The sequence below is a fragment of the Candoia aspera genome, chromosome 3 (assembly GCF_035149785.1).
Source record: "Candoia aspera isolate rCanAsp1 chromosome 3, rCanAsp1.hap2, whole genome shotgun sequence".
Classification (NCBI taxonomy): domain Eukaryota; kingdom Metazoa; phylum Chordata; class Lepidosauria; order Squamata; family Boidae; genus Candoia; species Candoia aspera.
In genome coordinates, this window is record NC_086155.1 from 116,687,342 (window position 1) to 116,831,520 (window position 144,179).

At 41.8% G+C, this 144,179-nt stretch overlaps 2 protein-coding genes across 2 annotated transcripts; one reads left to right on the forward strand and one right to left on the reverse strand.

Annotated features, from left to right (window-relative positions):
- The first annotated feature begins 7,414 nt into the window (after window positions 1–7,414).
- On the forward strand, window positions 7,415–86,802 carry XRN2 (5'-3' exoribonuclease 2). Its single transcript, XM_063298701.1, has 30 exons — window positions 7,415–7,566; window positions 18,916–19,043; window positions 19,121–19,232; window positions 19,822–19,933; window positions 20,419–20,477; window positions 23,915–24,004; window positions 30,340–30,412; window positions 32,023–32,073; window positions 32,470–32,627; window positions 35,312–35,386; window positions 37,083–37,216; window positions 38,094–38,151; window positions 38,232–38,339; window positions 39,004–39,048; window positions 42,396–42,530; window positions 43,843–43,961; window positions 45,080–45,215; window positions 46,529–46,636; window positions 46,732–46,821; window positions 48,309–48,381; window positions 49,543–49,626; window positions 50,637–50,734; window positions 50,841–50,920; window positions 63,453–63,509; window positions 68,328–68,396; window positions 68,556–68,690; window positions 70,788–70,927; window positions 76,375–76,444; window positions 81,000–81,144; window positions 86,261–86,802. Exons 1-30 carry the CDS (start codon window positions 7,492–7,494, stop codon window positions 86,315–86,317), a joined length of 2,874 nt encoding a protein of 957 aa, XP_063154771.1. The 5' UTR covers window positions 7,415–7,491; the 3' UTR covers window positions 86,318–86,802.
- A 9,200-nt stretch (window positions 86,803–96,002) lies between these two features.
- Window positions 96,003–97,525, reverse strand: NKX2-4 (NK2 homeobox 4). The gene is made up of 3 exons (XM_063300188.1): window positions 97,141–97,525; window positions 96,240–96,700; window positions 96,003–96,167 (listed from the first exon to the last, which is right to left on the reverse strand). The coding sequence occupies exons 1-3, from the start codon at window positions 97,523–97,525 to the stop codon at window positions 96,003–96,005; spliced, it is 1,011 nt and encodes a 336-aa protein (XP_063156258.1).
- Window positions 97,526–144,179: the final 46,654 nt, after the last annotated feature.

The window sequence follows — 144,179 nt, forward strand, 5'->3', positions numbered from 1 at the left end:
AACAAATGAGTAAAACCATCAGAATAATAAAATACAATAAAAATACTATAAATAGAAAAAAAATAAAGAATAAAAATCCAAGCGATAAAAGATCTAAAACAGTCCAAGTGTGGGAGGAGTGGTCTATAACAACCATCCCCATGCAACTCTATTCCCTTCTCCACCCCAAGCGAGGCGGCAGAACCAGGTCTTCAGACTCCGCCGAAAGGCCAGGAGCGATGGGGCCAATCTCACCTCTGGGGGCAACATGTTCCACAGGATGGGAGCTACTGCGGAGAAGGCCCGCTTCCTGGACCCTGCCAGATGAAATTCTCTTACAGACGGGGTCCGTAGCATGCCCTCTCTGCACGATCGGGTGGGATGGGTTGATGTAATGGGGAAGAGGCGGTCCCTGAGGTAACCTGGTCCCATGCCATGTAGGGCTTTAAAGGTAATAACCAACACCTTTGCTACGTGAGCTGCATTGGATACCAGTTTGCTTCCGGGTCCAATTCAACCTGGTCCCATGCCACGGGTGTTACATGTGCCCTTCTGGGTGCACCAAAAACAGCTCGCGCAGCTGCATTCTGGACCAGCTGAAGCTTCCAGATACTTTTCAAGGGTAGCCTCATGTAGAGCGCATTGCAATAGTCTATCTGAGAGATAACAAGGGCATGAGTGACTGTTCGAAGGGCCTCCTGGTCCAGGAAGGGGCGTAACTGGTGCACAGCACATAGCTGCACAAAGGCTCTCCTGGCTACGGCTGCCACCTGCTCTTCGAGCAGGAGCCGTGAGTCCAGGAGGACCCCCAAGTTACACACCGGGTCTGTCTGGGGCAGTGCAACCCCATCCAGAACCAGAGATGATAATGTCCTGGATACAGAAGAACCATTAACCCACAGCCACTCGGTCTTACCAGGGTTCAGGGTGAAGCCTGTTGTTCCCCATCCAGGCCCCCACAGCCCCCAGACACTCAGGGTGGTCACGGCATCACTTATTGACGGGGTCCGCAGCATGCCCTCTCTGCATGAGCGGGTGGAACGGGCTGATACGGGGAAGAGGCGGTCCCTCAGGTAACCCGGTCCCATGCCATGTAGGGCTTTAAAGGTGATAACCAACACCTTGAATTGGACCCGGAAGCAAACTGGTATCCAATGCAGCTCACGTAGCAAAGGTGTTATGTGCGCCCTTCTAGGGGCACCAAAAATAGCCCGCGCAGCCACATTCTGGACCAGCTGAAGCTTCTGGATACTCTTCAAGGGTAGCCCCATGTAGAGCATGTTGCAGTAGTCTATATAGAAGATACCCATCCTACCAGATTGAATAATTTCGGCTTGCTCCTAATCCCTTCCCTTATATGTTGCCATCTTACCGGACCTAGGAAGCATGCCTTTTCTGTGGCAGCCCCTGCTCTATGGAACACCCTTCCCCCTGAGATTTGGCAGGCCCCCAACCTTTTAACTTTCTGAAAAGCACTTAAGGCCTGGCTTTTTCCCCAGGCGCTGGGATAGGATGAGATTGGTGGGATGAACTTCTTGTGGGTTGTATGGGAAAGTTTAGCTGTGGTGCCAGGCCTTTTGGTTTTAATGTATTTATTTTATTGTAGATAGATATTGTTTTATTTTGGGGTTGTGAGCCACCCAGTGTTTGGGTCAAGATGGATGACTATATAAATGTTTTAAATAAATAAATTAAATAAAACAAAGTAAGGTAGAGTCTTGTAGCCAGAGTGGTGCTAGGTTCATTCATTAAGCCATTATTTGTTTCAACAAGTTTTTGTTAAAGCCACAGTCACTGGAATCTTAAATATAAGCCATAAGCCATGCTTTACGAACTAGTGGCATTATCTCAAGCCATAAAGTGATTTCTTTGGTTTTGGCTTTGTACAGTGAGTCAGCCATGTCACAGTGGACATAATGTCTAAGATATTGGCATGAAAATCCATAATTTGAACTTTGTTTCTCCCTGAACTCACTTTTTATTTATTTAATTCATTTTAGATACTGATTCCAAACCAACTCTGGGCTACTCACAATGTAATAAACAGTAAAAACACAATAGAGAACAAAACAAAATGGTCACTCTATACAAAAGCATACACAAAAACACATTCAGCAAGAGGTTCCATCCATCTGAACCCAAGACTTGGAAGAACAACCAGGTCTTCAAGGTCAACAGGGTGGAAGCACCAACCAAGAGATCTCATTTTAGAAGGCAGCCACTACAACAGAGAAGGGACACTTCCTGGGTCCCAATAAATGGCATTGTTTAATTGGAGGAATCCAGAGTGTACCAATTCTACTGGCACATACCATCTGGGCAGAAACCATGGGAGCTAGATGGTCCCTCAAATAACTCTATGCATGTAGGGCTTTATAGGTGATGTCCAGCACCTGGTATTGCACATAGACAAGAGATACTCCATCCAACAGTATAGATGGAAAATCCCCAGGTCCAAGAGGCCCTAATATCCCCAGCCACTTGATAGGATTGAGTTGGAGTCTGTTCCTTCCTATCCAGACCTGCACAGGCACCAGGACAGGACCTCAGCAGCCTCACTTGGCTGGCCTGGGGTCAGATATAATTTAGTATCATCAGCATATTAATGATACCAAACACCAAACTGGTGGATGACCTCACTCAATGGCTTCATGTAGATACTAAATAGGAGGGGGGAGAGCCTGTGGCACCCTGCATAACAGGGCCCGAAGGGATGAGCTCTCCCCTTCCACCAACACCAATTGGCCACAAAGGAAAAGAAGCACTGTAAAACTTGGCCTTAAACAAGCCACTTTATTTCAGCCTCAATTCCATTATGTGTAATACTGATTTAACATTACAGAGTTGTTTTAATGATTACAACTAGATAATGCATATGAAATGTTTTGAGCATTCAGTTAATACCTGACAGGCATATGTAGGGAAAAAAAGTATAGTATCAGAAATATGTTAATGAGTTCTTGCAAATTTGTAATCCATCAAATTGAATGTACTCCACCAGCCATATATTTTAATTTGTAGGGGAGCGCCATCTAATTTTTCATTGGATCAGTTGGTCAGTGGGAAATAGATCACTGATTTCCTGTTATTACAAGAAATAGGAAACGTTGCTAGTAAAGCACCCTTTTGCTTTTCCACAAGCCATCAGCCTTATCAGCTTAAAGGCTGGCTTTTTGCTGCTGAGGATAGGTGCTTTGCTTTTTTTTTTCTTTTTTTAGACTTTTTATTCCACCTTTATTATTTTTATAAATAACTCCAGGCAGAGAACATACCTAATACTCTTTCTGCCTCCTGTTTTCCCCACAACCCTGTGAGGTAAGGTGAGCTGAGAGCAAGTGACTGGCCCAAAGCCACTCAGTCTTGCTTGGGATGAACCAAAGCCTGTTGCACCCCATCCAGGCCCTCACAGCCTCCAGACAGTGGGATAGGACATCCACAGCATCACTCAGGCGGCCTGGGGTAGAGATATAAAATTGGGTATCATCATACTGGTGATACCTCACACCGAACTGTTGGGTGACCTCACCCAGCAGCCTCATATAGATATTAAACAGAAGGGGAGAAAGGACTGAGCCCTGAGGCACCCCACAAAGGAGGGGCCACAGACTAGACCTCTCCCCTATCAACACCAACTGGAACCAGTCCTGGAAGGAGGAGGAGAACCAACACAACATGGTACCACCCACCCCCAATTCCCAGAGCTGGCCCAGAAGGATTCCATGATCCATTATGCTGATGTAATGATTAAAGATACTGGAATTAAACTATAAATCATAATATAACTTCGGCACAATTCAGCCAATTGTCAGCTGATTTATTTTGGAGAGACTAGTTCTGTGTAAAGATTTCTGCAATGCTCTCAAGCTATGGAATGTACTTCCCTGGGAGCTATATTTACGTATGTGTTGTGTGTTTTCCCAACCTAACTTACCATATACAATATAATCACAGATAAGCCCATCTGCAGATAAGCCGACCCTTGAAATTTCAGCCAAGATACCATGAAAAGCCAACCCTTGAATTGTTAACTGCAGCAACAGGCAGGAAACTGTGAACTGTTATGTCATCATTTATAGAACTCTGCAATTTTAAAGCCATGACAGGCTTTAAAAAATCTGCGTTCTGTTCTGCAGATAAGCCAAACCCAATTTTGGGGGCATATTTTGGAACCTAAAATGCTTGGCTTATGTCTGAGTATACACAGTAAACACAGAAATCAATATTGAATAAAAATGTTACAGAAGGGAGAAAAGGTTTATATTTTGATTATGAAGTGCATCACTACAGTAATTCAATGAAGTACTTATTACAAAATATAGTAATTAAAACTTTGATGTACAACTTTTCATAAAAAATTATTTAAAAATGGTCCATTAAAGAAAGCTTCCCCTGAACAGCTTAGACTTTAAAATCACAATTTTATTATTTGACTTGTCCTGCCTTTTGTTCAGGAGCTCACAATAGCATACAGTGTTCCTTCCTATTTCTCCCGTTAACATCCCTCTTAGGTAGGCTGGACTGAGGCAGAGTGACTAGCACAAAGTCACCCAATCAGCTTCTGTGATTGGACGAGGGTGAGGGTTCAGAGCTTTTCAAACTTTCTCAGGCTGCAGACCATCTTAGTTTTTTAAAAAATTGTCAGAATCCTTGATCAAGAGGAAATCTCTAGAGATTAAGGGTTTGAGGGTTGAGTTTGGTTTCTTTTCTTTTTCGCCCTTAGTCTCTGGCAGAACCCCATCAGGTTCTTGTGGACCCTGGGTCTTTCTACTCCTAAACCAACACTTTTATCCCTATACCACACTGGTTCTCTTTACATTTTCAATTTAAAGCTGGAAATATATACCTTAGAAAAAATGAGAAGCAAAAGTTAGCTTAAAAGTTCCATTGCTGCATTCATGTTAAAATATTAACATATTAAAGAGACTCAAGGAATAAAATTGTTTTGTTTGCAATTACTATAAGTGGCTAAAAATATTTTTTCTGGGCAGTCAGCTATCCTGAATATTTACTATTACCTTTCTGTCTAGATCAGGGTCTCTCAACCTAAGCAACTTTAAGATGTGTGGACTTCAGTTCCAAGAATTCCCCAGCCAACTGGGGACTTTTGCCTGTCTAGTGCAATTAAGAGGCTGGGTTATTTGCCCTAGAAGGAAATCTGCTCTCTATCTCCTCACTTTGACATCATTTAAACAAAGACCATTTATGAAGATGTGATATGTTTCTTTCAGCAATTCTACAGGGCAGATATATTCTTATTTACAGAGTGCCTCTGCTTTGGGAATCGGGGGCAATTGAAAATGTTATCTGTGTGCTTTTATACTGTAATTTTTTATAGAGAATCAATTTAAATACTTTACTGCAATCCTGTCAAGATTTCTAGCCCATAGAAACCTGTTTTAATCTTTATGTATTTTTAATAGGCAAGGATGAGCACACCACTCACAGTTCAACATCATATAATAGCTTGTAACATTAGGGAGGAGGTAACAGCAGCTACCACCACATACTGCATTTTAGTGGAGTACATCTTAATTTTTTAATAGTGTGTTAGTGATAAGGAGTTTTGTTTATATGGGAAATATGGTTAATATTAATCAAATAGTTTATATGGTTGGCTTTTGGCTGAAGTAAAGATGAACTTGAATACAAATGGTTTTGTACTTGTACCAGAAGAAAAAGGAGAAAGGGAGGGATACTGGCTATTGGCCTACAGTTATTCAGAACTTCTGGGTGCAATTATTTTTGTAGTAGTATCCCACTACCACCTTTAATAAGGCTGAACTACTTGTAAAACGGAAACATAACCACAAGAACCCAGCTGAGCATCTCCTTTATAGCAGATTCAGAAGCTTCAAGGGACAAGCAAACAAATGATTGGCTGAACTTCTGCCAAAGCTGTGTAGCACTTTGATATGCTAAAACTGTGGAATCTAAGTCACAATGCAGAATCATTTTTGTCTTCAAAGTGTTTTGCAAACATGTCACAGTGAACTGCTAAGGGCTCTGATAGACCACTCACCAGGCAAGAACCCAAAGACTTTGATCCCCCACAAAGGCTCCACTGAATGAAATAGAGTAGATAAACTGGTAGAAGAAAACATTTAATTTTTGCCTGCGTTACTGCCATAAATTAGGCTTGATCACCAGCCATTACTAGTGTTTGATCAGATTAAAGATAAATTGTCCCTCTCCCAGTAATCCCTGCCTTGTTTCATTGTCATAAGCTTGGGTGTTCACTATCTGAATGAAACTGGGAGAAACCATTCAAGAGCAACCAAATGAATTGTCCAGGGTATCTCCCCCCTCTTCAGGTAAAATTTACAGTGTTTATGAAGATCAAAGTGAGATAAATAATTTAAACACAATGATGGCCATTGATCTTCTGATTTGCAAGATCTATTTTTTTCATTTCAGGTCCAAATGATAGCAGAGCAGCAGCAAAAACTCTGCTTTCATCTAGTGATCACCTGGAGTTTTGTAGACCAAATCTGTTTGCCTTAACAAATCACAACTGGCTGAGTATATGCAACATGCCAGTTAATGATTTGTTCTATAAATAACATGTAACTCATCATGAAACAAGATGTGCAAATCAGGCAACTGAGATTTCTCTGCCCTGTAATGCACTCTGCAATGGAGGAATTAAATGGATAAATATTTTCCATTGAAATTAAACAGTTAATCAAATGGGCTGTCCCCATGGTGCTCCCAATATGTCTCCCTGCCCACCACAATCAGAAACAAATAATGGAAAAGGGCACTGTGTTATTCACTAGGTCTCTAGTCCAGCAGCAGCATTCTAGCAAAGCTCTTGCTTCAACTCCAGAGAGCGGCTCCTGTTAAGGGAGGATTCCAATACAGATCCTGAGTATGCAAAAAAAAAAAAAAGTGCTCTACCGCAGAATAGGATTCCTTCACTGAACACACAATACAGCGCCCTTCTACACCCAGTTCCATGCCAGATGCGTGGAACTTCCATACCATAAATTCTGATGATGGGTACAGAAGGCCAGTTCACCTGCAGGCCGCCGGATTGAGCAAGGGTGAAATCCATTGGGTTATAACTTCAAATACGGAGTATGCCAAATTCGGATATATGGAGGGAGCGGTAAGCCAGCCGGTAAAATTAGAAGAAGCAGTTTCTGAACAGGCAAAATAGAGCATAAATTGACGGATATGCTAGCGAGTTTCCCAAAATGTCCTCCACTCAATATTACTTCTAACTAAGTTTACTGGCTATCAGTAAGTGCCCAATGCTACCCTACGTATCCGCCCGTCCTTTCCTGCCGCAAGACCGCCCCATCTCTCCAACTACCACTCGAAACTGAAACCATTCTTCCGTTCGCTTCGACTAGGGGAGGTGGAGAATTTGCGTCATTGGTTACGTCACCCTACGCGCTGCGCAGTTCCGTCCTTTACCCATCGTGCTGTGAGTGACCTGGTGATCCGGACGTCTTTCGTCGCCGGTTTTATCGTGGAACGGTGTGCGCGTCCGAGGATACGGGGTGACCAATGGGGGTCCCGGCATTTTTCCGGTGGCTGAGCCGCAAATACCCCTCGATCATCGTGTCCTGCACTGAAGAAAAGGTGAGCCAGAGAGGAAGGGCGTTTGGCTGGATGGCCGCTAGCGCTGCGTTGCCGCGGCTTTTGATCCCGCGTTGATTAGGCCGAAAAGAGGAAGAACGGAAGAGCTGGGGGATCTCTCCGGGCGGGTTATTGCTCTCGCGAGATGTTGGGTCTCCGGAGAACCAACGCTGCCACTTACTCGTGGAATTACTTGTCGGGCTTCGTAGTCGGTGGTTCTGACTTTTTGCAACAGTGATGCACAGCGTGTTTCGGTTTTCAAAATCCAAACAGGAACGTGCACAAGCCATGTGCCCGCTCTTCCAACTTACTAACCGTTCATATAGTGCTTTCGGTTGGTTATATTATTTTCCTGTTGAAGAGGATCTAGGAGATTAAAGTCAGGGTGTTTATGATATTCTTTATCAGGTTCATAAAAAAATCATTGTTTAGCTAGGTTGTTATCCTTGGGAGAAGAGCAATGACAAATCTTGATAAAATAGTTAAGAGCAGAGACATCACACTGGCAACAAAGGTCCGCATAGTTAAAGCAATGGTATTCCCAGTAGTAACATACGGCTGCAAGAGCTGGACCATAAGGAAGGCTGAGAGAAGGAAGATCGATGCTTTTGAACTGTGGTGTTGGAGGAAAATTCTGAGAGTGCCTTGGACTGCAAGAAGGTCAAACCAGTCCATCCTCCAGGAAATAAAGCCAGACTGCTCACTTGAGGGAATGATATTAAAGGCAAAACTGAAATACTTTGGCCACATAATGAGAAGACAGGACAGCCTGGAGAAGGTGCTGATGCTAGGTAGAGTGGAGGGCAAAAGGAAGAGGGGCCGACCAAGGGCAAGATGGATGGATGATATTCTAGAGGTGACGGACTCGTCCCTGGGGGAGCTGGGGGTGTTGACGACTGACAGGAAGCTCTGGCGTGGGCTGGTCCATGAAGTCATGAAGAGTGGGAAGCAACTGAACGAATAAACAAGCTTCAGGTTGTTTACTGAATCTGGCTGAGTTTCGTAAAGCCAATTCTCTAAATAGAGTGGATGACTGAGTAGGCAGAAGTACTGCCTGACTTTAGCACATTTGCACGTGTAGGAATAATTTGCTGCTTCTACACCCCTGCCTCATAACTGTCAAGCCTGTTAATAAAATGCTGCTACTTAAGGTGTTCTACAGTAAACTTCTACAGTAAACTTCCCAGATCAAACCTGTTATAAACATTCTTTGTTCTTGCTTTTGTAAAAGCCTGACACAATAAGTTGGCTAGCAGAGTAATAAAATTACAGAGTTGGAAGGGGCCATTTATGTCATTAAGTCTGGTTCCCTATTTTCCACTTTTCCCACATTTTCTGCTTTTTATCGTTAGAATGTTTTTCTTAGTGTGTAACTGAAATCTACTTCTGCTGACCTAAATCTATTTTTCCATGTTCTTTAATCTATGGAATACAGAACAGGTATGTTTATTTTGTACCCGAAGAGTGCTGTCATGTCCTCAGTAGTCTTTTTTCAAGGCTTAACACAGTTCCTTCAATCTTTCCAGGTGGGATTTGTTTCCAGTCCTCTGATCATTCTCATCTTTCTTTGTACCTATCCTAGTTTCTTTGAATCTTTCTTAAAGTGTGAATCCTAGAATTGTATTCGGTATGCAATGGCACCAGAGTGGGACAATTAGTTTGTATGATTTAGAAAGTATACTTATGTTGATACAGTCTCAGATTGCATTTACCTTCATTGTGTTGATTATTTATTTATTCAATTTGGAAGCTGATGTGAATGGACTTTTATTCCAAGATCTTTTTCACCAGTTAGTATTACTGAACCAGATGTTTCCATTCTATACCTATGATTTCTGTTTCTTAAGTGCATAACTTTCTATGCAATATTTTCAGACCATATATCTAACATATCAAAATAATTTTGAATTTTACTTCTCTCTTACAAGGAATTAGCTAGCCTGATCACTGTTATATCATTTGCAAGTCTGAAAAACATTCCTTCATCTTCTTATGAAATAATAAAAAGGTTGGGGAGTACAAGATCCAGGTCTGAATCTTTTGGCACTGCACCGAATATCTCCTTTCAGTGGATAAGGACTTTGTTTTAACAAATTCATACAGCTGATCCTCAGCTTACATCCATTTGTTCAGTGACTGTTCAAACTTGCAATGGTGCTGAACAAGGGGAATTTATAACCGATCCTTGGAGTTCTGGCCATCACGGCACCCCATGGTCATGTGATCATGATCTGGGCACTTGCAACTGGCCTGGATTTCTGACCATTGCAGCATCCTGTGGTCACATGATCACAATTTGCAGTCTTCCCTGCCAGCTTCCCACAAGCAGGAAACTGGCAAGAAGTTGGAAGTCGCAGTCACTTAATGACCTGCACAATCCTTGCTTAACTATGACAACCAGGACTGCCATCGCTAAGTGGCATGGTCACCTGACTTCACATTTTATGACCCTGTCACTTAGCAATGGCAATTCCGATCCCAATTGCTGTCGTAAATTGAGGACTATCTGTAATTATTTCTGTTACTGCATTGTTTTCAAAGTGCTTGCAGATTGATGACATTACAATCTGTTCTTCAGTCTTCTCATGTTCTTTGTTTTGTTCCACTTTTAGTAAGTGTGCTACCACAGTGAGCACCTATGATCTTCCCAGGCTACTGATTAATCTGTAGTTCCTTCATCTAACACTCTCTCCAGAATGTCTTAAAAATAATAATTTGAGAGCATAAACAAGTTCATTTGGCTTTGAACATTTGACCATTTTCAAAGTAGTCAGATATTCCCTGCTATCAAATTTATGCTTGCTCTTTAGAATTGCTTGTTGGAACACTTTGTTGTAGAAGACTGAGCAAATTAGGAGTCAAGCATTTCCACCTTTTGTTTGCTACTCATCATTTCATTGTATTTTAAAGATGTCTTTAAAAGCCTTTTCTTGACCTCATTTTCCAAACTCAGCTTATTCTGAGCTTTTACATGTCTGACATCATCTCTACAGTTTTAGGCTATCTCTGTGCACTTTTCCTTGATGATCTAGCCCTTTTCCCACCCTCTGTATGTTGCCCCCCCGCCCCCTGTGTTTTTGCACAGTCGAATTGGCTTGTTTTACTGTCTTCCTTTTCTCTGTCTCTCTCTTTCTCCCCTCGGCTCTATTTTGGAATTGATTCTCCTTTTTTAGGAAGCTTTAACTATGCTCAATTATTTTCTCATCAACTTCTCTTGTCATGCAATTCTACTTATCATTGCTTGGACTCTATTAAAAACTACTTTCTTGAAGTGCAAGATAAGCATTTCATTACTGTTAGCTCAGTTTCCCTTAAACTCAGGAACTCTACAACCACATAGTCAGTCACTTTCCCTCGGTATTTCTTTTTCTTCCTCTTCATTGGCCAACTGTTCCCCATTGGTTAGGCTCAACTGAAGGATAGTTGAACCTCTTGTATCATCTACCACTCACTGAATGAGAAGATATCAGCCAGAAAGGTATTGTTCTGGAAGGACTAGAGTTGTCTCCCAACAGATGTTGGAGTAATTAAAGACTGCATCACTATGACTTCATGCCCTTTTGAATTATCTGCAGTTTGCTTCTGGAAACCATCCACATCTTCAGAATCAAATGAACAGTCTATAATAGAAAGGTGCTGCTTTTATTTCTCCTTCAATGTATTTTAACAGAAATGCTCATAACAGTGCCACTAAGTGGGAGTTCTGTGTGGATGTAGATTTTTTTAACCTACAATATGAATCCTTTATCCTTTCTATTGTTTTTGATTCTTTTAAGAAAATTGTATTATTTAGTTGCTATTATATCCATCCCACTGTGTCTCTTGCTGCATCTATTAAAATGCATTTACCTTCCTTTTATATTTCCTGTGCTCTGAACATTAGTATATAGACCATAAAGACCATGAACTTTTGAGTCAGTATTCTTTATGATTGTTTTCTTGAGTGGGCTGTAGTACAGTTGTTTGTGGTACTTGTATTGCTTTTATTCATTTCAACCCAGACACTTTCACCAAGATTACTTGCTTGGATTTCTGAACGTGTATGGATACTTTTAATGGACAGTGCAACTCTTTCTCTCTTTGTAGTCTATTTTGAACAGATTGTATCCTTTGATTACTGTATTCCAATCATATGAGTCATCCATCTAAGTCATGTTTGCTTTCCTGTGCTAAAAATGTAAGGTCACTGTATTTAATTCACATGCTATGAGTTTACCGTTTCAGTAGATTCTGTCCTAACAGCCAGGAACCACGCTGAGACAAGGAATAGGTCTCTAGTGTTTATTACTGCTACATTAGACAGAAAATCCTAACAAACTGAAGAAGCGTGAGAAAACCCATACAGATAAACCCCAAAGCCAAGGCGGGTCTGTTCTGTCTCTTTGAATGGCTGCTTAACTCCTCAGTACTACGCATGCGTTTTCCCCCCTGAATAGGGGCCCCCTCCTGCTCACCATCAGTGCCCATGACAGATTCAGTTTTGAAAGCTAGAGCAGGATAGGCTATGGTATGTTAAATTAATATCAGACAGACTAGTATTTGAATACGTAAACAGGTTGGGAAGTTGGGGTAAAATAGAGATTTTTAATGTAAGAACACTGTAGTCACTTTGTATCTTGATTTATAAGAATGTTGCGATCGTATGCTGTTAGTATGTATGTATGTATGTATGTATGAAAATATTATAATGAACTTGATTGGTGAATAAAACATGACAATCCCACAGACAAGTTAGAGGATTCAGCATGGTAGAAAGAACTCTTCCCCCAGCAAGGTCAAATATGTGCAGGTGTCCACAAGGAATGCAGTGGAGAGGCAAAGGATGATAATGTGCCTCATGATGTCATAGCACAAATGATGCAGTTTACATGCTTGCATCAGACATGGTGTCACTACAACATGGAAGTGCAACATTTGCGCTATGACATCATGAGGCACATTATCATCCTTTGCCTCTCCACTGCATTCCTTGTGGACACCTGCACATATTTGACCTTGATATCTATGCAAATATATTACTTTACGTTACTTTAAAAATCATGGAAAGTTGAAGGCAAGTAGCTTAGTCTCAGAAAGAAAAAAAACAGTCTTGTAAAAAGATATGAGTGGGAATTGGGTGCAGCTAACTATCTTTCACTTATTTGATTTTATTTACAGGACTTACAGATCACTTTATTCAGCTGATTTCAAATGATGTTCAACTCCCCAATATATAATTGGGATTAAAAACAATGAAAATATTGAGTAATTGTAATTTAAATGAGGAAATAATGTATCATGGCCCTAATTCCATCAAAATTCATAATATTATCCATTACACCCTTTTAAGCAAACAGAATATTAATGGACAGGTCATGCTTTTCTTCCAATTCTGCCTATCTAGAACTAGACTTTAGTGCTAAATTTATTTTGAAACATATGTTTATTCTTTGCTTTACAAGTAGAATTCAGCGTAATTAACAACATAGAGATGCAAGTAATGAAGACATCAAAATCACTATACAATATTATAAAAAATAGCAAGGAATACATAATGAAATTCAAATGCCTCCCAAAATATGGCTCTAGCGACAAGGCCGTATGTTAGGACAGTCTGTTGCAGAGGCTGGCAATCTTGAAACACTAGCAATACCATACAATCTTGTACAATGGGGGAACAGCCCCTAAACAGACTGAAACCCATCTAAGCTATTGCTATCTGAGACATCACATGCTGTAAATTTTTTTCTATTTAAAAAAGTTTGTGGTGCGTCATGACTTCCATGTTATCCTTGGGTGCAATATGGATACCACAACTGAGGCAAAAAGATCCTGTTCCCCATGCCCCATGAGTACTGGGGTTCACAACAGCAAACTCTTCATGAAGTTTTAAATTCAATAATTGCATATGAAGTTTAAACATGAAATAGTTAAGTATCTGCCTAAAACAAGCTCATTCCTTAATTCAAACATTTTAATGTTCTTGCTTTTCTAATCATGCTAGTTAATGAGTGGGAATAACTTTCCAATAATCTCTCTATTCCACGTCCCCACCCCAAGTGATTTGCAATTTGTTTTGATTAGTAGCTAGAGTCAGTCTGTTCAATCAGAGTAGGTTTTCAGAATTTTCAAAGGATATTCTGTATAAGCTATTGTCAGGGCCCAATTAGACATGCGTTCTTCAAAGGAGAATAAAGAGCAAGGAGTCAGAAACTAGCCTCGGCGTGCTAATGATTTGGATTCTGCAACTAGGCAAGGGCCGCCCGGTCTCTGGAAATGTCAGTGCCTGAGAATAAATGAACAGAAGGAGGCAATTCCTTGTCCCTCTGTATTTCTACCAGCTGGAACTGTTTGTGTTTGGACTTGGACAAATTTGGTTTACACTTTACAGTGTAACACCTAGTCAGACTATGCTACTAATTTTTTATGTGCCAAACTGAGCAGGCCAGGACAGCTATAAAATAATAAAGACAATTTTCTATCAGCTGACATAGAGCCATCTATGTGTATGTACAGTGTGTGAGAAAATTACTAGTGAAGCTTTGAATAAGTTATGGGTCTCAGGAAGATGGGATCATGACACAACTTTTTATCAACATCTTTCAATTCTAGCTGTTTTGAAGGGCTTTGAACTGCTAGAAGCTAAAAACAGGATTGGGAGAATATTTGTATTAGTAAACAGTACAGTATGTGCTGTTTTTAATGGATGTCCATTTTTGAGAATATGGATATGTATACCTCAAGCCACCCCTCTCTCACAAGTCCTAGAGAAAAGTACTTTTATTTTAAAAAGAAACAATATTTTCTGCAACCAGCTATTCCATCAAGAAAAGAATAGAGCTTATCCATTTTATTTTGCCTGTGTAGTAAAACAGAAAAAAGTTCTAAACTCAAAACTAATAACTCCACTCAAAAATTTCTGTTGGACTGTTCCAAGTATCCCATGTTCCACTGAAACAAAACTCAAAAGTTCAGATGTTCTGCAGTTGAGAAAAATGGGGTCATAACAAAATCTTGTACTCTGTAGCACACGCATGATCACAGCAGCACCCCCCACTCACACTCTGCACCGCATACATGCTTGTGTAGCACCATGGCAGCCACTGGTGCACCCCCTACACCTGGCAGCAGCCACCCCCCACCCGGCCTCACTCGTGCCACTCCACAGCAGCCACTTACCCGCCTGCTTGCAAGCTGCCCCGGACTTCCAGCTTCCTGCCAGCTTCCCCATTGACTTTGCTTGTTGAAAACCGGCAGGAAATTGCGAGGTGGTCCTCACTTAATGACCCGTGATCCTCACTAAACGACGGCAACGGGCACTGCCAGGATTGCCATTGCTAAGTGATGTGGTCACACAATGTTATGCTTTATGGCTGTATCGCTTAGCGATGGAAATTCCAGTCCCAATTACCATCATTAGGCGAGAACTGCCTGTGTGGGATTACAGCTCTGAGCATTTGCAGCCTGTGGTATTGGTATGAATGCCAAGAAATTTACCTGCAATATTTTTTTAAAAATTGGCTATTTACACAATAGTAAAACTTCTCAGGAAAAGTATATTTGATACCAGTCAGCACAGCCTACTCCATGCAGAAATATTCATAGTTGATTATAATGAAACCCATTGAGAATTCTGAGAATATTTATACAATAAGATTCCCCAGAGTTATCTCACAGTTTCTGTGTCAATTGAAATGGATCTAGACAAAAATGTCTGTTTATGCTGAAGCTTGTCATTTACCAACTGCTTGAGCGTTTGCCAGTGAAGAATATATTAGCTATTAGCCTATAGCTCTTTGGCCTCTGGGCCCAGAGGGATTAAATTACTACCTTTTTTAAAATAAGCTCATATTCAGCCCCTGTACAAACAGTATATATCATGTCCCATACCCACTAATCTTTTTATCTTTTTGTCAAAGAAATTTGCCAAAAGAGCAAGAATGAAATGTATAGGTCAGCCTTTCTCAACCTTTTGACCCTGGAGGAACCCCTGAAATATTTTTCAGGCCTTGGGGAACCCCTGAACGTTCAGGCTCAAATATAGGCCAGAAGTTACAAAATTACTATATTTGTTTCATGTGTAGGCCTGTATATATGCATTAACAGTGTTCTTAAACTAAACATAAAGAATGAAACTTACCTCTTTAATATGAAGTTGCCCGAATTTGAAATATTTTTTAAAATAAATTGTGATCTCCCAGGGAACCCCTGGTGACCTCTCATGGAACCCTTGGGTTTCACAGAACCCTGGTTGAGAAACCCTGGTATAGGTAGTCAGCTGAACTTGTCTGTCTGCAGGACAAAATCACTTATATCTGCCATAAGTGACTTGCAAACATGTCACATCATATTACTAAGGGTTCCAGCTATGTGTATTTTATGATTATTGGGAAGGCTTCAGACCATTTTGAAATGCTCTGTTGAATAATACTGAACGCACACAATACTCAAGGAGGAAAAATCATCTTCACCACAATAACGTAGGCTCAGTAAGGAGTTCTTGTGTTTGGTTAATTTCATCATAAGCCTTTATAATACTACTAAAACTCTCATCTCTGTCTGTTTGTAACCTTCAATTGGGTGAAATGGTGCATCAGAGGGCAACAATTTTTGAAGCAAGGCACCTCAAATGGGCTAACTTACAGAATGCTGGGGCCCATTACTCCCAAGGGAATGAAATTTGGCAAAGCTGTGGTTGCTTCAGTGCTGCCGCAGTCAGCCATGGTCACGTGATCATCATTTCCAGTGCTCCATGACAGTTCCCCACAAGTCAGTGGAGAAGCAGGCAGGATGTGCACCTCTCACACACACCCAAACACCCTTCCCAACCCGCACTGCACCCCCATGTGCCTGACCTGCGCGGCACCTCGCATGCACCCCTGCACACCCTTCCCAACCTGCACTGCACCCCCATACTCCCTCCCCAATCTGCATGGCACCTCTCGCATACCCCCTCACACTCTTTCAGAGGGAGGGAGGGAGGAAGGAATAGGGAGGAAGGGAGGGAAGGAAAGGAAAGGAGGAACAGGGAGGGCAGGAGGGAAGGAAGGAAGAAAAGTGGAGGGAGGGAGAAGGAAGTAACTGGGAGGGAGGAAGGGAAGGAAGGTGGGTTACCGGTGCTTCCTGCCAGCTTCCCACAAGGAAACTCAAAGGGGAAGCTGGCAGGAAGTCAGAAGTCACTCCTGCTCCCACTGTTTTTTTGCCCATCTGTGGTCATTCTGTTTCTCTGTTTAGGTAAGGAAATATCTCTGAAACAATGACCCAGTGGGTAACGGGCTGTCTAGTCCCATATAAATTCTGTCTTTCAGCTTCCTTCAATTGCCCTAATATCCAGGTTAACACAAGGAACTGCTTGGGCTTTATTCAGTGGAAGTAACTTGGTTATAATACTATCAGCTGCTTGTGAAATGTCAATATTGGGAATCCATTATTTTTGGGGAATTAGAAATAGATATCTCATCCCTGGAGTTAGTGTTATTGAAAATTCTGTTGCTTTAGAAGTTAGTATGTGAACAAAAGTTGTATTAGATGTTAGGATTTAAACAAATGGAATCAATTACAAGATAACGTATTCTGCTTAACTTATAAAACCCATTCTGATGGTAGGAAATGTTTTACAGTGGAACAGACTTCCTTATAAAGTGATGATATTTCTTTCATTAGACTCTTTAAAATAGATGATCACCCAGGCTTTATCAGGGAACACTGGCAGATTTTGTTTATTGGCAGGGTTTGAATGAGATAGCTGAAATCCAACTTTATAACCATGAAAATAAAGCTGACAAAAAACTTCGATTTGGAAACCACTACTGTCTGGCTGATAAAATCAAATCAAGCTTGTCTTGCTACATTTATTAAGCTAATGGCATGTTGAGACAGCATTTTAGATTATCATTCTGAAAGTCCTCAGCATCAAATCCATGACTATCCTGTCAGCTGAGGAAGGGATCAACAGACTGAGTTCACATTAGTAAAATTCCTAATATGGCCCTTGTACTCAGTGCAAGATACAAATACTCATAACTCTCATTCAGATGGGAAGCCTGGAACAGGAGAACGTATAATATAACTACAATAACCACTCTTGCTGAACTAAAGTGTGACATTACTACAAAATAGTAAATGAATACACATTAAATTAATTAAACTTTTTAGCCTTCCCTGGCTCCGCATGATGCTCAGGAATGGAAAATGCAAGAATGGAGCATGGGCTTCTGTTCATGCTTATAAACATTGAAAAATTCTATTTTAGAACCTATTTAGAGCACATAAAGGTTCAAATTCATAAATATTCTTGGGGGAATCTGTTCTACTTTTGGGTGGGTTAAAATTCCACATTATGACACATGAGGGTTTGTTTATTCTTGTAAACTACAAGAATCTTTATTAGAGTCTGAGCCAATTCCAGAAAAAACTAATTGCTAATTTACGTTAGTGTGCAGAGGTACGTGAGATTGCAGGTAGAAATATCTGCAGTGAGGAAGAAGGAGACAATACAAACAGTGGATGTTCCAGTAAATTTGTATTGTTTATGAATAAGCAGCATAAAACTTTTGTCCTTAGCTTTAAGAAACATGCTAATTTGAATGTTGCTGTTACGTGTTTTTTATTGACACTATGCAAATCCTTAGAAGTATGTCACTATGTAAGAATGCATATTAAGCACCTGTATTTGAATAATTAAATCAGATTTTTTCCCAAGCTTATGTGGCTGCTTCAGGGGTGTGTGTGTGTGTATGCACACAGCCAATTTGCTTCTCTGGAACAAAGATTATAGATGCAAAGCTAGCTGGTGTTATATTCTATATATGCTTTGTTTTAAAATTGTCATACTCTGGGTATAAAATAATTTTATGTTTTAAAATCATAATTATAATAGACTGTAAAGATGTACAGCTGTTTGGATCCAAAACAGGAAAAGTGCTTTAGCTGTGATGGGGATATGCTCATTGTACATGTCAGCAGCTCCTTTAAAAAGCCACACCTTTTTCTGGGCTTGTACAGGAACCACTGACAGGTACAATGGATGTTCCCATGCTGGAACTAGCACTTTCTCTGCTTCAGGTCCAAGTAAATGTATAACCCATTTGTCCATAGTCTTGCTGAATTAAATGTTAAGCAGTATTTTAAAAAGTCTCTTAAGTTATAGTTTTGTTCAAAACATGTTTTATTTTTTGCCAAAAGTACTGGAACCGGAGTAAGGGGAAAAAAGATAGCCATGGGGTAGTGGTGCCATGTCTTACTCTTTTTAAAAATTCTATTTCTTTTCCTTTCTATTTCTGCTTGGTTTCCTTGAATGTGGTTTATTTTCTTCTGGATTGGAATATGATCATAATATTTCAGAGTCATCTCTTTATCATTTACTGTTTGCAGCCTAAAGAATGTAATGGTATCAAAATTCCGGTTGACACCAGTAAGCCGAACCCCAATGAAGTGGAATTTGATAATTTGTACTTGGATATGAATGGCATCATCCATCCTTGTACGCATCCTGAGGACAAGTGAGTGGCATTTTTACTTAAATAAGGAGTTGGCATTTTTGGTATTTGAAATATTAATGTGGTACCTTACACTGCAGGCCAGCACCCAAAAATGAAGATGAAATGATGGTTGCAATTTTTGAGTATATTGACAGGCTATTCAACATTGTGAGACCAAGGCGGCTTCTCTACATGGCAATAGATGGAGTGGTAAGTATCAAAAAAATCACTCACTTATTCAATTCCACCACCACCCCAAAACAATTTGAATGATATGAGGCTTCCTTAGGAAAAATAATACTTTGCAAAACAAACATTTGAAAAAAATGGTATTTTAACATTAGTTTAATGTTTATTTCCTATTTATCCTATTTAATGTTTATTTCCTGTTTATTAGCTATTTAACTAGCTAATATCACTGCTTTGGTATATGTGACAAAGCTCTGAGGCACAGTGGACTACAGTGAAAGCATATTTAACTATTGCACATTTATTTATGGAGACTTGTACACTTGGGAAAGTCAGTAATGATTATGATTTTTCTCATTTAACTGAAGCAAATAAAATATTCTTAATATAATTGTGCATTTAATAGTACTTAAAAACTGCCCAGAGTTGTTCATACTGGAGCAGTCAATAAATACTGCTGTTTGTGTGCATGTACTGTATGTGCCTGTGTAACTTATATATAAACTTTCAAATATAGTGATCCAATCTAGACTTCAAAGGTTTAATAAAAGGATGAAAAAAAATAACAAAGATGTCAGTTATATTGTTAATCCTAATTCTCTTCTTCTAGGCTCCCCGGGCAAAGATGAATCAGCAAAGATCTAGAAGATTCAGAGCATCAAAAGAAGGAGTGGAGAGTACAGAAGAGAAGCAGAGAATTAGACAAGAAATTTTGGGGAAAGGTAAATTGATAATCTAGTATTTTTCATCAATAGGTAATTTGAAGATAGGGTTCTTCCATGTTTCTTATTGTCCTTGCTTATTCTTGTATCTAGTGAAGCGAAATAGTCATGCAAATGCATGATTGATTGAGTTGCACGATTTCTGTCTTACCTTTATTCACAAGATTCTGGTCAGCTCCCAAAATATCAATTATAATTTACACTGAAAACACTATGACTGGAATCCAGTGACAACTTATCTTGAGATAAGATCCACCAAATAAAGGAATTTTTATTAAGTAAACAGCTAGTTTGGATTAGAACAGTTATGGTAAGTGGTATTTTTTTCCCCATCAGATCTAATTGTGAGTTCCGTAATAGAGTTACCAGTAAAGTAAAATGCTATGGGTTAAAAATTAATGATATGAAATATGTGTCTTTCGTCTTCCATCTCATAATTTTCTCTGTCAGATTAGTCATCAGTTCTGTTACATATTTTTTTAAAGGTGGCTTTCTACCTCCAGAAGAAATTAAGGAAAGATTTGACAGCAATTGCATAACTCCAGTAAGTATGACTACTGTTATCTCCCAAACTGAGACTGGACATAGCTACAGTCACTGTCTATTGGTTGATTAACTACTGCTTGGCTGTAGGTTTCTAAGTGTCATCCCGCACTCTGATTGCAGGCTAAGGTCTAGCAATTCTCTGTGCAAAGACTGTTGGCGCTTGCAGACGGTGAAGGTGCCACCTAAAATGCTACATTACAGAACTACTCAGGAAAAATCTTAGAGATCAGGATGCTATAATGTTTGCAGTAGTAGCAGTCTCAAGTCCAAGTAGGAACTTATAGCAAGATATAAATGGAAGACTAAAAGGTCAAAAGATATATCTCTAGGTGCACTTGTGCTGTTTTTTCTCTAGCTCTCAGTTGAATGTGCCATGGTATCACCAAAGTTCTTCTCATGTGCACTTCTCCCCTTCCCTTGCCACATGTTTGCTAAGAACAATATGGAAGGGCAAAGTCATACAAAAGACAATAATGCTATTGAGAAAAGTATTTCCAAGTCAAATACTTGCTTTGGGTTGGGTTTGTATGGGGAGAGAGGATGAAAAGAAGTTCATTTCTATAATTCAACACATCAGTTGCTAAAATAAGAACCTAATTTTTTACTCTTAAAATTCAAATTTGCACAATGCTAGATACATATGGTTTTTATGGGTAATGTCACAATTTAATAGTTGTGACATGTTTCGTAAATCTGGAAACAGAATCTTGTGAGATTCAGAGTGTAAAGATAAGAGCATTCTAGGCCAACTCACCTCACCGTCTGTGTAATAACGTAAAGGGGAAATGTTAGTGAAGTGGGTTGGAGAGAGGGAAGAGAATTTTTCTTTCTGCAGGACCCTGGAGGTAAGCATAGACATGGGGTGGAGATAGATTATCTGTCAGTTTAAAATATCTCTGATTTGCTGAGGACATATACCTCTCTCTCTTACAGAATAGCAATAAAATATTCAGTTTTAGAACATCTTATGAAAGAAGACAGCAGCAAAGATGACAGTTAATAATGTTTCTGATTCAGGTCTCATTTGGGGCACATTCAGATGATATGGTAATCTTAGCTTATGACTTAGTCATAAATGTGTCAATGGCTTCCTTTTTCACTTTCCACCCTACCTCAGCTGACATAATTGCAGATCTTTTTGGTACAACTTTTAAAGTGCAGAATTCACAGCTGATACATCTATATACTACTAAAACTCTCATGTCTGTCTGTCTGTAACCTTCAATTGGGCAAAACAGTGCATCATAAGACAACAATTTTTCAGCCAAGGTACCCCAAATGGGCTAACTTACAGAATGCATTTACAGAATATGTCCAAAATCCTAACCCCAAATTTGGCGAAGTTGTGGCTGCTTCAGCACCGCTGCGCTGCCACGATCAGCCGCGGTCACATGATCATCATTTCCAGTGTTCCCTGACCGCTTCCCACAAGTCAGTGGGGGAGCTTGTAGGAAGTCTAAACTCAATTGTGATTGCCAGTGCTCCCTGCCAGCTTTCCACAAGTAAAATCAGTGGGAAAGCTGGCAGGAAGTTGTAAGTCCAAGGCCAGTGGGTAAGTAGGCAGGAAGGAAGGAAGAGGGAGAGAGGGAGGAAGGTAGGTTTCCGATGCTCTCTGCCAGCTTCCCACAGTGAAACTCAGTGGGGAAGCTGGCAGGAAGTCAGAAGTTGCTCCTACCCCCACTGCTTTTTTGCCAGCCCATGGTCATTCTGTTTCTCTGTTTAGGTAGGAAGTATCTCTGAAATGATGTCCCAATGGGTCACATTTAGTCTGACCTAATTTTTGGACTCTTGCTTCTTCCCATCCAGTTTCTTTCTTCATGTTTTTGCCATAAGAAGCATATGAGCTTTGTCTATGGCAGAAGACAGATTGGATATTAGAAGTCTTAAAGTTTTCAGAACGTGGAAGTTCATCCATTTTTGTTCTTGATTGCTAGGTGTAAACTGTTGCTTTTTGTAACATCTTACCTAAGGAATAGTTCTAGTGATTCTAAACAGACATTTATTTGTGCCATTTGATGGTCCTAGTGTTCTGCCAAGTGTCCAGGCAGTGATCAGGTGCCCAGGCAATTGGTTCTTTTAGATCCAGAGACAATAAGCACACCAGTGAATAAAGAGATTTTAAGCTTTATTATTAACTCAAGCAAACAGATTTAAAAAGAAACACAGTTTAGGCAGATTAAACAGAAGCTTAAAGAGCATAACGAAAGAAGGGAGGGAGGGAGGGAGAAAAACGTACCAAGCAAGATGATATCCAGTCTCCCATAGGCTGTCAGGAGCCCCTTAATAATGACAGCGGAGATACCCCAGGGCGGCTCAGTTTCCACAGCATCAGCGCTCAGGTCTGTGCACAAGTTCCCAAACTCAAAAGGCAATCCTCAGGTTTTTATCAAAGTCTGGCCCTAAAATCTTGTGATCCTGTTTCCATGGTACAGAGACTGCAGGATCTGACTTTGACTAGATAGTTCCCAGGATCTGGAGCACCTGTTTATGGCATAATCCAAGAGCCTGGGAAGCTATACAGATAAGCTAGTGCTAACATAGACGACCTTGGGTTTTTCTCTTCTCTCCGCTTTTCAAACAAGAGTGAAAAACAAGCAGGCTAAACATAGCTCAGAATGAACTCTAAACTTCTATAATTTTCTTAATATGAAGGAGAAATTAAAAAATGTCACTTAAACTCCTCGAAATACAATGGTCTTCCGTGTTGCCACTACACCTAGTAAAGGCATTACTTTACCATATATGTTGGATCTTCTGAAAGTTTTCTTGTGGCCAATGGAGCCATCATTTTTTAAAAAATTGATTATGGTTTTATTGTTAGATTCCCCACATTATCCAAACTGGTTTGATGGTGTCTTCTGGCTAGAGTAATATGAATTGGAAATTTATAGTTAACTTGAAATGTACTTACAAGTTTTCTCTCTGCATTGTTCCATTCAGGAAAAGCCAATGCATTGTGTGTGTTCTGAAAAGATAAACAAACAATCCAAAAAGGGGAGGATTACAATCACATTTCTTATGGGAGAGCCCCTGTATATGTTCATGCATGTTCAGTGGTAACTAAGCTAAGCTTACTGTGTTCAAATGCATGAAAATTGTCTATGTGTCTGTAAATTTGTTAAACTATTTTAAAACAACCCTGCCAGTATTAATTAACTCTGTAGCGCCAGGTTAGAGTGAGGATTAAAATCAGTTTTGGTTTATGGCTAAGAATGCTTACTACAATTTTTGTCAGGTTTCAACAAAACTCATTTTTCTTTAAGTGACCCTGCCCATGCTCAAACCAGGTGTTTAATAGAATGCCTTAACAACTTCAGAAGTTTCATTTTTTTGACCCACTCACACTAGTGGATATTTGTGTTCTGCTTTAAAATGTATATTTAAAAAATTGCCCAATCTTGTCTCTGAACATTGTTTTATGTTCTTGTTATATAGGGAACAGAATTTATGGACAATCTTGCTAAATGTCTTCGGTATTATATCGCTGATCGTTTAAACAATGATCCAGGATGGAAAAATTTAACGGCAAGTTCCACTCTCTTGACTGTAACTCCAAGGTGTATTTCCTAATGTAAATAAATTTTAGATAGGATAACTGTTAAGCTATTGTTCAGGAACTTTTTTCCCTCCTGTATTATGTCAGATGTGAAATTTTTGTGGGAGAAAGAATATGTTTTGTTTAAGTATTTATCAAATAACATTTCAGTCAACTAATACAATATGTTCTCAAGATTTTTTATTAATATCTAATTTAGCAGGCATAATTTAGGCTTATATGAGACCTGCAGATGTTTTTCTTCTCACAATGTCATCTTAACTTTGAACATCTTAAATTTCATACTGAAGAGGCATGGCAAGGGGATGGGAAACTATATACTAGAACATATGAATGGGGAGAGAAAGCCTTCTGTGCCTTGAAAAGTGAAACCTCCCTGTTTGACATAATCCCATGGGAGAAAATTTGAATCACTAGGTTGACTGAACAAGGAGAACTACTTGAGTTCAACAAATGAATTCAAAGAGAGAAAATCCTTAACAATTCTTCCTTGTGAGGAATAGTGCAAGAAGAAAACGGGCGTAGTGCTTGTGACATCTGTGTGTTCCTGCCTAAAAACACAGGGTACCTATGCATTAAACTGTATTCAAGGAAAAAGTAAGGATTGGAATAATGAATATTCACAATTCAGCTCATAGAAGATTAAGGATTCTTGGACTAAAAGGAGATGGTTAAAGTGAGAATTGGCCCAAGAAACAACACTGGAAAAAGAAGAGAATCAAAGGACCATTCTATGTGGGTGACAGTGACAACCAGAAGCAAGAGAATAAGCTGGTATTCCACACTGCTAGAACTTAGAGACAGGCTACGAGCATTCAGGGGAGGAATGATTGGAGACCCGAATGATTGGAGTGCTGAAGAGGTTGAAGTGCTGAAGATGTATCTGCTATTGCAAGGAGATGAGAATTATAATAATTAGTGATTTCCTTCTATGAGGAACAAAAGCTGATGTGTGCAAGATAGACCATTAACTTGTGAAGTATGCTGATGTCATAGATCAAGGATGTGATGGAGCAGGTCCACCAACATACTATATATTATTTCCTGTTGATGTAGAGCAAAATGCAGTCAAGAGCAGACAAAATGAAATGGCCTCCAACTTTGAAGGTCCAGGAAGGAAACTGAACAACCTGGGAACTCAGATGCTTTTTCATTCATCCTTCCAGTCCATGGAAGATACCTGGAAAAGAAAAGAACTGGAAAATATAACAACTTATTGAACAAGTGCCTATGGAAATAGTGTTGACCAGAAAGATGGGATTATGGTCAGTAGTATTTAGATGATGGAATGAGATGGCCAGTTCCTTCAAAGACTGGGAAGAATGGATTTGGCTAAAGCATAATGAACTTATATTGATTCCTATGGGGTTGGGAAATAAGAATTTCAGGTAAGGACTTGTGCATTGCAGGAATAAATGAGTAAAAACTATTCTGGAGCGTAGTAAACCATGTTGGCATTTCTTTGCTTTTGCACAGACCAAACCACTAGGTTACCATTGTAATTGAGTACTTTCTTAAGTATCGGCAGGGTGAAGAGGTCGAACTTAATTGTCCTCAGTTTGGGTGTTAAAAAGCTGCATTGCCTGGGGGAAGAACTTGCCTGGACTTGTTTTAGTTTCGCTTTTGTAGCCTTCCAGCACAGCCTCTCTTCCCAGTCCTCTCTGAGCATGTGTGAATGCACAGCTTGTAAATAGGTTTTTGTGCTTTCTGTAAATAAATTTATATAAATGCCTGGTGTGTGATTTTTCTGATCTCTCGGGCCAAACACTTTCTAGCACTCTGACAATCAGGGAAAAATCAGAAAAACTTGTGAAGTTCCTGGTCTTCATTTTCTATATGCTAATGCTCAGAGTATAGGAAATATACAAGATGAACATTAATTCATGTTACAGGAAGGTAAATATGATTTGATGAGTATAATGCAGATGTGGGTTATTTTTAAAGTTGGAATATGGCAGTTGAAAGATGCATCTTTTTGAAAGCAAGGAAAGGGAATGAATTTGATGGCACAGGTTAAGAGCAGTTGGGTTAAAATAAATGGGGAAAGGAATAAATGCAACACCCTTGTTGATCTCCACTATGTACCACCCATTGAAGACATATATATATGGATGATGAAAATTGCAGTTCTTTTCAAGAAGTATGAAAATTTAGTAATGGGGGATTTTAATTATTATAGTGTCTGTTGGAAAATTAACTAGTCCTTCGAGAAATTCCAATTTTTTTCAGAGAGTAGAAGAAGGCACAAGAAGACCAGTATCCATAGTTGACCCTTACCAATAGATAAAACTTTGCTGATGAAGTGGAAGTAACAAGAACGTTGGGGGAAGTGACCATGTATTAATAGAGTTCTTGATCTTAAGGGAAACTAAAGTAGAGTGTAGCCTGTTGCTTATTCTGGATTTCAAGAAAATGGATCTTAATAAATTCAGAGCAAATTGTACTGAGGATGGCAGGGCCACCAAATGGGAAAAGAAACTAAAGGTGATTAGTTGCCCCTAAAAAAGAAGACATTAAAAACACAATTACAAGTAATTCAAATTAGGAAAAAAATGGAAGATAGAAGAAATCAGTTTGATGACACAGAAATCTTGCTATCTGGGAAAAAGCAGAGGAAAGCATACAAATAAAATGTCAAAAAGGAATCACTAAGAAAGAGTATGTAGACACTTTTTTATAAAAAAAATAAATCTCAGAACAAGCCGAGATTGGTGAAAGAGCTAAGAACAGTAAAAGATTCAGATTCCTTTAAAATAACATAGTGGTAACAGAGAAAAGGCAGACCTGTTCAACATCTATTTTGACAGTCTTCTTCAAAAAAAGAGTGTGTATTCTACCAGACAATTGTGAAAAGCAGTATGAAGGGACAGGATTGAAGCCTGATACTGACAGAAGCCTAGAAAAGGAATAGCTCTTTACTCTGAATGAGTTCAGATATTCAGGGCTAGGTAAATTTGTTGGTAGTCTGACTGAACGCAGGAGTCACACGCGGATGGTTTTATAGTTGTGCGGCATGGGTGTATTTCAGAAGTATTACTGGGAAAGTGTTAAACTGGACAAAGCAGTGTAATTAAAAACTGGATTGGTTTCGAATTGCAAAGGGATCTGTGTATAGTGCTTTTTTTAATACAATTTTTATTGAGGAATTTGATTACAATAGTAAAAACTAATACAAACTAAAATTAAAGAAAGAAAAAAATAGAAAGAATAAAAGGTGCAAGAAAAATGAAAAAGAAAGAAAAAAAGAGAAAAGAAAGAATAAATTAAAAAAAGGAAAAGACATATATAAAGAAGTGATTCATTACAACATATAGACAAATTTAATTACTCTTAACCACCATAAGGTTACAAACAGATATCGCTTCATCCCATATCCCATCCCTTATCTATAAGAAAATCCATAAAACATCAACTTTTCAATCCTAGTGTCAACATAAAGTTCATAAAGGGTTGCCAGAGCTTTGCAAAAAAAAAACACGTCTTTTTGTAACCTTGATCAAATAAACCAACTTTATATTCCTTCCTTTTACTTCTAACAGTCTTAATCTTTAGTTCATTCAATTATTGTCACAGGATTTGTTATTCCCTCATTAGCATCTTTTAAACATGGTCTATCTATAGAGTCAGACATTGTTACTGACACTGTTGATATTATAGCTACTAATTTCTGGCTCCATTCTTCAAAGATCTCCTTTAATATTTCCAATGTTATGATGTTTTGTGTCATTTTGTAAGTCCTAGTAGTGACTGACACCAAAAGCAGGCTTGTATTTTTTTTCCTTCTATTTAAAATCTTTAGTCCCCTCTAGTGTCCAGTTACTAAAATCATAAAGTCAGTTATCTTTGTTATGACTTAAATAATCTAAGATAGCCAAAATAAATCTGGTTCCCATGAGAAGCTATTTTTTATAGTTAATTCCAAGATCTTATAGTAAAAGTCAATATTCCAAATTTAACTGAATCCTTAATCCGTATATAACTTTCTTATCAAAATCTTATTTAGCTTTTTGCTGTTTATTTCAAATTCTTTAAGTTCTTAAGTTTATAATTAATTTTTCTTTTGTTCAGAGTTGAAGCTAAACTTACCTGGTGACTTTTCAAACTTGTCATTCTGAAGGTCTCTTGTTAGCTTTAAGATGATTAATACACAATTTCTGAAAGTGATTAGAAAGTGAATCTTGCGAACTTAGCGTCCTTTAAAGGGCTCTGCCGCAGTTGCAAGCAAGATGGCTAATCCCATCTTGTACAAAAATATACGTACAAAAAGAAATCATCCCTCTTTGTAGCCTTCCTTGACTTCAAACAAGCCTTTGACTCAATATCCAAAAATGTTCTTTGGGAAAAATTAAAAAATACAACTATTGATAGGCGCCTCCTCCATCTCATATAGAAATTATATTCCAATTCCACCTTAAGAGTGAGGTGTAACCCTGCGGGACCCTCTCTGCCATAGTAAACATGTAGAAAGTGTGACAAGGATGTATTCTTCCCCCCTCCCTTTTTAATCTCTATATTAATTCATTGGTGGACCTCTTACATAATATGGATATTCACGCACCCAATCTAGCACAGTGCAAAATTCCAATTCTCCTATATGCTGAAGATGCTACTGTAATTTCACAAACCCCTGTTGGATTGAAAAGAGCAATTGCAGAAACACTAAGGTACTGCAGACAAAATCATTTGGTTCTCAACTTGGATAAATCAAAAATTTTGATTTGTGCTAAGAGAGGTAGGCAGCATTCCTGGAGAGTAGAAGGGCATAAATTAGAGCAGGTTAATGCATTTAAATACCTTTGAGTGGTCTTCCACTTGAAAGGTATTTGGAATGCACACCAGAATTACATAGTGCAATCAGCCCTTAGGTCAATGAACACCATTAAATGGTTTTTTTACACTGGTGGAGGACAACTAGTACCTGTGGCTTTAAAACTTTTTGAGGCCAAAACATTGGCTCTAATTCTCTATGGGGCACAAATAGGAATTTATGTGAAGAAGGAGCCGCAGGAAACAGTGCAAACAAAATTCATGCATTCAATTCTAGCCGTACCCAATGGCACATCAAATGCCCAGTTAAGGCTCAAGATCGGAATACCGTCAATTCAGGTGAGGGCCTGGAAGTTGATGATAAATTATTTGCTAAAAATGCAATTCTTCCCAGTTAGTTTGACCCCTCTAGTTCTAACAGAAACTTCTCTTTACCCTGGAAGCAGGCAGTAGAATATAAGCTGGCTTCATATGGGCTCTCTGCACTACTCTTAATATCATTAGGTTATGACCAAGCTAAGCAAGTAATTCAAAGAATAAGGGACATGGAGTTCCAGACTGAAGTTAACAGGCTGCCCCAACACGATAGAATTTGGATAAACGGGGGCGTATGGGAACCAGCAAGTTATTTGCTAAATCTGACTTTCCCTAAGCTGAGAATTGCATTCTTCAAAGCTAGATTCAATATTTTTCCATCTGCACTACTTCACGGCAGGTATAATAAAATCCCTATAGCTGAGCGTATCTGCCCATGTGGTGAAGAGGAAGTTGAAACCGTTTCACGTGTACTGCTGCACTGTAAATTTTATAGGGACATTAGGTCAATCTACATTTTGCCCCTAGTAGATAAATTCCATGGGAATCCAGATAATTTTTACGTGAACCATCTTCAGGATCTAAAGCCATACATTACATGTGCAGTAGCCAAATTTTGTGTTGCCGCAATGAAAATAAGACAAAACCAGCTAAAGAAGTAATTCCCCTATTTTAAAAATCAGATTGAAATATCTTAACTCATAAATTGTTAGGGGATATATATTTTTATTTTTATCTTATACTTACTAATGTTTTAGGCTCACACTACCTAGGTTACAAATGTATTAATATAGTAATAGCGGAGTGAATGCTATATTATTATGTAATATATTTTATTAGTTGGTAGTATATTGTATTTCTTTGTTTTACTTTGTTTTTCTCCTTTTAAATTTTGCTGGTTATTGACTGAATAAATATTATTGATTGATTGTCTGAAGAGGTTCTGAGAACCAGTCTACTCACCAGTTCTTTGGTCTTTGCCATGGTCGTCAGCTCCACTTTCGTGGAGACGTCTTCAGTTTGCCAGGCCTCCCCCGGATACGTATTTTTGAGAATGTAAAGAACAGCGTTCTTCCAATTTTTGTTTTTTAAAAAAGTGCCCCGGGCATCAAAAGTTTGCAAAATATTGTGCCAAATAAACAGTAGTAGTAATTTTCACGATGACACTTTGTATCGAATATTTCAACCTACATCTTATATTTCCTCCTTTTATTATTGATAGGTTATTTTATCTGATGCAAGCGCTCCAGGTGAGGGTGAACACAAAATAATGGATTACATACGAAGGCAAAGAGGTAAGGGTGTTGTGCTTTTTACAGCAGAATATGCAATAGAATTAGTAAGATAGCTTTGAGCAGTTTGATCTGAATTAATCGATTACTGTACATTTTTATACAACAGCATTTGTCAAAATAGTCATTGAATGTGTGCAGAGCAATAAAAGCTTCTTTGTGTGACTGTTGTAATGGGTTTAATACATGTACAGCTTAAGCAAAAATATAAACATACAAAAAATAACTCAGAGCATGTTAGTCTGTATAGCAACTTAAACTATATACCAAATGTTACAGTATGTTAACAAATGTATACCTCATATTAGAGTATGAACCAACTTGCATTAAGCATCTGTGAAGTGAGAGAGTAATCTTAAATAGGCTAAATTGAAGAGACCTAAAAGTTGACTTATATAGCAATTTATTTCTAGAGCAGTTTATTTCTAGAGCAAAGAGGTTGTCTTCAAACCTTCGTTCAATAATCAGTGCCTTATTTGACGGGAAGTTATTGCACCTACAGATAGAGCAGGGCAAAAGAAACCATACAGCAGAATTTAAAATCCATGGCAATATATGCTGACAATTGGCTAGCCAGATACATTGATGCACACTCTGTTTCTTCTCAGTGTCTCTGATCTGATTTCATGTTTTTTATATGTCATTGCTGCTATTGGTTTTGTTAAATTGTTTTTTTATGTATTTCAATATTGTTATTTTATCATACTGCATTTTATTATACTATATATCTATTGAATTATATTTGTGAGCCACAGATAAATCAGTTGGATTATATAAGGTAAATATAGAGTATTTTGGAAGACGTAATTACTTGGGCTGCTGACCTGGCTGTTACGGTGCTATATGATGAAAAATGAAATAGATCTGTAAGATTATGATGATTCTTCTCTCATGTTGAAATTAAACACTTGGTTATTTCCTTCCATCCTCCCTCCCCCAAGTCCTGCTATGGCGGGAGAGTGTTCCTGGGAGGGATGAGTGAAAAATGCTGGCAGTGTATGCCAAGAGTATACAGTATATGCCCAGCAGTGTCACCCAAAGCGTGAAGGTCATCCCAGCTGCCCTATACGGGGCAGCAGCGATATAGGAAGATGTTGGAGGCAGATGATCACTGTAGTGACAATGGCAAAGGCATCCATTCATACTGCACGGGAGAAGGCAATGGTAAACCATTCCTGTATTTTTACTTAAATGGACAGAAGACCTGAAAGACCAGGTTAGGAACAGATCATCATGGAGAAAAATTCTGTGGCTACTAAGTGCCAGCACAGAATAAACAATAAACCATCGATCAATTTCTTTCCATGACTCGGAGCTTGATTAAATGGCAAAACAGTAATTAAATATTGTGGCAGTGATTGGAGCTAATAGAGCATTGCGTTTAGTATTCTAGTGAATACTTTCTAGTGAAAAGTCTTTTTAGTCTGTTGTTTTTCCAGATTGCATTTTCTTTGTTACCATTCTTATTTCTTTAGAGACCAGGGATGCATCTATGAATTTTATAGGGTCTTTTTAAATACAAGATTTAATAAATATGAGTCTAACCATCTTTTGTTGTATCTTGTCTGAGAAATATCAGACCTCTATAATGAATCAATGTTCTTTTGTTTTAGCCCAGCCAAACCATGACCCAAACACTCACCACTGTTTATGTGGTGCTGATGGTAAGTCCATCTCTGGGTTTTTCTGAATTAACAAATAAAAGAAGAATGTGTGTGAACCAGTTCACTGTGTGCTATTGTTTTAAATACAACTTCATTTGCCTGGGGTTTAATATTAAACCACCACTCATGCTGTGTCAGTTCAGATGCTTGAACCAATTATACTTTCTTCCTGTGTCTCCTAGCACATGGTTTCCCTCCATTTTCTATTTACTACACTCCCTTCTGGCATGTATTTATTTCTAATGATAGTTTGCTAATTCTGGTAAATTGTGCACAAGAGTTGGGGAGAAGAGAATGTAACAAACCTATGTTTTATGTTTAGTCCTCCAAAACTTTCATGGCTCATCTGAACTGAGCCCTTATTAATGGCTGGGGTTTGTTCTATTTTGTTTATAGCTGACCTCATTATGCTTGGATTAGCTACTCATGAACCACAGTTTACTATAATCAGAGAAGAATTTAAGCCTAATAAGCCTAAGCCATGTGGTCTTTGCAACCAATTTGGACATGAAATTAAGGACTGTCAAGGCCTACCAAAAGAAAAACAAGGGGAGGTAGGTTGAATTTATTTAACTCCTTTTCATTACAGCCTAGTGTAACTAGGTTGAGAGGTGCTTTATAGAGGTTCTTGCTTAACCATGAAGCTCACCTTTGATAAATAGTCACTTTATCTAACATATATTATGGGATGGTAGCAGTTCTGAACCATTTGTAAGGAAGCAGTATTTATTGTCCTGGCTTATCATGGGATTCATTTGCTTGAACATCTGAACCTACTTCAGGCAATAAATGTGGTGCAGTTTTTGGCAGCAAAGCTGCATTTGAAACCACGATAATATTAAAGGTAATTTATGAGTCTTAGTTTGTTGTAATGATTCAGCCAGGAGTCCTGTATTTAACTGTTCAAAAGTTAGTATTTTCTAGTTATGTCTGAACCCAGCATTGGTGACTAATTTCTGGTTTGTTCCTGTGTCCCAGCAAAGTCTCATGGATCCACAGAACTAAAAAGGCAATCCCTTGCTTCCACATGGCTTGACTTTACCATTCACCCTTCCATGCCACCCTCTTCTTGCCTTGTCCGAATTACATAGGACTTTTGTCACTGTTTTGTGAGGAAAGGGACCTAATTGTATTTTCATAGCATCTACTAGGGATTACAAGTAAATGATAATAGTTTTGGTCTAGAGGTGTAGAATTTTCAGGATATCTGAAGCAATGGAAAATAGATGTTGCCCCATTTTTTTCATTGTGCAAAACTGGAAATTTGGGGGAACATTGGAAATATATGAAATAATTTTAATATCTTTTGTGTTTCTTCATTGCTTTATGAAATGTATTATGAATCATTTGCTTTGCTTATATTAGTATGTTTGGCGTGAAAGTATAGTTTATTCAGACAGTTATTATAAATTTATTGAATGTACTTTATTTTTGCTACCAAAAAGCAACAAATTGTTGATCTCCAGAAATATAGCATTTCTTCATTTTTGAATTTTAGGAGAGGCAAGTACTAAAAAATAATATTACCCTAATAGAGAAAACAAACAATATATTTCTTTATAATGTATCTTCCACCAGTGCACAGTTTAGCTACAATAAAAATGAACAATAAAAACTAAACCAAAGTTAAACTTATACAAAATCAATAAAATGAATATGCAGATGAAATATTTACAGAAGAAATGATGAAATGAAAACAAAAATATATGTACTGTGGACGTCGTCGTCTTCTGTATCCAACAGATACAGAAAGATCTAATTTTCAGGAAAAATTGAGGGTGAAAAATTGGGGAGGAGAGAACAACCAAGGTTCAGAATATGTCATTTACTACATTAAATTACATTCAGTCACACTTGAAGTTCTATCATTATTAACAGTTCCTAATTTAAACTGAAAGTATTGGGATATCTTTCACAATCCCCCCATTTTAAAAAAAAATCTGGTGAGGAGAGGGAAACAGACCTCCTTGGGGAAGGCGGACTTTTTTCTGAACTCCTCTGCCATTACATCTGTGTTTCAGTCTGACAAAAATACCTGATTTTTATGTCCCCATAATGAAAAATGATAAACTATCAAAAGGAATAGGAAGGACTGATTTCTGTCACTTTTTTTTTTCACCAGTAAAACATTTTTCTCTCTCTGTTGCTAAGTAAATCTCAAGGCTCTTAGCTAGTATCAGCTTAGGACATATTAAAACATTGAGCTAACAAATATCTGCCACCAGGGAACTATTATAACTGATCTTGGCAGTCCAGGTTGTTCATGTACCACGTAGCCACTAGAGCAGGAGTTTTCAAACTTTTTCAGGCTGTGGAAATTGTTAAAAAACAAAACATCCCAGAGTCCCTGATCAATAGGCAAGACTCCAGTGATAGAGAATCAATTGTGTTCAAGGAACGTATGCCATGCTGTAGAATTTGAGAGAAGAGAATCAGTATTAAGAACCTTGTATTTTAATCAGTCTCTAATCTAATAGATAACTTTAAAGCTGGGAAGCCGTAACTACTGTTAATGTCAGGCAGCAATAGAGAAGCATAATTATTTATTTATTCAAATAATTAGGAAGCCCCCAATAAGACATGTTTAAGAAGGGGGAAAGGGAAGTGTGCCTCTATGAGTATGTGGACCACTCTAAAAAGCAAACTTTCCAAGGAGACTTCCATGCTCTTTCTAAAACCAACCAGGCTGGATGATGTGGTAAAGTTGTCCTGCTTCTTATACTGCTGGGATAGTTGGGATATTATCTGTGAATATGCATAAAAGGGAAAACAAGCTGTGGTTGTGATGATCAAGAAACCATCGCTAATGCTAAGCCATTACTTGTTTTCTGTATGAATGTAGTATTGCTCTGAAGTAAACCTAATAAAAACAGAGTTTATCTTGGATTGGTGGATCATGAGGGTGAATTACCTTTACATAAATGCAAAATATGCATAAATATGGTGGGGTCAGAGTTAGTGTTAGAAGACTGGGCATGTGCCTGATTCAGGCTGTATTCATAAACACAAGAATAATTTTTGTTGAACAGAGTAGGGCTTTTTTCTGAATAAACTTTGTACTATAAAAGAAAAGATTTCACTTAAATTTATAATTGAAACCACAATCTGAAACTCACTTCCTAAATGCTAGTTAATTTAGAGAATTTTTTATTAGGTTTACTTTAGGGCAATAGTGTCAAGACAAGATCTTTCAAAACAAGCCTTAGTGTAAATGGTATGTCATTTTTCATCTTTGCAGCATGATCAGTTTGCAGATTGTCCTCCTGGTATGGAACAAGAATTTATATTTATTCGCTTACCTGTTTTGAGAGAAGTAAGTAATATTAGGATGTATTTTGAACAAAGACGGCTAGCCTGTGCAATGGGTCTCAAGATCCATCGCACACACTGAAATACTTCTAAGTAAACATGCACAGAGATGTTATGCAGCAGTCAGCAAACAGGGTTGCCATAGTAGCTAAGAATTTAATTCTGACAATCAGCGAAGAGAAGCCAGATGTCTTGGCCTTCTTGTTTTCGTTCATTGTCAGCATTTTGCCATTAAGCAGGTAAAGGTGAATGTAAGGCAAGGTGCTCCTTTGTCATGATGAAATGACAAATTATTTGAATTCTACTAAAGGATTGGGTTAACTGAACACTTCCTTGTAAGGGTAGTTGGTGGGAAGCTAAGAGAACTTGTGAGAGGGGTGAGAAGGCACGTATTTGACAGTTGACCAGAGTAAGGGACAGTAACAGAAGAAACAGAAACAACTTGTATCCCATATTATTTCTTCATATAATGTGATTGTTAAATATTTAATTGTTTACAAACACTTGGTCCTTTGAGTGAACAAGAGACAGAGCATAATAACCCTCCACACTTAAGATACTATGTGTGTATGCCCTCGAGTCAGTTTGCAGTTTGTGACTCCTGGTGACTGCCTGGACAAGTCCCTGCAGTTTTCTTGGCAAGATTTCGGAAGTGGTTTGCCCTTGCCTGCTTCCTAGAGCTGAGAGAGAGTGACTGGCCCAAGGTTACCCAGCTGGGTTCATGTTTAAGGCAGGACTAGAACTCCTGGTCTCCCAGTTTCTAGCCTGATGCCTTAACCACTACACCAGACTGGCTCTCTTTAAGATACTGTGCTAGCAGGAAAAAAAAAAGCTGATAAGAGATGATGTTATCATCACTATAAAACTGCTTAAGCTTACAGTGTTGGTTTTGTGACAATAAAATTTTCAATTATACTTATTTTATTCCTAGAATAAATTAAGAAAAAAAGTCATGCAACCTTTGACCCAATAAACCCACTTTTGCCACAGTTGATTTACTTTTAATCCTCTCTCAGTAGCCTTTTTATATCTCTTAGATCAAGCCTGCTTCTGTCTGTGCATTGGCTTTGGCTTCCTAAGGCTTCCATTTGCTAGCTCCTGCATCTCCCTCATTCTGACTCCTTACCTTAAAGGTAAAGGTGTCCTCTCCAGAGTCTAGTCTTGCCTGTAAAGGTGCATGCTGCAGTGAAAAAAGAAAGATCTAGAGTGGACATTTTGTGGGATGGAAATGCTGCTTAGCACTCTTCGTAGCCTTTTTAGGCCAAATATTGAAAGCAGATGCTGGCTGGACTGTGTTTTAGTGCAAATGAAGCCTTCCTTTGAAAGGATGGGTGCAAAAATAAATAAATAAGCAAGCCTAGGCTGCTAAAAGAAAGAGTTGGGAGATGAAAACATTTTAAATATGCAAGGTTACTGGAGAGGAATTCAGAACATCAGAAATTGATTTGGAATAAATACCTGCCAGTGAAGGAGATCTATAGAGATTCAGGCTGATGGGGAACATTGCTACTTGTGCTCCTAGCCTTCTGATAAGAGATGGACTGCTCTTGCTTGGTGGAAAGGAAAAGACATTTTTTATGTTCTCAGACACACATCCACAATACCCCTACTTGTAGACATCTGACATTTGATTTCTATTAATGCTTGAGAAAATGCTTCAATTTTGTGTGTGTCTCTCACTCTCTTTAAAAAAATTCTAGTATTTGGAAAGAGAGCTAACAATGGCCAGCTTGCCTTTCACTTTTGATGTTGAAAGAAGTGTCGATGACTGGGTTTTCATGTGTTTCTTTGTGGGAAATGATTTCCTCCCTCATTTACCCTCATTAGAGATCAGGTAAGAGAAACAACTTTATATCTAGAAACAATTAAATGTTGTTAGATAGGTATTGATTATTGCACTTAAAAAAATGAAGCTTGGGCATGATTAGTGATTCTTGTTCTTTAGATCTGTATCATATTAAATCTTGTTTTGAAAGTTCTTGCTGTATAATGGAGAGTGTTGTTTGAGAAACACAAGCTCAAAGCTCCCTTGGGTTTTCAGTATTTAATTGTTTACTCATTTGGATCCAGCTCATAATAGAATTCTTGCTATTCCAAATCTAGTGAACTTTACAGGGCTGTTGAAAAGCATGAGTTTCAAGTATCTTGCTATTTTGCCTTGCTTAATTATGGTGCATGATATATCCAGCTTTTTTGAGACTTTGCTTACTGTCTCTCATGAATCTTGGCTCATTTCTTCTTAATTTGGTAGCAGGCTGCTCTTTAGTCATTTGTGTAGGCTTGTTGATTTTTACCTTATTCAACAGGGGATTTAGAAGAGCCTCATGCAAAAATTAAATTAAATATTTTTCCATGTACCTGTCCCTTCTAGGCTCAGTAAACTTTATAGAAGTAGGGAATGGCTGTCAGTAGTAACTTCACAGGTTAATGTTAAATACTGGTTCAAACTCTGCTAAATTTAGTGTTGCACCAGCATACTTCCTCATATTCGATAGGACTTTTCTTTGCTCTCTTCACTCTGTGTGTCACAAATTTGCTCTCAAAATCTCCCAGCCCTCCAGAGTAGATTTAGAGACTGTGGCATGGAGGAGGGAGGAAGAATTTGTTCTGCCAGCAGATGTCATACCATCACTAGAATTACAGCTTGAATACAGCCCTTACAGTGACACCATCCAAGAAATGGGCAAAAAGATTTTGTTCTTATATTGCAGGGAAGGAGCAATTGATCGCCTGGTGAACATATATAAAAATGTTGTGCACAAAACTGGAGTAAGTATTTCCTTCACCCACTTCATGTAGTAACATAAGAAGGAGAAAAGTTACTTACAATTGTATTCTGCAATTTACAGGGCTATCTTACAGAAAATGGTTATGTCAACTTGGAGAGAGTTCAGATGATAATGTTGGCTGTTGGAGAAGTTGAAGATAGCATTTTTAAGAAGCGAAAAGATGATGAGGTGAAAGGGCTGTTATGAAACTCCGTTGTGTGTGTTTTTATTTACCAACAATTATTAAAAAATGAATAAGTATGGTTATTCCATTCTACAGTATTCCATTCTACTATAAATCAAATGGAAGTGAGTTTGCCTCAGTAAGCTGTTAATGAACTTGTATTGGATTCAAGATTTGTTTTTTCATTGCTTCTAATTAACATGGATTGAGGATTTTAAGGAAAAACATTCAAATAACAATGTTGGTTCTTTGGTTAGTTAGGAAAAGGTATATCTAAAATCTGTGTGTGTGTGCACGCATGTGAGCTTCCTTTATAACCAACTTTTGCTAATTTTTCTAGTTTTTCTGAGAGGAGTAAATTAAAGCCTTTGGCTGACATAATACACTAAACAGAACTGTCCATAGTTTGTTAATTGCATCCAGAGAAGTTAGATGTTATGATCTGAATATGACCCACTTGTAAAATCTGTGAATTAGGTAATTGACAGTTTGCACGTATGTACTTTAATAGGATTCCAGATTAGTTTAGAAGAGCAAGATACCTTGAAGCAGGAAAAGGATTCTTCTGCAAAATGATTGTTTAGCAAAAATGAACAATGTCTATTTGAATATTTTAATTTCCTAGCAAAGGCTAGTAAATGCTTTCCATATATTTTATGTGGCACACAGGAAAATTTCAAAAGAAGACAAAAAGAAAAAAGAAAAAGAATGAAGGTGAATATAAGTCTCCTATTTCTATTTATTCATCATGGCTTTAAGATAAATAGAACAATTTAGTGACAGCTACCTTGGGGTATGGGGAGGGCATGTCTTAAAGTTATTTAGGAATAAAAATGAAATGTTGTAGCTGTTTTTCTAGGTTGAAATGCAAATCGCTGCTGCAAATACCCCAGTGCTTATATTTATTCAGTGGAATTTTTACCCCTGTTTGTTGAATTCTGATTCTCAAACTAATCCTGATTCTACAAACTAATAGATATTTTCTGAGGCATGCAGCATGAGTTGCAACTGTGACAGAAACACAAGTTTGCTAATTCCCTGAGCACCTGTGTACTGGCTGAACAGTTCTTTGAATCTCAGCCCTAGAGAATAAATTCAGACTATAAAGAACATGTTGTCAGGCTCTGCCTGCTACCCAGTAAAAACGCAGATGCTAGTGTAGGCTTAGGTTCTGGTTTTATTTGAGTAACAGTATGTGTGCCCTTTGAGAAAAGCTGAGGGTGAGTGGAGCGCGCCGGAAAGGGATTTTAAATAGCCCGCGCCGGTCAGCGCTCCACCCCTTCTTACTTCGGGTGCGCCCCAAGCCCCGTCGGTTCTGTCTTCGGTAGGTGAGGGGTCGTGGAGCCCCTCCTGTGCTCCGGGCGTTTCCTTGACTGTTTTCCCGGCCGGTGATGGTTCATTGCCGGGCGATCAGGTTCGTAATCTCTTTGACAGCTCGGGTGCGCCTCGTGGTCTGGTCTTGTCAATTACCTTCTTTGCGACATTGTATCTCTCTCTTCCGCGCCTCCGGCTAGAGTCCATACTTTGTTGCCAGCACCTGTTGCTCTCTTTTGTTAGCTAGTTGCCTTTTCCCTTAATCCGCCCGGTACCCATTTCCCTGCATTGTCATGTGAGCCGTTGCGATGTCACAAGCATCGCAACGGTGATCATGACACATGTATATATTCAAGGACTGGCTTGCTTAGGAATGCGGTCTTTTTTAACTTGAACAATAAGCTTTGCATTGTTTTTTCAGTCTAAAAATTACTTTCCATGCAATATAGTATTATTTGGATACACAAACACGTTCGGTATATGGTCCTTAGATCCTAACTTAAATCTGAGGCACAAAAACACAGTGCTCTGTATATTTTCTCAGAAGTTCCAATGCACTAAATTTTATTTATTCCCAAATAGAATTATGGATAAGCCTACAGTCATATTGATTTGATATCATTCACAGTCTTACTTTTCTACAGTTTTTGCATCTTTTTCCCAACCCTTGCTGCCTTTTGATAATTTTAAAATGTAATTTTCTTACTGCTTGAAAATAATTGGGAATTATCTCTTCATTACCTTGACACTTCTACCTCAGTCTGTCCACTTTCTCATATATACCATTGAGTAAAGGGCAGCTGAACTCAGGATAGCTTTTACGATTCATGCAAAATTTCTCATAATTATTGAATCATTCTTCAACCTGGTACCCTTTTATCAACTCCAACCACCCTGGTCATCTGTCAGAACCAAGCTTGCCTCTGACTCAGAATTAGTTTCACTTTCTGAGTCAGAGGAGGAATTGGAAACTTACCTGGCTGGAATCGGAGAAATGAAACTCCAACGTGACTCAGCAGAGCGGGAAGAATCCACAACGCTGATTGGGCAAGATCTGAAGGAGGATTTGAATGCGCCAATCAGCGCACGCCAGAGATGGGCTGAAAAGCATGTGAAGGAGAAGGCAGCCTAATTGGCTACGGGAGACTCCAAGCGCGCCAAAGATCAGGATAAAAGGCAGCCGCACTGAGAGTGAACTGCCGGAGACAACCAATCTTCTAAGCCTGCAGCTTCGGGAGAAGAGTCCTTACCGGTGTCGGAGTCAGCATCTGTGGCCGAAGAGGAACCAGCGTTCGAGCTCCAAAGACGAATTGAATCCTGCATCTGCTGCCAGCTGTGTCCAGCAGCCTTTGCCTTGCTTCCACCCATGAAACTCCACGATCTCCTCAGCAGCGTGGGCAAGTCTTGAAGTTCCAGCACTGCCATTTGCCTTCAGTCCTGTAAACCCACATTTCACATGCTCCATTGTGTTCAGGAATTCCACACCTATCATGTTCAGGATCTGGTTGCCATCCTAGTCTGGGGCTTCCAGCCGAGTTCCAAGTTTCAAGTCTTGTTCCAAGTCTCCAGTCCAGAGAATCCAGCCTAGTCCGGGGCTTCCAGCCAAGTTCAGCCTAGTTCCAAGTTCCAAGCCTCCAGTCCAGAGAATCCAGCCTAGTTCGGAAATTCCAGCGGAGTCCAACCTTGCTCCAGTTTCAGGCCTTGTCTTCAAGTCTTCAGTTCAGAGTACCCAGCCTAGTCTAGAACCCCCAGCTGAGTCTAACCTTGCTCTGAGTTTGAGTCCTACTCCAAGTCTTCAGTTCACCTCTGTCTGTTGATCATAGTACTGATCCCAGATCCAGTGAGTCAGAGATTCAGCGTCCGTGTCGTTCCAGTACTGTTCCAGTTCGAGAACTGTTGCCTCCAGCCTTCGTGTTCCAGTCGGATCCAATTGGCCTAGTTGGGCTTGTTTAACCCAGTCTCACATATCAAGGACTTACTTATTGTAAATAGTTATCAATAAAGAATATTCTTTAGAACCTGTCTGGTGCTTAGTCTGAACAGGACAACATCAATGGCACTAATAATTCTGCAGGATTAACTATAAATGTATACAAATTACATTTCTTATTAGAATGTCAACATGCTTTGACTCATGCTGTTACATTCTTAATTAAATAGATTTGGAACTGCCAATTTAACTGTAATATAAATATAATCTCGTTCTGATAACCATCTGAAGTTTTCTGTTCAAGAATCACTAGAATAGTATATAACTATTCCAGTGCTCCTACTATGCTTATTATCATACTAATTATTTTTTTATTTTATTGCTGTATGTTAACTACTTGAGCATATTAATTGAAATGCATTCTATAAGTATCTCAAAAATAAAGCATTATGTATTTGTCCATAGTTTTAAACTGAACTAATGCCAATACGTTTTCAATAATAAATTTAAAGTTATAATTTTATAATCAGTTAAGGTAAATTATTTCATCAATATGTTTTTCTAAACTCTTGCCAAACCTCCTCTACTGGCAGAGGGGCACTTCTACTGTCTCAGCCAACCCCAGTAGGGTTGTGGTTACTCTATTAATGAGTCAAATAGAATATGCCAAGATGAATTTGTAGCTACTGCATATCCATTTGAAAATTTATATCACCAAGTGTGTAGCCTAAACATGGCAATTTACATGTGTAAAATTTAGTGTTTGCTCTCATAACTGATTATCAACATTTATGTTAATATATGTCTACTCACTCAGAGGGAACAGCATTCTATGCTTGGTGGACAATACACCCCACAACCATTAGGAAGAGGAAATAGGTCAAGCCATCAGCCAATCAGCAATCCAAGACACACAGCTTATGAAATGAGAATGCAGGACAGACAAAACACTGTAAGTGATTATTTTTTTAAAGAAATATAGATAAAGTAATGAATGGAAAATTGCTTACTGATGGCTGAGTGTCTAGGAAGCCCAAACTTATATATGAAGACCTTTCCTTTCCTGCCTTGACTCTATTAGATCCTCAATTCCTTGCAACTATAGGTTCAACCCAGAGTGAGATTAGAAGTCTAAGTCATGTACTTTCTCCAGATCCCTTCACTCTGAGAAGTTATGATTGGTTAGAAAATAACACTTTTTGCCTAAATTTACTGTTCCACTATTAATCTTTCCAAATAGTGTAAAAGCCTTGAAAAAATAGAAGTTCAATCCCATTTCCTAACCTTGCCTTTAATGTCCACAGCCCAAAGTAATGAGTAAAAAATGGAGGCAGTCCATTTAACAACTACTTGTGCAAAAGGAATTGGGGCAGAGTGAAGGATTTTATGGATAATATATTATTGTCTATTAAACATGAGACTCTAAATTCTTAATTTGGGTTGTATCCAATGATTTTCATTAAGTAGCAGAATTAACATCGTTGGTGGAACATATCCCAGCCCATACACACACACACACACACACAAACTCTTGTGTACTTTCCAAATCTCTGAAAGGATTGAGGATCCTTCACAGTAGATTTGAGAAGGAGTAGGAGGAAAAAGAGCTAGGAAAACTATGCTGGTGAGCTTCCAGGCTAAAACTATAGTTGTTTGATTGGAAGTCTTCTTGTGTAAACATAATCCTTTGAGACTATAAAGTCTAAAACACTTTACTAGTTTGGTTGGTTCCATATGATTTGAATGAATGCACTTTACAAACTTTTGTTCTATTGGAAGTACACACATACATGTTGATTTGCTTAGCTCCTAGCATATACTTCTACTGTGAACATGAAGTAAAATCCAGGTGTGTACACTCATTATGGTTTTAATTAATATATACTTTTAGTATGTACTAAAATAATAACTTATAAGGTAGTCCTTGTATGTGGCTGGGATAGTTAATAGGATGCTTTTCCTTTTCTTTTGAATATCAGGATCTATAATTATATCAGAATCTGCTTTTGAAAGTTAATTTTGAAATTGAAATTAAAAATGGTTTATTGCTTGCCATGAAATTTTGCTGTCTGATAAACCCTAATTCAGATCCCTTTGGGAGCATGGAACTAGTTTCTACATTGTTCTTTTGAATTCCAGTATCTATAGTTAAATAAAGTAGATGCATATTTTTTCTGTTCCTTATGACAAAGTCATTAGTTTTAATTTTTATAAGTGTAATGAGACCTTTTCGCTAACTCTCTGCACGCTAACTACATCCCCAGACTCCTTCAGTTTCTCCTAATTCAAGCTTCACATCTGATGGTACGCCATCCCCAGCAGGAGGAATTAAGCGAAAGGCAGAGGACAGTGACAGTGAACCAGAGCCCGAAGATAATGTCAGGTACCACATTTCATGCTTTGTTAACACATTGTCAAAAGGGAGATTGTCTCATTAATACTATTTACTTTGCATCTGCCACACCTTCTAATGCTTTTCCATGATCTTTTTATCCATCAATAATTAATGTGGAGAGTTGGGATACTCAGTAAATTCCAGTGAGATGTGTAGGCTATAGCTGTTAAATTTAAGTGTTTCCATTAGTATGCATGCTGGTTTTCTTCCTAAAAGCTGCTGCTCCCTTTGAGACTAAACACCAGATTGGCTAGAGGTTCAATATTCAGCTCAGTCTTTGTGAACAGAATCTCATTCTACAGCATAAATGGAACGGTTTAACTCTTGAAGTTCTATAATCAGATCATTTAGTTTAGTGAGGGGGTTTTGTCTGTTAGTGAAGAATATGTTATGTATACGGTACATTTCTTGCATTTACAACAGAATTCTCAGTACTTCCATTTAAAAGGTTCTCAGGACCAGTTTTCAAGATATCAGGCCTATCACCTTGGAAAGTGACTACCAATTAGGACTAATGGACTGACTCTGCATAAGACAGCATCATAACTTCATCTATTTTTTCTTGCATGCCAAGTGTATTAAAATGTAACAAACTGAAAAATGATCTATAGTTGTAGAGAGTAAAGAGGATGACCTTGATGGATAGAGAAAAAATCCGTTACCAAAGCAACAAAAAGGGAAACATTGCTTAAGTCCAAACAGTGTGGGTGGGTTGTGAACACATCACAGACAGACACCCCTCTAATTCACATGAATTTAAAAGAGGGAGGTGGGGAAGCACAATCAAACTTGTTTTTTTAGATTAGCCATATATCTTATGTTATATGGCTAATCTAAAAAAAAGTAGCTTTTAGTCTTCTGTGGAGTTTATTTCTTTGTCTGATCTACCTCGCAGAGCTGACAGTAAAAGCTTTTATGGGATATGAGCTGCTGTAGTATGTAGGGGATTGGTATACATACCATCAAATGGAAGGGTTTGAGGTCATAGTTTGGGGAAAACTGGTAAAAGATACATATTAGTAGTGACTTACTTTTACTTTTTTGTTGAAACAATTTGAAAATTTGAATTGCACACATTATGTAGATTCACTATTGTTTTTATGTAGGTTATGGGAAGCTGGCTGGAAACAGCGGTATTACAAGAATAAATTTGATGTTGATGTCAATGATAAAAAGTTTCGTCGTAAAGTTGTACAGTCTTATGTGGAAGGGCTTTGCTGGGTTCTCCGATACTATTATCAGGTACTTACTTTTGGAATTTGATTTTTATTCCCCAAGATCTCCTTCCAGAGAGTTTTCTATCACCAAGCTACCCCCTACCTGGCAGTGACAAACTACTTCTGTACTGTTGCCAAGAAAACTACATGGAGTCAGTAGGAGAGAAACTTCACTTGAGGGAAACATACTTTTTGGCCTTTATCTCTCTTGATACTTCCATTGCAAACATGTAATGCCAGTTCAACCACAGCTTTTGATCAGCATCTTAACAAATTGATTTATATACCAAATCAAATTGTTTATTACAACCATATGGTGAGAAACAATGAAATATCCAATAACATGTGTCAGTTCCAGTGGGGAAAGAAAGAATTGAGTGAAAACTGTTACTGACTGTAGAAACAAAGTGTTTCTGTTAATCCATCTGAAACTCTGAAATTCTCTCCTTAGAGGTGATTGCCTGTCTCTACTAGAGGCAGTCTTAAGTTATTTTTAAGGTAAGCCTAGACAAAATGGTGAAATAATTTTTCTTAGTACTGAATTATGTTGCTCTCTTTTCTTTTATCAATAGTCTTGCTTTTTCCAGATATATTTTTGTAAAAGTATAGGAAGAAATAACATTTACACTTTACTATAACAGAGCTATCTGTATAATAATTGTTTGAAATTGCTAGGTTTGATATTTTACCCATTCACTATGTTGATAACAATTTTTAAGCAGCAATATTTTTTAAGAAATGGAAGATCTTTTATTACAGTAAATATTCTGCACTGGGTTTTCAATTTTTATTTTTAATATGTTCAATCCACATCTGATTCTCAGAGACTGCCTGGACAAGTCCCTGCAGTTTCCTTGGCAAGGTTTTTCAGGAGTGGTTTGCCATTGCCTCCTTCCTAGGGCTGAGAGAGAGTGACTGGCCCAAGGTCACCCAGCCGGCTTTCATGCCTAAGGTGGGACTAGAACTCACGGTCACCTGGTTTCTAGCTTGTTGCCTTAACCACTGGACCAAACTGGCTCTCTAGGTTTTCATTACTGTATGGCAAATAATAATGTAAAATTACTTGCTGCAGAGACAGAGGTTTACAGCTACTACTTTATAGGTGTATTTTAATATTAGCCCAGTGTTTCAAGATGATTTTCAAAAAATAATTGTATATATTTGGTTGCTTATGCCTTTCCAATAATTCAACTGGATTAGTTAAGGTTTACTGAAAAGTTACTATTCTGCTGTAATAGTCAAATTTTTGTTAGCACTGCCTAAGCTCCTAAAGCAGAGAATAAGAATAAGGAGTTCTTGAATCTTATTTGATTTAAATTCTTACATTTTCCAAACTAGGGATGTGCTTCCTGGAAATGGTATTATCCTTTCCACTATGCACCATTTGCTTCAGATTTTGAAGGGATTGCAGACATGGTCTCCGACTTTGAGAAAGGAACCAAACCAGTAAGATTTATTGCTTCTGTTTATATTTAATCTCAGTCACTAAAGATTTATTGGGAAATTTAAACAGTTACTACTACTGACCTTTCTTTTTACAGTTCAAACCTCTTGAACAACTGATGGGAGTCTTTCCAGCTGCCAGTGGTAATTTCCTCCCACCAACATGGCGGAAACTTATGACTGATCCAGTAAGAAAATTAAAGGGTGTTTGTTTGTTTCTTCAAACTTTGAATGTTCATGTTAATGTTCTCTCAACTACTTTACTAGCTGTCTGAAAAAATATGAATACTATTTATTTGACTAACTATTATAGATCTCTTGGTTTGAACTCATGTGGTCTCAAATGGCTGTTTCAGTTCACCCCAAATTTAATTTGATCTATATTAGATTCTTGACTATTCTTTAAAATATATGGATGTATTCTGATAGTGATACATTGATTTTATTTCTGTTTAGCCACCCTTTAAAATATATTTTTCTGCACTAAATTTTCTTCATAAGCAAAGGGGGGTGGCACAGAAAAGAAGATTGCTTGGCAGGTTACAGAAGAAAAAGCAGTAGACCTGGGATCCTCTGAAAAAGGGAAATAAAGCTGGTTGGTAAATCAGAAGAAGCAGCCAAAGGAACTGCCAAAGCCTTTCATTTAGCTTTCCAGAGTTCACTGGCAGCAAATTAGCTATTGCCTTTTTGTGGTTGCATTTGACCTCAGCACACAATTAATGAAGCCATCCAGAATATCAGCACTAGCTGAAAGAAGAAGGGAAATATCTCCAGTTTTATCCCCACTTTTAAAATATTTGAATTTTTAAACAGGAACTTTGTTTATGAGGTCTACAATGATTAAGGCATGGGATGAATAAGGGAAGAAAACAAGGCTTTTTCCCTTGCTAGTGTAATGGGAATTTACCCTCTCTGTTGGAACATTAGGTAGACAAATAATGGGAAGGATATAAAAATGGAACTTTAACTACACTAACGTTCACTCAGGAGCTACTGAATTTTAATGGGTTTTTGTGCCAATTCTTGCCTGGAAAAAAAGATGCTGCTTTGGCTGCAGGGGGCAAGAAAGGTTCATGATTTTTCAGTCTCTGGCTCATGTTTGAAGGGATTAATAGGTTTGAATAGAATGAAAGTGGAAGAGGGACAACCAGCCAATGGGCAAGTTCTCTCCTCGATCATGCCCCACCCTCTTGCTTTGAATGGATGAGAGGGATTGAAAGTCAAGCCCACTCTCCTTGGACCAAGCTCTGAGTTTCTCAGCAGCCCAGCCATTCTGCTATTTCCATGCTCTTCTAGGTATGTGCCACAGACGCTACTTCTGCAAGCTCTAATGTATACTTGTGCCCAAATTATCACCCACTTAGAAGGTTTATTTTTCGTACCATAAAACGGGCTAGGAATTTGGAAGGAGGGGAGAGAATGGGACAGAGGGAAGGCAAGAGACTGCTGAATGCATACATATGCTTCCACAGCTAGTTTAATGACCCCAATAAAAAGTGTAAATCTTACACCTTGAAAATTTGCTTTTTTATTTAAATTTCTGCTTTAGAATAGTTGGTAGACTTTTTAAAAAATATATATGCTCTTTTAATTATGTTTCAGAAAAAAAAGTAGATTCATCCAACACTCCACAGATTTCTAAATATTCATTGTAATAACACTTTATTAAAAACAGGATTCAAGTATAATTGACTTCTATCCTGAAGACTTTGCTGTTGATCTGAATGGGAAAAAATTTGCTTGGCAAGGTAAATATTTCATCATGAAGTCAATATTTGTATGGTTAGTCTTGGGAATAATTTTAAGAAAACAGGAAAGACTTCGTTCCATTTCCAGGTTTGCTAGCAGTTGCCAAACTGATTTCTGTGTGCTGTTTTCCTTGGTGGATTTTATAAAATAACAAATAAATGATACAAATTAGATGAGTTGTGATACATAGTAATTTCAGCAGTATCTAAATGGCATTTTATTGGTGACTAAAATATAATTAATTAACCACTTAGCATTTTAAATGCTTAATTATAAGCTGTTTGAATAGTTTTTATACTAGAAAAAACAGTAGGAAATGCTGTGCTTTATGTGTTCTGCCCAGGGTCATATAAGAGGACTCTACTTGCACAGTGGGGCTTCCCTGTCCTCTTCTTCCATTGCATTCTCCCGCTCCTCATCCCATACTTTCTCTGGAGGAAGCAGGGAAATGTGCTTGGCTGTAGTGCTGTTGCACTGATAAATTAATCCATTGAATGTCACTCTGAAATAAATTACTGGATTTTGCAATTACTTCGTACTTTTATTAGGATATTCAGAAATTCAGTATTTGTAATAGGTGCAACTGCAAGCTTTCTTCTTTGCATTTTATTATCTGTAATATCATCCATCTTAACTTCAGTCATGAACATAATCCAAAGTCAAGCAGATTTGAAATGTTCTTGATTTATGTAGTTTACGATGGCTCCAGATTACACTGAACATTTGTTACATTTGCTTATATTGTACATTATTTTTTCTTTAGCTCCATAGACTATTCACATAAGACAAAAACACTTTAAAAGAGATCTGTTATAGAGATGAATGCCAGTTTAGTCCCACTTAAAAAAAATACTATTGAAAATTGTTCTAGCTTTTGTGGGAAGGGGAAATGGTGGATATAAGTGCAAAATTAACACAAGGGTGTAAGTGCATGCATTCTCTTTTCCTCCTTTTCCCACCCTCAGGGAAAGTCAATGACCTTAAGTTAAATCTTTCAAGTCTCTGCTTTTAGTGGAAGAGCCAAATATATGCTTAATTATCTCTTCCTCTTGAAATCCAAAAGACAATTACGTTTTGATTTGCACAAGTATCTTTTATACTTTCCTTCTCCTGGATAATGTTAGAGAGAGATGTTAAGTTCCAGTTGCTTATTTTCTTAGGGGTTGCTCTGTTGCCTTTTGTTGATGAGCGCCGTCTGAGAGCTGCTCTCGCGCAGGTGTATCCTGATCTCACTTCTGAAGAAAGTAAGAATTGCAGGATTGTAAAAAGGTTTTGATAACAGAAAATTTTGGTGGTGATACTTATATATAAGTACAAGATGTCAATTTGTTTTTGTTTCATTCTCAAGTAGTTAGGACAGCAAATATCTATGCAATCTTAATACTATTCTAATCTTGGCCCTTTTAATTATCTGTAGCATAAAAATGCTCCCTCTACCCACCCACAGTGCATTTTAAGATGAATATTCTTTTGTTAGGATAATTTAAAATCGCATTGTGATCAAGTTTACATCAAATACTCAACTCAAGTGCTGAGAGGAATTAGTTATTCTTGCATCTTTGATAAAATAATTCTACATGAAAATGCATTTTGTCACTTTTAGATGACATGTGAACTATTTATATTTCCCTTCAGTGGCAACCACTGGTAAAATCTGTACCCAGAATTGTGGAATGTAGTACCCTCTTATAGCCCTTAATATCAAATACTTGGACAATGAAGAAAAACAGAGCTGAATATGGACATGGTCCTAATTAACTCTGACAAACTTCCGTGTACCTTTATTACATGATGTGTTATTCAGATTGACAGGCAGTCGCAAGTGATGGAGAGTGCAGGAGAGAGATGTGTGGTTTCTCCTGAACACTTTATTCCCTTTATAAAAGTGGTGCAAAATTCACATGACTCCCTATGTAATCAGAAATCCTAGTGTATGATTCCCATGCTTTTGGTTTTGTGGGGGGAAAAAAGGTGTTAATGCACCCATTTGACAGAATCTACTTTGTGGAATTAACCATCTCAGTGAGTAAGGAGCAGAAATTACTTTTAAGAGTAATAAATGTTCTCCTCCCAGAACGTAATTGAACTATACTGTAAACTAGGCACACACAATCAAGGTAAAATTCTTACAGTATTCTAAATGGTGTTCTCTTTTGTGTTGCAAATGCATACAGTATACTATGTATTTTGTTAAGTCTTACTCCTTTTAAACATTCCTATTAATGAGGTATTACTACTTCATTTTCTTCTCTAGTCAGAAGGAATAGTCTTGGTGGTGATGTTCTTTTTCTTGGGAAACATCATCAGCTTCATGACTTCATTCTTGAACAGTATAAATCTGGTGAAAAAGAGGTATGTCATATTTGTTAGATGTATGAAAAGAAGTCTGTCTCAACTGCATAATTATCATTAGAACTAGTTTGGCTAAGCTAATCAGGATTTTCTTACTCCTCAAAAGCCAGTAGACATACCCCCTGAACTGTGTCATGGAATACAGGGAAAGCTTACCTTGAATGAAAATCCCATTCTTCCAGATGAGTAAGTACAGCTTATATTGCAGTTAGTTTACTGACAAATTGCTCATTGTTAATTCATGCCAGATTTATTCTTAAGAATCAAGTGCCATCATAGTGTAGATAAGAAGCAAATGAATATATGTGATAAGACTGGTGTGGGTTGTTTTTTTTCATTATCAAGAAGGAAATTTTTAAAATCCAGTCACTTTAGAAGGAGAATGATGAGGAAGATGCGCTTTGGATGTGAAAGTTTGGAAGATCTATATATGCTTGTGAAAATAAAGGTGTAAAAGACCCCCCCCACACAAACAAAGTCAAGATGCCACCCCATGTGGGAAATTACTAGGGGGTTTATTTTATTTATGGAGGTGTATTTATTTATTTAATGTGCCTCTACATCTTGTGTCCTGAGCACTGATGGTGAGCAGGAGGGGGCCCCTATCCAGGGGGGAAAACGCATGTGTAGTACTGAGGAGTTAAGCAGCCATTCAAAGAGACACAGAACAGACCCGCCTTGACTTTTGGGGTTTATCTGTCTGGGTTTTCCCACACTTCTTCAGTTTGTTAGGATTTTCTGTCTTATGTAGCAGTAATAAACACTAGAGACCTATTCCTCATCTCAGCGTAGTTCCTGACTGTTAGGACATCAATCCTAACAAACTGAAGAAGCGTGGGAAAACCCAGACAGATAAACCCCAAAAGTCAAGGCGGGTCTGTTCTGTGTCTCTTTGAATGGCTGCTTAACTCCTCAGTACTACGCATGCGTTTTCCCCCCTGGATAGGGGCCCCCTCCTGCTCACCTTCAGTACTCATGACATCTTGTGACTCTTGACTGTTCACAACGATTATGAGGTAAAACAGAATATTTGCATTACAATATAAATATAACAACACAACCTTGGCAACATCACATTGACAGCCAAAAGCCCCCTGGAATAATAGAGTTTTAACTATCTTCCAAAAGTCTGTTACTGATGGAGCCAGTCTTGCTTCCAGGGGAAGACCATTCCTGGCAGCCTAGGTGATCAGCCTTCAAGATTCAACCCCAGGACCAAGATACCAGATCTTTGGTGGCCCTGGACTCCAGCTGCTGAAACTGAACACCAGGTTGGTCTGTAATAAGACCTTCCTCATCCATGACTTGATTGTGGAAGACTTGTGGGTTACAACTAAGACCTGGCTGAGTTTAGAGAGGGGAGTGCCCCTCTCAGGGATCTGCCCACCTGGGTTCCAGGTCTGGCATCAGCTGTGACCCTAGCATGGAGGCAGGGGGCAGTTGTAATCCACAAATCTTTAATGGCTTTCAGAGGCTCTGCACCACAGATTACAAGTGTGAGCCCCTTGGGTCATAGTTGGACTCTAAGGATCAGTTGGCGATGTGGTTGCTGCACCTGCCTCCCTGCTGCATAGTGATGTCCCTACCTGAGCTACTAGATTAAATTGTCAGGTTGGCAGTGGACCCTCTTATTCTTGGGAACTTCAGTCTGCTTCTGGGCAGTGTGGGGTCCAGGAGAGCTCAAGAATTTATGGCTATCATGGCAACCATGGACCTAACCCAAATTATTTGAGGGCCTGACACATACTGCGGTCACATGCTGATTTCTGTCTCAGGTCAGTTGCAGTGTGATGAGGGAGTGAAGGCTCTAACCATCAATCTTTTGAAATAGTTAGATCACTTTCTGATTGCTTTCTGGCTTGGTAGTGCTGCCCCCTCTTGTAGAGAGAGAGGATTTATTTGATCAGTCTGCCCCAGGCAACTAATGAACCCAACAGGGTTTCAGAGGGAGCTTGGGCTTTATCCTGAGGACCTGATAGGAATTTTGACTTGAGTCCATAGTTGCTGCCTGAAATAGATGTGTGACAAGAGCCCTGGATTGGGTTGCCCCTGTGTGGCTTCTCGCTGCACATTAATATCATTGATCTCTTTGGTCTTCCAAGGACCTTTGGAAGATGAGACATCAAGAGAGACAGCTAGAGTGCTCTTGAAGGAAGACAAAGAGTGAATTCATCTGCAGACAAATAAGACTCCATGTTAGACAATATATCATGGCAATAAGGGCAGCAAAACTTAATTATTTCTCTACTCTTGTGTCTGCAGGTAGTTGCCTGGCAACCCTCTTTTCCTTGCTTGGGAGGGATGGGTCACAGGATGTTTTAGTGGGTTGCTATGAGTAGTATTCTGAACATGGAGTGGATAAAGTTGCTTGGATTTGTTCAAAGTTGGGCTCTGACTAGGCTGGTCCTGTTGATACGACTTAAGCATGGTCTGATCTGGCTATCTGTGAACCTGTGACTCTCAAGGAATTGGACAGAACCCTCAGGCTGATGACCCTGGCTGCCTCTATGTTAGATCCATGCCCTTTCTGGTTAGTGAAGGCCACCTGGGAGGTGACATGTAGTTGAGTCCATGTGATAGTATTTGCTTCTTTGAGGGAGGGTACTCACAGCTGTGAAGGAGGCAGTGATGCACTCCCTCCACAAGAAGCCCTTGCTCAACCCAACTGTTCTGGACAATTTTTATCCAGTCTGCAACCTTCCCTTTATGGGGAAGGTTGTTGAGAAGGCGGTCAGATTGAAGTTTCAGAGGACCCTGAAGGAGATGGATTATCTAGACCCCTGGTTTCATATTGCGGCATAGTACTGATACAGCACTGGTCACACTTGTGGATGACCTCTGATGCAGCAGGGATGGGGGTAGTGTGACTGCCCTGGTTCTACTTTGCATAAATTCATCTATTGTACTAGTTGTACCCATACTTAGTCTATCACTCATGTTTTGGTCACCTCCAGTTAGACTACTGCAATGTGCTCTACATCGGGTTGCTCTTGAAAATCACTCAGAAGCTACAGCTGGTGCAATACACAAGCAGTTATGGGCATACCACAGCATGCCCATGTGACACCTCTGCTCTGTGAGCTGCACTGATTGCCAATAAACTTCTGGGTGCAATTCAGGGTGCTGGTTATCACATATAAAGCATAGGGCTTAGTTATTTGAGGCCCGCCATCATTTCTTCCTATCCCACATGGTCTGACAGAGTCAGCATGCTCCAGGGCCTATCAATTAAACAGTGCAATCTGATGTGACCCAGGAAGTGAGCCTTCTCTGACACAATGCCTGCCCTCTGGAATGCTATTTCACCCAAGATACATATCGTCGTTTGTTGTTGGCGATCACTCGTAGCCGAGTAAGATTGTCTTCCAGGATTAAAATCTTAACGGTGGATCCATAAGTGGCTGTAAAGGCCAATTCTGGATCCGCACAACCTCCCACAATGAGGGCATAAGTTTCCAGGTGGAAGATGATCGCAATGATGATTTGCTTGATGTGCCTTCCCCTTAGCTCGTTTCTCCCTTTCGCCCTGTACTTGTGCTTCTTCAAAGTCTGTAGCACCTTTAATAAGGGCTGACCTCCAATTTAAACACATGTGAGTTAGGACTTCCCAGTTCTCAGTGCTAATATTAAACTTTTTGAAATTAGCTTTGAGAACATCTTTAGATCTCTTTTGCTGTCCACTAATATTCCATTTTCCATTCTTAAGTTGGGAGTAAAATAGCTGATTTGGAAGACGATCAGGCATGGGCGGTCCAGTGAAGTTGATGTTGGATGATCATTGTTTCAACATAAGTAGTCTTGCTTCTTCCAATACACTAACATTAGTCCGCCTATCTTCCCAAGTAATTTGCAGAATTTTTCAGAGGCAGCGTATATGGAATCTTTCGAGAAATTGGAGGTGGCGTTTGTAGAAAGTCCATGTTTCACAGACATACAATAGGGTTGGTAGGGTAGGGTTGGCTTTGTAAACAAGCACTTTGGTTTCCCTGGGAATGTCGTGATCCTCAAACACTACGCTTCATTCAGGAGAAAGCTACACTCGCAGAGCTCAGACGATGCTGAATTTCAGCGTCAATATCAGCTTTTATAGATAGATGGCTGCCAAGGTAAGGAAAGTGGTTAACGTTTTCCAGTGACACACCTTCAAGCTGAATTGATGGCGCTGCGGAGGGATTAGTTCAAACTTGCTGGTAAAGCACTTTGGTTTTTTTAATGTTAAGTGAGAGGCCAAGCTTATCATATGCTTCTGCAAAGATGTTTAGAATAGTTTGAAGATCTTCCTCTGAGTGCGCACAGATTACGTTATCATTAGCATATTGGAGTTCTATAACAGAGGTTGTAATTACCTTATTTTTTGCCTTCAGCCTATTAAGATTAAAACGCTTTCCATCTGTTCGATATATAATTTCTATACCGGTAGGAAGTTTCCCTTCAACAACGTGTAGAATCATAGGGATGAAGATAGCAAATAAGGCTGGAGCAATAACACATCCCTGTTTAATGCTGGATCCCACTTTAAATGGATCGCTTTGAGAGCCATCATTATTCAGGATTGTTGTCATCATGGAGTAGCTGTAAGATTTTCACAAATTTATCAGGACATCTGATTTTCAGAAGGATGATCCAAAGAGCAGTACGATTTATAGTATCAGAAGCCTTAGTCAGAGCAATAAACACCATGTACAGAGGGCAGTTTTGCTCCTTGCATTTTTCTTGGAGCTGTCATGCAGTGAAAATCATATCCACTGTCCCCCTGGAAGGGCAGAAGCCATTTTGAGTTTCTGGGAGGATGTCTTCTGATATAGATAGGAGATGATTTGCAAGAATCCCTGTGAGGATTTTACCTGCCATAACTAGGAGGGAGATGCCTCGATAGTTTCCATAGTCTGTCCTATCACCCTTTTTAAAAAGAGTGATAATTATGACATCCCTAAAATCTGCTGGAATCTCCTCCCTCATCTAGATTTTATCAAGGAGTTGTGAAGCTGTTGGGTAAGTCTAAGCCCGCCTTCTTTAAAAACCTCAGCAGGAATCCCATCAGATCCACTAGCTTTGCTATTTTTCATTTGATTAGTGGCTTTACGAACTTCCTCCAAACTAGGGGGTGCTGCAAGCTCATCTCTTATTTGTTTTTGCAGGATTTGCAAGAAGATTTCATCAGCCACAGTAGAGTAACAATTTAGGAGATTGTAGTAATGCTCTTTCCAACGCAGTGCGATAGACTCTTTGTCCTTTAGAAGTTTGAAACCACCTGTTGAACCTAAGGGATTTGTACCATAATTTGTTGGTCCTTAGATGGCCTTCGTGGCATTAAAAAAAACCCGGGCATCATGGGCATCTGCAAATAGTTGGATTTCTTGGGCTTTTTTTATCCACTATGTGTTCTTAAGTTCTCTAGTTCTTCTTTGGACCTCTGCCTTTGCACTGGTGTAAATTTTCTCCTTAATATCTTTTTGCCATATCTGGAAGGCTTTTCTTGTCAATAATGTATTCAATCTCACTGTCATTCTCGTCAAACCAGTCCTGATGTCTCTTAGTTTGATATCCTATAGTTTGTTCACAGGCTGAAATAATAGAGATCTTCAATTTAATCCAGTGTTCCTCAACATTTTCAGGAAGTTCCAAAGGCAGGTGTTCCTTAAGAGTTGATTGAAAGTAAGCTCGTTTAGTAGAATCTTCAACGGCCAATATGTTCATTTTACACCTTGGTTTTCTTCCTTGGAGCCTACAGTGAGGGACAATCTTTATGGCCATTGTAGATCGAATTAACTGATGGCCTGTCCAACAGTCATTGGTGCTCATCATGGCTCTTGTAAGAAGTACATCACGGCAATCTCTAGCACAGACAATTACATAACCTAGAAGATGGCGGTGCTTCGACCATGGGTGCTTCCATGATGTTTTTAATTTATTTTTCTGGTGAAAAAGGGTGTTAGTAATGACAAGGTTAACAGCCTTGTGTGGCACAGAGTGGCAGGTGGCAGTATTGCAACCGAAACTCTCCCCACGACCCGAGTTCAATCTCAGCGGAAGCTGGATTCTCGGGTAGCCAACTCAGGTTGACTCAGCCTTCCATCCTTCCAAAGTCGGTAAAATGAGTACCCAGCTTGCTGGGGAAGCTGACTACTGGGAAGGCAATGGCAAACCACCCCGCTAAGAAAATGTTGCGAAAGCAGCGTCCCCCCAAACAGTCAGACATGACTCGGTGCTTGCACAGGGGACCTTTCATCTTTCACATCAATGACAAGGTTATGCTGTGCACATTTGGTCAAAAGTAAGATTCCATTCGTATTGCTATTGTCAACTCCATCTTTCCCAATAATCCCTGGCCACAAATCAAAGTCATGCCCAACTCTTGCATTGAAATCACCCAGGAGGATAATTTTATCCTCCTTTGGTATCTCTGATAAGATGGTGTCCAGCTGGGTATAGAATTTTTCCTTGAGATCCTCATCTGCATCTAGTGTTGGTGCATAAGCACTTAGAATTGTTGCCTGTTGGTTTTTGGCAAGTTTTATTTGGAGAGTTGATAAATGTTCATTAATGCCAATGGTAACTTCTGACAAGAGCTTCATGAGGTTGTTTTTAATAGCAAAGCTTACCCCATATATTCATTCTTGTTCAGGCAGTCCTTTCCAAAACAAGGTATAACCTCCTTTTTCTTCCTTCAGCTGTCCCTCTCCTGCTCTTCGGGTTTCTTGAAGTGCTGCTCTATCTATATTAAAACGTCTCAACTCCCTTGCAATAATGGCAGTCCTGCGTTCAGGGCATTCATTATCCATATTGTCCTGCAGTGTCCGTATATTCCACAGTTCTGTAACTGTGCATCCACCACTTTCTCTGTTATCTTTGCTAAAAAAGGCACATTGGAGATTGGGTGGTAGTTGTCCACAGTAGCTGGATGAAGGGTTGGCTTCTTGAGAAGAGGAACGCCTGTTTCAAAAGCATTGGGAAGTCACCTCCCTGGCTGCTTTTACTAGTTGGGAGGGATGGGTCCAGTCCACAGGTTGTTGGGTTCACAGCACAGAGTAACCTGTCCAGTTCCTCAGGACTCACCGGCTTAAACTGATGCCAGATAACTGAGCATGTTTCTGTCACCACAACTGGACCTACCATGGATTTTTATCATGAAGAAATAACATGTCTGTGTCTGGGCCTTAATCCCGTACAGGTACCACAAACTTGTCCTGAGAGAGAGACTACTTAGACAAGTTCAATCTGGCTGGAGGGGATAGTTCTGTAGGTACATAAATTCCAACCTGAAATGGTTTATAGGTTTAAACCAGCACTTGGAATTGCACTTGGAAGCCTATTGGAAACCAGTACAAAACCTACAAAATTGGTGTAATATGGATATAGCACTGAGCACCTGCCAATACACGGGTCACTGCATTCTGGACCAGTTGTAGTTCCTGAGTGGAATTCAAAAGTAGCTTCTTGTAGAGCACATTATAGTAGTCTAGGAAGGTGGTGATAAGAACATGAATCACTGTAGCAAAGAGTGGAAGTACTACAAAACTGCCTCCAATCCTCAAACCTGCAGTTGGTCCAGAAAGATAGCATGGTCATTGTTACTGAGGGCTGCCAAGAGGTATCAGTAGACCTAGGAAAGCTACAGTATTATCGTCTATGTCCTAGCAAAGGTAATCCTTTGGAGTTACCAGTCTGGTTTCAGGACCATGCCTATATCCATGCCCATGCCTGAATTCTGACTGAAAAGTATATACATAAACTTCTTACCCTAAAACACTCTGCAGCTGAATCTCTATATCTTGCTCAGCAACCTTCCCTAAAAAGGGAAGGTTGGAGACTGGGAAATAGTTATCAAAAATAGCCAGATCCAGGAAGAGCCTCTTCAGTGGATGATGGACCACAGCCTCCTTCAAGACCATGAGGAGCATCACTTCCCAAAGTAAGTTGTTGCCAATCTCCCAAGTCTAGGCCATCATGCTCCTCTAGCTCTATGCAGGAGTCAGGAGAAGTATGGATTGAATCCACAAGTCACAGGGGTCATGGTGAAGAACTTCCCAACTACTTTGTCAAAGTCAACAGTCTAAAAGGAGTCCTAGCTAACAGTGTCAGATGCTGCTGATTCAAAGTCAAGAGTTTGGCAAATATGAATGACTGTCAGCAAAATGCTGAGCAAAACAGTCACAGCAGTGAGATAGGAGTCTACTCCTTCAGCTCTTCCTAAAAGGAGGAGTAATATTTACCTTAAAGAGGGCCACTGGCCAGCCGTTCACTCATACAGTAAGGGTAGAGGAGTAATATTGGTTGACCTCCCTTATCTCCACATTGCAAGCTCTTAACTCAGTCAGAATTATTTCTTTTTTCACCAGTGCTCTAGGCATTGCTGAATTATCTGCACTTTAGTAGTTCGTTTGTCTACATAGTTTAAGTTTGGTATTTGAAGATGGTGGTGGAATTAATGCTGCAGTCTCCAGTGGAGTCTCTGAGGTTCTAAGAGTTGGTAACCTCAGTTTCTGATGGTTTCTGGAGGTTTTGGATATAGTGGTCTGGAGTATTGTGTTTAGCATAAAGCAGGAAGGGAGAGCTCTGGTGCCTGGAATGGAGCTGCTTGTTTGGAGTTGCCTATGCTTTTGTGTCAGTGAGGCAGATTTTCAGACAGGATTCATGCCTAGTCATGGGACCAAGATGGCATCTGCCATTTTGGTGGTGACCTCTGTTGGGACCTAGATGGGACAAGTGTATCCTTCTTGGCCCTACTTGACCTCTTTGTATATTTAGAAATCACTTGGTTTCAGAATGACTCTGAAGGCTTATACTTAAAATAGGAAAACAATAAAAAACAATAAAATGAACCCAAGCATCCAGACAAACTGCACAACAACCAGCTACCTAGCATGCCTTAAACACCCTGCTCCAAGGCCTCAGAGAACAGTCAGGTTTTTAAAGACTTGCAGAACATCAGGGTGGGAGCTAAATGGATGTGGGGGGTAGGGATATCATTCCAGAGGGCATGTTCCCTCAATGATGGCTTGCAGTCTTGTGATAGTTGTGAATGAGGCCCTTTATTTTCTCATGTGCTAAAGCTGCCCATTCTTTTTGACAAAAAGCCTCCAGTTCCTTTATATTCTTTGGTCGTCTAGCATGACCTGCATGTTTGAGATCTCCCCAAAGCAGTTCAATGATGCTGAGGTCAGAAGACTCTGATGGCCACTCCAGAACCTTCACTTTGTTCTGCTGCAGCCACTGAAGTGTCAACTTGGCCTTATGTTTTGGATTATTGTCATGTTGGGAAGTCCAAGCACACCCCATGCACAGCTTTTGGGCTGATAAATGCAAATTTTCTTCCAATATTTTCTGATAATATGCTGCATTCATCTTGCTATCAATTTTGACTAAATTCCCTGTGCCACTGTAGCCCCTACCCCTCCCCCCAAAAAACTATGCTGCTCAGTGCTTCATGGGGATGGTGTGTTTCTCTTCATAGGCCTTGTTGACTCTCTCCAAACAGCATTTATGGTTGTGACCATAACGTTCAATTTTGGTCTCATCACTCCAAATGATTTTGTTCCAGAAGTTTTGAGGTTTCTCTAGGTGCTGTTTGGCGTATGGCTGTTTTGTGGCTTTGGCTTTTTTCTGGCAATTCCACCATGCAGCCCATTTTTGTTGAAGTATCTCCTTATTGTGCATGCTGAAATAGCCACACCACTTCGTTTCAGAGAAGTGTATTTCAGTAGAAGTTGATGGTGGGTTTTCCTTAACAAATTTCCCTGGCAGTTGTGTCTGACATCTTTCGTGGCCTGCCTGACCATGGCTTGGTATTAACAGAACCCCTAATTTTCCACTTCTTGATCAGAGTTTGAACAGTGCTGATTGGCATTTTCAAATCTTTGGATATCTTTTTATACCCTTTTCCTGATTTATAAAGTTGAACTACTTTTGCTCACAGACTCTTTGATGGTTCTTTTGTTTTCCCCGTGTTTCAGTAGCCAGCAGTGTCAGTGCAGTCCTGGATGAAACACTCAAGGGTTTCTCAACAGCTAAGAAACTGATTGACTGTTTATACACAGACACTAATTACAATCAAACAAGGCACAGGTGTGGATACTTAGCCTTCATTGCCATCTTAACCTGTGTGTGTGTCAGCTTGAGTGTATGTATGCTGTATTATCAGCCCAAACATTCCAGGGTATGCAATTTTTTGAACAGGACCATTTTATTTTATTTGAGTTTTTTTAATCCTGCCTTTATTTTTATAAATAACTCAAGGCAGGGAACATACCTAATACTCCTTCCTCCTCCTATTTTCCCCACAACAGCAACCCTGTGAGGTGGGTTGGGCTGAGAGAGAGTGACTGGCCCAAGGTCACCCAGCCGGCTCTCATGCCTAAGGCGGGACTAGAACTCTCAATCTCCTGGTGTCTATCCTGGAGCCTTAACCACTGGGCCAAACTAGTTCTTTCCTTATTCCTAAATATTTCCTTTATTGCTAAGGTTTGTTTAGTGATTGTGCTACTCTAATAGTTTACTTTGAATCACATTATGAATAAAAAAAGTGTTTGCCTGATCACTCATTTTTACTTACAAAATGGTCCACATCTTACAAATTCTGCAAGGAGTATGTAAACTTAGGAGCACAACTGTAGGTGGCCCCTCAAATTTATCTTATTCCTTTGATACAATTGACTATGGTATCCTAGATTGCCTGCAAGTGTTGGAGGCCCTGTTTTGTAGTGGTTCTGCTCCCTCTTAAATGACCGTAGAGGTGAGGGAGAAAAAGTTGGTCCCTTAGGTACTCCCTTGTAGGATTCCACAGGGATTGTTTCTCTTATACTTGCTGTTTAATATGAGGCTGCTAAACAAGTCAGTTGTGAGTTTGCGTGAGCTGGAGATGCTGTCAGGGTCTTGACCCGGTTCTTAGAGACTGGAATGTTTTTTTGTGTGGAAGAGACAAAACAATTTGAGGCTGAGTCTAAACAATATGAAGTTGTTTCTTTTCCAGATATCATCTGGTTTTTCATCTGCTTGATGGTTACTTTAGATTGGATGGCACTGTCCCTGAAGGTGTAGGTGTGCAACTTGGGTGTGTCCTCTTGGAATCAAAACTACAGCTCAATGGGCAGATGGAGGCCATGGCCAGGAGAGTTTTTAACCAGCTTTGGCTGGTGTTCCAGTTTTGGTCCTACAGTATCTGGAACTAAAGGATCGGAGAGTGGGAACTAATCCCCTCATCATCCCCTCTATAGAAAGTTGCAGTGTTGTCTGTAAGGTACAACCTTTGACAAGAGAAGCTGAAACTGTTGCCAAATGCAGTGGCCCATGTGCTGATGTTGAGACCTGTGAGTTCCCAGGCCACAAGAGGTGAGCTCTGTGGGAACAAAAGGTGGTGTATCTCGTTGGTAGCCCCCAACTCTGTGGAATAGCCTCCCCACAGAAGCAGGTCATCAACAATTCTGGCTCCATTTCAAAGGCAGTCAAAACAGAGTTATTCCATAGGGCCTTTAAAGGTTATGTTGCCTCATACTGATGCTCATAGTTAATTTTATCTTACTGTATATTGTAGTTTTATTGTGTTTTTACCTGTAATGTTTTATGCTTTTAATAAAACACTTATGCTTGTAAACCATCAGGAGTCTTTTGATTCTGGTGATATATAAATGAATGAGAGAGATACATACATAATACGTGTTGTTGTTGTTACTTGCCGTCGAGTCGTTTATGACTCATGGCGACCCTATGTATAACAGAACAAAATGCTGTTTGGTCTTGCGCCATATGCCATAGTCAGGCATAATACATACATATGGTTAAAGTGCAGAATAGGTGTGAGGCTGGTGTAAGTTAATCTTGTGAAGAATTTGTTGAAATGTAGGCATTAATTTTGTTTAAGGACATGTAGAGAGTTCACTTATGAACATTCATACAGTCTTAAGTTTTATCTTGTAGTACATTTTATTAAAAACAATTGTATGATTAACACAATTTAACTAGTATCTATAACCTTCACATTAACATAAGAAGCATAGGGAATTAATTTAATTCCTGAACAAAATAGTGAGTATATATAAACAACGTGATTTTTAAATGAAAGCAGGAAATTCAAAAGATAAAATAGGAAAAAAGCTGTCATTAAGCCATAAATTCAGGAAAATTTGTGTAGCATATGAACCGAGAAAGAGAAAGATGTGGTATAGGAAATTTGTTAAGAGAGGAAATGGGAGAACAGAATGAAGATACACAAACTGAGACTCTATTTGCAGCATCAGATTTAAGGTGGGTTTATAGGTATGCTAAAGAATAGTATAGGAAGAAATAGCTAACTTGAGTTGATGTGAAGCTCTGGTACTAAGTGCTGTTTTTATTAAATTCTGTCTTATTCTTGTTTAAAAATGAATGTTGATCATTCCACTTTGTGCACTGTTTGTTCTTTAAAACGACATCACAGACCTGACATTTTGAAATATTATCTTTGCTTGAATTGAGGCAAAGTGCTGTTGGTTTTAATCTTTCTATAGTAGCACACATTTAAAATTATGCTGCTTGAGATTTTTATCTTAGTAATGTTAAAATATTTATGTAGTATCTGTGAAGAATTTGGTCACTTAGATTACTTAAATGTCCTTTTGCACAAAAGGCAAATGTTCTAGATTATGGTCACTGTCAATTTATGTCTGTGTTCCACCATTCTATGCAGTCAGGAGGATTTTTTATGTTTAAATGAACAGTTCTTCCATTTTCCCTTAACGATCAGGTCAGTGCAATCTCCTGTACCGCTGCTGCGTGATCTGACACAGAATTATGCCATAAGGTAAATTGTAAATTCAGGTAACGGTATACCGCCCTTCACCAACTCCGGCTTGCTTCTCATCTAAGATTGCTTGTTGTTACAGATAGGTAGAAAAGAAAATGAAGAGATGATTCCCTTACATTACAGGCTCTTGGTGCTTTGGGTTTGCAGTCAACTGAAATGTTAAACTTTAGAAAACAATTTACCATCTGTTCAGCCTCCTAGCAGTAATTATGGACTCACGTCCATAAATTCCTTTGCTACTCTCATATGCGGGCTGTGATTAGAGGCCTATCTCTGTCTTTATCTTGTCATCTGGGAACTTCATAATGCTGCTGTATATTTGCTTACGTTCTGCATTCCCCATAAGATTACACTAGTGAATCACATGAAATAACATGAATAATTCTTGTGCTTCCAAGGTACCACCTACAGAAGGGTCTGTTTACTGTATCCACAGATTTACTTTTCTGATCTTGTTTACTTCATGTCAGGAGACAAATACAATTCTGTGACTCATGTAGAAATAGGCCATTGCCTCCTGAATTATGTTGTCATTTTTTCTCTGTAAAAGTAAACCTATTTATTGTGGGAGTGAAGTGTGCCTTCCGTTTTAATTCAGAAAACAATGTTTTCTTGAATCCATAGGAAAGAATTAATTCCTTTCTTCTATAAGAAGGTAAGGCTTAAGCCTTAAACAAAGTTTATCCAGACACAGTAACCCCTTAGTCTTTGCTTGCCTCCCACAGTAATCCTTTGGTGGGAATTAAAATGGCTGCCAGGATCAGATTGTCAAGGAATCAGTCTGCCAAGGGGCTGTTCTCATCAAGAATGTTGGGTAGATACTAAGAGCTATGTTCCCTCTTATGTATTCAGAGGTGCCAGAATAGCTATACTTCAGGCTGCCACCATCTTTGATGTGAAAGAAAATCCTGGCTTTTCCCTTCCAGCTTTTGGGAAGAAGAGGCACTGAAAGCTGTAAATGGCCACAGCAGCTCCCCAGAGCAGCACAAGGGAGCGTGTGAACCTAGTGGATTGTTCTTGCCTCGTACTATACTTGCCCCACGCTGCATTTGCTGTCTTGTCCTCCTAAATCAGAACCTTCTGGGCTTTAAAAGCCCTCTTCCTTCTACCCATTGCCTGGGATGGTCACTCTAACTGTAACCCCATTCCTTGCCAACCAAGGGAAGCAGCTCCACGGGCCTTGCTCTCTGCTGAGCAAGCTGCTGGGCAAAACTTCAACCCCTGGAGGGCTCAGTAGTGAAGAAAGGTGAAAAAAGGAGACAAATCATCTCTATCAGGAGACACTTCCTGTCCAAGTTCTGATCAACCCACCAGCTTGATCCTCACACCCAGGAAAATATACTGAGTCCCCAATATCCTGTCGTTGGTAGAATCAGCCGGGTAAGATAGGAACCCAGCAGGCAGTATGCCCCCGTCCCCTCCCCTCAGCACAGCCTGTTTAAAACAGATCTCCACCCACTATTACTGAGAATGCTGTCTAGATACTTACACTGGAGCATCTATGTCTTCTGTACACAGTATTATAGAAAAGATACTCAAGGTGGGGAAAACTATTCCCAAATCGAGTGGTCCCCAAGGAGGAAGGTAATTATTTCACTGATGAAGAACCAGGGCAATACTGGGATCCTTCTGTGGATTCACAGATTATTTCTGGAAAACCTAGTGAGAGCCATACACTTGAAATTAAAAGCTCAGTAGGAGTTCATACCTGTTGCCTCCATGGATTACTTGCACTTGTTCATGGGAGCACTAGTTTTAGGAATAGTAGTGCAGCAAGGAAAGTGTCTCGAGTGCTGGGAGATGGTTCACTCAGTCAAAATCAAGTCCCTCAGTCTTTTCTCTTGAGTAGTAACAAAGACAAAAGGATACAATCAGTAACCAAGAAAAATGATCCCAGGGCAAAGAAACTCCTTTCACAACTGGGCTTGTTTAACTTAACTTTGGATTGTTAAATCATTTTTCATCTGGAACACCACAGCTAGAATACTGTGAACTGCTGGTTTAGAAAATTAATATCAAGAATACTATTGGACCATCCCTGAAACAACTAGATTGACATGGTCTGGAAAAGGAATGGTCACCTTTGCCTATACAGGTAGTCCTCATTTAGCGACCACAATTGGGGACCGGCAACTTGGTCATTAAGTGAAGCAGTCACTAAATGAAACCCAACTGTGCTTACAATCTTATTTAAGCTTTCCTTTGCTTTACAGACCTGCGAAGGTCATAAAGGCAAGTACTGGTTGCAAAGTTAGCTTTTCATCACTGCCATAACTACGAATGGTCACTAAACAAGGCAATTGCTAAACAAGGACTACCTGTATGTAGAAGTTCCATCCCTTCAGAGAAAAACAATGAACTCCTCTGATATAGGACTGCAGCCTCATGGTTCTGAAGGCAGGCATCTTTTTGACAGAAATCTGCAAAGCTGGAACAGGGATCAGTGCTTCCACCTTTGTAAGATACTGACAAATACGTCTTTCCCAAAGTAATATGTGGCCACACAGTCCTCCAGAGATTACTATAATCTTTTTGTTTTGCCAAAGCTAGGGATCCTGCTGTGGGATTTTCCATTCCTGTAGGCTTCATCTCCATCATAAGCAAAAGCAGAATATCTTAATTACACCTTTACTGGAATACGGAGTGGAGACAAAAAAATAATATACCTGTGCAGTTCACACTTTTGACAGGGCATCCTGTCTTCTACCCTTATTCTTACTCTTTCCATTGTATATTTCTGTTGATCTAATGTACAGTTGTAGATTGTTACAGTGATAAGTGTTCTATCTTCTCATGGACAAGAGGAGTTAATCCTTTCCTATCAGGCCTACCCTCAGGTGACCAAAAGGACACTTCATATTATATCTAACTTCTATTCTGAACTGGTTATAGCTCAGAAGTAGAATTAATGTTTCTTGTATTGGTTGAACAGCCCACATGTTGGTATTTTTTTTATCCACCCTGATGGCTGCAGTAGATGATGCTGTCTCACACAAGTAGGCGCATCTATTATAGCAGTTTCCCCCTTTTTCTAGGAAATGTAAATCTCTTCCAAATGTCTTTGAGATTGCTATCTCAAGATTTGCTGACTAAAGATAATAATACATCTCCCAAAATATAGTCTCCATGTAAAAGACTAATTTATCCTGTGTTTTGAAGGATCAGTAAACGAAAAGACAGAGAAACCTACTTATTTATTTATTTTCTGTCCTGCCTTTATTATTTTTATAAATAACTCAATACTCCTTCCTCCTCCTATTTTCCCCACAACAGCAACCCTGTGAGGTGAGTTGGGCTGAGAGAGAGTGACTGGCCCAAGGCCACCCAGCCGGCTTTCATGCCTCAGGTGGGACTAGAACTCCTGGTCTCTGGGTTTCTAGCCCATTGCCTTAGCCACTAGACCAAACTGGCTCTACTTGTTTTATCTACCTGTTTTTTACTTGTTCTACTAATTGTTTTATCTTATTCAGAATATATTGTAAGGATATAAAAATACATAAAAAGAACACATTAAATGAAACATACAAAATTAAAATGTGTTTGAAAGCATATGTTACCAATCCTGGGCAGATTTGTTCTTTAGCTTAAGAGGGTGGATCAGACAGCTAATTTATTAATCTAGAAAAGTAGTTCTCTTTATGTTTTAGTTTCTGTTCTCTCTCTAAAGGTATATAAACAAGAAAAAGGCTGCTTTCACTTTGTAAAAACATCTGTTGGCTTTTTACTTTTTGACTGAAAGATGACATGCTTCATTAGTTTCAACTTGTCAAAGCTAAAATACAAATCAAGTCATACCATTGTTCTCATTTGTGAGCCTTTGAAGATGGGAATTAGTTCCTTCTCTCAGACTGACCTTATCCCTTATAGCATCCCTACTTTTCCTGGCTTTTGGTGAGGGTGGGGTGAGGGTTCTTAAATAGCAGAACATTCTATCTCCAATTTGTGACATAGTTTAAGGCTGCTTGGAGGGTAATATTTAAAAAAAATGGCTGCAGACTATATGTGTGCCATGGGTACCCAATCCCTGTTTTACAAAAAGTGGTAGGACTTCTGGGCCACCTGAACAATGCACGTGCTAACTTGATTACCTGCTATTTGATGACTCACTTCAATATGCAAAGAAGCTGGCTTTTATTTTTTTGAAGGCTGGTATTTTTACATCAAATTTCTCAAAGTGTGTGCATTTTTGTGCACCAATGTTTGACCTGAGAAATATTTTAAGACTGATCCTGGTGGATTGCTTAAGTTTTGTCCTTGCTTGTGTTGCATATTCCTTTCACATTGTTTGCTTGAAAAGAAATCTGTAATATTCTTATTTCCATCAACACCAACCCACCTATTTTAAGGTCAGAATCCCTGAGTTGATAAGCTTAAGAAATCCATTTTAAATCAGTGTATCTGTGGGGTCTGCCAATACAGTTGTCAGTAGTACCTTATGAGAAGACCTCTGTGAGATGAAGGCTACGTATGTGTTGTAAGGTTTGTCTACATGCAACTGAATGAAAAGTCACAGAAAGCATCTGCATGGAATTACATCATTTATTAAATACTAGCCTATGAAATTTGTGACACCTCATGTCAGATGTTGTCCACTGATAAACATCCTGGTTTTGCTGCAAATAAGGAGCAAGCAAACCAGATTGGTAAAATACATTTGTCTTTGCGAGTGATAAGCTTGACTGGCCTGACTTGATTTCTGATTAATTTGGTTAAATGTATATCTTGAAAAGGAATGGATAGCAAGAACAGTTCATAGAGCTGGATTATTAGCCTTATTAAATCTTCACAATTGTTTCAAATATTTTTTGTTCTTAGTATCAACTTTAAAGATCCACAATTCCAGGAAGACTTTATTTTTAAGGCAGTTGTGTTATCTGGGGCAAAGTAAGTATGCTTTTGCACTATATTTGAAAAAGTTTCTGAACCAGCTGCTGTATAATGTATGTAACTGTACTATGCTGAAACTTGGACCAGATGGCTGGTCTCTTCCATCTCCATTGTTCTGATACCTATCACATTAAACTGTTTTGTTTCAACAATCAGAAAACCTGCAGCAGTTCTGAAGCCAGGTGACTGGGAGAAAACTAATAATGATGGCAGAACATGGAGGCCACAGCTTGGCTTTAACCGTGATAGGAGGCAGGTTCACTTGGACCAGTCAGCATTCAGAACATTAGGGTAAGTAGTTATGAGCTTTTTTGATTGTTAATTATTATTACTCATCTACATTTATTTGCTCATATCTAGCAAGGAAACCATACAAAGATGTTCGTGTCTTGAAACTGGACTTGATGCATTTTGTTGAGTAGATTAAGATTGTTTGAACATTTTATGTTGAGCAGGTTAAAACTGTGTGAATGTTCTTAGTGTTTTGCATTATGCTTAATGAAAGATGAATCCACAAGATGTAGCTATGGCTATCAATTTGGATGGCTTTACATTAGGAATTAGACAAATTCATGGAAGAAAGAATATCAATAACAATTACTAATATATTCTTCAGTATTGAAAGACACTGCCTCTGAGTATCCATCATTGGGGGACACTACATGGAGAATGTTATTCCTGTAATAAGCATGATTTATTTATTTATTTATATTAAACAGGTTTATTATTATTACATGGCTTGGGGCCAGGTTATTTGCAGGACTGCCTTTCCCCAGTCACATCTACCCGGCCCACCAGAGCGGGGAGGCAGGGCATGTTGCAAGTGTCTTCACTTAGGGAGGTAAATCTAGTGGGACCAAGGAAAAGGGCTTCTCCGTAGTGGCTCCCTCCCTTTGGAACATCATTCCCCCGGTTATAAGATTGGCCCCCTCCTTGCTCCTTTTCTGGAAGGTCCTGAAGATGTGGTTCTGTCAATGGGCCTGGGAACCCTAGGCTGCTTTGGAGTCAGTCAAGTGGCTGGTATGAATGTGTTTGCTGCTGCAGGGGGGTATCTACTGTATTTTTATGACTTTTAATTCTGTAAGCCGCCCAGAGTCACCGTGTGTGAGTTGGGTGGCCGTATACATCTGTTTAATAAATAAATAATAAATGATTTAGCCACTGTTGGTATAGAATAAACTAGACAGGTCATTAATTTGGTCTAATAGGACTTTCATATTCTCACAAAACAAAGCACCTTGATTCTCTTCTTTGAAAAATAAGCTTGTTCTCTGAATCCCCCCAAGTATTTTCAAATTTGAATTATTTTAGCACTAATTGTGCTCTTACCTTGTTTTTTCTTGCATTTCCTAAGATTTTTACCAGACTGCCCGATGCATGGGAGCATTCCAAATAATTTTATGTGTGTGGGAAAACTCAAGCAAGGCACCCCCCGTCCAGTTTCCTAAGGAGTCTTGTTCAAGTATATGGCTGCATTTTATTTATAATTTGCTTATTTTAATTAATCACTATTTGTGGCAAAATGCTCCCAAGATAATACTGTTTTTACATATCACGGTTTATTTAGCAAGGTATGTGAACCTGTTCCATGAAAGGAACCATGATTTACTACCATAATGGATATATTTGTTCATCACTTGAAGGCAAAAAAGAAGCGAATGAGTGATGAATCTAAGAGTATCCCCAAAATGTTCACTATCCTTTGAAATAGTTATCATTATATATATTTTTATAAGTTAGTAAGGTAACTTAAATATAGGTTTAGACTTTGGAGGGCTCTGTAATTTTTTACACTTGGTAGGACAAAGTAGAATCATGCATTCTTTCCACCCTAAGTAAAGAGTCATATATAATCTCAGGTATTTTTATGGATTAGACTATATTTACATAATCTTATTTCCTGCCAGTTACTTTGGAAGAGGAAGACTTTATAAAATCAGTGTGCATATATTTTTATGTGCAGAAAGCTGCTTACGTAAGATTAGTTTCCCATAGTGATGGACATGCATAAAGCACATATGTATTGTTAGGTTTATATCCTGCCTTTCCTCAAAGCATTCAGGGCATGGGGTCTCCATTCATTTTACCCCAACAACAGCAACCCTGTGAGGTAGGACCTGCGAGAGAGCGGCTGGCCCAAAATCATCCAGTGAGTTTCCATGGCTAAGGGTAGCCTTGAACCTGGGTCCTCCTGGCTTTAGTCCAGCACCATACTGGTTCTACATGACTCAGAATAGGTATATTTCTAGATCCCAATATCTGTCTTTGTCCAGAGCTTTAGGAATGTACTTTTGGGCAGGTCTGAAATGCAAGCTTTGTGCTTTATGGCACGTGTGGAAGTGAGCTTCTTTGGATGCATTTCTTTGGTTTTTCTTCCCTATATTATAGCCATGCAATGTCAAGGGACAGAGGACAATCAGGAAGTGGAGTTTACAGTAATATTGGTCCCCCTGGGACTTACAGTCAAGGAAACACATATAGACCATTGCTAGGCAGACCACAGCAACAGATTCCCAAATTGCTGTCAAGTAAGTATTTTATTTTTTGTTTCATTTGCCTTCTCTATCAAGTTTTTTTTGTTGAAGTAAACATCATTGTTGCTGATGCCTCAGATGTGATAGTCACTGGAGCTTCCTGCTCTTGACTCTGTTTTAAGCATTTCGTCATAGAAGAGCTTCTGTTCTGTCATGGATGAGATGATCTGAGAATTATCCTGTTCACTTGAACCACGAATTCACTTGTGGCCCTAGATCAGTCACTTTCTTGTGTTTTCTACATTCCATATTTTAAACAAGGGTGATAATCATACCAGCCAACGTTAGAGGGCTATTCTAAGAACTATTAATATACCTGAAGTAGGAATATGCACCTTTTTGTATCTGTGGGCACATAGCAAATTTTGAGTAAATATTATAAATGCCATCACAAAATGGATCTTGTGGTATGCATGTCTCTCCCCACTGACAGAGAAATAACTTTCCCAAGAAATTGGCTGTGTTCTCCCAATTCATTTGGTTCAGATAAAGACTTGATGGTTGCATTCACTCAGCATGATAAACTTGGTTAGTATTAATCAAGGTTTTTTAATGGCAGCAGTTGTATGAACCTAGCCCATTTGATATTTGGGATGTGTAACGCTTCAGAGAGATTGTCTCTGCACCTGTTGGTGCTTCCCTAAGGAAACTGTGTTCCCAGGAAAATATGTATGACATAAGGAGGTACTAACAGGGTACAACAAGGTTCTCCTCCTAAAGTTTATTTTGCCCCATTGAGGCATGAAGAGAACTATACAGTAAGATTCTTCTTCCAGGACAGCTGTACCCTAAACATGAGCATTACTCTTATATTTGATCCCACTTGTTGATGCAGCATTACCTCCCTCTCATTCCTGATAGCAGCTGATACCTAGAAAGGAAACTTACAGTTCCATGAAGGATCATAGAATGGTACAAAATAAGCTAATGTGATTTGGCTAAAAGTTGTCCAATTTTTTCTGTTGACTCAGGTCTGAGCTTCTTGTTTTGTTTGGGATGACCATATATGGAAAGTGTACTGATCAGTTTCAAATTAGTCAGTGTCTGCTCAGGTTGGACTACTGAAATCTCAAGGTGGTGCTTTCCTGATGCTCTGCAGCTGACTTTTCTGTGCCGGCACTACTGACTGCCGGCCAACCAGATAGCAAGCTGTGTGCCTGCCCCAGTCCAGCAAGAGGCAAAGCTTAGGCAGACCTTTTAGAGGAAAAGAGTCCTTTTTACCAGTATCTGAAGACAACAAGTGTGTAGTCAAGGCTTGGCACAGGTTGAGACCAGGAATCCAATAAACAAGCAATGAATCCAAGGGAAAAGACAGGAGACATAGTGAAGCAGAATCCAGAGTTCTGAACATGGCACAACGAGGTGGACCCGAAAGCACCAAGGCTTGAAAAGTTGTTTTCAGTGTTTTATCCCAGGGAAGGAGGCCAATAAATGAGCCGAGCTGAGCCGAGCCTCCACCCAGATGCACAGCTGAGGCACAATCCTCCTTTGACTCTGCTCTCCAGCTGGCCTACCTTCTGGCAGCCTGCCTGACCTGCGGAGCTCATCCCTCTGTGGTGGCATCTTTCAAGCCCGCCTCTGCTGAGGACTGGGGGGCTGAGCTTCAGCAGAACCTGAGAGGCTGGCAGTGGGTGCAGGCCGGGAGTCCCGGGGCTTGCTGGACCTGCCTCAGCCCGAGGGGAGCTCTTGGCTTCAACACTGCTGCAATCACTCCTTCAGGGCTAGATGCCCCGGCTCTCCTTCCTCCTCCTCCTCCTCCTCCGAAGACAAGTCCAGCAGGGCCACAACACTGTTCATCTTCATTAATCTTAAAATTAAGATCCTTAGAGATATTTTCCTATTTTCAACATTTCCTTGTTAAACATTTCAAACTTTTCAATGTTACATACTTATATCATATCAGCTTGTCAGCAAAAGAACGCCAACCACATTGCAGAGGGATTTGGAAGAATATTCTAGGATACATATGCAGTTCAAGCCATTATTGTTTTAATATTTATTTTAACACATTTTATGTTGTTTCCTTTGCAGAGCAATATAAATATATTACATCTCAGTTTGAACCTTATGTAGCTTATCTGTGCACAACAATTTCCCATGGCTGTGGTGGGGGGGTTAAATTAGAGAAGAGGCCACCCTTTCAGTTTATTCTCAAATTTTGTATGCCTTACAACAGATGGAATGTGTGTCACCAATTTTTGGCAATTACACCACTGAAAGTCAGCACTATAGTTGTTGGGGCTCTGGGTAAACTGAAAAAGGGCTTCAGGGCAGCAGGTTGTCCACTCTGTAAGGAAATATCAATAAAAATAAGCAACTCTGTCTTTCCAGATAACCAATTTTGCAGTGACTAATCTTAATAAACTCCACAATTCCTAGTAACACTGTTGAAAACCACTATTATATCTTTCTATTTGTTCATGTATCTTTGGGAAGGGGATGTTTATTTGAGAAATCATGTTACAGGTATTTGTTGATTTACTGCCTTGTCAAGAAGCAGCTCAAAACCTATTTGGAAAAAATTTCAATTCCACTTCACTTTTGATTTCTTTTTTTTAAAGCCATAATGTGTTTTTATAAGTGAATCAGTATTAAAATAGGGCAGAGTAATGTAGTCATTTCAGTTCACGCTCTCTCAGCTAGCAGTGGGGGTTGGTGGCATTCCATGATTTGATACTGATGTACCAATTTCCAGCTGATGAATAATTATATGCTGATAGCTTGTAAGAGTCAAGTGGAGTCTGGAAGCACTATGTGAATACAGGTTTGGTTTTTGCTATCTTGAGTATATGATTTTATTACTTTCATCTCAGTCAGAAACTTGTCAATTAGCTGACTTTCCATTAATCAAGGAGGGGAAAGCATTTTTAAATTGGTAAACATGAAATCTTAGTTTGATTATCATACTGATTGCACAAGTTGTCACTTGAGATGCTACTAGAAAGAGCAGTTTAAATCTCAGCACAGTTCAAGGAACTGCTTACATTTTTATGGACCAATGAATTACTAGCTACCATTTTTTCTATCATGAGCTAAGTTTATGTGTTTGTGTTTCTCATTTTCATATCTCCCCCTATTTTCTTACCCAACCCTAATGACTAGTAAAAAGTCATGTTAATTTTTTCCATTATTATTATTTTCCATTGTTATTATCTAAATGAGCATTACATATTTTTTTCAACTAATGAGAACTATACTTGAATGTTAATATGGAATTTTATATTTCATAGTAGATATTTTCAGAACAGAATGTGTTCTATTAGAACAGGGATATGCAACTTCTGGTTCTTTGCATGGTATTCTGAGGGCTGCACTACAAACACGGGTGGGACAGCTTTTGTTTTTATTTTAATTATTTTACTTTTTCCCCTACTCATTTCCTTTTCAGAATTGGGGATCAATTTTGGAATAAATTCTAGAAATGAAATGCCTTGTGTAATAGTGGTTGCTCTCTCATGTTTCACTTATAATGATGCTATTTAGTCACCATATAAGTAAGCTTAATTCTAATTTTCAAATGTCTGCAAGGGAGTCATGAGAAATACTGTAAAAAGCTATGTTGTTTTGCCTGTTGAATATAAATTACCTTGATCAAATAATACACAGAGCAGGAATGGCCAGTGTTGAAAACTAAAATCAATTTCATCCTGCAAAGATAGGTTGTGGTCATATCTGCTCTGCATACACTTCTCTCAAGTACTTCCATAGAAGTCTTCTGTTCAGGTCAGACTATTAAAATATAAACCCTCTAGAGCATGGAAAAAATGCTCAGGTTTTCTTCTAGATATTCCATCTTTAAAGTTTCAATTGACAAAGAAGGGCAATGTGACATTCTAGAAAGTCATCACTCAGCCCTGATGTCCTTGAATATTAACAATTTACAGGTGTATTACTGTCCAGTAATATGCATCCAATGGACAACTCATACTGTAAACTCAGGTTCTGTAAATAGGTTTTGCTTAAACATCATTAAAGATAATAAAAATGGTTTTTGAACATGAAGCTTTTGACTAAAACACAACCCAAACGTTTTGAACTACAGTAGCCAAGAAACTATTGTTTCTTACTGATCCATTTAGAAGAACAGCAACATTTAATTGCACAGCTTGTTATAGTGATGTTCTTGTCATGTATTTTTGTTGTATATTTTATATTTGTAGTAAGAAAAAAGTTTAAGTGGATAGTGCTGAGTGGTTTGGATAGCTGAAATACTTTATGTCATTAGCAATAGTTCATCCAATAACCCTTGGCTGCATAGTTTTGCAGTATAGATCACAGTATGTTTACTTACTATCTAGGATAGGTAGCTTCCTCAACGAAAAAACAGGATAGACAATAAAGGGTGAGGGTGGGGATTAGGTGGGCAATAGCTTCCAAGTAGGCCACAACATGGCTGTTTAAACAATCGTTTGTCGGCTGTATACAGTATAGTAATGCAACCTTTAGGCAATTACTGTGTGTACTTCCTAATGAAGTACCATTGGCTACAGTAAGACTTTTTTTTTTATCTGTTTGATCATGTCCAATTCTCGGAAACTGCCTGGAAAAGTCCCTGCAGTTTTCTTGGCAAGGTTTTTCAGAAGTGGTTTGCCATTGCCTCCTTCCTAGAAAGTGACTGGCCCAAGGTCACCCAGGTGGCTTTCTGTCTAAGGTGGGACTAGAACTCATGGTCTCCTGGCTTCTAGCCTGGTACCTTAACAGCTACACCAAACTGGATCACAATAAGACTTACTTATCATTAAATATGAGAAAGGCTGTAATCACAGTTGCTTTGGTAGGGAGTTTGTTTTATTATATTTAGGGCTACCGTGTCTGGACTGAAAAATCTGGACAGCCACTAAATGGCAGCAAAGAGTTACAAATCCAATCAAATCTTTCTTATGGTCATAGACCAGCATAAGCAAAGAGAATTTTCTAGAGGTCCAGATTTCTACAGTCCATATGTGGTAGCCCTAATACATTTAAAAGAACACTAAAGAGGTCGTTCAGTTAATAAAAGATTGCTTTTTGTTACACTGAAAAGCACAAAGATAACTTAAAGCGTAAGGATATATACTGTTTGGATTTAGGTGGTATAAATATATTTAATCGATCAATTAAAACATGAATAATTAAGAGATTAATTAATTAAGGTAAAAAGATTAATTATCTTCCTTCTGGAACTAAATCTTACTCCATGAATTTTGGAAACTAGCCTGCTCTTGTACTTTGAATGAAGGGAAGATTGCTTTTTTAGTTAGATATTTACTGTATTATATACTAGGTATATTTAAAGAAACTAGGTTTTTATTAACATTTTTGTTTTTATAATGAAATATGCCTTCACTTGTATTTAATGTTTACACTGTTAATTTAAAGTTAATTTTTAAATTTAAATGTAATGCTAATGTTTAAATTTAATGTAATGTTATACTGTTAGTTTTGTTTTGTTTTGCTTATAGATCTTAGGCCCCAAGATTCCTGGCAGGGTCCTACACCTCTATTTCAACAACCACCACAAAGATTTGACAGGTATGATGAAATACATATTCTGCAAAATATATCTTAGGTTTTAAATAACTATTTTCCATTGTTATATATGGAAGGTTTTGAGAACATTATACTTTCTACTTTTCATAATTTTTGTTCTAAATAGGTATAGTTTCTATCTCTAGATTTTTTTGTTGTTGTTGGGGAAATTTTCTAAAGGAAAACCTTTTCCATAAATATATCAAAACTTGAACATTAACTTTGCTTTGGGCATAGCATTCTTCAGGTTTTGGCCTCTATTTCATTGAAGCTTTTACAGCACTGAATTTCAGCATAGGGAGCTCAGAACTGCATTAGGTTCTGGACAAGCTAAACAAATTTCTTTTTAGTAGAGTTGGGGAACTTAATGAGGCATAACTAATGGTAGTCCACTTTTATCATCTCTGTGTTGGAGCCACAGTATTAGCACAGACCAACCATTGATTCTTGCTACAGACCTCTTGAAGTCCTAATCAGCTTCTTTGGTACAGCTTTTTCAGGCCTGACAAGTCTATTGTAGGGCTGTGTCACTATAGGTCAGTAGTTATTAGTTGCTACTGAAAACAGTTTCTTTAACTACTTAAGACTGAACTGAATTAAATACAGGAGGGACTCTGGGGAGGATTAAGGAATCTGCAGTCCAATAAGTACCATGGAACAGAGAGAATGTGACATGGTTTGATAATAAGGGATGTCTTGTATATGTGTCCTTCATTGAGAAGCTGATTGTGTGCCCTTAAAACCAGATATCCTGGAGTTTGCAAAAGAATATCTGTGAATAATTTATATTATATCTGTAGTGCAAAGTAAGAACATACATTTAAAATTATTACTGAGCATATTTTGGTGCATTGTTCCATGGTATAAGAAAACAGTTCATAACAAAATATATTGCTGGACTTCCCAATTAATTCATTGTTATTTTTATTATATTCAGTGAATCCCAGATTTAATTTTTCTCTGTGCTATGTTTCTAAGGCAATATAATATTTCTGAACTGGAATTTCTTCTTCATTAGTAAACTGAATCCAAAAACTACTGGTGTTCTGATACTTTTATTGTGAGGTTTCTTGTAACAAGATTAATCTTAACAAAGAAAAATAAGTAGTTGGCTTGGCTGAGATTGTTCTTTTTCTATGTCCAAGGGGACAGCAAGTAAATATAGAGGGAATGACATGATTTAAGATGTTAATGTTACATAAAGATAGAGAGTAATATTGTTTTGTTGGAGGGGGGGTTGTTTATTTGTTTGCTAACCATATTGCATTGTATTCATGACAGGGAGGTCTTTGTAACTCTCCTGATCATTATATTTTAAATTATATATTAAACTAATATATTAGTTCATATAATTGTCAGGAAACTTATTTCAGCAGTTTCCCTCCTATCTATCCACCAAGAATTTTTTAAAGAGAAAAAAATACATTGTACTGTTTCAAATTGTATTTGGGGAGTTGTCTTTAAGAAAGTGGTAGTTAATCACAGAAGACACATGTTCTAGCCTGACTGATAAAACAGAAATGTAATACAAAAGTTTAAAAGTATTATATTTTACATTTTACATTTTGCTTCCATTTTATTCTGGATGCCATTTTGAATGTGGAAATTACAGAACAATGAGGATGGAATATTCCAAAGAATGGTATTTGTTGTATATCTCTAGGTTGAGGCTATATGATATCGGTGTGTCAAATCTATATATCCATAGTCTTCTCTTTATTAAAAACATTACTGGCTTAGTAAACAATCCCAGATGTGGTAATTGACAATTTTATTTATTTATTTATTAATCAAATTTATCACCGTCCATCTCCTAAAAGGGACAAATAAATGGTCTGTGATTATCCAAATTGAAATGGTTCAGATACACATCAGTAATCTTACTCTGGTCAGTACTTGGATGGGAATCGTGGCTATACCATTTCATATATTAGGAGGAAAGAATGGTAGTGCAGAAATATAATACATAATATTTCATGAGGTGGTGGTGTTTTGGCTGCTTATTAAATTATTTCTATTATTGGATCTCTGATATAATTACTTGCAATATTTTTTAATTTGACTCTTTAAAAAAAATATATAAGCAAGCATAAAAAAGAGACATGGAAAAATAAAAGAATAAAATACAGATGAATAAAGAGATTTAGAAATGTCATGGAGTTATAGCTTTCCAGTATATCGTTAGCTGGTTATAAATCATTTAATATATTGTATTCTTTTAAGCTAAAAATGAATATCAAGAACCATGGTCAACATAGTGTAATTCACTGAGTAAAATTATGAGTCACAATAAATTCAATCTGAATTACTAATAATCTATTCTGATGTAGATAAACCTATAAAATTGAAATACTGATTCTCTGTAACTGACATAGAATACAACTCAAACTAGAAGCCATTCTCTATGAATTTATTGTAACTCATAATTTAATTCATGGATTGACCATTTCCAAAATTTCAGTTTCTCAATGCAGTATTATTTCTGAGGGGGGTGACATTTTTCATGGCTTAATTATATTTCTGTGGATTTTAGATTTTGAGGCCAAACTCCACTATATTCATTGTTGCTTTTGAGCGTCCCAAGGTGGTTGCTTTTGGTAGCAAAATTGTGACTTGATAGATCTTCAGTTAGATTCAGCACCAATTTATTATATAGAACATGTTTCAGAAAAAAACAGTTCATCATTGGTTAGGAAACAATCCATATATCCAAGCTCACTACTAAGTAGGGACGTTTAGTACATTGGATCCATCTAGGAAGAACTGCCTTGAAACAGCATGAGCATAAACATTTCACTTCAACTCCTGCAATGCCTGTTTCTAGGAGGCTTCCCCTGCAGTTGTGCAATCCCGGAAAGCTGCAACTTCTTTAATGAGTCGCAGTCGGGTGCTGCATTTGTGCTCCCGTTGCATTCTGAAGCACCTCTTCTGAACTGAATCTGACCCTTTGTACAGCTCTGCCCCTGAGCACCCACCACTTCATACTGTAATAAGCCCTGTATGCCCACTATGGAAAATATCGCTGTTATCACTCCTGATCAGTGACCCAGGAGAATAAAGTCCCTGTTCTTTAAGGGGCATGCACTGCTGGGATGTTGGAACTGTGGAAGAGCACAAGGATTGTACTTCAACAGGCTTCTTGGTGAAAGAAGCAAAAGTGCATACAGCAGTTTAAAGTAGTTTGTTCTTCTTTAATGGAAACACAGGCTACATGCTAACATTTTTCCTCTCACATCTCAAACCTACTTCCAGGATGGTTTGCATGTAGACAGGAGGAGACGGTATTTTCAATAGAATTTGTTCATTATTCACTAACAGAGTGATGCCATTGGATCCAATCTGTCTAAGGCTGCTTTGATTCATCAAAGAAAAAAGAGTTATTTGAATTCTTAGTCATCTAGTTTTCAGAGGTCCATAAGGAACTTTAAAAAATATTAGCTCTGGCTTACACCACATGAGGGTAATTTCTTACAGATTGAATTTTGACCCAAGTAGCAATTGTTCATTTGATGTCTCTTCTCCAAACACTGTGTACATTGGTATCTACAATATTCTCTGCAGTTGTAGGTAATTACTTAGCTAGCCAATTTTATGAATCACCTTTTTTTTACCTTGTTAATGATCCAGTATTTTGCTTGTTTTTTCAAAAAACATTGAGCTTTTGGTCACACTGTTTAACTCCCACCTCAGGGAGCTCTTGGTATTGTGTTTTTCTGAGGTGTATGTGAGTTTTTCTAATAAGTCATATTCATGCAGATACACCTGTTGATCTAGACACTTGAATCATTTCTTGTTAGCAATCTAGGATGTTATTCTCAGTGATAATAGACATTGCATTTGTATTCCCCTATAAACTGTACAGCAAATGTTAGTCTGTGTGTGCCAATTAGTGCTTACGTTGCTAGGTCACTGGTCAATTGAAACTGGCATCAATAGAACTTGAAAAGGTTTCTTCCTGATCAGACCTCCTGACATATTGAGTAAAATAATGGAGGTGCGCAGAGATAACAGCTAATGCTCCTACCCTGGATTCAAACTACTCTGCAGTAAGAATTCATTTGCAACCCTCAATTAACTAGAAAGAATGTATTCTCAAATGTGGCCCAAATGTCCAGAGAATAAAGCTTTACTATTGCACTTGTTTATTCTTGATACGTTATTTTTCTGATGATGTGATTTATCATAAATCTCCTCTTCAGACCACTGCACAGAAGCGTATTGAAAAGTCAGTAATGGACTGGTTCCTTTTAATTTGTCTTTAAAATCTGGATTTGAGAAAGATTTTTAAATCCTAGTGTTTGTTGCTAATCGCTATGTGAAAATGAAAGGACAACACTTTCCCTGTATTCACTTCATGTTTTATTAATGTAGAAGGAGTGGCCCTATTCTAATGAACTGAAAAAGGCTCCGAAATGTTTGTGTGAATAAGCTATATGCTAACCAGAACTGAAAAACGCAGTAACCTTCAGTTATTTGCAAAACTATATATTTCCAGTATTGTAAATAAAAATAAATACGCTATCTCTGTCATCTCCATCTCTATTTCTGTCCCTTTCAGAAATTCTGGAGCTACTCCTCTTCTTGCTTGGAACCGCATGCCCCATTCCCAGGGATCACCATACCAGCAAAATCAATATCAGGGTCCAGGGGGACCAATGAACTACCCACAAAGGCCCAGTGATCGGAGGGATCGTGGAAGACAGGTAATTTTTTAAAAAGTGTGATTTTTTTAAAGTGTGGCCTCCTGAAAAGATGCGTTAAGAAAAATTTCAAAAAGTAACATCTCAGTTCTTCATTACAATCGGATGTAGTGTTATTGGCCTGAGGAATCAAGGGCTATATTAGGTATTTTAAACGTTTGGCTTCTTTTAGTAGTTTTACAACAAGGTATTTCAAAATCCAATGAATTAGTGATTTAATAAACCAAAGAAACTTAACTATCATTAAGGCCATATTAGCTACTGTTTATCATTTCATAATCTCTGGATTGATGATTGATTGATCAAGAATCTAGTTGAAAGCATCTGCCATTCCAAAATATAGTAACAACTACTAGAAAAATAAGTACAACCAATTTACAACTGGCGTTCTGATTTTGAGGTGTAATCACTCCACACCAAAGACAGCAGCTGGAGCATTGGGTGCTGTGCATATGACACCTCCTTTTTTGTCTTTGCCTTTAAAATAGTATTGGCAGATTTTGATTTTTCAGTGCAGTACACCTGTTCCGTTAAGGTGAGCACTGGTATAAATTTGGCTCCCTTTCCCTAGGCTAGACTTCCTGATTCCTGGCATTGCTGTCATCCATGGGGTTGAAGCTATTACAGGATGTGAAAGTGTTCAGCTTGTCCATCTGTTCAGTCACTCATGATGTTTGTTAAATTTACGATGCCTCCTAGGCTAGCCTTTTATTTCTCTATGCTAGAATTACAAATCAAAGCTATGTAGCCAGGCTAGCCTAGGTCCTCAGTAAGCAAACTGCTAAATGTAGAACTCTGATATAAAAAAGTATTAATTTATACTAACAGGACTCTGAGCTTCAAAAGACAACTGCTGATTAACCAGAAACTCTCTCTTAACTATTACAATGCTTCTTTCCTTTGTAGTTCTCTTTGATAAGGGAAGAATAGGATTATCCAGTTATGTACCACACACATTGCCACAGGTCAGACAAGAACATTCCTGTTGAAAACCAAACCTTTTCTATTTCAGATACTGTGGCAGTAGCAGCTAATTATTTCAACCCAAGTGTCAGTGGAAAATTAGGAGGTGTAGAATATGGATAGAGCCTTCTGCAGCAATTACATTTATTTATTTTATTTACCCCATGTAGTGTTAAGGTCTCGGGGACTCAGAAAAGCATTTTTTCTCCGTCTAGCGCTACCCTCTGGAATACCTTGCCTTCTAAGATACAAGTTCCCCCCAACGTTTTGGCATTTAAGATCTGTTTATTTTGCAAGGCATTTGGATGCTAATGACTGGGCTGCCCTAATTAATTTTGGTCATTGGGATTGTAATTGTACTTTTTTTTTTTATCTTCAGTCTTGCTTTATGTTTTGTTGTATTCTCATCTTGTCACCTGAATTTTTTGTATAAATAAATAATTGTGGGGCCACTTACTTTTGTTTTATAAATACTTTAGTCTCTAGAAATAAGTGATAGGAAGGAATTGTGATTCGTGTTAATAAAGTAATAATATTGCAAAGAGATAGTTCAGCAACTAAAAAGAACGTGTGTCTCAATAATAATATCTTATTACTTATAAAGCAACTATTTATAAAAAAATAAAGGCAGGATAAAAATAAAATAAATAAATAAAATTCCCAAGCACTTTATGAATGCTGAGGAAAGATAATCCCTGTCTACAGGCTCAAAATGTAGTAGCCTGGATAGTGCAGCAATTATGGTATTAGACTAGGATCAGGGAGACCCAGATTAAAATCCATCCTCAGGCATAGAAGCAGACTGGATGGCTTTAGGATCATCATCAGTGCTTAGCCCAGTCTATTTCATAGGATATTGTGGGGGGGAAATGGCAGAGTGCCAAGAATGCCATCATGATGTCCTGGAGGAAAGCAATGTATAAATTTCAGTAATACTAATGATAGAGTGTAGTGTGGTGGTTAAGGTACTGGACTAAAAGAGTGGAGACTCCAGTTCTAGTCCTCCCTTAGGCATGGAAGCCAGATGGGTGACTTTAGGCTAGTCACTCTGTTTTAGTCCTAGACTGGGAAGTCGAAAAATATCTATCTACCAACCTGTACTGGACCAGTGTGGTCCATAACCGTCAATGAAGAGGATTTCATCTTGCAGAGGATTGATTTGGGCTGGGTTGTCATCGTCAATCATCATCATCATTTGCATTTGCATTAACAAATGAGCGTGTTTATTTTAACATTCTTGCTGCCAAAGTTGAAAACCTTTTTACTTCCACTTGAAACTGAATTTAATAGTATTTATCACTGATAGCAGTCAGAAATTGATAGCAGCATAAAGGGCCTTCCACCTTTCCTCTCCTGCTGAATTTGGTTCTTAAATGCTTGTTTCTTGAATAACATTTTCCTAATATGGATCCATATAGCTAAATTTAGGAAGATAAATTCTTTCCACTATCAGTTATAGGTAGTCTAAGCCCATTTTGTAATCACTATCTTATAAATATAGAATTGAACACGATCTGAGAGAAAAGTGTGTTCCTAATCTTGATTTTTCCCCCTTCTCACTTGATCCATTGACATTTCATTCCTAGCAACAAAACATAGTAATCCAGTGATATCTCCGGCTTGCATTTGTGTATTACCAGGATGATTGCATGAAAGTATAAGCGTATCAGCAATTCCTGCCTTGAACACCTGACACTGAATATCTATTGAAATTGTAGCAAGCTGTTGACAAGCTGGCCTAAGCATTTGGTAGAGGCTTCTTACCAGAGTTACAGGGGGAGCTGTCCAAACACTCAAGCAAGAATCACTGGGAAATGGTTTCTGTTTAAAAACTGCTCTCTATGTTAGTTAAGGGTGCTAACAATGAAAACTGAAGTACTGTGCACACAAACATACCTCAAAATTGTAGAGAAGAAACTACAACATGCTAGCTTCTTCCAGTATCTAGAATAGCTGACATTGTGTCACTTGTTATTATCAGCAGTTGCTTCCTGCTTGATGTGGAAGATGGAGAATTAAAAATATGATCAAGATAATACCGATTATTAGTGGCATATGTTGTTCATTTCATCTTTTTCCAAAGAATGCCAGATCCTAAAGCCCTTGAATTCAGATTTGGGATTCATTTTAAAATATTCTCGATGCCCTGTGATAACTCCCAAGCTCCAAATGGTTAACATAATTCTAAACTAAAAAGGAGGTTGTATCACTTGGTTTACTAATAGGCCCACAATCTACTTGCTTGCTCTTGGGATCAGCAAGCTCAGTACAGACGATTAGATTTAGTCCTCAAACCTTCTATGCAGAGACATCGACATTGTTTAATGAACATGGTAGTGAAATTACAAAGTTTTCTTCTTCAGAGCATTTATAGAATTATTTACTACTATGAACCTGTTTTCCTAAGAATGTATCTGTTTACTGAAAGGGCAACTTAAATGATAAAAGTGGTAGAGTTACCATTTGTGAAGTACATTTGTGAGTTTTAGATTAGAACAAATATATACAATTTTCTGGAGGACCAAGGCCACACTTGGCCTTTGAGCGATCAGATTCTAAAAAGGGCCAAAATCAGGGCCAAGGATCAGATTCTAAAAAGGGCCAAAATAGACAGGCAAAAAATAAATTAATTTTAATTCAAATTAAATACAGTAAATATGATGGCTCCCCAAGCAATTAATAATTTCTTCTGTCACAACTAAAATTATGATTGAATGGCAAACTTTTAGAAGGTCATTGAGGAAATCTCGGGGGGAGATGAGCGGTAGCAAAATGTGATGAATAAATAAATAAAAAACCTCTAATGGGGGCTGCATATAGCAATAAGACTTAGGCTGTGTACCTGCCCTTGGAAAAATATGCCTAAGAGGAGATATGATAGCTATATATTTTCTAATATAAAATTATGCATGATACAATCTTTTTCTTCTTTTAGCACAGTACTCAAGGTCTTCCAGTTAAGATTAATACTGGGAGAATTAGAAAGAGTAAAAGAAATATTTCTTCACATTGCATTTAATTAACCTGTGGAATTCACTACCAGTAGATGTTGAACAGTTTAAAACCTGGATTAGGCAAATTTACCAAGGGTGATAAGATTATTGGCTATTCATCATGTTGCTAAACATTGCCTCCAGAACCAGATGCTGTAAGCTTCTCAATAATTGCTGTTGCTGAAAGACACTAGTAGGGAGGTTCCTGCTTGTGGATTTTTCACAGTATACTAATGGGCTTCACGTAGGCATTTAGTAAACCACTATGTGAACAGGATACCAGAGTATGTAAGCCTTTGGACTCGTCCAGTGCAGCCTTGCATTCTTAAGAGCTTATTTTGAATCAAAACTTCATTCTGAAGTCCAAATAATGTAACAGGTCAAAAACAGCTCAAATCTCAGGCAGTTAACTAAATACTATGAATGTTATGTTTAAACATGCATTATAAGATGCTTTCTCCCGTTTGCTTGCTATGGGTTTTTACTTAAATGAAAAAAGCAGTTCCAAACATGGAGTTGATTGATTTAATGAGACTAGACAAGCATAAGCTTTCTTTCATTAGGATCGGTGGGATATAAAACTGCATACAGACAACAGACTTATTGTACAGATGGTCCTCAGTTAACGACCAGTTGTTCACCAATTGTTCGAACTTGCAGTGGTGCTCAGTGAACAGTACTTATGACCGGTCCTCAGAGTACTGGCCATTGCAGTGTCCCCGTGGTCACATGATCACAATCCAGGCAGTTGGTGCCTGGCTCACAATTACAACATCACAGTGTCCCGTGGTCACATGCTTGCCATTTGCAACCTTCTTTGCTGGCTTTCAACAAGTAAAGTCAATGGGAAAGTTGGTAGGAAATCAAAAATGGCGACCATGTGATGCTCTGGCTTGACCTGTGGTGATTCACTTAATAATGGCAACTGGGAGTGCTGGAATTGCCGTCGCTAAGCATCATGGTCACGTGACATCACACTTTACGACTGCGTCACTTAGCGACAGCAGTTCCAGTCCCAATTGCTGTCATTAACTGATGACTTCCTGCATTTGCTTGTCTTTGCTTGTTGCATTACAGAATAATATTTGGGTGGGGGTGTTACTGTTGTGGTAAAAGCTGTGACTAGAACAAATAAAAGAATACCGTATTGTTTATTTTTTCAGGGTTATGGAAGACCTTACCCATTGCCACCCTCTTCTGGAAGATACAACTGGAATTAGGCTTTTGCCACTTTCCACTGTTGTTTGTATAATCGTGTAGATCACTTGAGTAATTTTCAGGTGATAAGCTTTCTTTTTAAGATGTGTACATTTTTATCAGTAATATTTGATATTATGGGTATGTTGATTTACAATTGTACTTCAGAATATGAGCAAATTTTCTGATATGAATAATGAAGCAGGAGTACAGGTCTGTCTTTACTGAGTGTAGAGGCTTTATTGCATTATATTGCCAATGCTATTCAACTTCACATCAGGGTATCCATTAGATGCACACCTAAGAAGAATGCATTGCTAAGAAAAATAGTATTGAAAAGATACACAAAAATTATGTAACTGTGGACCTTGGCTTGCAAAGCTTAAGCACAAGAGTTGAAGACTTTAAATACTTGATCAGTATTTCTTTTAAAATGCTTCATTTTAATTTCTTCCTTTAAATATATGGTTACTGAATTTCCCAAGTAAATCTTTCAGCTTTTATAGCATCTGTGTGGTTCTTATGTAATTTATTTCATATTGTAACATTAAAAAGAATAGGAATTCTTAGCTTTAGCTCAGTCAAGACTGTATTTTATCAGTTTACATGAAAAGTATGAATTGGTTGATTTTATACACAATAATTTTATACACTTTCTTGTCTCCACTCCTCCCAAGAGCAGTGCATGCGAGCCTTAAGGTCCTCTAAGACTCACGTAGCTTAATGATATTTATACGTGTATATATGAACACAAAGGTGAATAATGTGTGGCTCTCTGTATATTGAATTTCTATTCCAATAACGGTAGCTACATGGCCAATACTGAGGGACGCTGAGAGCTCTGTTTCTGCAATATCTGAGATACCCCATGTGTCCAGCAAGAGCTGTCCAGATCCTCAAGTCACACTATTAGTTACATATACTGTTCTTCGACAAATAGTTTCTTGGCAGAACTACAGAGGGGAAGAATCAGTATAAGAAAATTCTACATGGGACATACTAGACAAAGTTGGTGTAAATATAATTAACAGAACTGAATCCCAGATAGTTTTTTCAAGAAAGCATCCAAAGCAATTTGCACTTTAAAACACTAAAATTTAGAAGAAACTGCCTAAGTTTGGGCTCATTTGTATGTTCCCTTTCAATGGTTTTACCTTGTTAACTGTGAATATGTTGTCAAGAGTCCAGGACTAAGAGAACACTGTGATGTCACTTCCAAATGCAGTACACTTGGATATATTTTTAGATAACCATCTAAATTAGCTATTGCGAAGCTGAATGAACATGAATTTGCCTTCTATAAACACACAGATTTAATTTTTAAAATGAAGGGTTTTAACCCAGGTCCCAACAAAAATGGTAAGGAACTCTCTGTATTTTCAAAAATGCTTCATATTTTTCTAGGCCTAAAAGGGTAGAGTTCCTTCAATTTGAACTTGACTCCTGGGGACTTCATGGACTTGAGTCCAGTCCTTTATAACTATATGGTACAATGAATTGTACTGATGGAGTTTTTTGTTTTTGTTTTATCCTGTATGTAGAAAACTGCTGGGCTGAGAAAGATCCTTTAAAAGTTGTTTTAAGAAAGAAACCTCTATCAGACAAGATACACTCCATTCTTATATCTCTAGATTCCACTCATTCCCGTGCTTCTCTAATTTAATAGCTTAAATGCGTTTAGGATGGAACTAGAATTAAAATCTAATTCGTATTGTAAGGTAAAGGTAAAGGTTTCCCTTGACGTAAAGTCCAGTCGTGTCCGACTCTAGGGGGCGGTGCTCATCTCCGTTTCTAAGCCTTGGAGCCGGTGTTGTCCCTAAGGACCCGTCCGTGGTCATGTGGCCGGCGTGACTCACGGAACGCCGTTACCTTCCCGCCGAAGCGGTACCAATTAATCTACTCACATTTGCATGTTTTCGAACTGCTTGGTGTGCAGGAGCTGGGACGAGCAACGGGAGCTCACCCCGCCGCGCGGTTTCGAACCGCCGACCTTCCGATCGGCAGCTCAGCGGTTTAACCCGCAGCGCCACCGCATCCCTTAATTCGTATTGTAGGAATTACTAAATTTAATGCATTTTCTAATATTGGTATAGTATTCATCTATAGGAGTAAAATACCACCACTCCTCATTTACCAACTCTCAGCAATCATTTGCAAACTCAACAGTAGTAAACAGTAGTAAAAAAAAATAATTTCCCAACCAATGCGCACACTTATACCAAATCTCTGTGCCTGACAAAAACATGCCAGAGTGAGAGTAACACTGGCATAGCTGTGCAAGAGAACTTTATCTGAATGAGATTGCAGCAACCAGCAATCTTCACAGCATTGCTTTCTCTCTCTCTGTCATGTGTTTGCTTAACAACCACTTCGCTGGAATGGATTGCAGTCACTAAACAAGGAGAGGGTGTACAATATACAATGTACAGTTCCAGTGAAATACCTTAAATATGCAGACACTTGCTCTTTGAAACATAAAAAGTGAATTTTGTTATGAGATGAAAAGGTGTGAGATACATATGGGATACCATGCTAATTTCTGGACTAGCATATATTGCTTGCCTATGAGTAGAGAGATGGACCTAAGCTGTCATATGCACGATCATTGCTTGTTGCATGCAGCACTTAGTACAGGATAGCACATTTAAGCAAGCCATGGAAGGTCTAAGCCTATAAAAATGACAATACTTCTAATATTGTATTTACTGGTTGAATCAGAATAATAGAAGCAGGGTTGAATTCAAATATTTACCAATTCTTATTTGTGTAACTTCCACAAGAGTTTACAGCTTTATTGGACAGTGCTATAAAACAACCCAGTAAAAAGAACCTAAATATTAATTGGAGTTACTGCACTGAATATTGAAAGAAGTATTCAAAGTATGGTATGTTGCCAGGGACAGGTAAATCCCCAGGACAGGTGTCCTAACAATTCCCTCTTAAGCAAAATGGGCTACCTAGGTGAACAAACATTTCCTCTACTATTCCAACAATTATGGACTCTTTATCTTTTTTCCTATTTATGAACCAATAACTTAAGAACTTCATCTCTGCTATTACAGTCCTGCTTACTACATGCAAACGACTACTAATCGCCACTATTCTGGAACAACAGATTCATCCTTTTAGACAATTTTGAAGTCTTATGGTTGCAGTGAGGAATAGGAACAGAGGATGGGGTGAAAATGTTAGCACAAGCTGCCAGAAGCTCTTGCCAAAAAATGCAGATTGATAGTAGCAATCCACAGGACCTAGTATCAAGTATTTAATTTCTCACTTGCTAGGGATGTATATGGTGTCGGGAACAGGAAAGCCAGTGAGTACATCCCAAAGTGCAAGGTTACTTTTTGACCCTGGAACTTCGTCCCAGGAACCCAGGGAAGGGGCAGAATTTTAGAGAAAAACTGTATGAGACCCTGTGCACCCAAGGCTTAATATCCAATGGAACTCCTTTTCCATCCTAAGATTTCCTAAGGGAATCTCAGCCAAATCACATTACAATAATGAAAATATTAAGCCTGAGGCTGCAGCGTTCTACATATTTATTTCAGTAAGACTCGTTACTTAGCTGGACTAAGAGTAAATGTTAGCCTGCACATATAACTAATAGGAGCCAAGTCCTCCAACTTTAGTTACTCTAGTTAGGGCGATGGCGCGATGGGACTAAATATGCCGATTTCAAGATGCTATGGCAGCAAACTGCGATTGCTTATACACGTGCAGTCGGTGGAAAACAGCAACCAGCCACACCACTCCCTGAAGGGCGTGTCTTGAGACGCCTTACGCCTCAACTGTGGGCTTTCCAAATATTCCTTGACCAAGAAGTAGCTTTCGCGAAGGGGAAACCGGCTTTCTCGCCTTCAGACTGCCGCAGGACCCCCAAAAGGCCCAGAGGGTGGCCGCCGTCGGGGTCAGGGTGAGCTCTTGCTGGCCCCACCTCCGTTCTTCTTTCACACCCCAACAGGCGATCTCCAGCGGCGAAAGGGCCTTCCCGCCAGAAACGACCACCTCAAGACGAGGCGTGCTTTCTGCTTCCCGCCGTCGCGATTGGCCCAGCAGCCCCGCCGAGACCAAGATCACTTGCAAGGGAAGGGGCCCGACCTTTGGGGTCCCTCTGCCTCCCTCATCCCGCCGGGGCCTCTTTGCTGAGGGAACCGCCGGTCCTCACCGAGGCCTTGCCCTAAAGAAAGGCCGCCGCAGCCTGTGGGAGTCTCGTCCCCGTTCCCCCCCCGCCGCTCTGTGGCCCGAGAGTTGCAGCTGACTTGCGGCCACCGCTGCAGAGGAACTTTGGGAGACTCTTTGTTCCCACTTGAGACCCCTTCCTCGCCGGTCCGCTCCAAAGACACTTATCCCCCTCTTCAGATAATGAGCTCCGCGAAGGCTGCCCGGCTTGTCTTCGCCTTAAAAGCCTGGCGAGCACTAATTGCCGGAGAAAACCCTTTCTTTCAAACGCTCTGAAAAAATGCTGCAGCTGAATGGGTGGAAAGCTTTTCCCTGGGCTTCGCGAGAAGAAGTGCTCGCAGCTCTCCGCAATAGGCCGGCTTTGCTTTTCATTAGAAGAGCCTTTAAGTTGGAAAGCAAATTAGGAAGAAATGCTTAGGGGACGTAGCTATCGGGGTTTCGCTCGCTCTTCCTACATACGCACACACTCACCGAAAGGCGTGGAGGCCACGCCAGGACCAATTTGAATAGTTTGCATCCCTAGAGAGTCCCAACAGTTCAGCGGGGACACTTTGATAGTAGTGTCAGCCTAACTGAGCTGTGTAAGGAACGAGACTTCGGGTCTGATGCGGCGGGAGTGAGGTTTGCAACGCGTCTTTGACTTGGTGGTTGTATTCGGTCCTCAGACACTCTGCCACCCAGGCTTCGTCTGTTTCAGATGTGTACGTAGTTAAGTTGTACGGGTATGTGCCGGTCTGCTGAAATGGGGCCTTTTCGCAAAACAGCTCCCTCACCCAATCCAGCGTCCACCTTCTGGGCATTAAGAAGCCTTCCAGGAGCTTGGCGGGTAAGATGTATAAAAGGGCTAGAATTAAAATTAAACTTTTAGCCCCCACGTAAGCTGGAAAACTTTTGTGGGACTACTTCAATAGCCATTATTATTGTGAATAAATTTATTAAACTATTTTATGTCCTAAAATTTTGTTTTTAAAAGCATCATTCTTTTTCGCCATTTTCTCACCTTTCCATCGAGGCTTCTTCCCGTTTCGACTTTAAAAAATTCGTAGGAGTAAGAACATAGATGTTTTTATATGGCTTGGGGTCTACATGACATATTTCCGAGATTTTAAGGCACCACAAAATTATTTGACATCTTCTCCATTCCTTCAGTTCGTGAAATGGAAAAGGCCTTACAAAAATCTACTTGAAGTAAGACATTCAAACCGAACGAACTCTTTCTGTTGTCTGCTGTAAAAATTTGCTGCGCAAACCTCCACCGATGCAACCGGGAGCCCTATCCTAGCCTCGCGCTCTTGCCAAGTGAAACTGTGTTCCTTTCCAATGCATTTCGGCCTGCCCATTTAAATAAGGTTGGGTGAACTACTCGTTGTAGATAAAATCTTTCCATTTTGAAAACATCGCACCTTCATGAGTTGAAGTCTCGGAACCGAACGGACGGGGGAAACTCGTTTCAAGCTTTGGTCCACCGAAATGTATGTTCTCGCCCCCTCTTCTGTTGTTATTTGGGTTCAGTGGGATTTCTCCTTCCCGAACAATTCAACAACGTTCGCTTGGCCGAGCGCTTATCTCGTCTCACCTGTTTTTGCCGAGGGAACAACTTTACTTGATCGCTGCTTTTGGTCTGGCTCCTAACCGCCTAGCCTCGGGGGCTGGCTGCAGCAGTCTCAAGCAATGGTCTGCGGGTCTGAATAAGGTATCCCATATCCAAACAAGGAATGCAGACTCCGGCCCCTGACACACTGCTTGCCAGCGGAACAGGTTCTCACGTTCATATGCAACCCAATCCGATTCCCCCACACAGTATTTGGAAATGAGTTCTACAGACAGCTGAGTTCGAAGCCAACTGAGAGCCAAACTTAGGAAATAAAATCCATGCTGCAACCTCATGCTCACTCGGGAGTAACTATCTCCACGTTTCAGAGAGCTTGGTTTTTGGCAAATGCGCTTAGAATCACTATAACAAAGCAATAGCATAAAGGTAGACGAATAAGCAGTTAGCCATGAATTCTGTAAATTTCTGTGTCGACGCTAATAGATAAATGATCGGTCCCCCCTCCCCATCCATCTTGCATGTATTCGCTGCTAACGTTTCTCTTCCTCCACAGTCTTCTCTCCTCCTTTTATATTCTTTAATATTAAAGAACAGCATAGCTAAGAAAAGATGGGAGGGAGGACCCTTTAACACCATAACAAAACAACTTGGGTAGCTGAGTTAGTCCGAAGGAAGTGAACAACTTCGTTATTACACAAGAAAAATATAGTGGTGTTCTTCAGTAAATAGCTAAACTATTTTGTCCGACATTATTCAACATAAATACAATGACAAAATAAGGGCAATGGAAGAAGAGGGCTGTAGCATACGACCCTGTCATTCCCAAGTTGTCAAAGTACTTGGACCACAGTACAATCCTACACGTGTCTACTCAGAAGAAAGTCCCGTTACGTCCAGTAAGGGTACTGCCCGAGTAGATAGAAATAGGGGATTAAACTTAGATCACGATCCTAGCATGGTTACTCAGAAGTAGGTTCCACTGAGTTCAATCAGTCTTTCTTCTAGAAGTTCATGGAACTGTAGACTAAAGCTATTTAGAACCAATCCCTTGCCTGCTATTGGCAAGCAAATCTCTTTCACAGAAAATTTCGCGCTGATAGCAGTGCGGCCCTGCATTTATTTCAACCAAACCTAAAACGTGTTTAATCCGACGCAGATCTATGAACAGCATTCCTCTTTAATTGATATTCGGAATTCCAACTTTAAGATGTTGAGTGTACAAGGCATCGATTTTATTTGATTACTTTTATATGTGGACACTAAACTTAAAATGCCCAAATAATTTGGTCTCATTACAAATTCTCATTAATTGTAATAGTTTTCAAACCCGAGTTTTACCAGATCCCGAGAATGAAGTTCTCACAGAATGAAGTTCTACTGTGAACCACGAATTTTACTTCTAAATAGGGTAACAATCCAATTTCCTTCAGAAATACACAATCCAGGACGTTTTAAAATCCACTAGTTTTAAGTGAGATGGGTAGTGCAATCCTAAGCACATCTACTCAAAAGTAAACCTCACTCAATACAATGGGACTTGCTCTCAGGTGAATATTATCTCATATACTTTTATTTAGAAACTTAAATAGAACATATGACAAATGCATCTAAAATTTTGGTGGCATGCACTGGCCTCTTCTAAGTTATTTCAATGGAACCAGTTCCTGCTGTCTACGTATTTGGAACTACATGTCACTATTCTGAACTAAAATATTTATCCCAACTGCGAGCTCATCTGAATCAGGGTCGTCCCCCCACTCCCCAGCAGTGTGTTTCCATGGACTTCATGTTCCCTAAGGCACATTCCAAGGGGAAGTTTTCCTTCACTTACATCACTGAAATGAGTGGAAGCTGGACAAAACAGCTCTGGAGTTGTTCTCTTAAGATCCTATGCTGAACGACTTTACCTAGAAGAAAAACCTATTTAAACCAGCAACAAAAATGCCTTGGACTGAGGTAGTGGTCCCATTACGTTTTGTAAACTGAAATATTAAAGGATTACAGTCTGCCCAGAAACACCTAGGAGTGAGCCTTTCACAGGAATGGAGGAAACTCTGATCTTTGGTGTCACCCTTAATTGAAGCTTCCACAGGAGAATTTCTTGTCCTGCCCTTTTTAAAGTTTAAAAATGTTAATGCATTCCTGATATTCCTTTTATTTGCATGAATTCCACCAATTGCTTTCTTGACTAAAATCACAATCAGATTCTGACCCAAACTTTATTCAATTTGTGTTCATTTCAAGTTTATCGAAGTGATTGACCAAACCTTTTTCACTTATTAAAAAGCTACCTCTCAAACCAAATGGAACTGCAGGCTGCTTCTGCGGGAAAACAAAAGACTGTTGGTTGTTCCTGACCGAACAAGAATAAGTATTATTCATAAACTATGTGACAATTAAGACCAAATCAATCTTAGAAACAGTGGATTAGGAAATAATAGCTTCATTTTTAAAAAATGCAAGCAGATAAACAATCAATAATAAAGATATTATATAACGACTGACAATATTTTGTAAAAGCATTGGTAGGGTCCACATCAAAGATGCAGTCTGACTGCAATCTTGCACACGATCGGGACTGCTTTTATCCCGCAGGGTTTAATGGAGTTTTAAACAGCCAAAAAAAAAAAAAAGCAATCTTCCTAACTACCCCAAAGTAAACCTTTCTGAATTCATTTGTCCTGTAAATGAATATAGGATATCAGCCTAACTATTCTCACCATTCCAGCCTTTTGTGGTATAATATTTTATATTCATAGAGCCTGTTTTTTAGGAGTGCAGTCTGAGAAAGACCTCATTCAAAAGTGTTTTCGGCTTCCTCTCTCCCCTCCCACACAGAGTTTGTATTCTGGCGAATTCTATCTTTTTTCTTGATCTGTTTTCTGTGCCTCCTGCCTCCTTTCCCTTTGATTAAGAACTCACTTAGCAACCCACTAATTTTTTACAAATGTTAACGTTCAAAAGAATTAGAGGTAGATACACCCTTTCAGAAAGTTTGTCGTGCTCTTGCTCAGCTCCTTCCACAGGAGAACTTCCCGCATGGCATTGTGGCTTTGATATGAAACCCACAGGCAGGTAACATTGTATTTGCTAAGGACGATTTCATCTTAATTTCATCAGCCCATTTACCTTTTATTGGAATGAATTGTAGCTTGCTGTACAGCTGAATGACATTTGCCAGTAATACACCCAGATCCCTACTAAATAATACTTAACAATAACATCTTTGTTATATTTCTTTTAAACCTGAACCCCCAGATTCAAAAAGTTTCTTTAAAAATATGATTACCGGGTACAATGATACAAGTAGGTCTCCTCCCACTCCCTCCGCGAGCGTCGCCCCTTCTCTTTTGCGAAAATGGCGGATAATATTCGCCAGTCTACCTTAAGTTACAATTCAATCAGCTCTCAATCAGTAATAATGAGATTGCACTTAAGGGGTGGGTTCCCAGGTAAAATTATTAGCATTATTTGTAGTTCGGTTTGATTCACCAGAAGTAAGCTCCACTTCAGAGGGCGGTTGTTGATTTTGTTTAGTTGCCTTTCTCAGCTAGGTACGCAGGGAAGCCTTGCTCCAAACGACTTCTGGAGCTAACCTCACCCACTTCGGGGACTGTCTCAGAGCAAGGGGGGGCTTTCCCCTCCCCTGCAGCTGCTGAGAGGGACCTACTATGCAGAGCACCTAAGAAAGTTCCCCACCTCGTTTTTTACACCTGGCCACTGAAGACCCCCGTCTGGTTGCCTTGTCTACCGGAGCGGGTGGCCAAAGCGAGATCCTGGAGTAGCCGAGGCGGGCGGGCCGGCGGGCGCAGGAGAAACACCCCTTTCCCCCGCAGTGCCCAGGGTTAGCAGGCAAGGTTCTCCGCCTAGGATGAGCCCCGAAGGGGAAGGAAAGAAGCCAGGGGAGCTGCCGATCCAGGCCGCAGTACTAGAGGGAAGAGCCACTTCGACGATTCGCTGGGGAGGAGGGCTTATTACCATGTCCGCCCGTAGAGCAAGCTGGCATTGACCAGGCCGCCGCTGTAATCGACAGCAGCCGCGTCCATCTGTGCCAGAGAGCTCACTTGGCCGTGCAGGGAAGGGGGGCTGGGGGACATCTCCTCCAGGTCCGGCGCTCGGCCCAGCGTGGTCCCTTGCGTCTGCGGGTGCTGATGCTGAGCAGCGCTCCCGCCCGCCCCGCTGCTGCCACCGGCGCCGGAAGCTTGGCCGGCGGTGGCTTGGCCGGCGGCGGAGGCGGCTGAGCTGTGCGGACACGGCTTGCCGTCCTTGACCAAGACGGGCACCGCCACGCGCCTCGGGGACGCCGCTTGTGGGGGGGGCGGCGGCTGGCATAGGCTGGGTCCCTCCGGCGGCTGTTGCAGCTGCTGCGCCGCCTTGTCCTTGGCTTGCCGCTTCATCTTGTAGCGGTGGTTCTGGAACCAGATCTTCACCTGGGTGGGCGTGAGGTGGATTAGGCTGGCCAGGTGCTCCCGCTCGGGCGCCGAGAGGTACTTCTGCTGCTTGAAGCGCCTCTCCAGCTCGTAGACCTGGGCCTGCGAAAAAAGCACCCTCCTTTTCCTCCGCGGAGTGGCGTGAAGGCCGGGGGCCATGGATTTGGCAGCCTCCGCGATTCCTGATAGCGCTCCCATGCCGGCCATGTTCATGGCCCCGGACGGGCCCATCAGCCTGGAAACTGAGCACACGCGGCACAGATTAAGAGAAGCTGTCGTCAAGGCCAAGAAGCAGGGAAGGGGCGACCTTGAAGACAGCGACCAGCGGTCATAATCACCAGTGGAGGTTTACAATAAATAACTTTAATACTAGTGGTTCCTCTCGTCTACCGGTATCCCATCCAAGAGCGAAGAGGACCCTCTTTTCCACACCATTCAGCCCTGGGATTCTAGAGTACCTCTGAGCATATCCAACAAGGCTCCTTCTTCCCCCCGTGAAACTCCCATTGGTCCCCAAACTTGGGACTTCCTCGCCCAGGTCTGGAAAGAGGGCACTCGAGGAAGAGCATTACCCAAAAGAGGGCTTCATACGGGACGCCCTTCGGAGCATATACCCCCACCCCCGGCAAAAAGAACCCCCCAGCTGATCCAGTCCCTCCCTCTCTCGCCCCTCCCCGCTTACTGGTGGGGTACCGGGGATCCGGGTTGGCTCCGTACCAGCCGGAGGCTGCTGTGCTGCTGCGCACGCTGTCTGGATAGGACGCCAGGTCACCCACGTTGCCCAGCCCGCCGTTGCAATAGCCAGCCACCGAGCCGTGAGCGAACTGAGAGACCCCCGCGTGGGCCATGGGGTGGTAGGCGGTAGTATTGTGGCCTGCCATGGGGTGCTGCTGCTGTGGCGGGAGAGCTGAGCTCGAGGTCTGCCGGTAGGCGGCGGCGCCCACTCCCACGCCCAAAGATGCACCCAGGCTGCCCTCCATGGCGCCGAACTTCTTGTAGGTCTCCTCCATGGGACTCAGGATGTCGGAGACGGAGAAAGGAGTCGTGTGTTTGGGGCTGAGCGACATGGCTCGCCGGGCAGCCCCTTGGCTCCCTTCCTGATCGCCCGGCGGACGCTGCTGCTGAGTCCAGAGAAAAAGGGGGCTGAGCACCGTCGCCGCTGCGCGGGAACCCGGCGAGGAGGAGGAGGAGGGGGAGGCGGCCGAGCGCCAGCCCTCCCTTCGATCTCTCTCTAGCTAGCGTTTATTTTAGACCGGCGGCGCCAGGTTTACGACAGACACGGGGGCGGAGCCACACCGCTGCCCCCAGCCGCCAGCGCGCTCCCCCGGCCCTGGATTCTTCGCCTGGCGCCCTCTCCAGCGCGGGAGGGGTTCCCCGAATCTCCCTTCTCCAGAGTCTGGAAAGATTGGTAGGCCCCCTCCCAGCAGCTCTTCATTCACGCCGGGAGGACAGTCCAACAAGGTGTGGCGGGGGCGGGGGGCTCTCCAACCGCGTCCATTGGCGAGTGCTTCCAAAGACCTTTAGCATCAGCCCTCCCCCTCCTCCCCTGCTAAGTCGAGCTCCCGATGGAAGGGTTCCCTTCTGCCAGTTCCCGCATCGGTGGGAGAACCTTAGAGGGTGTCCAACAGAATATCATGAACCTGGCCAAGTAAGGTGTTGCGTTGGCCAACCCGGTCTCGGAGAAAAGCGGTGTCTCCAGAGCCCTCCTTTTGCCAGATTCAGACGGGCGCTAAACTCGGCGGGCGGGCTGGCTCTTCTGAGCGCCTCTTCAGGCCAGAGCAGCGCGAGCCTTCGGGTTCCGCAGACCTCCCTGCCCCTGTAAGTAGTATGGCTTGGACTGATGACGGGGGTGGGCCATTCCTTTGAGCCCTTTAGCACAACCGTGGCAGTCAGAAAGAAAACAGCGCAAACTACGGGACGGTAGCTGGGGTACGAAGGCCCACCTTCCTTACAGGGTTCTCATTGAGATGGCTGGCATGCTGACAGCGAAGCGCGCTGAACACACAAAAAAGGAGGCTGCGGTCATACACAAGGTAAAGGGTATGACGCATTAAACTAGGAGGACCTGCTTGAACTAGTTGGCTGCAAACAAGACGTGGAGCCATCCCGACTTCTTTTCCAGAAGCGAAAAGTCGGAGAAGCGGGGAAGGTAGGTAAAGGAAGTATTTTGAAAGCGTGAGAGACCTTTCCGCGCCAGGGGCCTAGGCAATATGGGAATTGTCGTTCCGTTCCGCGCATCTGGAAGGCTTCAAGCTGGGAGACTGGTGTAAAGTAACCGCACGGTGCCCAAAGAAAACCCAAGGATGCGGAAACCGAAGGGCTGCACTGGCAACAGAGTACAGTGTAGGGAACGTTGGTTCAGCCACTCCGACCACAGGCTTGTTGCAGCCAAGGCAAAAGAATCCCGGGCAGGGAGCAAGACCGAGGGAATCCTGCCAAAGATCAATATTGCTTCCTGTCTGCAGCAGAGCTGATCTTCGAGCTTCGTGTGCTGATACCGTTTGGGAAGAAATCCCGTGGTAACAAATAGGCTTTGTTCTTAAGGAAGGGCTACTTGTTTCTAAAGGCGTCCTCAAAACTATTGAAGTTTATAAGTGGAAAGAGACCTCTGCTGATCACAGATTTTTATACCAAGTCCCGTAGGAGTCCTCTTTCTCCCTTGTAGCTGGCACCAGACTGTCCGGGAAAGCCCAATGACAGCCCCACTCATCAGACCATGCTGACCAGTCCAGTTTTTAAACGGCCATCCATCCTTGCAGTTTTAGAAAATATGCAGTTCTTCTTACTACAACATGGGGTGGGGGGAATACACAAGGCTTCATCACCTCTTTTAGGAGGCGAGGTCAGATGAATTGTGGGTGTGACCAGAACTGTTCTTTTGGTGTCAGGGTAGGGGTGATCAGCTCTCTGGCGGGGCAGGGGAGGGGGAGGTTGTTGTATCAGCCGTGTTATTGACCAAACATTGGCCTGAAAAAATTGGCCCCCAACCAGGAGTTCAGGACACATGCTTAGCAAGACTCAGAATGTTGCCCACAATCTGGACAATATTGACGATTCTTTTTACCAAACAGAGAGGGCTGAGAGGTGCATTAAACGCCGGGAAAGAAAGCCGGGAAGAAGAAGCAAAACAGCGTTGCCTGTCGCGGCAGAAGCCCGGCTACAGCCGGGGAACGACGTCCTGGGGAAGTAGAATGGGCTCCATTAGGAAGCTGGACTTCCTGAAACTTGCAGCTGGAGAGCGGGAAGACGGCCAACGACGCCTTGAGCTGGATCCAGTGGCTGGCGAGTTGTTAGCTGTCTACCCGATCTGAGCCATACCGACCCCAAAGGGGAAAACTCATTTTGGTTCTTTTGGTTTGACAAGTTGAGCCCGGAGCGAAGCTAGGCGCACACTCGGCTCCCCGTTTGAGCTGAGGCTGCTGACTCTAGTTACGGGAAGGTGCTTTGTTCTGCTTTGCCCCCTCCGCTTCTGTGACCGTGGGGGGCTTTCTCTGCGCTCGTGGGTCGAGGAATTCCACGCCCATTCATAAGCGGAGAACAAAACCGGAGTGATACAGGGCCTGCGGAAGTTAATGATTCCCCTTGCCCTACCCTCGTTTATCAGGATGAACAGAAGAGGATTAGTTCCCTCCCGAAGTTGCCACGAATGGTGAGCCATCTTGAGAGTCGCCGAGGCAGGGAGACCTAGCGGCGGTGATACGAAGGGTCCACCATAGGCAACAGCTGTTGCGGCGGGGGAACACCACTAAGGCGATGCCCACGCTGCTGGCGGTCGTGAGAGACGAGGTCGTGCTCAGCTTGTAAGAGGAGAGGTGCGGCGATCAGGCCTCCCTGCAAGCGCCGCGCTCTGTTCTGAAAGAAAGCCGTACCCGTAATCTGCCGAGTGTGAGGTCTCCGCCTATATAAAAGCGAAGAAGTGGCCCCCTCCCCAGGCTTCGAAGGACTTCTGTGTATATTAATACTCCACGGGTATTTCATAGAAAAGGAGCATGGCCCCAAATGGGATGGGGTGGCGCTAAAATGACGGAGAAGGGAGCTAGGCGCGTGGAAAACAGTCGCGCGCGCTGCCTCTTTTGCGCGCACTCACGTACCCCTCGGTACGCCGCCGCCGCCGCCCAAGTTGACAGCGGGCCCAGGTGCGCGGCTAAAAACGGCTGGCCGGCGGAGACGGCGAGTCAGCCTGAAGCGCCCAGAATGCAGGTCCGCGTTGGTTTCCCATCGCCCCGAGACTGCGGGTGTTTTCCGACTAAAATGACTTCTCTGCAACTTCCCAACAACAGTAGACTGCAACTACTGTTTGGCCCACAGAACTTCAGACTGCAGATGGGACTCCCTTGACTGATCTCTGTTGGACTGGGAAAACCGTGCTGGCAAAGAGAAAGCTGGCAGGTGGGAGAGGAGCTGGGTAGCCTGGCTCACACCGGTTCCTGGGTGCCAGAGTCTGCGCGATGCAGAAGGAAGCTTTCCCTCATCGTTACAGCTTGGGGTGGCACAGCCTAGACACGGGGTTTTCTGTTGTTTAAAATTGTACCACAATGAAATACTTAGGCCTATCTTTCTCAGGACTCCTATGAAACAGAGCTCAAGTCAAGAGTTAAGTTCCTCTGAGGATGATGAGCAGGAAAACAAGCACAATACAGTATTTTAAAGAGCCACAGAAGAGTTAAAACTGTTCAACTGTTAGACTGTTAAACAGCTTAAACTCATGTTAAAACTGTTTCTCTGAAACTAATACTATTTAAAGTATTTAATTTAGGCTGAAACTCTAACTCTAGAAAACCAACTTAGGTAAGCCATTTTAACTGTCATGCTTTTCACTGAACTGTATTGACATTTGTTGCATATTTGGTCGATGTGTTGGGGGGTGTCAAATGCCATTTAGATAAAGAAGAGGAAGTGAATGGTTTTTTGCCTTCAGAAATGGAGAGGAACCCCACTTCAGAACTGCTTTGTGTGCACCTTAAATGTTAATTACATGTTATCTGCAGAGCCTCCAGTTCATTGGCAAAGGCCCTTTCTAGGACACTGGCAGTGGTTCTTCCTTACTTGCTCCTTGAGCATGTTTTGAGTGAGCCTCCTGCTTGAGATACAGCTATTTTAAAGGCAGTGGCAAGAATTGCAGCTGCATTTTGGCATAGTTGAGAATTGTTATTATTTGATATATAAACTGTATCAATGGCACTTCAAAAGGTTTTCAACCAAAATATTTAAAAGCCCCATAACTAAAACCTTTTCCCTAAATGATGGCATTTGTACTAATTTATTCTACATAGAATCCTACTGAAAAAAAAATGGCAAATACATAAATTTTCTACCCCCTGCAACTGTTATTACTGCACACATACTCCTTCCCATAGGCTGATTGTCAAAGGTAGGTTTCCCATTACGTATTCCAGTACTGCAGATTTCTTTTCCTAATCAAAACTTGGGTCCGATCAAAACAGAGCAAAACATTTGCTTGTTCTGCTGATTTCTCACTAAAACCGAGGTATCTCAAATGTGCTACACTTTGCTTCTTCTGCTTCTACTTTGTAATTATAGGACTAGTTCAGGGTTTCTCAACGAGGGTTCCATGAAACCCTGGAGTTCCATGAGAGGTCACTAGGGGTTCCCTGGGAAATCACAATTTATTTCAAAAATTATTTCAAATTCGGGCAAATTCACATTAAAGAGGTAAGTTTCATTCTTTAGTTTCAGTTTAAGAACAGTGCATATATACAGGCCTACACATGAAACAAATACAAATAATTTTGTAACTTCTGGCCTATATTTGAGCCTGAATGTGCAGGGTTCCCCAAGGCCAGAAAAATATTTCAAGGGTTCCTCCAGGTCGAAAGGTTGAGAAAGGATGCACTAGAGGCATAATCCTACAACTAGTCTGCACTAAATTTGAAAGTCTCCCTTTGGTTTGCTTGGGTAGGAAGAGTGGAAATATTTAGCACCCAATCATTTTGAGAAAAAAACTGGTCCAATATTTTTTAAAGATCTCATCACATGCTGCAACATATGATATTAATCACAATAGCATAGAAGCCCCTTTAATGGAAAACAATAGGACTTAAAAAGAGACTTTCAAAGTTTAGAAGGATGTTATTCCTGAGAAAACATGGAGCAGGAAATAGCAAATGTTATGGGGAGAGACTGCTGTGTGCATTTGTCTGGAGCTTTAGACAAAAACAGGCCTCATCCAAGGAAGGATACACTCCAGATTGAAAATCAAGTGTGCTAACTGGGCGATGGCACTTTGCTGCTAATGCTGCCCTCGCCCCATGAGCTGCATCAGTCAAATGGGGAAAATCACAACTCATGAAAATACACTAGGAAGGAAATAAGATCCTTTTGTTATAAAGGAAGATAAGTACATAGCCAATCTTGCTTGGGCTCCTCCTCCCCGCGCATAGAAGATACTAGGCAGGATTAATTAAAACTTGGGTGGGAGACCACTAGGAAATCTCTGTGGCTGTAAAGCAGATTGGAAAGTTTAAAAAATCTTAAAATCCTGGAAGAAGCTAATGATAAACTACTTTCATGCTGTTGCCTAGAAAATTACATGGATGGTCAGTTGAACTCAACTGGAAGAAGACTTCACCTTTACCTACAAGTACTTCAGAAACAGATGGTAGTTTTGGGCTAGTGCCTCACCAGTCAAACAGAATGACCCCATGTTTACTCAGCATTGATCCCCATTTAGTTCAATAGAGTTTGTTTTCAAATCAGTAGCTGTTGATGTTTCAGAAGTAGAATTGGGTCCTCTCACATTTCTTCACAAACAAAGCAATTGTCCCTTACACTCCCAAGCTGTTTCCCCTTTTCTGACTCTGCTGGGAAGAATCAAAAGGCCAGGCCAAATACTTTGGCAGAGAAAGAGGGAGTGAAAAAGAGGGAGAGAGAAAGAGGGAGGCAACATGTCTTCTGGTGGACTCAAACTCTTTTCTTCCAGCTCTTCTTGGCCAGAAGCACTTGCCCTGCCTGTGAGTTCAGCGTTGGAGTGGCTGAAGCCATATAGCCAAGGAAGCCTATTTATCCATCTGCTCCCAGACTGGCTCTGGGACACAGAATAACTCAGCTGGGATGCCCTCCCTTCAGCTGTCCTTGAAGGCTGATACAGGAAGATTCCTTACCTGGAGAAACAATGCCCCTGTGGCTCTGGACACACAGAAACAACAGAGCATGTGCTGCTCCAGTGCCTGTAATAGACGAACATCTGTTACAGAGACATTGGTAACTAGCCTCATCTCACCATTACTGCATAAATATCCAGGGTGCACAGGACAATTCTATACCTCCCTGCTGCCTTCAGATACCAAGCCTGCTACAACATACAATGCTGCCAGGTTCTGTGCAGCAGCGCTCAAACTTCGTCAGATGATGACCTGTGCCATAAGCTAGACTTAATGAGCATCTAGTTCGCCATACTAGAGTGCGCTGTAATTTGATAGATATAGTCTTCCACATACTAACCTTAATGCTCCCCTATACCCATCTAATGCTCCCACTCCTTCTTTTAGATTCTTTTAGTCTCTTGTTTTTATATATACTTTTGGTTTTAATGTATCTTCTACCTTTTCATTTTTTTTAAAAGACTCTGATGTATCTTCTATGCTTTTTAATTGACTGTACCCCACCCTCCTTATGCTGGTCTATGCCCATAATAAAGATTTGATCTGATCAGGTGGGATTAAGCTTCTTGGATAGGTCAGATTTGGTGGTTGGCCTTGCAATGTTCTGTCATATTCTTAGAGTTTTTTTGATAGTTTTTTGATAATTTACTATAAGTTGTTCTTTTAGGCAAAAGGAAGCCAATGCCCTCAATGCCATTCCCATTCCCACCTGGGAGGCAGACAAAATTACTACATCGTCTGCTGTGCGGGCCTGGATGGGGAACAACAGGCTTCAGCTGAACCCTGGCAAGACGGAGTGGCTGTGGGTTAATGGCCCTTCCATATCTCGGACTTTGTCATCTTTGGTTCTGGATGGGGTTGCACTGCCCCAGACAGACCTGGTGTGTAACTTGGGGGTCCTCCTGGATTCACGGCTCCTGCTTGAAGAGCAGGTGGCAGCTGTGGCCAGAAGGGACTTTGTGCAGCTCCATGTTGTGCACCAGTTAATGCCCTTTCCTGGATTGGGAAGCCCTTCGAATGGTCACTCGTGCCCTTGTTATCTCCCATATTGACTACTGCAACATGCTCTACATGGGGCTACCCTTGAAGAGTATATGGAAGCTTCAGCTGGTCCAGACTGCAGCTGCATGGGCTATTTTTGGTGCCCCCAGAAGTGCGCATATAACACCACTGCTATGCGAGCTGCACTGGGTACCAGTTTGCTTCCGGGTCCAATTCAAGGTGTTGGTTATTGCCTTTAAGGCCCTACATGGTATGGGGCCAGGCTACTTGGGGTACCACCTCTTCCCTGTTACATCAACCCGCCTCACCCGATCTTGCAGAGAGGGCATGCTGAGGACCCCGTCGGTAAGAGAATTCCATCTGGCGGTGTCCAGGAGGCGGGCCTTCTCTGCAGTAGCGCCTGCCCTTTGGAACATCTTGCCTCTGGAGGTGCTCCTGGCCATTGCTCCTGGCCTTTCGGAGAAACTTGAAGACCTGGCTCTGCCACCTGGCCTGGGGCGGGAAGGAGAACAATCATGCCTGGGGTTGGCTAGTGCCTTGAAGTACCCCTTCCATGCAAAGACTGAATGAGATCACAGCCATCTGGACTTTACTCCTATTTATATTATTAATGATACATAATTCTATAAGGCATTTGATACATTTATTGTTTTAGTGATTATTTTGTTGTAAACCGCCCAGAGTCCCTTCAGTGGAAGGAGATGGGGGGTGACAAATTTGATAGATAGATAATAGATAGATAAATAAATAAATAAATAAAGCAAGGCTGGAATTGCATGATCTTTGCCAGCCCCACTAGGTAGACCAGACAAGAAAATCAACTCCACAGGAATTCTAGCACTACTATTATTGAGACTGGCTATAATAACAGAATTTTGCAAGTCTGCTGGAACTGATTGATGCATGATCACACTGGAGAGCAATGATTAGAAGACGAGAGAGCCTGAATTATTGAACTGATGTACAAACTAAAAAGTAAGGGGGCTAGAATACATCCTTGCCTTACCCCTCTTTTGGTGGAAACAGCTCCAGAAAGGTGCCCCCAAGGGAATAAGAACTATGGAAATAGTAGCACAGTTCCCTTCCAAACTACTAAGATGGAAACTCTGTGTAAGTATCTGACTTTTTCTCTAAAGGTTAAAATGGGATGGGAACTGTCCCCAATATCCCCCTCCTCTCAGACACCGATGTTCTCATGTTGGCGAGGAAGCTCTGAAGAAGCTTTCTGGTCACTTTTATGAGAGGACAAGCCCCACGGAAAAAATGGGACTGCTGATGGTGCTGAGGGTTCTGGGCATGCATACATCAGCACCCCCCACAGTTGCCTTCTCAACATAAGCAAGTCAGGGACTAACCAGTCAGGGACAGGGACACTGAACAGGACCTGTCCTGAATATCCCTCTCTGACTGCAGCTCTCCCATCAGAAGTGGATTGTCTGTCCAGAACTAGAGAAGGCTATATGATAGACTTGTTGAGATATTTCTTATCCAGAAATGGGAATAAGCCCTAATCATTTTAGGAGTTGCAGTTGCCTTTTGCAACTGATTTGAATGTTCTGAAGTACAGTAAATAATTTTAACTGCCTCATATTTTTAGGTCAACCCAAGGTATTTTGCTGGCTAGTGTATCTTAACAGAAGAGTATCCTATCAGCAAACCCCCATCATACAAGCCAAGACAAGAGACAGTTTGGCCTAGTGGTTAAGGCTCCAGGCTAGACACCAGGAGGCTGTGAGTTCTAGTCCTGCCTTAGGCATGAAAGCCGGCTGGGTGACCTTGGGCCAGTCACTTGCTCTCAGCCCAACTCACCTCACAGGGTTGTTGTTGTGGGGAAAATAGGAGGAAGAAGGAATATTTGGTATGTTCGCCTCCTTGAGTTATTTATAAAAATAATAAAGGCAGGATAGAAATAAATAAAGAAATAATTCTGCCAGTGGATAGCCCCACAAAGCTATCGCCACTTTTTGGATTAGAATAACTAGCCTTGCCTTATACGATGGGGAGTTGATGATAGCAAGTGTCCAAAGGTTATGATAAAAAAAGTCAAGTAGTAGAAAAATAGTGGCCATGACAGTGTGATCAAAGCTCCTCCTGTTTTTTAATGCGCATTGCATCTGTGATGTACACAAAAAACAGGTGGAGCTTCAATTACACAATTGCAGCCACCATTTTTTTAAAATCATAACCTATGGACCCCACTGGATAATAGGGTCCTCTTCTTGGGCTGGGCCTACACGGCCCTATCATAGTTGAACAGTTTTTAAAAAATTGTTCTTTCCTCATGAGGAATATAAATACCCCATTTAATTCATATCTTTCTAGCATTTCTCACAGTTCAGAATAAGTTAATTGTTTCATAGAAAGGACACAGGAAAGGAATGATTGGTCCATGTTACAGTAAAAATGCAAATGAAGATTCTTTCAGCAGAAACAGATGCTGGTTGCTTGGAATTATAAGATGGTCAGAAATAGTAGAAAAAACAGTAAGGCATGACAAGTTTAGTGACCTGATTTTCAATTGCTTGAGCAGGGGATGAGATTAAGGTCCCATCACAAGGACATAGGACAGAAAAAGACATTGGGCATGTTTGTACCATGGTCGGGTTCAAGCAAAGGCCCTATGAAGTATCTCTTTTCCCATTAACAAAGATGTAAGTAAAGCAAAGTGACCATGCACAGTTGGAGCATTGGTTTCTGTGAGCTTTGCCAATAATTTGATTCTCAGAGGGGCCATCTCTTCAAAGTCTTTGCAAAGCTCTATAGTCCTGGATGGGGAAGGACATACATGTTATGACCTGGAACGTACCCTTTGATGATTGTAAATCCCTGGATGAAAGGCATAGAAGAAACATCACATTTCCTTCAAAAACTTTCTCGTTTATGTGCAAACTCAGATATCTGTAATGCTGTACAACTATTGCAACTGCACAATGTCAGACTTCAGGCCAGACAGAGATATAACTCTACATTCTTCCAGAAATTCAATCCTCCATTCAGGAATTAAATAACAGCAGGCCTTTAAGGACTTGATGGTTTTTTAAAATCCATTTAATCGTGTCCTATTCTTGGCAACTGCCTGGACAAAAGTCCCTGTGGTTTTCTTGGCAAGGTTTTCCAGAAGTGGTGTGCCCTTGCCTCCTTCCTAGGGCTGAGAGAGAGTGTCTGGCTCAAGGTCACCCAGCTGGCTTTGTGCCTCAGGTAGGACTAGAACTCACGGTCTCTAGCCTGATGCCTTAACACTACACCAGACTGTCTCTCAGTTTGACTATCACTTTCACTTCATAGTGTTAGATTGATTGCTTCAGAGTAAACAAATAAGAAGTCTTGATATATGCAGATGTTCTGCTCATTGCAGAACACAGAATTCAAGCCATTGTTTTCTGCACCTTGAGATAGGAATGTTCCTGCTCCATATTTACAATGGTTCTGTCTGGTCTAAGTAGCACCAGCTTCTGTTTTGCTGATTTCAGCCTTTACATCAAACTTGCTTACCCATGGTTAACTGGGTAAGTTAGGGTTGACTCAAACCAATTTGCTAGTTCACCCAGCACACTGACCAATAAACTAGCCGTACCATCCATGTTTGCATAATACACTAAGACAAAAGGCAGCTGGCTAGTTTGTGGTTTAGGGTTTCCTGTGAATGTAGCAATCCAGCAGTATACCTTCCCTCCCCATCACTTGACAATATTTAATAGGCATAATCTGAAGAATGTATAATACTGTAGGTTGCAGACTGGAAATTCTAACTGACCAGTCTCTCTCCTAGAAATACCAATTTGTGAAATCCTCCTTTATCATTTAGTGGCATAGAACCAATATTAGAGGTCTCCTGGCACAAAGTCTAGTGGTCCTCTTTGGAAAATTCCTTGGTGTAATTCTTAGGATTTAAAATCTTAACTAGCTAAGTCAGTGGTCTGGTTCACATTTCATGCTAAGCTACAGTGTGGTTTGTTTGTTTGTTTGTTTGTTTTTGGCTTGGCATGATGTGTTAAACCAGCTATTATGATTTGGTGTTGTGTGTGAGCTTGGCCATCATGGCTTAGCACAATGTCAGAAAGCAATTTGCCTATTTCATTATTGTAAAAGCCACTGAACAAACCACTTGGATTTTCTGATAAATACACTCAATGAGAAACAGGTTGGAGTTTAATTATTTTTTTGGCTGAAGACAGTCATACAAGTTGGACTGCTTGGAATACTTTCACAGAAATAAAAAGAAGTTCTGGAAAGAGGACCTATCTTTGTTGGTAGGCATAAATTATATGTACATCTGATTGTGGTATATTAAGGCTAAGAGGTAATAATAATGTGTGGATAGTAGCAGTGAATATTAAGTAGATAACAAAGGGAACTTTCCAGCATATTCTACTTTTCAGGGTAGAAGGATAAATGGCTTTGTTAGGGGGCTGTTCCATTCCCTAGCCTCCTTGAGAGTTACATCAGTGGGAGAATTATTTAAATAATGGTTTAAGATACTGGAATTATAATAACTGATATTACTTTGGAAATGAGATAGAAGCTCAGATGTGTGCAGACCACCTCTTCCACTTTCCTCTTCTGCAAAATATAAGCTTCTGAATAGATTAGGCACAGTGGAAAGCCAACTATTTATTTAGAATGTCAGAACAAATGAACCTCCAGGATTAAATTATGATTTCGTTACGTTTATATCTCACCTTTCTCTTGGTAGCATTAGGTAGCATACGAAGGAACAGGATCGCCTCTCATTTTATCCTTACCATCACCACAATAACTGTGTAGTCTGAAATGAAAAAATATCTATGAGGGAAATACATGGAGAGGGGGAAAAGTTGCATTTGGAAGAAAACAAACTGCAACATCTTTCCTAGTCTATGTTCTCACTGAGAACTTACTCAATGGCCCAGAGTCAGGTAGGATGAGAGATCTTAGGACATGATGGGAACCAAAACAATTAAAGTAGAAGGGAAAATATCCTAAGTTATGGTGTCTGGCTGTAAAATGGGCCAGCTCTAAATCACCAATCAGGGATGAAACATGATTTTCAGGATGAATCCCTTTCTCAAATGCTGGGCACTGGAAGTGGATTTCAGAACTTTCCTCTTCCTCTTCCTCTTCTCCTCCTCCTGCTTCTCCTCCTGCTTCTCCTTCTTCTTCCTTACAGGCTCAGGGAATTATACTGGAGAAGATTTTGGCTGTCTCCTGAAAGATGCCCTATTTGTCACAGTTTGGGCAATTTTTGTTTGCTTTACACTGCATTTACCTGAAAGGAGTTGTAGAGTTGGAGAAGACCACAGGAATAAGTGGAGAGACTCACTAGAGCTTGAAGCTGAAGTAATGGCAGAAGCCGAGACAAAATTCTGAAAGAAAGCAGTGTGCCGGTTCCATTCACTTCAATGGGCTCCCCCAGACAGCTTTCCTTGCTATTATCAAAACACATTGAAGTCATATGGCTTTCCCAGGTCTAATCCTCACAAAACAACTCTAGACTGCAATTGCAAGCCAAAAGAATTGAGAAGTGCTAAGCAATTTGTGTAAAGCTATTGAGTAACAGGTCAAAGCAGGCAGAATTATTGTTGTTAAAGAACTGAATAGCCTATAATTCAGTGCTTAAGTCAGAAAGCCTTGAGGTAACTATGAAGGCCATTCTCCAGAAATATGCCATTATTCAATGCAGTACAGTAATTATGCATTTGAAAATAAATGCAGGAGGGTTGATATTTTAATAAAATAGCATTAAAGATAGCAAAAGTGTCCGGGTCTGGACCAGTTGGCCTTAATAGAAGCTTCAAAAGAAGTTTGTACTTCATTTAAAAAACAAATAGTTAAAGAACTGAGCCTCCATGGTAGTTGTTTCCGCTATTCAAGGCTTTACTCTTTTAGAAGGAGCTTGATACATATTATCATGAAATAATTGGATTCTTCTCTGCTTTGAGGAAGCATTAGAACACAACAGATAAAAAGTCACAGGGTCCTTTGCTATACGTCTAAAAATGGCACTGCTGTGGTCATCACCATGGATGTATTTTCTGCAGAATTATCCCAATATTGAAAGAAATGATGGCCTTTGTCCAAAACAGCGACACAAAACACTGCAACAATCCACCTAGCGACCCGGTGGACTAGGGATTAATGGGAGATGAAGGCTTTGCCATTGTGATAGCTGTTTGGAAGCCAGTTCAGGTCAGAACTGATCAAAGCTGATATAAACCTCATTTCAAAGAAGAAAATGCTTGGAGAGGGGCAGGAGGTGAGCCTGGCTTACCTTTCCACTTCTGCCTTAGAGCTGCAACAGGCTAGTTTTTAGTTAGAGTCTTACTCTGCAAAACATAAAAGTAGAAATGTGAGTATGACTTACTGGTAGAGAGACCTCAGTTATAGTCTTAATATATAAATTACAGAATGCAACATTTCTGAAAATATACACTATGGATTTTTTTTTCTTCTACAATTTTGAAGAGAATGTGATAAGGTTGTTCTTTTGATCAATTTCATAGAGTTGTTTTTTTTTATTAATTTATTAAATTTGCTCCCATGTTTTGTAATGAAAGCTGGTGGCAAATATTGCTTTAAAAGACGGTTAAGAAGTCATAGTTGTATTTATTGCAATTAGACGTGATAGCTCCAGAACGTTGGGGCTCAGGGATGGAATACCTTTAAATGTTAGGTTCTGATCATATATAAGAAAGGTTCATTTATTTATTTATTACTGAATGTATATTCTGCCTTATAAGGTACCTTGTAACAATAACAACAACAGGTAAATAAATAAGTGAACTAAAGCAAGCACATTGCAATGGTTGAGATTCAGCTGGCTCAGGAAGGGACATAGTTGATGCACTAGCTGTAAGTGTAGAAATGCGCTTCTTGCCATAGATGCCACCTTCAAATCCAGTGACACCCCATGGGCTCAAGGAGCATTGTCAGACTGTGAACCTGCAGTCTCATCCAGGAGAAGCTCCATCTCAGAGTCCAGCTTCCCTTACCAACAGCATCTTGTTTGTATTTAATTTCAGTTTGTTCTCCCCCACTCGCCCTTTACTGAAATGAGGCAATGTTCAAGGATACTGAATACTTCCTTGCAGTTAAAAGATAGGGAGCTGTCGCACTGTGTGTCAGCAATATATTGATGGGTTTCCCAGAAATCTTGAAACCTGTTCTCAAATCGAAAGCAAGGCTTCATATTTCTCGCTGTTCACAGGACCGTGCTTAGCCAACATACTAAAGTGTATAAAATTATTTTCCATAACTTGAGCTTGCCATACTTCAAGTTTCATTTTAAACGCTGTTACGGTTTGAAACATTGCAGTGATAAGTTGGTTTTCACCTTGAAGACACAAGTTTAACTCATTTAAATGAGCAGTCACATCCACCAAAAATGCTAAATCTGTGAGCCATTTTTCATCTTCAAGTTCTGGCACAAATTTTCTTTTTGATTCCATAAACGACTTGATTTCATTTCACAAATCATAAAAACTTTTCAGTATTTTACCCCAACTTAGCCACCGTAACTCAGAAAAGTAAAAGTTGTGCCCATAATCAGCATCCATACTTTTAAGGAACTCCTGGAATTGGTGATGATTCAATCCCTTGGCCCTTAGGAAATTCACTGCTTTGATGACAATTTGCGTGACATTATCCATTTTTGAAGCTTTTGCACATAAATTTTCTTGATGTAGCATGCAGTGATACTTCATCAAACATGAGTTGCCGGTGGCACTTGCATTGTTCTCTATCACTTTTGTAAGTACTTCACTTTTACCAACCATCGCTGGGGCGCCATCAGTAGATATACCAGACATGTTGACAATGGTTAAAGAAAATCACTTCCATCTCATTTTTACTGCTTCGTACAAACCAAGAGATTAAGTTGTGTCTTTTAATGGCACCAAAGAAGCCATTTCTTCAGTGACATTATATTCGTTATCAATACCTCTAATAAAAATGGCAAGTTGAGCTGTATCTGGAGCATCAGTACTTTCATCCATCGCCAAAGCATAAAATTTGAAATTAGCAGCTTTACTCTTCAAACCGCTTTTGATAGATTTTCCTGTTTCTTCAGTTTGCCTGGCTATGGTCTGGTGAGACAAACTGTTTTTAGAAAAATTGCTTTTTTATCAGGACAAATTATATCTTCCATGCTTAATAAACTCACCATCAGTAAATGGTTTTGAATTTTTTGCAATTAGATTTGCTACCAAATAACTAGATTTTCTTCAGCAAAGGATCGTTACCTTGTTGTGGTGCTGGAGCTTGAGCACCTCAATGATGCCATGAGCTAAACCGTGAAGGGCCACCCAAGACGGGAAGGTCATGACAGAGAGGTCAGACTAAATGCGATCCCTGGGGAAGGCAATGGCAACCCACCCCAGTATTCTTGCCGTGAAAACTAAATGGATCAGTACAACCAGAGATATGTCGGTATACCATTGGAAGATGAGACCCCCAGGTCGGAAGATGGTCAAAATGCTACTGGGGAGGAACAGAGGATGAGCTCAACTAGCCCCAGACGTGATGACGCAGCTAGCTCAAAGCCGAAAGGACGGCTAGCGGCCGATGGTGCTGGTGGTGAACGGCGAATCCGATGTTCTAAGGATCAACACACCATTGGAACCTGGAATGTAAGATCTATGAGCCAGGGCAATTTGGATGTGGTTATTGGTGAGATGTCCAGATTAAAGATAGACATTCTGGGCGTCAGTGAACTGAAATGGACTGGAATGGGCCACTTCACATCAAATGACCACCAGATCTACTACTGTGGACAAGAGGACCACAGAAGAAATGGAGTAGCCTTCATAATTAATAGTAAAGTGGCTAAAGCAGTGCTTGGATACAACCCCAAAAATGACAGAATGATCTCAATTCGAATTCAGGGCAAGCCATCTAACATCACAGTGATCCAAATATACGCCCCAACCACAAATGCTGAAGAAGCTGAAGTAGAGCAGTTCTATGAGGATCTGCAGCACCTACTGGACCACACGCCTAAAAGAGATGTTATTTTCATCACGGGAGACTGGAATGCTAAGGTGGGCAGTTGTCATGAGTGCCGTTGAGCTGAAGACATGTCATGAGTGCCGTTGAGCTAAAGTCATCAGCGCAATGGCACACATGACAATGACAAGGAAATAGGTGAAGGGGTACAAGTTAAGTAGCCATCAACCCACAACGACTAACGGCCAACAAACAATAGCTAAACGGATCACGGAGCCACCCAAGCCATCAGCGGCAATACAACGGGGATCGCCCAGCTGAAAGCAATCAGCAGAAGAATGGAAACCTGATGATGGGCGATCCCGGAAACCCTCACCCACCGGCAGGGCAACGCATGGGACAAAGGGGGGTGACGTGACCGTGAGCGAGGGGGTGCTGACCGGCGCGGGGTATTTAAACCCCGCACCGGCGCGCTCCTGTCACTCTCAGCTTTTTTCTACCAACGCTGTACCTGCCCTGCAATAAACCAGAGCCTGATTCGCAAACCAGTGTCTGAATGTTATTCAGAGGTAGGCAGCGCATGACATAAAGCTGAGAGTCATAAACTCAGCCTCGCCGAGCCCCACCGGACGACAACGAGCCGCGGGAGGAGTAGACGGTGAGAAGACCAGCAAGATGAGGCCGGAACGGCGCGGGCAAGGAGGGCGAGCCGCGCGGCAAGAGACAGAGGAGGACCGACCAAGGCCAGAGGCACCGCGGACTCCCGGAGCCATGGACGCCCACCCCACCCGACCCGAGCCTCAGCTCCAACCCCAAGGGGAGATGGCGACGGAGGCAACCCGACCGCGGGAGGGAGCAGCACGACTTCCGAAACCAGCGGAGGACCCCGCGCTCCACATCGCACCCCAGCAACGGGCGTGGAGCGACAGCCCCACGGCGCTCAACACGGAGGAGGACGACGGAGACACCCATCAGACGGCGGAGGAAGCGGACCCGCGGCAGAGGGACGATGAACCCCGCCGGCAACCCACCCCCGAGGACGTGCCAACGGAACCGGCCCCAGCGGCGGCGCGGGCTGTGGACGAGGAGGCACGAGCTGAACTCGCGGCCATGCGGGCTCAACTGACGGAACTCCGGACCATGCTCCAGGCGCTTATGCCCCCCGCGCCACCCAACGACGTCCCCGCACAAGCCCACACCCCGAGCGAAGCACCGAACCCACACGGGCCAGCGGAGGGCCAGCAGACGGCACAGGCGGCCGCCACCACACCCCGGGAAGCGAGAGGCGGGGCCGCACAAAACGCCCGGGCCCCAAAGGACTTCCCCATCTTCTTCGATGGGACCCCCACAAAACTCTCGTTTTTCATGACCAACGCTAGGGAGTTCATGGGGAGGCACGGACACTCCTATGACTCCGAGGCCGACAAGATCGCCGCCGTGGCGATCAAACTCCAAGACAGGGCGGCGGACTGGTACGTCCAACTGTACGAGTCCAGCTCCCCCGCCCTCGCCACCTTCCCTGCTTTCATCAAAGAGATGAAAAACTACTTCGAAGACCCCCTAGCCAAAGTACGGGCGAAAAGCGCACTCCAAAGACTTAAACAGGGCACACGCACGGTCCCTGACTACGCCCTGGAGTTCAAAGCCCTCGCAGGGAAGGTCAGCGACTGGTCCGAGACCACCCTGCTGGAAATCTTCAAAAGGGGGCTCAACCGCGACGTTCTCCAATGGGCCCTCTACCGCGACGACCCAGAAACGTTACACGGGTGGATCCACCTCGCGGGGAAGGCCGAACACGCGCACCGCACCTTCCTCATGACAACCACGGAAGACACAAACTATGCCTGCAAAAAGGTACCCGCACCACACGGGGGGATGGCCGGCCCCATATACCCAAAAAAGAAGTTCAACCGGGAGCCCTGCGGGAGGTGTGGCAAATTAGGGCACAAGACGGCGGATTGCTTCGCCAACCGACCGCCGACCAGCGCGCCCAAGCCCACCCCGAAAATTAGCCCCAAACCACCCAACCCGGGGCCGCCTCCTCACCGCCGAATGACCGTGGCCACAGCGACACCGGAAGAGGGCTGGGACGCTTACTGGGGGGAAGAGGACAATACCGACCCCGACCAGCCGGCGGGAAATGCTCCCCGCCTGCTCTGAGACGCGTGGCGAGGCAGGCGGTGGGACAGCAACGCGGACCACCTCAACGAAACGACAAAAGCTCCGTAATATTGGCAGCAATTCAACTCTCTGCCGGCAACGGAGCCACCACGGCCGCGGCACTAGTGGACTCGGGGTGCTCAAAAAACCTCATCCACCCCGACCTAGTCGCCAAACTCGACCTCCGCTGCTTCCCCCTCCCCACGCCGCTGGCATTCCACCAGCTGGACGGCTCTACAGCGGGAGGGAAACCAGCCACGCTACAAACCGAGCCGGTCACCCTGCAAATGGGCACTCACACCGAGCGCACATCGTTCGTAGTCACGCACATCGGACGGCCCATTGCAGTCCTGGGGATGCCATGGCTCGCGACAAACAACCCGCGGATCAACTGGGCGACCCGCACCTTCACATTCGGCGACGGCGAGTATCGAGCACCAGTTCCAGCTGGCAAAAGCAACCCCACGGTAGGACGAGCGGAGGCGACCACACAAGACAACGCCGCTACCACAGCAGACCTACCAGAACAATACGCCGACTTCTCCGAGGTCTTCGGAGAGGCAGAGGCTGACCAACTACCCCCCCACCGCAAGACGGATTGCCGGATCGACCTACTGCCCGACGTCCCCTTACCTCGACCAAAGATCTATTCGATGACCCCGAAGGAGATGGCAACCCTCCGGGAGTTCATCGATAAAAACCTAGACAGGGGATTCATAGAGCCAGCATGCTCACCGGTCGGAGCCCCCGTCTTATTCCGAGAGAAGAAAGACGGGACCCTACGGCTCTGCACCGACTACCGGGGCCTAAACGCGGCTTCCCTGTCCAACAAATACCCCTTACCCCTGGTGAAGGACATGCTCGCCCACCTGTCCACGGGCAAAGTCTTTTCCAAATTGGACCTTCGCGAGGCGTACTATCGCATCCGAATCAGGGAGGGGGACGAATGGAAGACGGCGTTTAACTGCCCCCTAGGCGCTTTCCAGTACAAGGTACTGCCCTTCGGACTCGCGGGGGCCCCTGGGGTGTTCATGCAGCTCATCAATGAGGTACTGCATGAACATCTGTTTAAAGGGGTCCTGGTCTACATCGACGACGTCCTTATTTACACAAAAACGCACGAGGAACATGTAACCCTAGTCAGGCAAGTCCTCGACAAGCTCAGAAGGGCGCAGCTCTATGCAAAGCCTACAAAGTGCGAGTTTCACAAAGAGCGCCTAGACTATATGGGGTATCGAATCTCCGGGGACGGCATCGAAATGGACCCCGCAAAAGTCGAAGCGGTGCTAAACTGGGAGCGGCCCCGCAACAGACGGCAACTACAGAGCTTCCTGGGATTCGCGAATTTCTACAGGTCATTCGCCCGGGGGTTCGCTGAGATAGCCCTCCCCTTAACGGACCTCCTCAAAACCAAAGGGGTGGGGGACACCCGACGCGCCAAGAACCCAGGCACAGTGCTGAATTGGACTCCCGCGTGCCAGACCGCATTCGACAAGCTGAAAGCGCTGTTCACTACGGAGCCAATCCTCGCGCACCCGGACCCAGAACGGCCGTTCGTGGTCCAAGCCGACGCCTCAGACTTCTCCCTGGGAGCCATCCTGCTACAGAAAGACCCCACGGGACTCCTGAAACCATGCGCCTACCTGTCAAGGAAGTTCTCCGAGACAGAGAGGCGATGGCACGTCTGGGAGAAAGAAGCCTTCACGGTGAAATCAGCACTAGAGACTTGGCGACACCTACTCGAGGGAGCCACCCAACCATTCGAGGTCTGGACGGACCACCGGAACCTCGAGGCCCTACGAACGCCTAGACGCCTTAGCCCAAAACAGGTCCGATGGGCCCAATTCTTCAGCCGCTTTGATTTCCAGCTGAAGTTCATGCCGGGCAAGAAGAACTTCCTGGCCGACGCCCTCTCCCGACTGCCCCAAGACGAAGAGCCCGCCCCAGACACCATTGGGACGGTCCTATCCGCCTCGCAACTGGGGATGGCCGTGACCACCCGAAGCGGCGCACGGAGGCAGCTCGACTCTACGGCGCAGCCGACGGCAGGACAACCGGCGACGGAAAGAAGCCGACCGCAACTGCCAGGGGGAATGCGCACGGACCTCGCCGCCGCCCTCAAAACCGACCCCTGGTTCCTGGCAAACCCCGACAAGGTAACGATGGCGCAAGACCTGGCATGGGGGGAAGGCAGAATCTACGTCCCGGACTCGCAACGCCAGGCGATCTTGCATAGGTCACACGACGCCAAGCAAGCGGGACACTTTGGGTTCCTCAAGACCCTACACCTAACACGGCGTCAATTCTGGTGGCCCGCGCTCAGGCGAGACGTAAAAACCTACGTGGCGTCCTGCCCAACGTGCGCTAGGGCCAAACGGGCACCAGGCAAACCCGCGGGGCTATTGCAACGGGTGGCAGAACCCTCCCGCCCATGGGAGGAAATCTCTATGGATTTTATAGTGGACCTCCCACCCAGCCAGAAGAAAACGGCCATTTGGGTGGTGAAGGACTACTTCTCAAAGCAGGCCCACTTCATCCCCTGCACGTCGGTCCCATCCTCACAACAGCTAGCCAAACTCTTCCTCATCCACGTGTACAGGCTACACGGATGTCCCGCACGTGTGGTGACCGACAGGGGCACACAGTTCACCTCCAAATTCTGGCGGGCCTTCCTGAAGCTGACGGGGACCCAACAGGCCCTATCTACGGCTTGGCACCCTCAGACGGACGGAGCCACTGAGGTTCTTAATGCCACCTTAGAGCAATTTATACGATCATATACCAACTACCACCAAGACGACTGGGCTGAACTGCTCCCGTTCGCCGAAGTCGCATACAACAACGCCGTCCACACGAGCACGGGGAAAACTCCGTTCGAAGTAGTCTCGGGGCGCGACTTCGTCCCCATACCGGAGCTACCTCAACCCCCGGAACCCCAGGTGGACGCTAGCGACTGGGGACGGAAGATCGCAGAAGCATGGCCAGTAATCACGGCGGCGCTGAAGGAGGCACAGGCTGCCTACAAAGAGCAGGCCGACAAGCACCGGCGCCAACAACCGACGTTCCAGGCGGGGGATATGGCCTATCTATCCACCAAGTTCCTAAAGTCAACCCAACCCTCGAAAAAACTGGGGCCTAAGTACATCGGGCCGTTCCGAGTCACGCAAATAGTGAACCCGGTAGCAATACGCCTGGACCTGCCACACAACCTCCGGAGACTCCACCCGGTGTTCCACACCAGCCTCCTAAAACTGGCAACCACCTCCCGATGGCACCCAAGCACGCCACAGCCCGCACCGCTAATGATCGACGGGCAACACCACTTCGAGATAAGGGACATTCTCGACTCCCGCAAGCAACGAGGAACTCTACACTATCTGGTCAGGTGGAAACACTTCCCCCACCCGGAATGGGTGGCGGCGCACAACGTTAACGCGCCTGACCTGACCAGAGCATTTCACCGGGCATACCCCGACAAACCGCAACCAAGGTCAGCAAAACCAAACCCCCCCCCGCAGGCCCCCCCCGCCTCCCGTGCCCCAAGGGAAAGGGCCCCCCCCAAGCCCGCGACTTGGGTGGACCTTCCCCCCCCCGGGACTCACTCCCCCCACCCCGGGCCCACGGGGTGGTGACAAACGATCGCCAGCACCCTCCCCCCGCCCCCCGGCCATGGGGGAGTGGCAAGCAAGTCAACAGGGCAACCTGGGGGCAACGCCCAGGAGACACAACAAAGGCGACGCACTCTAAATAAGAAAAGAAGGGCCCTACCTGGAGCTGAGAAGCACCCGACCAGCCACGCCTCTCGCCTCGCCGAACTGAGCCAAACAAACAGGGTGTGGCTGGAGCATGCGCACGCCAGGTCAGGACCCGAGGATGCGCACCATGGACACACCCTGGGAAGGCACGTGGCAGAGGGAGGAGCAAAGGGAGGGGCGACAACTACTCCGGCGGGAACTTTGAAAAAAAAAAAAAAATGTGGCGTTTTGACAGCTCCACGGGGAAAACCCAGAAAACTGGGGGAGAACACTATTCGAAAAGGGGGCAGTATGTCATGAGTGCCGTTGAGCTAAAGTCATCAGCGCAATGGCACACATGACAATGACAAGGAAATAGGTGAAGGGGTACAAGTTAAGTAGCCATCAACCCACAACGACTAACGGCCAACAAACAATAGCTAAACGGATCACGGAGCCACCCAAGCCATCAGCGGCAATACAACGGGGATCGCCCAGCTGAAAGCAATCAGCAGAAGAATGGAAACCTGATGATGGGCGATCCCGGAAACCCTCACCCACCGGCAGGGCAACGCATGGGACAAAGGGGGGTGACGTGACCGTGAGCGAGGGGGTGCTGACCGGCGCGGGGTATTTAAACCCCGCACCGGCGCGCTCCTGTCACTCTCAGCTTTTTTCTACCAACGCTGTACCTGCCCTGCAATAAACCAGAGCCTGATTCGCAAACCAGTGTCTGAATGTTATTCAGAGGTAGGCAGCGCATGACAAGACATCAGCGCAATGGCACACATGACAATAACAAGGAAACAGGGGAAGGGGCTCAAGATAAGTAGCCATCAACTCACAAAGACTGAAGGACAAGAAACAATGGCTAAACGGATCGCGAGGCACACCCAAGCTGTTAAGCGCTAACGCAACGGAGATCGCCCAGCTGACAGCAATCACCGGAGGAATAGAGAAACCGATGATGGGCGATCCCGGAACGCCAGCGGGGCCTCGCAACCCCTCACCTACCGGCAGGACAACGTGTTGGACAAAGGGGGGTGACGTAACCGCGAGCGAGGGGGCGCTGACCGGCGCGGGGTATTTAAACCCCGCACCGGCGCGCTCCTGTCACTCTCAGCTTTTTTCCTATACTGTACCTACACTGCGAATAAATCAGAGCCTGTTCCACAGAATCAGCGTCTGAGAATTATTCGGAGGTAGGCAGAGCATGAGAGCAGTCAATTGACACCTGGAATTACAGGTAAGCATGGCCTGGGAGAACAAAACGAAGCAGGACATAGGCTGATAGAATTTTGCCAAGACAATTCACTCTGCATAACAAACACTCTCTTCCAGCAACCTAAGAGACGGCTATATACATGGACTTCACCAGATGGACAACACCGAAATCAGATTGATTACATCCTTTGCAGCCAAAGGTGGCGGACATCTGTACAGTCAGTAAAAACAAGGCCTGGAGCTGACTGTAGTTCAGATCACGAACTTCTTCTTGCACAATTTAGGATCAGACTAAAGAGATTAGGGAAGACCCACAGATCAGCTAGATATGAGCTCACTAATATTCCTAAGGAATATGCAGTGGAGGTGAAGAATCGATTTAAGGGACTGGACTTAGTAGATAGAGTCCCGGAAGAACTCTGGACAGAAGTTGGCAGCATTGTTCAGGAGGCGGCAACAAAATACATCCCAAAGAAAGAGAAAACCAAGAAGGCAAAATGGCTGTCTGCTGAGACACTAGAAGTAGCCCAAGAAAGAAGGAAAGCAAAAGGCAACAGTGATAGGGGGAGATATGCCCAATTAAATGCAAAATTCCAGAGGTTAGCCAGAAGAGATAAGGAATTATTTTTAAACAAGCAATGCGCGGAAGTGGAAGAAGACAATAGAATAGGAAGGACAAGAGACCTCTTCCAGAAAATTAGAAACATTGGAGGTAAATTCCAGGCAAAAATGGGTATGATCAAAAACAAAGATGGCAAGGACCTAACAGAAGAAGAAGAGATCAAGAAAAGGTGGCAAGAATATACAGAAGACCTGTATAGGAAGGATAACAATATCGGGGATAGCTTTGACGGTGTGGTCAGTGAGCTAGAGCCAGACATCCTGAAGAGTGAGGTTGAGTGGGCCTTAAGACGCATTGCTAATAACAAGGCAGCAGGAGATGACGGCATCCCAGCTGAACTGTTCAAAATCTTGCAAGATGATGCTGTCAAGGTAATGCATGCTATATGCCAGCAAATTTGGAAAACACAAGAATGGCCATCGGATTGGAAAAAATCAACTTATATCCCCATACCAAAAAAGGGAAACACTAAAGAATGTTCAAACTATCGAACAGTGGCACTCATTTCACATGCCAGTAAGGTAATGCTCAAGATCCTGCAAGGTAGACTTCAGCAGTTCATGGAGCGAGAATTGCCAGATGTACAAGCTGGGTTTAGAAAAGGCAGAGGAACTAGAGACCAAATTGCCAATATCCGCTGGATAATGGAAAAAGCCAGGGAGTTTCAGAAAAACATCTATTTCTGTTTTATTGACTATTCTAAAGCCTTTGACTGTGTGGACCATAACAAATTGTGGCAAGTTCTTAGTGGTATGGGGATACCAAGTCATCTTGTATGCCTCCTGAAGAATCTGTATAACGGCCAAGTAGCAACAGTAAGAACAGACCACGGAACAACGGACTGGTTTAAGATTGGGAAAGAAGTACAGCAGGGCTGTATACTCTCACCCTACCTATTCAACTTGTATACAGAACACATCATGCGACAAGCTGGGCTTGAGGAATCCAAGGCTGGAGTTAAAATCTCTGGAAGAAACATTAACAATCTCAGATATGCAGATGATACCACTTTGATGACTGAAAGTGAAGAGGAACTGAGGAGCCTTATGATGAAGGTGAAAGAAGAAAGTGCAAAAGCTGGTTTGCAGCTAAACCTCAAAAAAACCAAGATTATGGCAACCCGCTTGATTGATAACTGGCAAATAGAGGGAGAAAATGTAGAAGCAGTGAAAGACTTTGTATTCCTAGGTGCAAAGATTACTGCAGATGCTGACTGCAGTCAGGAAATCAGAAGACGCTTAATCCTTGGGAGAAGAGCAATGACAAATCTCGATAAAATAGTTAAGAGCAGAGACATCACACTGACAACAAAGGCCCGCATAGTTAAAGCAATGGTGTTCCCTGTAGTGACATCTGGATGCGAGAGCTGGACCATAAGGAAGGCTGAGCGAAGGAACATAGATGCTTTTGAACTGTGGTGTTGGAGGAAAATTCTGAGAGTGCCTTGGACTGCAAGAAGATCCAACCAGTCCATCCTCCAGGAAATAAAGCCAGACTGCTCACTTGAGGGAATGATATTAAAGGCAAAACTGAAATACTTTGGCCACATCATGAGAAGACAGGACACCCTGGAGAAGATGCTGATGCTAGGGAGAGTGGAAGGCAAAAGGAAGAGAGGCCGACCAAGGGCAAGATGGATGGATGATATTCTAGAGGTGACGGACTCGTCCCTGGGGGAGCTGGGGGTGTTGACGACTGACAGGAAGCTCTGGCGTGGGCTGGTCCATGAAGTCACGAAGAGTCGGAAGCGACTAAACGAATAAACAACAACAACAAACTAGATTTTATAATAGAGTCCTTTTGAGTTGTGACTTTTTAAAAAAAACATTGTTGAGATGACAGACTTTTTTCAGTTCCGCTAATTTATCTTTATGACAAATTCCTTGATACATGTTGAATTTGGCAGCATGTTTTTCTGTATAATGCCATTTCAAATTGTAGTCTTTGAAAACTGACACATTTTCCCTACAAATTAAGCATAGTGCCTTAGTATTTGTCTTGACAAAAAAGTACTTATCTGTCCCTTTTTCGTTGAATATTCTTCCTTCATCCATGGTTTTTATTTTTTTCTTTTCTTTTTTGGGTTCTGTTTTCTGTTGAAATGACGTTGAAGCCATGCTGGAATAAATTTATTTAGGAATAAATATAAATAATAAATAAATATATATTTTTAAGAAATAACACAACAAGCCCATTGTAAATTGTTAGGTAGGCAAATAAAGCAAAGTTTAATAATCAAATAAGAGTGTAAAATGGGTGAACTTAGGGGTGCCCACTGCATTCTGGACCACTTGTAACTTGTGGATGGTCCTTAAGGGCAGCCCCATGTAGAGCACATTGCGGTAATCCAAACAAGTTGTAGCTGAAGCACCATCATCTGAGCAAAAAAGTGTTGGAGTAAATTTATATTTCACTGCTGCCATGGTAGATCTCAAAAAACCCATATCAGAATACAAAGTTTCATGAATTCTGGGGCATTTTTCCCTCTTAAGAATATTTTAAAAAAGAAAATCAATGTCCTTTTTTATTTTGGAGATCCATGGACATAGTCTAGGGGCCCTGATGATCCACGACATAATGGATCTTGGATTTATTAGTTGCAACCAAATCATAAATTACTTAGCTATTAATTGGTTAGGCCTGGTGAGAAATGTAGAGGAAAATAGGAAGAGAACTGAAGGAAACAGAGACTATTGCTATTAACATAGACTTCAGCTGCTCTCAGATAAATGTTTATTGTGTAATTGTCCTTCTTCAACATCAGACCCATAGTATTGACATAATTGGGTCCCCTTGAAACTTCTTGATTTGGACTGCTAAAGATCCAGCAAAAGCTGTTTTCTAGCACCAAATGAGATGTCAGGGACATAGAGGAGCTAAATTTGTCAAAGGCAGTGTGACTTAATTCCCCATTTTTCTACTTTTGATATGCACACTTTCACACTTTCTCCCTGAAGGAGACCTCCAATGCTTCGCAGGCCTGCAACTAGGGTCTGTGTCACCCAGGGCAAACTTGGATTCTGAGCCCATTTTGGCACCCCCCAGAGCTCATTTTGGTGCCCCCCCAGCGTGGCACCCAGGGCACATGCCCTGCTTGCCCCCCCGCAAGTTGCAGCCCTGGTGTCGCATCTCCCAAACCCCTCCTTTGGGAGGAGAGGGCTGGACAGGCAGCCCCCTGCCCTGGGTTCCCGGTACAGAGATTTATAGGCTAAGCCTTGTCAGCCCCGCCAGGAAAAGAAAGCAGCTCACCTCGTTCTTCTTGCCCATTGCTGCAAATGTCTGATGGCATGCTCGCCCCAGCGGCAATCCAGGTCTGGCCAATTGGCAACTCGCTTCTCCACCTTGTGGTTTGCAGTGCACCTGCTGCCCTTCCTAGGCCTCCACCTTCTTTGATGCCCAAATCTGCCCTCTGCCATGCATGCCCTACCCTGCACCTTCCCTTGGCTGCTGTCACCTGCTGGGCCAATCGCAAGGTACGAGTCATGAAAAAAATTGCAAAATAATGTTTTGGGGCTGCATTAATAGTTGTTCAGGGCTGTATGTGGCCCACGGGCTGCGTGTTGGACACCCCTGCCTTAAAGGGGCATTAAGACTGGCCACCCCATTTCTAAATCACCCAATTTTTTATTATTTTTTAAAGTATGTGTACACGGAGAGAGGCTTTCTACAGCAAGGAGAAATGCGTTCTTTTGGTGCTTATTGTTATTTTTGTGATTAATTTTTTTTTAATTAAGTCTTCGATTTTACTTTCCATCTAAATATTAAGGAAGGTTGAGAGTACGTAATCATCTCCCTGTTATTATTTTTGTACTAAATCTGAAGATTTTAGCATTTTCCTGCATGTTGAATCTGCTGTTTTGAACTTTCAGCTTTCTGTTATTATACTTTCACTTGTGTAAACACTTTTCAGAATTTTTCTATTATCTCCCACTTTCACTAGCCACCTAGGGGGCACCATAATCTACTGCATGAGACATGGAGGATTTCAATCAGACTTTCTCAGATTTTCATCAAGACCTTAAACAGATTCTTTTTGATTCCTGTGAAGTTTTTATGCAAGGCATTCAGGACATTGTGGAAAACATAAGGTTTAAAATGTGTCATCTGATTGGGGATATTGTGGAAGAAATTGAACTGCTTAAAATGAGAGTAATGTTTCTTCTAATAGTGAGATCCGGGCTTCTGTTGAAATGCTAGATGAAGATCAGATAGTTGAGTTGAAATAAAGGGACAGATCGAGTTGCAAACCATAAGTGAATTTGATTTTTGGATGGAATGTTATGGAAAAGAAGGGGTTATTATGTATTGGAGGCTTTCTGTTGAGAAGTCAGAGTTTTCAAGGGGGGCAGTTGGGCTGTTTGATTTCTTTATGAAAGAAGCTCTGTGTGTATTGTGGAGATATGTAAATGCTTTGGTTTATTTTGAAGTGGGGTAAGGGTTTAAGAATATTTATCTGGATTGCTTCTAGGGTTTGTTTCACTTCATTTATTTTTAATGATTTGGATTAAGATTAAGAAGGTGTAATAATAAATGCTTGGTTTTAGGCTTAATATGATTAAGATTATTATAATTGTATTATTAATCATAATGGCAGACAATTTATATGCTTTTTAGTTTAATCTTTATTATAGTAGACAGAAATGTATGGAATAGTAGTAGGAAGGAAATAAATCTTATCTTTTGGGGGGGAAGTTGATTAGGAGGGGTATGTGTGTATGTGTGCATATCTATATCTATATATCTATATCTATATCTATCTATATCTATACACTGTATGTATGTATATATATACTGTGTGTATGTATGTGTGTATGTGTGTATATATATATATACACACACACACACACACACAGAGTATTTCTTCTTTTTCTTTTAATATAAGGGGATGGAGCAACTGCATTTAGTGATTTTTATAATGTGCCAATGGAATGATTTATAGAAATAATGTGATTTTGGTTTAATATAGAGTAAGAGATTGATTATGGAAAATTTGTTATATATCCTTGCTGTTAAAGTCAGAAGTCATCTCTTCTTGTAATCTTTTAAAAGAAAACTTTTTTCTCTTGTGTTTTTCACACTTTTTTAGTTTTCTTTTTTCTTTTTGTAGTTTTTTTGTAGTTTTTATCTTTGTCTTAAATCTAATAAAATTCTTATTTAAAAAAGGAGAAGAACAGTTAAATTCAACTTGCTAACACAGAATGGAGCAAAATACTTTAACATTGGATGTTTTGAAGGATATTTGTGAACAATGGACTCAGAAGTTAATTTTAAGAATGTCTGTCATTATAGATAGACTGTGTATAAATGATGTTATGGAAGAAGTTCTACCAGACAAGACTGAAACTGATTTGAACATGGATTTTAAAATGACAGGCAATAAGAATTATCTGGAAAAAGACAATGTACTGTCTAAACAAACAAAACCGTCTGATGTCTTAATAATTAAAAGGGACATACAAATAAGTCAGAAGAGTGACTTGGATAATTTTCTTATGTTGGATTTACAAAAGAGATCTGTTAAAGTTTTTAAGGATTTGGTGAGAAGGGACAAAAGAAAAAGAAAAAGAAATCGAGTTTTAGGACATTATTTGAAGGATTAAAGACCAAGATTGTTAAAAGTAAAGGCAATGAATATAAAGTTGGTTTATTTGGTTTATAAAATAGATATTGTTATTTCTGGTAACTCTTAATGGACTTTTGCTGACCAGGATTGAATAACAAGGTTTTAAGGATTTGTTTATAGTTAAGAGATGAGATATGGGATGAAGAGATTGTTTGTTGTATTTTAAGAGAAGGTGATAAGTTGTTAAAATTGTCTATACTTGTTGAGACAAAGGGGGAAGGTAATTCTTTATATATTTCTTTTCTTTTTCTTTGCTATATTCTTTATTTTTTCTTTCTTTTCTATTTTTATTTTATATCATTCTTTTCTTTTTTTCTTTTTTTCTGCACTCTCTATTCTTTCTTTTTATTCCTGTATTTTTTGTAGTTTGTATTAGTTTTTATCTGCATAACTGTAATGCTTAATAAAATTATTATTAAAAAACATATTGATGGCATTCTGATCCAAACCTCTGAATGATACATTCCCCAGAGATGTCACATAGATGTTAAACAGCATAGAAGGCAAAATTAAATCTCTGTCTGTCTGTCTGTCTATCTATCTATCATCTATCTACATTAAAGATTTAAAAAAAAGAAAATACAAACTAATACAAACTAATATAAAGTAAGAAAAAGAAAAGGAAGAAAGAACTCAAAGAGAAAACTAAAAGTGTAAGAAAGAAAAAGTAAAGACAAAATTGAAAAGAAAGAAAAAAGATACAAAGAAGTAGTTTCTGATTCTCTTTACAGCAGTTATAAGTACAGTTATAAGTTACTTTATGGTTAAAACATACTTCTTTCTATAATCTATTCTGTTTAATCATCCAAACTATAAATCATAAGTTCATTTTTTTCTGTTTCACACATAAGGTCTATAAGGGGTTTCCAGTCAGCAATAAATGTAGATATTATCTTTTCTCTGATCAAAAAAGGCAAAATTAAATCCATGGAATACATACATAGCTCTGTGACCTAGGTGTCAAATAGTTGGCCCCCAGCATCACTTTTTGGACCCTTCCTAACAGAAAATAGTAGAGCCATGGTAAATCAGTGCTTTCCAAGGCTCAGTCCTTCTAGACCATCCAGACTGATGCCATGATCAATGATACTGGAAGCCACTGTGAGGTGTAAGACAAACAGCAGGGTCAAAAGATCCCCACCTACTTTCCTGTATAGATCCTCTAGCCAGGAGACTAAAGCAGTCCCAGAATGATATCCTGAACAAAATATTGAATGAAATGGGTCCAGAAAGAAAAAGAGAAAGCCACTTTGGCGCAGTGACTAAGATGCTGGGCTAGAAACCAGGAAGGCAGCAAGTTCTAGTCCTCAAGCATGAAAGCCAGCTTGGTGATTTTGGACCAGCCATTCTCTCTCAATCCTGCCTACCTCACAGGGTTGTGATTCTCAGGGGAATAAGAGGTGGGGTCATTAGGCATGTATACTACCTTGAGTTTACCAAAAATGAAGGCAGGATAAAAATCAAATAAACAAACAACTAAATAGGTTTTGTGATAGCTATGAGGCTACTGTTTTACCCAAAAATGGAATATCTGAGATTGGTTTATAATTAGGAAGATCTAGGTCAAGTGAGGGTTTTTTCAATAAAGGTCTTTTAACGGGCTTCTTTAAGTATACAGGAATGTATCTTGTGCTCAAGGAAGTGTTAATCACCTCCTTTAACCATGGGGCCAGTCCCAATCTGGCCAATTTTAATCAGCCAGGAAAGGGCATGGGTTGAAGAAACAATGGAAGCTCTCACCATTCTACACATGCTGCTCGCATCCTCAAGATTTGCAACCTGAAAAAAATCCATATAAACCTGACAAGCAGTGGCCAAGGTTACCTCCCATGTCCCGTTGCAGAAAAATTCAAATAAACGGATTCACTTTGTTTATAAAGAATGATGAAAATTGCGCATCACAAGTCTCTGGTGTTCTGGGTCTCCTCAGACACAATGGAGGAACACTCCTGCAACGTCTGTGAGAAATGACTACCCAACCTTTGTTTAAATACTTGACATTTAATCTTTTTTTCTTTCTGGTAAACTATCACCATGAGCCATAATTTTTTTAAAAATATTATAAATGATAAAAACAAACAGCCACTTTTTAGTTTACTTATTGGTCACTGAATAAAAGCAAGTAATAATAATTGTTATTTTTACCATGGTTATTTTACTGAAGTTTAAGCTTTTCCACTGCAGAAACAAGTTATATTATTATATTATTGATATACTATAGGAGATATATATAATCCTATGAGCTAAGATTTCCAACCAGTTTTAATTTCCCCCCTGCTTTTATTTATTTGTCTAAGATGTTAGTCTTCACTTTATTTAATTCACAACAATCCAAATGTCCATATCAGTTAAAAATATTCAGTCTATTAAGGTATTCTATGGGTTTGTGGTTGTCATGCGCTGCCTACCGTTGAATAATGCTCAGACACTGGTTCGGTGGATCAGGCTCTGGTTTATTCACAGCGCAGGTACAGCGTCGGGAAAAAAAGCTGAGAGTGACAGGAGCGCGCCGGTGCGGGGTTTAAATACCCCGCGCCGGTCAGCGCCCCCTCACTCGCGGTCACGTCACCCCCCTTTGTCCAATACGTTGCCCTGCCGGTGGGTGAGGGGTTGCGAGGCCCCGCTGGCGTTCCGGGATCGCCCATCATCGGGTTTTCTATTCATCCGGTGATTGCTGTCAGCTGGGCAATCTCCGTTGTATTAGCGCTGATGGCTTGGGTGTGCTCCGTGATCCGTTTAGCTATTGTTTGTTGGCCGTTAGTCGTTTTGAGTTGATGGCTACTTATCTTGAGCCCCTTCCCCTGTTTCCTTGCTATTGTCATGTGTGCCGTTGCGCTGATGGCTTCAGCTCAACGGCACTCATGACATACTGCCCCCTGTCCGAATAGTGCTCCCCCCCGGTTTTCTGGTTTTTTCCTTTTTCTCGGTGGAGCTGTCAAACGGCACTTTTTTTTTTTTTTTTTGAAATTCCCGCCGGAGTAGTTGTCGCCCCTCCCTTTGCTCCTCCCTCTACCACGTGCCTTCCCAGGGTGTGTCCTTAGTGCGCATGCCCGGGTCACGCCCTGGCGTGCGCATGCTCCAGCCACACCCTGTTTCTTTGGCTCAGTTCGGCGAGGAGAGAGGCGTGGCTGGTCGGGTGCTTATCAGCTCCAGGTAGGGCCCTTCTTTTTTATTTAAAGTGCGTCGCCTTTGTTATTTGTGCTCCTGGGCGTTGCCCCCAGGTTGCCCTGTTGACTTGCTTGCCGCTCCCCCGTGGCCGGGGGCGGGGGGAGGGTGCTGGCGAACGCTTGTCACTGCCTCGTGGGCCCGGGGCGGGGGGAGTGAGTCCCAGGGGGGGAGGTCCACCCAAGTCGCGGGCTTGGGGGGGCCCTTTCCCTTGGGGCACGGTAGGCGGGGGGGCCCGCGGGGGGGGGTTTGCAGGGGATGGCTTGCTAACCTTGGTTGTGGCTTGTCGGGGTATGCCCGGTGAAATGCCCGGGTCAGGTCAGGCGCGTTAACGTTGTGCGCCGCCACCCATTCCGGGTGGGGGAAGTATTTCCACCTGACCAAATAGTGTAGAGTTCCTCGTTGCTTGCGGGAGTCGAGTATGTCCCTTATCTCAAAGTGATGTTGCCCGTCGATCATCACCGGTGAGGGCTGTGGCGTGCTTGAGTGCCATCGAGAGGTGGTTGCCGGTTTCAGGAGGCTGGTGTGGAACACCGGGTGGAGTCTCTGTAGGTTGTGTGGCAGGTCCAAGCGTATTGCTACCGGGTTCACTATTTGCGTGACTCGGAACGGCCCGATGTACTTAGGCCCCAGTTTTTTCGAGGGTTGGGGTGACTTTAGGAATTTGGTGGATAGGTAGACCATATCCCCCGCTTGGAACGTCAGTTGTTGGCGCCGGTGCTTGTCGGCCTGCTCTTTGTAGGCCGCCTGTGCATCCTTCAGCGCCGCCGTGATTATTGGCCATGATTCCGCGATCTTCCGTCCCCAGTCGCTAGCGTCCACCTGGGGTTCCGGGGGTTGAGGTAGCTCCGGTATGGGGACGAAGTCGCGCCCCGAGACTACCTCGAACGGAGTTTTCCCCGTGCTTGTGTGGACGGCGTTGTTGTATGCGACTTCGGCGAACGGGAGCAGTTCCGCCCAGTCGTCTTGGTGATAGTTAGTATATGAGCGTATGAATTGCTCTAAGGTGGCATTGAGGACCTCTGTGGCTCCGTCCGTCTGGGGGTGCCAGGAAGTGGATAGGGCCTGTTGGGTCCCCGTCAGCTTTAGGAAGGCCCGCCAGAATTTGGAGGTGAACTGTGTGCCCCTGTCGGTCACCACACGTGCGGGACATCCGTGTAGCCTGTACACGTGGATGAGGAAGAGTTTGGCTAGTTGTGCGGATGGGACCGACGTGCAGGGGATGAAGTGGGCCTGCTTTGAGAAGTAATCCTTCACCACCCAAATGGCCGTTTTCTTCTGGCTGGGTGGGAGGTCCACTATAAAATCCATAGAGATTTCCTCCCATGGGCGGGAGGGTTCTGCCACCCGTTGTAATAGCCCCGCGGGTTTGCCTGGTGCCCGTTTGGCCCTAGCGCACGTTGGGCAGGACGCTACGTATGCTTTTACGTCTCGCCTGAGCGCGGGCCACCAGAATTGACGCCGTGTTAGGTGTAGGGTCTTGAGGAACCCAAAGTGTCCCGCTTGTTTGGCGTCGTGTGACCTATGCAAGATCGCTTGGCGTTGCGAGTCCGGGACATAGATTCTGCCTTCCCCCCATGCCAGGTCCTGTGCCATCGTTACCTTGTCGGGGTTTGCCAGGAACCAGGGGTCGGTTTTGAGGGCGGCGGCGAGGTCCGTGCGCATTCCCCCTGGTAGTTACGGTTGGCTTCGTCTGGTCGCAGGTTGTCCCGCCGTCGGCTGCGCCGTAGAGTCGAGCTGCCTCCGAGCGCTGCTTCGGGTGGTCACGGCCATCCCCAGTTGCGAGGCGGATAGGACCGTCCCAATGGTGTCTGGGGCGGGCTCTTCGTCTTGGGGCAGTCGGGAGAGGGCGTCGGCCAGGAAGTTCTTTTTGCCCGGCATGAACTTCAGCTGGAAATTAAAGCGGCTGAAGAATTGGGCCCATCGGACCTGTTTTGGGCTAAGGCGTCTGGGCGTTCGTAGGGCCTCGAGGTTCCGGTGGTCGGTCCAGACCTCGAATGGTTGGGTGGCTCCCTCGAGTAGGTGTCGCCATGTTTCTAGCGCCGATTTTACCGCGAAGGCTTCTTTCTCCCAGACGTGCCATCGCCTTTCTGTCTCGGAGAACTTCCTTGACAGGTAGGCGCATGGTTTCAGGAGTCCCGTGGGGTCCTTTTGGAGTAGGATGGCCCCCAGGGAGAAGTCTGAGGCGTCGGCTTGGACCACGAACGGCCGTTCTGGGTCCGGGTGCGCGAGGATTGGCTCCGTGGTGAACAGCGCTTTCAGCTTGTTGAATGCGGTCTGGCACGCGGGAGTCCAATTCAACACTGTGCCCGGGTTCTTGGCGCGTCGGGTGTCCCCCACCCCTTTGGTTTTGAGGAGGTCCGTTAGGGGGAGGGCTATCTCTGCGAACCCCCGGGCAAATGACCTGTAAAAATTCGCGAAGCCGAGGAAGCTCTGGAGTTGGCGTCTGTTGCGGGGGCGCTCCCAGTTTAGCACCGCCTCGACTTTTGCGGGGTCCATTTCTATGCCGTCCCCGGAGATTCGGTACCCTAGGTAGTCTAGGCGCGCTTTGTGAAACTCGCACTTTGTAGGCTTGGCATAGAGCTGCGCCCTTCTGAGCTTGTCGAGGACTTGCCTAACTAGGTTCACATGTTCCTCGTGCGTTTTTGTGTAAATAAGGACGTTGTCGATGTAGACCAGGACCCCTTTGAACAGATGTTCATGCAGTACCTCATTGATGAGCTGCATGAACACCCCAGGGGCCCCCGCGAGTCCGAAGGGCAGCACTTTGTACTGGAAGGCGCCTAGGGGGCAGTTGAACGCAGTCTTCCATTCGTCCCCCTCCCTGATTCGGATGCGATAGTACGCCTCGCGAAGGTCCAATTTGGAAAAGACTTTGCCCGTGGACAGGTGGGCGAGCATGTCCTTCACCAGGGGTAAGGGGTATTTGTTGGACAGGGAAGCCGCGTTTAGGCCCCGGTAGTCAGTGCAGAGCCGTAGGGTGCCGTCTTTCTTCTCCCGGAATAAGACGGGGGCTCCGACCGGTGAGCATGCTGGCTCTATGAATCCCCTGTCTAGGTTTTTATTGATGAACTCCCGGAGGGTTGCCATCTCCTTCGGGGTCATCGAGTAGATCTTTGGTCTAGGTAAGGGGACGTCGGGCAGCAGGTCGATCCGGCAATCCGTCTTGCGGTGGGGGGGTAGTTGGTCAGCTTCCGCCTCTCCGAAGACCTCGGAGAAGTCGGCGTATTGTTCCGGTAGGTCTGCTATGGTAGCGGCGTTGTCCTGTGTAGTCGCCTCCGCTCGTCCTACAGTGGGGTTGGTTCTGCCCGCTGGAACTGGTGCCCGATACTCGCCGTCGCCGAATGTGAAGGTGCGGGTCTCCCAGTTGATGCGCGGGTTGTTTGTCGCGAGCCATGGCATCCCCAGGACTGCAATGGGCCGTCCGATGTGAGTGACGACGAACGATGTGCGTTCGGTGTGAGTGCCCATTTGCAGGGTGACCGGCTCGGTTTGCAGCGTGGCTGGTTTCCCTCCCGCTGTAGAGCCGTCCAGCTGGTGGAATGCCAACGGTGTGGGGAGGGGGAAGCAGCGGAGGTCGAGTTTGGCGACTAGGTCGGGGTGGATGAGGTTTTTTGAGCACCCCGAGTCCACTAGTGCCGCGGCCGTGGTGGCTCCGTTGCCGGCAGAGAGTTTGATTGCCGCCATTATTACGGGGCTTTCGTCGTTCCGTCGAGGTGGTCCGCGCTGCTGTCCCACCGCCTGCCTCGCAACGCGTTTCAGGGCAGGCGGGGAGCTTTTCCCACCGGCTGGTCGGGGTCTACGTTATCCTCTTCCCCCCAGTAGGCATCCCAGCCTTCCTCTGGTGTCGCTGTGGCCACGGTCATTCGGCGGTGAGGGGGCGGCCCCAGGTTGGGTGGTTTGGGGCTAATTTTCGGGGTGGGTTTAGGCACACTGGTCGGCGGTCGGTTGGCGAAGCAATCCACCGTCTTGTGCCCTAGTTTGCCACACTTCCCGCAGGGCTCCCGATTGAATTTCTTTTTTGGGTATATGGGGCCGGCCATCCCCACGTGTGGTGCGGGTACCTTTTTGCAGGCATAGTTTGTGTCTTCCGTGGTTGTCATGAGGAAGGTGCGGTGCGCGTGTTCGGCCTTCCCCGCGAGGTGGATCCACCCGTGTAGCGTTTCTGGGTCGTCGCGGTAGAGGGCCCATTGGAGAACGTCGCGATTGAGCCCCCTTTTGAACATTTCCAGCAGGGTGGTCTCGGACCAGTCGCTGACCTTCCCCGCGAGGGCTTTGAACTCCAGGGCGTAGTCTGGGACAGTGCGTGTGCCCTGTTTAAGTCTTTGGAGTGCGCTTTTCGCCCTCACTTTGGCTAGGGGGGTCTTCGAAGTAGGTTTTCATCTCATTGATGAAGGCAGGGAAGTTGGCGAGGGCGGGGGAGCTGGACCCGTACAGTTGGACATACCAGTCCGCCGCCCTGTCTTGTAGTTTGATCGCCACGGCGGCGATCTTGTCGGCTTCAGAGTCGTAGGAGTGTCCGTGCCTCCCCATGAACTCCCTGGCGTTCGTTATGAAGAACGACAGTTTCGTGGGGTTCCCATCGAAGAAGATGGGGAAGTCCTTTGGGGCCCGGGCGTTTTGCGCGGCCCTTCCTCTCGCTTCCCGGCCTGTGGTGTCGTCCGCCTGGGCCGTCTGCTGACCTTCCGCTGGCCCGTGGGGGTTCGGTGCTTCGCTCGGGGTGTGGGCCTGTGCGGGGACGTCGTTGGGTGGCGCGGGGGGCATAAGCAACTGGAGCATGGTCCGGAGTTCCATCAGTTGGGCCCGCATGGCCGCGAGTTCAGCTTGTGCCTCCTCGTCCACGGTCCGCGCCGCCGCTGGGGCCGGTTCCGTCGGTGTGTCGGCGGGGGTGGGTTGCCGGCGGGGTTCATCCTCCCTCTGCCGTTGGTCCGCTTGCTCCGCCGTCTGCTGGGTGTCTCCATCGTCCTCCTCCGTGCTGACTGCCGTTGGGCTGTCGCTCCACGTCTGTTGCTGGGGTGCGATGTGGGGCGCGGGGTCCTCCGCTGGTTTCGGAAGGTATGTTGCTCCCTCCCGCGGTCGGGTTGCCTACGGCGCCATCTCCCCTTGGGGTTGGAGCTGCGGCTCGGGTCGGGTGGGGTGGGCGTCCATGGCTCCAGGAGTCCGCGGTGCCTCTGGCCTCGGTCGGTCCTCCTCTGTTTCTTGTCGTGCGGCTCGCCCTCCTTGCCCGCGTCGCTCCGGCTTCATCTTGCTGGTCTTCTCACCGTCTATTCCTCCCGCGGCTCGTTGTCGTCCGGTGGGGCTCGGCGAGGCTGAGTTTATGACTCTCAGCTTTATGTCATGCGCTGCCTACCGTTGAATAATGCTCAGACACTGGTTCGGTGGATCAGGCTCTGGTTTATTCACAGCGCAGGTACAGCGTCGGGAAAAAAAGCTGAGAGTGACAGGCGCGCGCCGGTGCGGGGTTTAAATACCCCGCGCCGGTCAGCGCCCCCTCACTCGCGGTCACGTCACCCCCCTTTGTCCAATACGTTGCCCTGCCGGTGGGTGAGGGGTTGCGAGGCCCCGCTGGCGTTCCGGGATCGCCCATCATCGGGTTTTCTATTCATCCGGTGATTGCTGTCAGCTGGGCGATCTCCGTTGTATTAGCGCTGATGGCTTGGGTGTGCTCCGTGATCCGTTTAGCTATTGTTTGTTGGCCGTTAGTCGTTTTGAGTTGATGGCTACTTATCTTGAGCCCCTTCTCCTGTTTCCTTGCTATTGTCATGTGTGCCGTTGCGCTGATGGCTTCAGCTCAACGGCACTCATGACAGTGGTTATCATTCATTAACAGTTTTTATTGCTTCGTTTACTTCATTTTTTTTGCATTCTTTTATTGGCATTTTTTCTAAAATGGTAATGGGCAAAAGTATTGCCTCTGTGTTGCATCATCACAGCATTTATTTCTTTTAAATGAAGGCAAGGGGTTTAAAAATGTATTATGGTTTTAAATTGATTTTGTTGAATTGGTTTGAGGGCACTAGAAGAATGGAATATAAATTTCTATTCAAATAAATATGGTAGCACATTTTTATAATTAAATGTTAGTAAGAATTGCATATTAGTAAGTTATCTTGTTTTAGTGCTAGAATATGGGAAACAGCAAGATTTGAGAGAGGTCCATTCAGTATTATGCAGGACCTTCCTCTGTATTTAAAAAGAGCAACAGATTATCTTGTTTTGACTGAAAACTGAATCTCCAAAATATTCTCCCCCCTTCTTTTCCCCTTTTGTTCCAAAGAAATCTAACTTTGAGGGATAGAACTACAGTATTCCCATATTTAACTAAGTAGTAAATAAGAATGTATTCTTATTCTTATTTCTTATTTAATGTATTTGTGTGGTGCAGTGGTAGGTGGCAGTATTGCAACCAAAACTCTCCCCAAGACCCGAGTTTGATCCCAGCGGAAGCTGGATTCTCTCTTGGGTAGCCGGCTCAGGTCAACTCAGCCTTCCATCCTTCCGAGGCCGGTAAAACGAGCACTCAGCTTGCTGGGGAAGGCGACGACTGGGGAAGGCAATGGCAAACCACCCTGCTTTAGTCTGCCAAGGAAAAGTTGTGAAAGCAGCATCCCCCCAAAGGATCAGACATGACTCAGTGCTTGCACAGGGGACCTTTCACAAGAATATATTAATTAAGGCAATACATTTAATAATTAATAACTAATTATTTAATTTATCTATAATTTAATAAATTATTAATAACAATGCATTGATTAGCATATATTATCATCAACAGCATTTCTGTGCTTTCAGAGAGGACAGCCTAGAGGTCATTTATGGAATATTGTAAATTTTACAGTTCAGAATTTGACTCATATATGGAATAAGGTTTTTGTATTATGTTTTTTCAAAGCTGTATTGTCTGTCAGCAGTTTCCTTCATTCTCCATTTCCCCCAAAAAGGTTGACTATTCAACTTCTCATAAAAGCTTTGTCTGAACCTCAGTCATTATTTATTTATGATCATAACTTCTGAAATAATATTGTGTCCAAAATAATAAAGAAAACAAAAGAAATGAAGTAAAAATAAATATTTAAAATAAAATAAAATGTAAAATATATTAAAAATAAACAATAAAAGTAAAAGTAACAATTAAAATATACATAATTTTCAATAATTAAAATGTTTTTGCCAGGTTTTACCAGCACCCTTTGTTTTATTATACACCACCCAGAGTCAGTCTGGAGTCGGATGGTGCCTAAATTGAATAAATTAGATTACATTAAAGTTGTAAGGCAAGAGGTGTACTGACTATGCTGTAGGAGGAGTTAAAGGTGATCTTATGACTAACCCTATAAACTGAGATTTAAACTGAGATGCTCCTGGAAAGCACTGGCTCAGTCAGGCCCGCAACTAGGGTCTCTGTCACCTGGGGCAAACATGGATTCTGCGCCCATTTTGGTGCCCCCCCCAGCACTCATTTTGGCTCCTCCCCAGCGCTGCGCCCGGGGCACATGCCCCGCTTGCCTCCCCCCCCCCCCCTAGTTGTGGCCCTGGGCTCAGTTGAAGGGGATGTTCCTTCCCATGTGAAGTAGCCACTGAGTTGTTGGACTGGGATATAAAGAAGAAAAGCACGCCAGCCCAAACAGACAAGAGCACTCAAGGTGACATAATGCTAGTTTCAAGCTGCAGTAGGAAAACATGCAGAGAGGCTGAATTTGCAAGGAGAGGGAGGTAACTCAAGGCTGACTCTGTTCCTGCCTTCCTGTTCTGGTGATGGGATACAAGATAGTGCTGATAAACCCCCACTTTCATGGGATATCCCCCTGAATTCTAACTTCACCTTTCTGCAGCAGCTGCTTGCTGGCCTTGCATTTTCACTTAGCTAACACCATGAGTCCAAGATCCCATTTGTGATCAGTCACTGACAGCTCCGATGCTATCGATATGTACAGTAGGTGAAACTTGCTTTTTTCACCAATGTACATCACTTTGCTTTAAAAAAAAAACTGCACTTGACATTTTAAGGCCCATTCATCCAGTTTGGTGAGATATTTCTGGAGTTCCCTGCCACTTCTATTTGTCTACCATTAATAATTTGGTGTCATCAGTAAAATTAATTATTTCACTTCCCACTCTGACATCTGGTCCTTCATACTGGATGCAACACTGTTCTCCGGAGGACCTTTTTTCTGCATGTCTTCAATATGAAAATTGATTTTCTTCTCTGAAGTCTAAAATATCAAACTATTTTTTACTCCTCAGCTACCTTTAATATGATTTAGCTACTTATTTAAACTTACCAACTGAAAAAAAATGGTATAATATTATTTCTCCCTAGCATCCATCTTTTTATCATTTGTTGTACATATGAACACCAAATAGTCCTTAGTTCTATAAGCACTGAATTCATTAACTATTAATACTCATGAATTCATTAATGAACAGATTTCAAACTCATAAACTGAATCTCAGTTTAGTCTTTGGTTAAATAAAGAGAATTATCATTTTGTAAGCTATAAATCTGCAGTTTTAAGAAGAAAAGTGTATCTACAGTGATCTTTTGCTTAAATATTCATTGTTCAGCAAAATAGAATTACTAGGAAGATATTACTACAAGTGTTAGCTTTTAAAACAGCAAATTTCAATATATATGTATATATATATGTGTTCTTGAAATAAAGTGCTTCTACCTTATATGGAACTTACTCCATAGTAGCTAGGTTTAGAAATGTACACTAAATTACAGTAGTGCTTAACAGTTTTTGAATTTTCAATATTTCTTCATAATTATGACCTACAACATGATCTGTTCTCCACACAAGTCCTAAAACTAGATGAAGAGAACCCAATTAAACAAATGAGTCAAAAATAATATCTACCTATGCCTAGGTTTTGCAGCATGGAGATGCTGGCAACAGTGACATCTTAAAAATAATTTTTATTTGCTTTAATATACAGAAATGGAGTACGGGGATCGACAAAGTGGGAAAACAAACAGAAAAAAGGGGAAAAGACAGACAAAAACATAATACACAGAGAAAACAACTCAGCTTTGCAACACAGCATTAAATCCTCACACAGAGTACCATTGATCATTCTTTCGCTTACATCTATAACGAACCAGTTTATAAATAAACATGCATTAGTAATCCAAGACTGTAAATTGGGGTAGGCACTGTTTTTCCATTGTAAAAGATAAATCATTTTTTTGCTGTACCCCACGCTTGTTAAATGCGTAGTTCTTCATACAGAATGGGTGCTAGCAACAGTGACGTAGGCTTCCTCCTCACCACATACCAGTGTCGGTGGTAAGGGAGAAGTAAGGAGCATGCCCATCATCCAGGGCTGACCAGATGTTCAACATGAAGTACATAGTTGTGAAGTTCACTCTGATGCTTGCACCAGTCCCAGCACTTCCTCCCTGCCTTCCAATCTGTTGAAGGTGATATGTGAGGAAATACAGTACTGTTATCTGGGCCACATCCACAGGGCTGTTTTGCTGTTCTTCCCTCCCACCCCAGAGCTAGCAGGAAATCAGGATGCTTGAAAGGTTCCTGAGCAGATGCTTCAGCAACCCCAACACAGAAAGATTTCTGTCTTTGCCTTTGTGATTCCTTGCCTTGCAGTAGGGACAGACAATATAGCATGAATCTCAAATGGGTCACATTTGAATTTTCTCTTGGGACCAGTTTCAGTGGTAATGGATATCTGCTGGAAGGTCCTTAACCCTACCACCCCACCCCTAGGCTCTGAATCAGAAGGAGGCAGCTGCTCCATACGCTAGCCGCCAGCTCTTGGGTATATGCTTTTGAGAAGAATTTGGGCCAATCAGTATTACCTTATCATCCTTTTCCAAGGAAAGATCACTTATCCCAGCACTGGCTTCTGTCTGTCCTCCAATAGTGCCAACCGGTGCCACAATCACTGCTGCAGAAAGCTGAACAAAGTCAAGCCTACATGCAGCTGTTCCACCTTGACCAGTGGACCTTTTCACCACCTTCTGCTTGTCCATTTATCGTTCCCAGTCATGGTTTAAGATGATGAGATTTTTTTTAAGGGACAGTAGGATGGATGCTAATGTAGCCCTAAGCTTTGGGAGGGAGGAGGAAGAGAGCGAAGCTTTGCAAGCAAGCCTTAAAGAAAGGATTAATTAATGTATAATGTATGCATGTGCTCAGCACAGTATCATGTTGACCATCTACTAGAATGCTCCCACAATTCTCAGTTAAATCCTCCCCAATAAAACAAGCAGATCTTACTGGAAGGGGTAAATGTGAGGGTTTTGCTGCATGAGCAGAAAGTGACTCATGTGATATTTGATGTATCCCAGAAGCCATCCAAACGTGGTAAATTTATCTTACTCCAGGCAGGCAGGCAGGCAGGCAGGCAGGCAGGCAGGCAGGCAGGCAGGCAGGCAGGCAGGCAGGCAGGCAGGCAAGCAAATAAATAACATAAAGCTTGCTACATCTATAACAGAAACAAATACACCTCTATCAGCTATCCACTTCCTTCAGGTGATGATGGGTTGTTTTGCTGATTCTGCAACACGAAGTGTGAAAAACTGAATGGAGGGTGAGTTGTGCTTACAGTATATATGGCCTCTCATCTGGAAAAAAAATTAAGCATCAGATTTTTTTTTAGCAGTTCTTTTAACACTAGGGGCTGGCTGTTACATCAGACCACATAGAAAATGGTGGGAACCCTTCCTATACCAAACTTCAGCTCTTCTGGCTGGGCATCCTGGAGAGCACCAGTTTGAGAAGCTTGCTTTACAGGATGGCTATTTTTGGTCATCTGTATAATAGGCAGTGCTGATGTCCGTAGAATAATTCTTTTGCATCAACGGAGAGGTTCCTACAATGGCCTGGACTATGATTCATGTTCCTGGCTATTAGTGGGAAGATGCCACAACTGATCCAATTTAAAAGATGGGGGTGGGGGGGCATGGCAAACTGTCTAAAACTGCAACTCATCCTTGCAACTGCATTGCTGCTGTTTGATGCCCTGGATTTTGATTGCAATATATAAACACAACCCACATTCAGATTTTCCTAGCAGTGGACCTTGACTACATTGTGCTCTGCATTTCAACTTTCTGGATGTAATGGGAATGCGTTAACTATCCAAAATGTAATCTATGGGAGATATATATATATATATTCCTTTTTCAGACTTCTCTTATAGCTGGGATTTTTGGATTACAAAAACATGTTAACTTTTAAGGTCATGTGTTATTCTAATAGTTTTTATGCCTCTGCTTGTGACGCTTAAGCAACTTTGCTCACATCACACACACATGCACACACTATGACCAATTAAAGATTTTAGACTGATTAATCATGGCCTGTTAATAACATTTCTAAATAGATTTTTTTTCACTGAAACAAGTGAGAGGTGTGTTACAATTTATGATGCATATACACAATAAGCCAACAATATTGCTCTGTTCACAAAGAAAGGCTAAATCTTTGTGGCTGTGTCTTAGAGCACTAGTAGTATAATGCAAGGAAAATAGCCTTATAGAGTTGTCCTGTAAAGGACATAAGGAGAAATTTACTAGTAGAGACAAACATCTAGAGCATTGTCTCCTTTGTCTATTGCTTATGTCTTATAATCAACTGAAGTGAGCGTTTGGTTTGTTGCACTGAAAAGGTTTATGATTATAGATATGAGGTTGCAGTAATAGAGTTGACACACCAGTAATAGAGTTGACATTTTATTGAAAGGAAAAAAAATCAAAGAGGGTCTTTGTTAATATATCAACCTCATCAATTACAACATCTTTGAATAGTGCCTAACGTTGCCAACACAATAAACACTCATATAATAGTAAATGCTTCGGGAATTTTGGTGGGAAGAAAGAAATCAGCTGTATACTTGAACCTTATTCAGAAATCAAGGCAACAACTTCTTCACCATTAAATTACAGCAAATCAAATCAGTTTTCCTTGGGCATGTATGCTTAAAATGGATCACTACTGCCAGAAGCCGGGCATTTAATCCTGTTCAGATTGCTCCTAACGCACGGTTACTTACCCATGAGGGAAAATGAGACCGCCGTCTCAGGTGATGGATTTTAGAAGTGTGTATTTTCAATTCTTAGCAGATGAAAAAATGGGGAAGAAAACAGAAATAAAAATGGGTCTTACTCGTTTCATCGAAAGGGAGCCATAATAGCTTCAGTCACAGGGGCAAAAAGAGAATTGAGAAGGGCAAGAGTTGTTTCATAGGGATAAAGGTTTAACTATCATTACAGTGATATGGATGATGTTTTCAATTAATTTATTTTGTACTTTATTAATTTTAATATTAGCCATATTGGCAGGAAAGAGGAGATGAATGTTCAGTTCATTCCATGTTGTATTTTTCTGTTTTTATACATTTGTGTTGTTGTTGTTTATTCGTTTAGTCGCTTCCGACTCTTCGTGACTTCATGGACCAGCCCACGCCAGAGCTTCCTGTCGGTCATCAACACCCCCAGCTCCCCCAGGGACGAGTCCGTCACCCCTAGAATATCATCCATCCACCTTGTCCTTGGTCGGCCCCTCTTCCTTTTGCCTTCCACTCTCCCTAGCATCAGCATCTTCTCCAGGGTGTCCTGTCTTCTCATTATGTGGCCAAAGTATTTCAGTTTTGCCTTTAATATCATTCCCTCAAGTGAGCAGTCTGGCTTTATTTCCTGGAGGATGGACTGGTTTGATCTTCTTGCAGTCCAAGGCACTCTCAGAATTTTCCTCCAACACCACAGTTCAAAAGCATCGATCTTCCTTCGCTCAGCCTTCCTTATGGTCCAGCTCTCGCAGCCATATGTTACTACAGGGAACACCATTGCTTTAACTATGCGGGCCTTTGTTGTCAGTGTGATGTCTCTGCTCTTAACTATTTTATCAAGATTGGTCATTGCTCTTCTCCCAAGGATTAAGCGTCTTCTGATTTCCTGACTGCAGTCAGCATCTGCAGTAATCTTTGCACCTAGGAATACAAAGTCTTTCACTGCTTCCACATTTTCTCCCTCTATTTGCCAGTTATCAATCAAGCTGGTTGCCATAATCTTGGTTTTTTTGAGGTTTAGCTGCAAACCAGCTTTTGCACTTTCTTCTTTCACCTTCATCATAAAGCTCCTCAGTTCCTCTTCACTTTCAGCCATCAAAGTGGTATCATCTGCATATCTGAGATTGTTAATGTTTCTTCCAGAGATTTTAACTCCAGCCTTGGATTCCTCAAGGCCAGCTTGTCGCATGATGTGTTCTGCATACAAGTTGAATAGGTAGGGTGAGAGTATACAGCCCTGCCGTACTCCTTTCCCAATCTTAAACCAGTCTGTTGTTCCGTGGTCTGTTCTTACTGTTGCTACTTGGTCGTTATACAGATTCTTCAGGAGGCAGACAAGATGACTTGGTATCCCCATAACACTAAGAACTTGCCACAATTTGTTATGGTCCACACAGTCAAAGGCTTTAGAATAGTCAATAAAACAGAAATAGATGTTTTTCTGAAACTCCCTGGCTTTTTCCATTATCCAGCGGATATTGGCAATTTGGTCTCTAGTTCCTCTGCCTTTTCTAAACCCAGCTTGTACATCTGGCAATTCTCGCTCCATGAACTGCTGAAGTCTACCTTGCAGGATCTTGAGCATTACCTTACTGGCATGTGAAATGAGTGCCACTGTTCGATAGTTTGAACATTCTTTAGTGTTTCCCTTTTTTGGTATGGGGATATAAGTTGATTTTTTCCAGTCTGATGGCCATTCTTGTGTTTTCCAAATTTGCTGGCATATAGCATGCATTACCTTGACAGCATCATCTTGCAAGATTTTGAACAGTTCAGCTGGGATGCCGTCGTCTCCTGTTGCCTTGTTATTAGCAATGCTTCTTAAGGCCCACTCAACCTCACTCTTCAGGATGTCTGGCTCTAGCTCACCGACCACACCGTCAAAGCTATCCCCGATATTGTTATCCTTCCTATACAGGTTTTCTGTATATTCTTGCCACCTTTTCTTGATCTCTTCTTCTTCTGTTAGGTCCTTGCCATCTTTGTTTTTGATCATACCTATTTTTGCCTGGAATTTACCTCCAATGTTTCTAATTTTCTGGAAGAGGTCTCTTGTCCTTCCTATTCTATTGTCTTCTTCCACTTCCGCGCATTGCTTGTTTAAAAATAATTCCTTAT

What these genes read in the sequence shown, in the direction of transcription:
- NKX2-4 (XM_063300188.1), bottom strand. Translation starts at nt 97,525, where the DNA reads ATGTCGCTCAGCCCCAAACACACGACTCCTTTCTCCGTCTCCGACATC. An exon ending in GGATCCCCGGTACCCCACCA is followed by an intron (nt 96,701 to 97,140) that starts GTAAGCGGGGAG and finishes GCGTGTGCTCAG; the next exon opens with TTTCCAGGCTGATGGGCCCG. An exon ending in CCGCCGCCGGCCAAGCCACC is followed by an intron (nt 96,168 to 96,239) that starts GCCGGCCAAGCT and finishes CAGCACCCGCAG; the next exon opens with ACGCAAGGGACCACGCTGGG.
- XRN2 (XM_063298701.1), top strand. Translation starts at nt 7,492, where the DNA reads ATGGGGGTCCCGGCATTTTTCCGGTGGCTGAGCCGCAAATACCCCTCG. An exon ending in CTGTTTATGTGGTGCTGATG is followed by an intron (nt 32,074 to 32,469) that starts GTAAGTCCATCT and finishes TTTTGTTTATAG; the next exon opens with CTGACCTCATTATGCTTGGA. An exon ending in ATAAATCTGGTGAAAAAGAG is followed by an intron (nt 50,735 to 50,840) that starts GTATGTCATATT and finishes ACTCCTCAAAAG; the next exon opens with CCAGTAGACATACCCCCTGA.